At 42.0% G+C, this 144,179-nt stretch overlaps 1 protein-coding gene and 1 long non-coding RNA gene across 2 annotated transcripts in view; one reads left to right on the top strand and one right to left on the bottom strand.

The window, feature by feature from the left end:
• Positions 1 to 26,199: 26,199 nt before the first annotated feature.
• On the bottom strand, positions 26,200 to 104,246 carry LOC116833050 (uncharacterized). Its single transcript, XR_004375596.2, has 3 exons — positions 103,488 to 104,246; positions 88,236 to 88,325; positions 26,200 to 26,694 (listed from the first exon to the last, which is right to left on the bottom strand). It is a non-coding gene; the product is annotated as an uncharacterized LOC116833050 (long non-coding RNA).
• Positions 104,247 to 133,244: 28,998 nt separating this feature from the next.
• Positions 133,245 to 144,179, top strand: part of TET2 (tet methylcytosine dioxygenase 2) — a 101,799-nt gene continuing 90,864 nt past the window's right edge. Inside the window, exon 1 of the mRNA XM_032794254.2 lies at positions 133,245 to 133,534. The gene's annotated coding sequence lies outside the window, so the exon portion shown is untranslated. The remainder of the gene's footprint in view (positions 133,535 to 144,179) is intronic.

Genomic DNA, 144,179 nt, shown 5'->3' with positions numbered 1-144,179 from the left:
TCCCCACAGCTCTCATCGGTCGCAGTTCCAGGCTAATGGGAACTTCAGAGTTGGTGCTCAAGGCAGTGCTTGCACTATGGGCAGGGGCAGCACATGGAGCTCCCACCCCTACCCCTAGCCCAGCCACATCTGCACCTAGGAGCCAGAGGGACATGCCAGCCTCTTCAAGGAGCTGCGCAGAGTCAGCAACTGTGGCCACCTGGACTTCTGGTGGCTCACTCAGCTGTGCTGACTGAAGCCACAGGGTCCCTTTTTGACTGGACATTCTGGTCGAAAACTCAACACCTGGCAAGCATGACTGGCCCAGAGAGCCAGTCTGGAGGCACTCCAGGGTGCTTGTCTTTGTTGCCCTTCGTAGGGCCCTGGGTTGGAGCCACCGGGAGTGGCAGTCCTGGGGTCCATTACCTAACACCCTGACCGTAGATGGGTATAAATCTTACTTCTACACCGTCTCAGAAACAAAAAGAGGGAAGGGATGCTGAAAACCCTGTGGCAAGAACAAGTCCCCTAGGCCAAGAGAGAGACTGAAAGGCCTTCCCTGTCCTGAGGATGCCCTTCTACAGTTCTCTGAACACTGCTACCCTGGAAGTGGGTGAGCTAAACTTATGACCTGGCTGGGGGGCTGAGTCACCACCCATCACAAGGCAAGGCTCTCCCAGTGTCAGAGGAGTGGCTGGTGAGAGGCAATGGGAAATGAAGGCGCAGCAGCCTAATCTCTAGGAAATGCCACAAGTAAGCCCAGCCCTAGTCTCAAGCTACTTATTTTTGGAAGTGCTCTCAAGGTTAGCCATAACACCCACCTCTGGAAGTGGAGGAATGCTGCATGTCAGTTAGGCAAATAGAGGGAACAACCTTATGCAATAATAGCTCCATGCTGCTTCAAAGTCTCATTTGTCAGGAGGAAGAGTTTTTAAAAAATTCAGTAGCAGAATACAATATTTCTCCAAAATCAGATACCTTTTGATTCTTCAAGCAATTGCTAGTTTGAGAGAATTTTACATGCTTGGCCTTTATTAAATGAATTGGTAATCTCAGTCCGGTGGCTAGCACGCAATAGACTGAATGATTTGACTGGTAATGGGCTGCAGAGCCCTTCACCACCTGGTCTGGTGTTCCAATCCAGAACATGGCAGAGTTACTAAAAGTCGTTGTCAGCTGAGGGCAGCCTAGTGGCTGTCATGCGACGAGTCAGTCTTTTTTTCCTAGTGAAAAAGGATCCATATTACAGAAAAAAATCATAATTATTGGCAATAATTAGCACCCTTCTTGGTAGTCTTAATAGAGAAACTTATGGAAAATGACCTATGTGCTCCCCTGTAAGAGTTAGTCATTCCAAGTCAGGTTGAATCACATGGCAGCATGGAGAATCTTGCATTGCTGTTTCACATGTTCTATGTGATTTGTGGATAAACAGAGGACTTCAATCTTTTGAACTGTGGATCTACCACTTTTATTAGCACTAAATTACTTCTGTTTAAATGCTAGAGGCAGTTTTGAAGACTAGATCTAATAAAATTGTAATTACTGGAAGAGCTGAGCAACTGTGACAATGTTGGGTGTAGAGACTTTGTGAGCTTGTAAACTTGTGCATGCAGATTTTACAAAACTCATAGTGGTGTATGATGATGAGCATTTGCATGGACAAATCAGATAACTGAATGTGTATTTGTACCTGCAAAAATCTGTGTGCAAGTGAAACTGCTTTGCCACATTCAAACTGGTACAAAATATGTAGATGCAAGTCTGAAATTTTCATTTTGGCAGGCCAAGCAGCTGTCAGGAGTCTCAAATGTGTTGGTGCGAACAAAGTGGTGCATTTAATTATAAAAGAATCTACAGAAACAACTGTATGGGGGGGGGGATGAAAACTGATCAGTAGAAAGAAAAGCAAACATACAAGGATAAATCCTGCCATTATGACTCAGGGCCATATCATCCCCCTCTGAGGAAAATAGCCATGTATGGTCCAGGAAATGTATACTGTGTTGAACAGGATTACACTCCGTCTTCCCCTTCAAGCGGGCAGGAGCTGTGACTCTCATAATACACAGATGCACCGAGATCTTCAGGGAAAGCCTGAAAACCTTGAAGTGTGTGTATGTGTGTGTGTTTATATACACAGAGAGAGAAGTGAGCAAATAACTGATTTTTTTGTCAGTGTAGTGACCAAATAAAAACATTCCAATATGTGTTTGTTTTGAGGACCACCCAAAATAGAAGTTGTCTTGGCAAGAAAAAACAAACCGAAAAAAGAAAAACTTGTTCAAGTTAAACTATATTTCATTTGACCTGAAATGTAATTTTTTTCATTTCATTTTGAGATTTTGACCCTCTTATTTTTTTTAATGAATCTAGCTAAATTTTGGGGGAGAAAAACCCCAAAAACACTGTTTCAATATGAAAGCTAACCCATTCATTTCAAAAGTGTCCAAACAAAATATTTTGACTTAAATATATATTTTTCCTCTGAATCTACTTGCTGAATTTGGCCCAAATTCACAACTGCTGTTGGTTGACCCAAACATGCATTTTTCAGCAACTATCTGTGAGGCCAGGGTTCATTTGCTCAGAAACCCATACCTCCCCTCCACTCTTTGAGGCTTACCATAACAGCGCAACTTGTTCAAGAGTGCAGCGCAACTTGTTCAAGAGTGCAGCTGCTGCCCCATTAATGCCCCTGCTTATTGTGGATTTTGTTGCTCAGACGGAAAGTTGCCTAAAGTAATGTTAGTAGCATCGTCAGTCTGTCTGCCTGCCTACTTGTTTTCTATAGTTCCCGTTAAATAATATCAAAACACTTCCTCAGTACTTTAGCTTTGCATGATGAGGTTTTTCGCTGAGGGCTTCATGGAATCTATTGCTTTTCTCTCTTCATTGGTCCAAGGGGCAGATATTTTATAGGCTATTCTCCATCTTGGGTTGTGGTGGGAATGCTTTCTCAAGGAGGAGAATATCCAATTCTAGGTTAAGCTGGTGTGCTCAGGAAGCTTGTTTCACAGCTGAGCTTTGTGACCCACCATTGCAGGGGAGGGCAGTTGTCTCGACTGGTCACAGACAAAATGTCTTGACCTTTCCTAACTTTGTCAGTTCATGGCCTTAGTTCTAATCTAGAATTGAAGAATGTAGGGAGCAAGTGAAGAGCTTGGAATACAGAGGTGAGGTGCTCACAATTGCCTGGTCTATTTGTGGGCAGACTGCTCCATTCCGCACAAGCTGAACCTTTGCATTGCTTCCCTATTCTGCTCCAGTGAGTTACAATAGTTCAATCTGGAGGTAACAAATGGACAAGTCTGGGGAGAAGGAACAAAATTTCCTAGCAAGCTGAAGATGGAAGAAGGATTTTTACACCATGGATGCTACCTAATCCTAGCATAAGTAACAGGACTGCCTGGCTTTTCAGTTCTCAGATGAACTGGTGAGGGGAGGAGATAGATGCCTTTGATTGTAGGGTAGGGCAGTGCCCCAGCTAGTTCATCAAAGTACTTTCCCACTTCCAACTAACAAATTTTGTTTTTTCTCCAAGCTTAGTCTGAGGTAGCAACTCCTCATCCAGGAGCTGCTTCATTGTAGCCACTGTTATATCCTGTTTGTATCTGTGAAAAATGAGATACACAGTTAGGTGACATTTGGGTAATGCTGGCAACAAAGTCCATGATGTCACACAACCTGACAAGGTCATGAAGATATTGAAGGGGACAAGATGGAATGTTGTAGGACCCCACAAGTCAGGGCCTTTGCAAGTGCTGCTAGTAGTGATCTTGGCAGTTGGTGCTAGTGGGGGGGGGGCAGTTTAGGGCCGAAGGGTTGTAATTTTCAGTTGACTGTAGAGCTCTATCAGCTCTTCAGCACATTGGCCTTGTAGCTGGATAGTTTGCTGAGAGCTTGATTGGCCTCAAGAGCCTTCCTGGGTGAACTAGCTTTGTTGGACGTAAAGAAATAGGGGAAAACAACAAAAAAAAAACCAAAAGAGTTTAACAACAAAAAGAAACAGTAGCACGGTCTGACTTGCATCCACCAACCCACCAGTGAATTAATATACATGAAGATAGGATAGTTGCTCAGCAATGACAGAAAAAAACAAGCAAAATTCAGAAATCTGTGGGTTGCTCTCAGAACTGACAATCCAAAATAGAAGTTGCACACCTGTTGCAGTGTATGGACAAGGAAGTAAGTGACATCTATAATTCACTGCCCAACAAAACCACAGCCAGAGAGGAAGGTCTGATTGTAAAAGCCCTTAGTGTCTAAATGGCCAATTTTCTCTGGAAAGCAATATGTGTATGGGAAACCAGACAAGAGCCAGGTGAGACACTGACCAATTGTTAGGCCAAATTCCACCAGCTAGCACTCAGATGTGAATCTGCTGATTTGGATCATGAGATTAGGATGCAAATTATGCAATCTGTTTCATCAGCTAAACTTTGCAGAACAACTCTTAAAGAACCAATGTTTACACTGGACAGATTACTAGAGCTATGGAAATAGCATAGTTACTGCCTCTGACTATGGAAAACTGTACAACCTGTGTGCGCTAAAGGCATGCGAGCCTGTTCTTCCTGCAAGCCAAGCCTAAGGAAGTGATCTTAGGTTACAAAACATTCACAGAAGGATGGGTCATATCCAGGATGATACTCAGTATGTCCAGCATCTGGAAATAAGTGTCAAATATGGGAAATTAAAAAACAATTCCTTGCCCAATGGCCTATGCCAGATGTAAGAATCCAATCCTAAATCAGGTGTAGCCTTTTATTTTATTTCAAGTGAATTTTGTAATGTAGTATTATACCACCATGGGTTCGGCTCTGGTGACTACAGTTTAAAGCTTAACAGAGTGAAAATCACCTCTCTGCTACTTTCTTTAGAGTTAGAGTCTCTAGGAACGCATAAAGACCAAGGGTAGTGACCAGGGCCGGCTTTAGGCCTATTCTACCAATTCCCCCAAATCGGGCCCCACATCTAAGAGGGCCCTGCGCCCAGTGAGAATCCCTTCCCTGGCTAGAGGCATCTTTTTAATTTTTACTCACCAGGCGGTGCTCCGGGTCTTCAGCGGCACTTCGACAGCGGGTCCTTCAATGTCGCCGAAGACCTGGAGCGAGTGCAGGACCCGCCGCCGAAGTGCTGCCAAAGACCCAGAGCACCGCCCGGTGAGTACAAGCCCCACGTGATTTTTTACGTGTGTGTGTGTGTGTGTGTGTGTGTGTGTGTTTTTGTTGTTTAGTCATCCCTGCTGGGGCCCTGTCGACACTGTTCGAATTGGGCCCTGCACTTCCTAAAGCCGGCCCTGGTAGTGACCACACATAAATTTACCAGTACAAAGTCTAGTCTATTTTATAAGTTTTATTAAAGTTATAATTAAAGTTTTGATTATACAAGCATATAGAAACTCTATATAGACCTATGCACAAATTACAAATACAGTTATACTCACATCCTTAACAATAGTGTTAGAGTCTGATGGGTCTCTCGTGGCTTGATCATCAGTAGAGGGATGGTTTCTGCTGGAGTCTACTATAGGGAGCTCAATTTTTCTGTTCTGGGCATCCCCTTTTTATAATGTGATTTTGTCTATACCTACATTCTGTGTATGTTCATAAAAGTGTCAACCCTTTTTTCTCTTATTGTTCTCTGTCCCCTGGAAATTTAAGGGACCCCAATTTTCTATAGGCTGTGTAAGGTCCCTTTGTTCTCTTTAGCATTGATTGTACCCTGTGGCTCACGACATATGTTTGAGACAGATGCACCTTTACAGTATTTTTATAATCTAATATTAATCTGGGTAATTTTGCACAATATTACCACTTGGTACCTCTTTTCCCATAATCTTAGGGCATTGGGTTAGTTCTCAGTCATTGACTTAAGTTGTCGTTGCTTGTCTCCAAGGCTTAAAATAGCTAAGCTGAAGTCTTGCAGAGCTCAACATACGGGTTCTTGCCTTTCAGCTTGTCTTACTCATGTCTAATACTTGGTTCCTCTAAATACTGATCAATCTTATACTTTTATAATCCTACAAATTAACTCTAATTAACATACAATGAATATATGTAATATAACTAGGGCTGTTGATTAATCGCAGTGAATTTACAGGATCAACTCAAATTAATCATGATTTAAAAAATTAATCAATGAATCAATCAATTAAGCAATTTTAATTGCACTGCTAAACACTAGAATACCAACTGACCTTTATTAAATATTTTGGATGTTTTTCTACATTTTCATATATATTGTATTCTGTGTTGTAATTGAAATCAGTGTATATTTTTATTACAAATATTTGCACTGTTAAAGATAGATAAGAGGTAGTATCTTTCAATTCACCTCCATACAAGTACTGTAATGCAATCTTTGTTGTGAAAGTGCAACTTAGAAATGTGGATTTTTTTTTGTTTTGGTTACATAACAGCACTCAAAAAACAAAACAATGTAAAAACTTCAGAGTCTCTGGCCAGGTCTACACTGCGACTTTAAATCGGTTTAATGGCCGATATACCGATTTAACGCTGTACCCGTTCACACGACGTCATCATTAATATCGAGTTAAACGGCTCCTTAAATCGATTTCGGAACTCCTCCCAGACGAGAGGAGTAGCGCTAAATTTGAAAGTGATAACTCGGATTAGGGTTCGTGTGGACGGAATCGACATTATTGGCCTCTAGAGGTATCCCACAGTGCACCATGACCGTCTCGGTCCACATCCGAACTCGGATGTGGAGTGCCGGTAAACAGGAAAAGCCCGAGACCTTTAGAATGACATTCCTGCTTCACGTGTCCAGCTCTGATCAGCCGGGTGGCGACGCAGTTCAAATGTAAAGTAGGCCTCTGCATTGAACCTTACGGGAGATACTAGATCTGATCGCTGTATGGTGAACAAATCTGTTTATCAGACTCCGTTAAAGAACAGGAAATGCCAAAGCGTTTGAAAATAAAATCCAGGAACACAGCGTGCGTGACAACCGTAACGGGAAGCCAGAGACTCAAACGGATGCTCATGGAGGAGGGAGGAGGGGTAATGAGGACTACAGCTACCGTCTCCACAGCAGTCTCTGAAACTATTTGCATTCTTGGCTGATGCCCAATGTCTGTAGCTTAATACACGGTGTCTTGCGTGGTTCACGGAACAGCTCGTCAGTCTCTTCCCCCCCCAGCACATGAAAGAGAAGTAAAATAATAATTCCTTGAGTACTGTAATGTCACCCTCTGTGTACTGAATGCTGCTGGCAGAGAGTACGCCGGTTTGACAACGGTCAGGATACCGTTTGTGATCTCAGGGTCCATGATTGCTGTGCTATGGCGTTTGCTCAATGCACTCCGGAAAAAGGCGTCAAAGGGTTGTCTGCTGCCTTCACAAAAGGAGGGGTGAGGCTGTACCCAGCACCACTCGGCAATGGTTTTTCTGCCCATCATGCACTGTGCTCTCAACCCGGAAGTGGGAACTATGGGGTAGCTGAGGAACAGCTACCCACAGTGCACCGCTCCTGAAATCGATGGTAGCTTTGGACCATGGACGCAAACATCGATTTCGTGATCCCACTGTGGACGCGCTAAACCGATTTATAGATCTGTTTTGTAATATCGGTTTAAGCTAATTCGAAATAATCGTGCAGTGTAGACGTACCCTGTAAGTCCACTCAGTCCTACCTCTTGTTCAACCAGTCGCAAAGCAAACAAGTTGTTTACATTTATAGGAGATAATGCTGCCCTCTTCTATATTACAATGTCACCAGAAAATGAGAACAGGCATTTGTATGGCACTTTTGTGAGCGGCATTGTAGGTTTAACGTGCAAGATATGCTAAACATTTGTATGCCCCTTCATGCTTCAGCCACCATTCCAGAGGATGTGCTTCATGCTGATGACACTTGTTTAAAAAAATATTAGTTAATTTGTGACTGAACTCTCTTGGGAGAATTGTATTCCCCTGTTTTACCGGCATTCTGCCATATGTTTCATTTTATAGCAGTCTCAGATGATGACCCAGCACATGTTCTTCATTTTAGAACACTTCACTACAGATTTAACAAACACAAAGAAGGTACCAATGTGAGATTTCTAAAGATAGCTATAGCACTTGACCCAAGTGTCACAGAATCCCCTGGGCGATGCTTTGGAACTGCTCCCCACAAAGCGAGTCAAGACTTTGGGGGCCTCCTCTCCCTTGGAGCAGACTGTCTTCAAGACAAGACGTCACACAGCTTCCACCTCCCTGGGTCTGACTGGGAGCATTCAGCATCCTCTGCCCCTTCTGTGCTTCCCACGTTAGTCCGTCTAGGCGGGGTCCTGGGGAAGCCACAGAGTCCTGCACGCACCACACTTCACAGTCAGACATGACTTTTAGCCAGCCAGTAAACAGAGGTTTATTAAGATGACAGGACATAGTCTAAAACAGAGCTTGTAGGTACAGAGAACGGGACCCCTCAGCCAGTCCATTCCGGGCCCAGAGAGCAGACAACCCAGTTGCCCTCACTTCCTGTCCCCAGCCAGCTCCAGCAGAAACCCCCTCCACCCCTCCTTCTCTGCTGAGTTCCTTTCCCAGGCCAGGAGGTCACCTGTCTCGTTCTCCCACACCTTTAGCATTCCTTTCAGGGGAAGGGCCTGGGCCATTAGTTGCCAGAAGACAGAGTGCCAGCCAGAAACTGAGCACCCACACAGTATCAGAAGAAACATTAAGAGCAGTCTCACTTCATCACACCAAGGTTAAGAATTGAAGTGCCTTCCAAAATCTGAGAGGGATAGATGTCAAGCATACTTTCAGAAGTCTTAAAAAAGCAACACTCTTGATGCGGAAACTAGAGAATCCAAACCACCAAAATAGAAAATCAACCTTCTGCTGGTGGCATCTGACTCAGATAATGAAAATGAACATGCATCGGTCTGCACTGCTTTCTGATTTGAATCGAGCAGAAAAAGTCATCAGCATGGATGCATGTCCCAGAATGGTGGTGAGCATGAAAGGACATGTGCATCTGTACATAAATATCCTGCGATGCCAGGTACAACAGTGCATGAGAACACCTGTTATCACTTTCAGGTGAGATTCTAAACAAGAAGTGGGCAGCAATATCTCCTACAAATGTAAACAAACTTGTTTGTCTGAGCAAATGGCTGAACAAGAAGCAGGACTGAGGACTTGCGACTCTAAAATGTTAGTTTTATTTTTGAATGCAGTTTTTGTACATAATTCTACATTTTAAGTTCAACTTTCATGATAAAGAGATTGCACTAAGTGTATTAAGTGATTTGAAAATACTATTCTTTGGTTTTTACAGTGCAAATACTTGTAATTGTGACAAAGTTCCTTCTCTACCTTGGTGGGTCCTGCGCTTCTTGCAGATTTGCTCACCTCAGTGATCTTCCCACAGTCTGGGTCTCCTCCTGTGTCTGATCAGGAGTTGGGAGGTTTGAGGGGAACCGGGCCCGCCCTCTACTCTAGTTCCAGCCCAGGGCCCTGGTGCGAGCAGTGTCTATAGTGCCTTCTGTAACAGCTGCATGACAGCTGCAACTCCCTGGGCTCATGGCTCTCCCAACACCTTCTTTATCCTCACCACAGGATCTTCCTCCTGATGTCTGATAATGCTTGTCTCCTAAATCCTCCAGCAGTACCGCTCACGCTCACGCTCTCGCTCTCGCTCTCGCTCTCAGTCCTTGCCATCTTGCTCCAGCTCCTCACTCGCATTTCCTTCTCTGGCTCCTCCCTGCCTGACTGGGGTGAGCTCCTTTTTAAACCCAGGTGCCCTGATTAGCCTGCCTGATTGGCTGCAGGTGTTCTAATTAAAGTAGCTATCTCCACTGCCTTCTAGAAAGGTCTTAATTGGCTCCAGGTGCCTTGATTAACCTGGAGCAACTGCCATTTGGTTACCAGGGTCCTAAGGATTTGTTTAGCCTGGGGCTAACATACCTGTTTCTCAGTACTTTACTGTAGCCATCTGGCCTTGTCCCATCACATAATCAAAAATAAATATAAAGTGAGCATTGTACACTTTGTAGTCTGTGTTTTAATTGCAATCAATATAATTAAAAACATAGAAAAACATCCAAAAATATTTAAACGGCGTTTTATTATTTAACAGTGCAATTAGTTGCATAATTATTTTTTTAATTGCTTGACAATCCTAAATATAACACATTGATTAATCATAACATCACACAATAACTGGATAATAAACTAAAATCATTGGCTACACAGGTAAAAGGAAAGTCATTGCTATGGACAAGGGAGACGTATAGCCAAGGTGCAAGAACTCCAGGTTGGTCACCCAATGACTACAGGGAAGACACTGCTGTGTTAGACAAAGCTAAAAACTTATTTACACAATCAGAAGAAAGCTTACACCTGTCCAAACTACAGAGCTCTGAAGGCAGAACTGGAAGAGAGATCTTTCAAGGTTTGCTATCAACATTGTCTGGAATATATTTATGCAAAAGGAAGGGCTAAAGAGTGAGGCTGTGAAGAGACAACTGTCAGCCAACACAAAGCAGTCGGAAGACACCATGACAAAGCAGAATCAGGACTTCAAACGGATGCAGAGTGAAAAGGAAGAGACTGAAAAAACTCCAGAAGACGTAGGGAAAACTTGATGGATTTCCAAAAGAGAATTGCTAAACGGGTGTTAAAACATGCAGAGGCTCAGAGTGCAAGTGAAGTTCCAATAGTAAACACAGACATAGAGAAAATAAAACTGTTGGAGATGGGAATGTTGGATGTGCATTGACAGTATAACAGCAAAGATAAATATATACATCCTGCCTTCCATTTCAGGTGATTCTGGGACACCAGAGAAGAAACAAAGAGGCTTCATAGAGGGATAAAAGTCACACAAAATCCAGGAAGGCTGTTGAAATACAGCAGGCAGCTAGAAATTTCTGAAGAGTATATATCTGTAATTCTGTTTCAGATGGGAGTGGAAAAAGCAGTAAGACAAAGCTCAGTAGGATTTTGAGAATGGCAGTCGTCTTATGGGCTAGAGTCTGCCCATTCCCTAATGAAAATACAATGAGATAAGGAGAGCGCAAGGCGCTCCCTGCCACCCTCCTCTTATGGCCCATGTAGGGGCCAAGAATTGTCATCTCTGGGGTGCCACCTGAGCACAGGGAGCAATACAAAGGGGAAGAACAGGATGAGGCAGAAAGTAGGCAGAACCCATGCCTTTACACCACCCCATTCATGCATGTGCACACAGGCCAACAGAGTGGCTAGCCATGCAGTGGGGAGAGGGCTATGTGCCTTAAAGGTAAAGTGTATGTGCTCCACCTGAGAGATGGAGAATGCTTTCAGTGCCCCCTTCAAGCTCTAACATAGCATGCCTCAATGGCACAATTTCACCCTGAGAGAACAAAGCTAGAGAGAGCTGTTTTATTGGCCTTTAGCTAGACTATAAAGCATTGGTTCTCAATCAGGGATCTGGGACCCACTGTGGGGCCTCAAGCAGGTTTCAGGGGGTCTGCCAAAATAAACCAGATAGCAGGACTGGGATTAGACTCACTGGGGCCTGGGGATGAAGCTGAAGCCCAAACCCCACTACCCTGGGCTGAAGCCAAAGCTTGAGCAACTTAGCTTTGCGGCCCCCTATAGTGCGGGGCCCCAAGCAGTTGCCCTGCTTGTTACCCCCTTATGCCGGCCCTGGTTTTTAAACTGCTGGATGTGCAGAAAAGAATTGTTGTGGAACAGGCGGGCCATGGAATTTTTATAGCATGTTAAGGAGGCCTCAGAAAGAAAAAAGTTGAGAACCCATGTTATAAAGCATTATGGGAGGTATGTTAGAATGCGTCTCTTTAAGACCACTGTATTGTTACACTGCTGGAGGTGCTGGAGCTCTGACTTCAGAAAGGACTTCAGAAGACCTTGATGTCTCCATGGGTTCATGTGAGTCCTTCTGGGGTGCCTGGTTAGGGAGCTTATAACACTAGGAAGGAGGAAGCCGACCAATTTCTCAGATCCCCTGCTTACAGGTTAAAGGGAGGCAACCCAAGTGTACATTATTTTTAATGTGTATAGCTGCAACAGTCTGTTGAGTGCTTTTGCAGATAAGCATTCTGAGTCTCATCTGGTTTACAAGGGTTCTATACCAGGGTAACTCCATTCATTTCAATGGCATTTACTCTGGATTTACATGGATGTAAATGAGATCAGAATCAGGCTCAGGATCACAGCCCTGAAGAGTTTACTAACAAATGTAAGCTTCTTAGAAAATCCACACTTGGAGGTGCAAATCTGTTGAAGCATGCATGTATGTACTGCAAGGCAGTCCCTAATAGGTCTAGATTGAGCCTTGAACTTGGACTACGTGCCCATGCAAGGGAGTAAGAATCCTCCTTATGTGTCTACATGCTGAAGTAAGTGGGTGCTCTTCACAGGCTAGTCCACAGGTAGGCAATAGGCGGATGTGGGCCAACTCTGGGCCACCAGATGTTTTGAACAGACCCCAAAATATTTTATTTACTTGTTGTTGTTGGGTGGGTTTTTTATTATTTTCTCTGGAGTCTGGACCTTGACTGTGCCCTGACTAAGAAGTTTCGACCTTGACCAAAAAAAGTAATTGACTACCCCTAAGCTAGTCCCTCCCAGGAGCAGGTGCTGGAGCCTTGGATCTGGCAGCCAGCCCCCCATCCCCTATACTGGCCCATGCACCTGCGCTGGCATGGTGAAGGGATGTTGTACAGGCCAGCAGTAAATTACTACACTCTTTCCTGTAGCAAGGGGAAAGCAGAGAATGAATTATTGTTTAGGGAGGGCATCTCTGAGTCATACTGCCTCTCACAACTCTCCTGTGCTGGTGCAGTTAACACATCTTCCTTGCTTAACCCTAAAGGTATGATCTGGCCCTGTGAGAGAGTCCAATATCTCTGAGATGTGACCCCCTACTGACAAAGTTTGGAACCCCTGGTCTAAGCTGAGAAAAAGGTGCAATGTAAACAAACATAAACAAGCTGTTTAAAATGCAGTTTTAATGGTTTAAATTGTTGTTAGGAACAGAGTCCAGAAAAGGGATTTTTTTGCATATGACTTGAACATGCTTAATTTATATCTGTTGTTTTTTTTTCTTTCCAAGATCCAAATTACTTTTCTTCATAACTAGGGCCATGTCTGCAGTGTGAAACTGACAATGCCCTAAAAATATAAGATTTCAAATAACAAACTTGTTAAACTGGTGTTGAATGGGTCATGGCTTTTTTTAAAATGGTTGTTCCCATCCACGTTGGCCAGGATAATTGTCACCAGAATTGACACCATTAAGGTTGTTGTTGTTGTTTGTTTGTTTTTTAATGACTTTTACGGTGCAAAACATTTCTCGGTGGTGACAGGACCTAAAAGAGACACCCACCCCCCACCCCACCCCCCGTCTGAGGTAAACCATGGATGACAGATGTGAAACATACCAGCACGTAACCTTGGGCTGGATTTTCTAAGGTATTTAGGCCCCTAAAGATTTTTCAAAAGCACCCAGGTACTTGTTTCCCATTGATTTCAATAGTAGTTTGGTGCTTAGGTGCTTTTGAAAATACTAGTTGGTGCCTAAATACCCTTAAAAATCTGGGCCTTCCTGTTTAACCCTCTTTGCAGCTGCCTTTCACCATGACCATGTAAATGGGGCAGCATCCATTCCATTCATTGCTCCACATACCAAGTATGTTCAGCAGCACACAAGCTGTTAAATATCACTGAATATGATTCACTGGGGTTGGATTCTATTTAGAAAACCCTACCAGCTTTCTTGAATCGGATTTCTGAAAATCTTTGTTGTTTTTCTGTCCTGAATGAAGGGGAAAAGATTCCTGAGCCCCACCAGGGCTTGGCTCAGTGCAAGCAAAAAAATCAACAAATAAATTTAACAAGGCTCAGATTTTTCATCTGAGCCTAGAGGGTTGGCTTTTATCACTGGGTTTGGAATCTGTCTCCAGCAGCTACCATACCCTGTAATATTTATACAAACAATGCCAATGTTTGCACACAACAGCCAAGTTAGCCAGTATTCCAATAAAAAAAGCAAAAACCTTTTAACTTAATTACTAACCCTTCTGGTGCTCTAGATCTAGATGTAAAGAGATACTTGCTGTACATACTCCTATTCAGTCATTTGTCTGGAAAATACTGGCATTGGTTCTTTTTTTAAAAAAAAATTATGTCATTTGGAACAATGCAACTAGATTTATTAGTATATCAGAGGGTAACTCAGCTGTTTATCTGTCCACTTGTATGTATGAAGGAAAGAGTGTTTTATAAAACATAGTTAGCACAGAATACTTGTATTGTGGCGCAATAGTTAGGAGGAGTGCTCGTCGGTGGGTTAGAAAAACCTGTAAGAAGGATCCTTCCGTTAAGCTAGCATACATCAAAAATAATTGACAATGGTTAGGCTTCATTGTAGAAAAGTCTGCACTGGCATTGCAGCCACCAGCCCACCACCCACCTAAGAATTATTATTTGAAAAGGATGTCAGAGGATTATAGAAGATCCTTGTGTCTGCTCCAATTAGGATCAACACTTTTTGCTTCTTTCTCACTGAGCTTTTGGCTTGTAATGATGAAAACATATTGACCCCTGCTGGAACTGTAAAGTATTGCAGACTTTTCTGAAACCTGACCAAAAAGGAAACTCATTTGGCAGCCAAAAAATTATTGAAACTTTTTTTGCATCCAAAGATATGCTAGAATCTGAACAAAAACAAATCCTTTTTCAATATATCTGAACCAATAAAACTTTAATAAAACATTTACCATCTCAGACATTTCCCTACAGAATGTTTATGGAGTCTTATTTTTTTAATCTATAGAGAACTGGATTCCAAATATTATTTGAGATGTAACTTAACTGAGGTAACTAGTCACATTGATAATGAGATATGGCGCTACGGCTATCTATCAGGTCATGGGTTTGAATCCACTTTATGTTTGCAGAGACCAAAACTTGCTACTGTGAGGCAGCTGTAAAATAAGATGAGGGTCTACATACAGGCTATAGTGGACAGATGCTCACATCACCACGGTTACCATCAGAACATCCATACGGGAAGGTTCAGTAGAGAAACCAAGAACTGAAGGGGCATAGAAACTCATATGTACACTCATTCCTACAGGAAGCCAGGTGGAGCATATTAATAACAAAATAATACTTAGGGGAAATAAAGGGATAGTGAAATTAAACACTAGCTACTTCTGAGGCCATTTTCTGGTACTACTGTTTTTGTAACTGCAAGCGATTTCTTCTTAGCTGGTGTGGCATTGACTGCCCTGTCACATCAGACCACAATAACCAAAAGCTATTATTTTCCATAGGCAAACTGGTGAGCAGAAATGACCATTTTCACTGCTAGATAAGTGGGTACAGGCAGTTTGTCCCTTCTTGAAGTAATCCTAAAGATTTCACATGATGCCACTGTAGCTATTGGTAGTGGCAGTATGGTTGCCTTGTGGCTTTTCCATCAGTGCCAAAGGTATCTCTCTCTCTCTCTCTCTCTCTCTCTCACTCACTCACTCACACACACACACACACACACACACACACACTCTCTTTCTCTGGTGGCAAAAGTGCGTATGCTGTAAGCAAGTTACAGGTCCACAGCCCTCAGCAGTGGTTACTTTAAAGCATGTGTCATGATGTACTTTGTAAAACATTAAACTGTGGCTGCAAAACCCTTCCTAAAGGGGGGCCTCCAAGGAGCCTAGATGAGGCACTGCTGCAGTTACAGTTTCAAGCCCCCAAATGAACAGCGCAGAACAACTTTCTTTTCAAATAAGCAGCACCTCCAGTTATAGTTTTAAAAAACAGTGCAGTCCAGTTAGGTTTTATCAGCATTGGTATTCACTTCTCACTGGCTGACTATGTCTGAGGAATATTTTTCTCTAAAAAATTACTCACCAAATAATGAGCAGAAGCAACAGCTGCTGCAGCAATATAAATTCACAGAAAAGGTTTTTCTCCCCCTTTTTTAGATAAAATCTCAGAATGATGGAGGCTATGTCATTGACTGGGCTATTAAAATGGTATTTATGAGGAAATCACTTATTTATAACTGCTAGCTATGTAAAATTTGTAATGAGAGGAGACTGATTAATTTTATAATTATCATATTTTTGAAAACTATTTAACAAATCAAATGTAGGAGTGGAAGGTACCTCAAGAGATCATCTAATCCAGTCCCTTGCAGGACTAAGTATTTTGCAACCCATCCCCTCAAAAATACATAAAAAAACACTGAGGCTGAGACTAAGTGTAAGGGTGATTTCTTTGCTTTAATGCTGTTTCATCTCTCCTAGAGAGCTCAGAACAGGGAACCTCCCTATGTCCTCGCAGCCAGACCCCACTTCCCAAATATCCAGTGCCCCTTTTAATGGGACTGGGAAGTGATGAGCTTACACAGAAGTATTCTCTGTCCCCTTACCTACCCACAAAATAAAGCTTTTTGGTGACTTCCTTTGCTGAAGCCCAAGGAGGAGGAGTGTGGGCAGGCCAGGACAGTGACAGGTACCAGGTTACTAGGAAGAGCCAAGTAATAGTGATGGAGGATTTGATTGTTCAGAAATATAAACAGTCAAATCTGTGATGATGGGGAGAACCACATGATAAATTGCCTGCTGGGTACAAAAGTTGCAGATCTCACGAGACATCTAGACAGACTTATGTGCAGTGCTGAGGAGGGGCTGGTGGTCATGGTACATGAAGATACCAATGAATAGAGAAAGATAGGAAAGAGGTCCTGGAGGCCACATGTAGGCTGCTAGGTAAGAGATTAAAGTCCAACACTACCAAGATAGCTTCTCCGACATGCTTCTAGTTCCATGCACAGGGTCAGAAAGACAGATAGAACTGCAGGGTCTCAATGAATGGATGAGATGAGGGTGTAGGGAGGATGGTTTTAGGTTTATTAGGAACTGAGAAACCTTTTGGGTAAGGAAAAGCCTATATTGGAAAGAAGTTGGTAAACTACAGGTAGGAGCTAGTGAGGAAGAGTCAGACAGAAGAGTCTTATTTAAATATGATACATGAAGGCAAGCAACTGAATATTGACAAAATGTACAGGTACTTATATACAAATGTTAGAAATCAAAATACTGATATAGGTGAACTAGAGTGCCTGGCATTAAATGAGATTATTGGTATAATAGGCATCCCAGAAACTTAGTGGAGTGAGGATAATCAATAGGACACAGTAAAACCAGGGTATACAATATCTATAAATAACAGAGTAGGTTGCGCTGGTGGGGGATATGACATTGCAGGGTGCAGTCCAGACCAGTGAGGGGCTCTGTAACCAGCTAGAGTGCAAATTGGAGTTCCTCGCAATGCTTTGCTTCTGTAACTCCCAACCTGAGCTCCTCACAAAGACCACACAGGTCATACCCTGAGTGTCTGTAGAGAGACACAGCTCTGGCCCAGAGACTCTGACCCCTGCAGCCTGTCAGCAAACACCAGCCACACTCTGGCTTCCAGCAGCCTTTGTTACTACTTGCAGAGTGACCTCAACACACTCCCAGTCCTGGATTTCCCCAAAAGATGTGTCTTGTGCACTGTCCAGCACTCTCCTGGACAGGCCATATATATTAGGTCCGTTTTCCCTTTAAGGGGATCAATATACAACAGTCTGCTACCTTAAATGGAGTTATCCAAACTGTTCACAGCACTGGATTAGTTTTAATAAAATAATAAAACAAGTTTATTTAACTATAAAGAGCGAGATTTTACATGAGTACAAAGCCATTTAAGTCAGGGATGGTTACAAGAGAAATAAAGATAAAATGCTTCTGAAACTCAACAAACTAGACTTGGTTCAAGGTGAGATTGTTACAACAGGTTCCCAGTAACATTGCAGACCAAGTTCAGGTCCACATCTGTCCCTGAAGTCCATAGGCTGGTTCTTTTGTTTTCTTTGGGGTAAGAGATGAATAAGGAGAGAGAACTTGGGATGTTTTTGCCTCCCACTTTTATAGTTCAGTCACCCTTTGAAATGCATTTTTCTAGGGGGTACACCTAGTTCATGTTCCTTTCCCCCTGTGAGAACAGAGACATGGAGTTCCATTTGGTTGTGTGCTAAAATGCAGATCAGTCTGTCCCTGCCCCAATTTGCTGCTAAAGAATGGCCACTTGACTGGTGATTTCCCATCAGCTTTGATGACATTGGCTAGAGGTATCAGCTTCTCTTTTGTCTTTGAGGAACAGGTTTACCCCCTCCCTAGACTTCTCTGATAAACACATAGTCATCATTTCAGCTTCTGTTCATAATTCTTAATATGCATTTTGTACAGATGTTTCAACATGATGATATTGACTAGGGGGTTGTTAGTTTTCAAATAATACCTCACAATGCATATTTTGTACAAAAATTGTGGGATGTGAATACAGGGCTGCATTCAGTCACACTTGGATATGTGAGCAGGCACAATTAGAGAAAGGAAGTAGGGGGAAATAAAGTCTACAGACTTACCAGAGAAAGAGTATCAAGGTGGAGGGGGGGAACCTGGAAGGAAATATAGTTGGTGAAAGAAGGATTTGATCAAAAAGCAGTTAGATGAAAACAGATCCTGAAAATGGTAAATGAGAAGCCCCCCCGCAAGGGACCTGAAGTATATGAACAGTAAGAATGAATGTTTGAACACTATTGACAGAATACAGTTCAAAGGTGCCTCCTGGACAAGTCCGGGCTCACTAGTAGAAGGAACCCAGCTTGTGGATAAACTCGGTGCAGCCACAGGAGCCTTGAATCTAAGGAGCTCTTCAAGCCAAAAGAAGCAAAGAATGGGACAGCAAGAGTGGAGCTGGACTTGCAGCCAAGGAGTGGAAAAGCTAATTCTTCTAAGTGACACAGTATAATGTTCTTGTTAATAACAAAGCATTTGATGCAAACCGCACCATGCATACAGGCTCCCAAAGGTAAAGGAATTGGTAACCTACCGTTTATTAGTCAGTCCTTTGTAATGTTCATGCTCCTGGTACTATTTTGGGGTTTTCCCTTATAAAGTTCTCAACATTTAAGATAATCCCTTTTTGTCTCAACCTCTCCTCGCAGTTAGAACTGCCGTCAGGTCATCACATACACCTTGGTCCCATCTCTGCTAGCATGTGGAGCAAACTACTATTTATACTAATCCCCTGGCTGGCATCTGTCCTTGGCCTACCTATGTCACACTAAAAGCTGTGAAGTCCCTGAGAGGGCCTGTTCTCCTTTCTGAAGTGGCTACGGGAGCTAATCTTCTTGTGGGTTGGCTAGCTCAGTTGGTTAGTATGTGATGCTGCTGCTGTTGTGGATTTGAGCCTCTTGATGGACACAGACCTTCGGGGGGTGACTTTTGCCTCACTTCTCTGAGCAGGCAGGCCAAAAAATAGGAAAGGAGGCAGGCTGGCTGCCTCACATGGAGCTGCCAAGATTCTTCTCCCCAGTTCCTGGAGGACTCTCTATGTCTTGAGCTTACTCCCACCTTCAACTGACTTGTCTCAAGCCAGTGATGCAAAGAGATGGCTCCGGGGTCTTGAGCAAAGCAGCAGAGAAGGCATGGCTCCCCCTGTCACAGCAGAGCAGGCTGGAGAATGCAGGCATCAAGCTTATTACCACTCACATGCAAAAGAAGCCCTCTATCATTTCAGCTAATCCACCAGACCAAAAAGATAGGGCCCCACTCTGATATCATCCCATTGCAGCCTGATTCTTATATCAGAAATAGCTGTGGGAGACTAGCTTAGTTGGTAGGAATAGGGTACTACTAACATCAACATTTCAGGTTTGAGTCTCTACAGTGGTCACTAGCTCCCTGTAGCTGGGCATTGCTGTGGATTTTGCCCTTTCCCCTGATTGTTATAGGCAAAGGGCCAAAAGAGAAGGAGGTGGGCAAACCGCCTTCCCCCACAACCAGGGAGCAGGTGAGAACTGTTGCCCAGCATCTGGAGAATGCAGGCATCAATCCTAGTATTTCCTGCATATGAAGTAAGCGCTAATACCCCTAATGAGAAAGTGGCTATTTTGATCTCATTGACCCCATCATGACCATGACTGTCTCCAAGCTTTTTCTCATGGACCCGTATGTGACCCTGCATTTACCTCCAGCATTGCTCTCCATGACCCCATATGAACCCATTCCCCTTAGACTTGTTCTCATTAACCCCTTTGGGACCCTGATTTTCTCCAAGTTTTTCCTGAATGACCCCTGCAGCACCCCATTACCTCCAGCCTCCCACTCCATGACTCCATGCCTGCAGGCTTGCTTTCTGTGACCCTATTTACCTCCAAATTTATCCTGATTGACACCTGCATGATCCCACTATCTCTAGTTTTCCACTTAATGACCTCGTTTGACCCATTGTTTCATAGGCCCCCTCACTGACCACTCTGTGATACTGATTGACTCCAAGTTTTTCCTGAGTGAACCCTCCAGGACCCTCCAGTCTTTATCTAAGTGACTCATGTGCCCCCCCGCCGCTCCCACTGCCTGCATGGTTTCTCAGGTTTTCTCTCCATGACCTTCTTTGACCCCACTGCCTTCCTATGCACCCTCATTGACTGCATTGTGACACTGATTGCCTCCAAATTTTTCCTCATTGACACTTGCATGACCCCACACACTCCAACCTTGTGCTCCATGATCTCATATGATCCCATTGCCATCAGACATGCTCTCATTGACACCTGGGTGACCCCAGTTACTGCCAAATGTGTCCGCACTGATTCTGTATGACCCCTTGTGACTCCTCTATCAGCAGAGTTGCTGCCATTGAACCCTCTGCGACCCTGATTTCCTCCAAGTATATGGTCATTGACCCTTGCATGACCCCACACATTCCAGCCTTGCTCTCCATGACCCCATGTAACCCCACTGCCTCCAGAGTTGGTCTGATTGACTCATTTGTAACTCGGACTGCCTGCAAGCATTTCATGACTGATCCTTGCATGATCCCAAAACCTCTAAACTTCCTCTCCATGACCTCGTTTGACCTCACTGCCTTGATATGCACCCTCATTGACTCCATTGTGGCACTGAGTGCCTCCAAATTTCTCCTCATTGACCCTCGCATGACCCCACACACTCCAGCTCTGTTCTCCATGACTTCATTTGACCCCATTGTCTTCAGTCATGCTCTCATTGACCCCTGGGTAATTCCAATTATCTCAAAATTCAGCCACATTTATTCTTTATGATCCCGTATGACTCCATTGCCAGCACAGTTGCTCCCATTGAACCCTCTGTGACCCTGAATGCTTCCAAGTATATGGCCACTGACACTGCATACCCCCACACACCCCTGCCTTGCTCTCCAGGACCCCCATTGTTTTCAGGCTTGCCCTCATTGACCCCAATTACTCCCAGATTTATCCACATTTATTCTTTATGACCCCATGTGACCCCTCTACCAGCAGAGTTGGTCTAATCAAGTCTTTTGTAACTCTGACTGCTTCCAAGTATTCCCTCATTGACCCTTGGGTGACCCCACCACCTCCAGACTTGCACTTCATGACCTCGTTTGACCCCACTGCTTTGATATTCACCCTCATTGATGCCATTGTGACACTGGTTGCCTCCAAATCTCTCCTTTAATTACCCTTGCAAGACCCCACACTCGCCAGCTTTGCTCTTCATGACCTCACGTGACCCCATTGTCTTCAGACTTGCTCTCACTGACCTGTTGGTGTCCCCAATTACTACCAAATGTATCCGCATTGCTTCTTCATGACCTCATGTGACCCCACTAATTGCAGAGTTGCTCTCACTGAACTCTGTGGAACCCTGATTGCCTCCAAGTATACGGTCATTGACACCTGCATAACCCCACACACTCCAGCCTTGCTCTCCATGACATCATGTGACCCCTCACTGTCTGCAGAGCTGATCTAATTGACCCATTTGTAACTCTGACTGCTTCCAAGCTTTTTCTGATTGCCCCTGGCATGACCCACACACACACACACACACACACACACTACCTCCAGGCTTGCTCTTCATGACATCATTTGACCCAACTGCCTTGACAAGTCCCTCTCATTCATGTCTTTGACTCCTGTATGACCTACAGATCACAACCTTGATGTCTATGACCCCGTGTGACCCCAGTGCCTTTGGAGTTACTCTCATTGAACACTCTGTGACCCTATTTGCCTCCAAATTTATCTGATTGACCCCTGCATGACTCCACAGTCTCCAGCCTTGCTCTCTGTGACCCCAGGGCTTGCAGAGTTCCTCTAGTTGACTCCTTTGTAATTCTCACTGTCATTCTGATGATACATTTGGAAGCAATCAGGGTCACAGAGGGTTCAATGAAAGCAAGTCTGATGCCAGTGGGGTCAAAAGGGGTCATGTAGATCAAGGCTGGGTGTAGTGGGGTTAGGCAGGCATCAATCAGTATATACTTGGAGGCAATCAGAGTCATAGAGGGGGTCAATGAAAGTTTGAAGCCAGTGGAGTCACATGGGGTCATGGAAGGCAAGACTGGAGACTAAAGGGTCAACCAGAGGTCAATGAGGAGAAATTTGAAGGCAATCAGGTTCAAAGAGGGTTCAATGCCAGCTAATCTAAAGGCAGCGGGGACACATGGGGTCATGAATTGCAAGGCTGGAAGTAATGGGATCGCGCAGGGGATCAATGAGCATGAATGTGGCAATAATCATGGTCACGGGTGGGGGGGTCAATGAGAGCAAGTCTGATGCCAGTAGGGGGGTCACATAGAGAAAGGCTCAAATCTGTCGGGGTCATGTCAGGGTGAATTATTATGAATTTGGAGGAAATCAGGGTCACAGAGGGGGCACATAAAGAAAATGGGGTCAAAGGAGGTCATGAACAGCAAGACTGGAATCTGTGGAGGTCATGCAGGGGTCAATCAGGAAAAACTTGTCAACAATCAGGGTCACAGAGAGTTTAATGCGAGCAGAGCTAAAGTCTGTGGGGTCACATGGGGGCATGAATTGCAAGGCTGGCGGTAATGAGGTCATACAGGAGTCATTGAGAATAAATCACTGTCAGAGAGGGGACACTGAGTGTAACACTGCTGTAGTGGGGTGACATGAGGGTATGAGGAGGAAGGCTGGAGTCTGTGGGGGTCATGCGAGGGTCAGTGAGGATAAGCTTGACAGCAATCAGGTACACAGTGGTCTATTAGACCCTTCTATATACAGTGGCATCACGTGGGGTTCTGGAAAGCAAGGCTGGATGCTATGGGCTCATGCAGGGTTCAATAAGGATAATTTTTGACATGCTCAGGGTCACAAAGGGTTCAGCGACAGCAAGTCCAAAGGCACTGGGGGTCACATGGGGTAATGGAGAGGGAAGCTAGAGGTAATGGGGTCAAGCAGGAAAAACCTGGAGGAAGGCAGGGTCATAGAGTGGTCACTGAGAGAAATTCTGCAAGCAATGAGGTCACATGGGGTCACAGAGTAAGGCTGGAGTCTGCACTCTATGACCTCCTTTGGACTCCACTGCCTTGAAATTCCCCTTCTGTGACCTGATTGCCTCCAAATTTATCCTCATTTGCCCTTGCATGACCTTGATCTTCATGACTCCATGTCACCCCACTGCCTATAGAGTTGCTCTCAGTGACCCTGATTTCCTCCAAGTTTTTCCTGAGTGACCCACCTCTAGCCTTGCTCTGTGTGACAGCTCTGGCTCAAGCCTTGTCTTCATTGCCCTTTCCTGTGATCTCCTACTCCTGCCATTCTTATCAACAGTGATCCCTCTGTCACCCGCCTCCCATTCCCTCTTGATATGCCTTCATTGATCCCTGGGTGACCTAGTCGCCTCCAAATTTCCCCTTCCTGACCAAACTAGCTCCAGATTCACCCTCACTGATCCAAGGATGGCTTGTATGGCTCCCCAATGCCTCCATTCTTGCCACAGTGACCCATGTGCACTTATCCAAAACAGGGGAGTGAGGCAGCCAAGCCCTTGAGAATGTGGTTTCATGCCCCTTGGTGGTTGCCTTAGTTCAAGTGTTGGCAGCTAATTTTCTCTCTTGCCTGACTGCCATAGCCAGGGGTCAAATAAAGAAGGAGGGAGACAACATATCAACATCACATGTCCTGACAGAGGGCATTATCTGTGCTATTTTTGCATGCAAAGCAAGTGCTTTATCATTTTAGCTGATACCCCTGAGAGGAGACTAGTCCCATCCTGCCCACATCATGCCAGAGGCCACAAAGTTACCTCAACAGCTTGTTGCTCCTTTCCAAAACAGCCATGACAAGCCATTTTTTTTGTGGATTGCCTAGCTCAGCTGGTTAGCAGGTGGTGCTGTTACTGCTGAGGTTGTGGGTTTAATACCCTATTGGTAGAGTGGTTCTTGCTCTTTTGTCTGACTGCCACAGGCTGTGGTGCGGGGCAAAAACAAGGGAAGGAGGCAAGCCAGCCCCCTCCCAAGTGAGAAATGGCACCCTGGCAATGCAGGCATTAATTCTACCATTGCTCATGTACCAAGTGTGGGCTCTATCACTTTGGCTGACCTACTGGGTGCCAGTAAGGCAGAGGCTCACAAGGTCTTGAGCAAAGCAACAAGAATGTACCTGTTTCCCCACTGCAGTAGAGCACCGTGGAGAACACAGGCATCAATCCCCTCACATGCAACACGAGCACTCTGCCACTTGAGGTAATGCCCCAGGCCCTCAGCCACAGCTCACTGTATTGCTGCTGCAAGGTGGATGCAGGCTAGGGCCGTGCAGCTTTCCACCCTGCCAGGCTCATTTCTTGGGAGGCCAAGTGGGGAGAATAGGGAAGGGGGCACTGGAGGCACTCAAGCCCATGGCTGGCAATGCCTTCAAAAAAGCAAAAGGGAGGGACTGGTGATCCACTGCCATTGGAAAATGTGGGCCTCGATCCACCCCTTCTTGCACACTAAGCAAGGGTTCTACCATTGAACTAATGTCCCTGATAAGAGACGGGCACACCCATGTGCCAGAAGCTGCAAAGTCCCCCCATGCCAGCTTATTAGTCCTCAAAATAGCTTTGGGAGGCATGTTTCTTGGGGGTTAGCTTGAGTGTGATGTTAATAATGCCAAGGCTGTGGGCTTGATTGCCTTAGGTGGCTGGGAGGTAATTGTCCTCCTCTACTCGGCACTGGTGAGACCTCAGTTGGATGCTGAATCCAGTTTGGAGCACCATACTTTAGGATAGATGTGGATCAACTGGACAAAGTCCAAAGAGAGCAACAAAAATGATAAAAACTTTAGACCTAGGTGGAAATGTTAAAAGAATTGGAGATGTTTAGTCTTGAGAAAAGAAGATGGAGAGGGAACTTGGTAACAGTTTTCGAATTTGTTCAGGGCTGTTATAGGGAGGCCAGTGATCAAATGTTCTTCATGTCTGCACATGGTAAGACAAGAAGTAATAGGGTTAATGTGCAGGAAGTAAGAGTTAGTTTAGATATTAGGAAAACCTTTCCAATTATAAGGATACTTAAACTGGAATAGGTTTCCAATGGAGGTTGTGGAATCCTTGCCATTGGAAGTCTTTAAGAACAGGATAGACAAACACATGTCAAGGATGGTCAAGGTTTACTTGGTCCTGCCTTGGCTTGGGGGCTGGTCTAGATGACCTCTTGAGGTCCCTTCCAGCCCTACATTTCTATGACTATGACTCTATAAATAGTGACAAAGGGTTCTGTGGCACCTTATAGACTAATAGACGTGTTGGATCATAAGCTTTCATGGGTGAATACGAAGTGGGTATTCACCCACGAAAGCTTATGCTCCAATACGTCTGTTAGTCTATAAGGTGCCACAGGATTCTTTGCTGCTTTTACAGATCCAGACTAACATGGCTACCCCTCTGATACTCTATAAACAGTTATTTCTGAAATATGGTGGGATGACACACTGACCAATGAAATCTTATCATAATCTATACAGGATGGACAGATGAAGTCACAGAGCTGGGAGGGGGAATTACATCTGAAACTAGAGACATACAACACTCCAAATTCCAAGACAGAACAGTAACATTATGTCAACAGGCAAAAGGACTGAGTGCTCCTCCTGAACAAACTGTCAGCCTACAGTAGCTTTGGTACTCCTGGACATAAGCTGTCTGTAAATCCTCCCAATTTCTAGATGGTTTCTCAGCAGGGTAATATGCTCAGGGGAGAGCAGACAACAGCATACTGATCAATATGCTGAGAATTTCTCTTATTACAGTAATCCATATTCACGATATCCCCACCTGTTAAGGAGGTGCAAACACAAAGTTTGAATTAGTTAACTTTATTTTTGATCCTGACACATTTACACAATGTTTGCAGTAGAGATCACAAGAGAACATGCAAAGGAAGAAGCAATTAGAAAACTAGTTTTCATACATTTAATTAAACATTACATTAACAGAAGGTCAAAATGTGAAACCCATGCTAACAAAAATCTTACTCAGGGAGGTTCCAATTGAGTTATTTTAATTACATGATGAAGTGGCTAATTTAGTTTAATTCTGAATAACTTGGAAGCAGACCCATCTCCAGAATAACCTCCTTCCTACATGCTCTGCTCTCTTTCACACACCTCAAAGCTATGGACGCATTTTTGAATTCTTAGTCCCAAACCAAAATGGCTCCTAAATCTATTCATATGTTTCCAAGTTTAGACTTATACATCTCTAGAAGCAAAGATTAGTCAATTTTTTTATTAGTAGGTTGATTTTATAATGAGAAGGAGTCAAGTAGGTGATTCTGAAGGAGAGTGCTATGCTGCTCACGTCTCACTCGTCATTACTCAGGAGCTTAAAACAGCAGAATGCTGCGAATACTGAAACAGAAAAAGGAAAAATTAAAGTTTGTTAAATGACATCACACACACATCAAGATGGACTTCATACACATAAATCATGCCCTATATATCAAGAGAGAACAAGCCCATTCTCCATCTTAAATTATTTTCACAGTTCCACTCTGTTAGCTATGTAACACAAATTGGCCAGTGAAACAGAGAAGTAAACCTTTTCCAGAGAATAAGGACCATGTCTCCTAAATCTTCATGTAGGCTGTATTCCCAAAATTTCAGACTTAAGTGCCTAAAGCTAGGTAACTAAATTAAGTATTTAGGCTCCTGAAATTGCCTGATTTTCAGAGTTTCCAAGCACACAGAATTCTCATAGTGACAGGCCACTATCTTTCTATTTCTATATGACAGATAGACCCGAGTCATGAGGTTCAGGTCTTGATCTCAGGTTTCTTCAAGTTTCAGAAATGATTGGATTCAGGATGCTTATTTAAACTCCTTATAAAGATAGATACAAGCTTCAAATACAAACATGCTGAAAGTTTGTGGAAAACGGGGATCTGGATCCATTTCCATTTTGAATCCCTCTCTTATTTGTCACAAGAACTGGTGAAGAAATGGCAGAATCTGTCTCTGGAAATTCATACATCCGACTGACTCAAGAAATTATCGTTTAGATGAATAACTAAAATATCTCATCTTTTCCCTGCCCACAGCAATTAGAATTCTTAATTGATTTTCATGAAAAGGCAAAGTGAGGGTTATTAATGCATCTGTGTTACACTTCTTGTTCATGTAATCAGACATCAGTTTGAGGAAAGGAACTTTCAACTTCCACCCTTTAAAAAAACGAAACAGGTACCCTATTGCATTGCACATTGCAATGTAAAGAAGAGAAACCTTTGTAGAATGTGACATTCATTTGAAAAGATGGAAGGGGAAGAAAAATCAAGTTAATCAAACCAAGATGAAGATGGGTTTAGCTGCAGATGTGCTTACAACAACTAATTCTGCTTCACACAGCAGTGTGGTGTATTAGCATTCAGGGCTCAAATCAGAACCACAACACCTGGGAGCGATAATGAGCTCACCGGACTGAGAGTATGAAGACTCAGTTTGACCCTTTGTGTTTTGTTTCCAGAATTCTTGCTAATGAGACCAGCAGCACCAGTGTATCTATACCAGGGTGAATTAATTTAAACAAAAAATTACTTAAATCCCTGATTTTAATCATGATTTAAATCTGAAGTCAGAAAACCTTGATTGAAATAATGAATTTTAATCTTGCTTTCATTTGTACTTTTTTGTTATTTTGCAAAACAAAGGTTGATACTCAGTGGTTGGTACACATTAAAACATGCTGATTTGCAACTAAATAGAGCCTTTACACTAAATTTGGTACTACTTTTTGCTAACCAAGAAGTTACACTATAGCTCTACCCATTTATTTACCTTAACATACATTTGTTTAAATTCTTAATTTTTAAATTTTGATATTAGAAAATGGCGAGTGATGTATTGCTTATTTAATAGATAATGACCATTTCTGATTTGTGTCAAGTTCTATTTGAATGGAAACTGGAATTCAGATAGAAAGGTGCAAAAACAGCTTTTAATTTTTTTTTTTGATTACTTAAATGTGCTGAGAAAAAAGTTATCCAAACAGTTTGCATTTAAAACTAACTGATTTATTAAACTAAGAAAGTATGATCTGTAGTTAGTGACTAAAAGCGATTCTTTCTAGTCACAATGTCCTTCAATATTTTAGATCTCATCCTCTCAAATCTAGTTTTTATAGATAGAGAGGAAGAGGAAAACAAGGTTTTCTCCTTTTTCAACTCCCCACTGAATGAACAAGTCATTGAACTGAACTAGTTGAGTAAACTGATATGAAGTATATATAATCCTTGCCCCTGCAGAAGAGGTTATGGCTGTCAAAAGCTGGGTTAGCAGTTCAGCACATTCTAGTTCCAGGTGCTTAGCCAGTGACCTCTACCAGTTCAGTGGTTTGACTTTCTTTGAAACTTCAGCAGCAAACATGTATTGCTTCATATTTTTTAATTTAGTGTAAATTATTTGTACAGATGTTGTCATAATTTCAAATGTCATTTTAGATAGGCTTATTTTTAAAAAGAAAAATGTGTTTAATTTAAATAAAAATCCAATTTAAAATAAAAAATGTATTTTTTTTTAATTATCAATTTTTATCCATTTTGTTCCATACTATGCAATGAAAATGCAACTTGTAGCTTCCATCTCTGCTATTTTCTGGCAGCAGGACCTTTTCCTTGTATAACTATGAAATCAAGATGAATATTCAGACTCTGTGAATTTCACAAATACATCAGAGCACTAGGACTGCCGCTTCTGCTTAACTCCAATCAAACTCGTCTTCCACTGATGCCCAGTGAACAGCAGCATAAGGTCAAAGGAGATCTGTGATCCTGAAGGGGGTTCTCCTACAAGCACACAAATTCCATAGCCCAAGTGGCATGATTGCAGAGCAGCCGTCTGTTTTAAAACACAGACATATAAAGAAGGCAGGAAGGTTATGAAATAAGCTTCCATTCAGAGCAGCAATGGAAACTGGTTGTAATTTTTCCATAATACTTCAGTTTTCTAAAAAGAAGACTATGCACAGAGTAACTAGAGTAGGGCCAATTGGTGATACCCTGACTTCACAAATAACTCCTTTGAAGTCAACAGGAGCTGCTTGGTGCTCAGGCACTTGAAAGTAAGGTTACTAATTAAGGTGCCAAAGGAAAGGGTACGTACTTTTCAGTAACTTGAATTCTTCAGGGTGTTTTGTCCCTGTGTGTGCTCCCCATGGGATGTGCATGTGCCCACACACTCTTGATTGGAAATTTGAATTAGCAGTGTCCACAGATCTGCACCTGTGCACCAGTCAGCCTTGTGCCCCAAAGCCCCAGGGCACAAAAGCAGGAACAGACCCATCATCACTCCAGTTCCTTCTCCACTATAGAGCTGCAAGCTCCACAGGACAGGGGAAGAAAGATGGGAAATTACTTACTTGCTGAAAGATAAGTAAACTCTCCACCCTAGGAGGAAGGCATCCATTGTGATTATTCATGTTGGTGACAGGCAAAGAGAATGGGACTCCCACACATATCTTCATGGGGTCTTTTCACTACCTAAGGGAGTCTAGAATCTGTGGGGGTACGTAAACTTATTTGGCAAGGCTGTGCTTATATGGGGTATACATAGTTCGGACCCAGCCTGAAGACCTGAAAGATGTAGTTTCTTATGTGGCGTAATAAATGCTAAGGCTCACATAAGATCTGAAGGCAGGGCCTTACTATTGTCTGAGACCTCATCTGTAGGCTAGTGACTAAACTGGATATGGTGAAGAACCTGTTCCCCAGCAGATAGGCTCTGGCAGTTTGGGCAGCTAGGGCAGTGACAATAAAATCTATTCTCTGAATCAGTGTGGACTTCCGTGGATTGATAAGGATGCTGAGAGACTGAAACAAGTTGTGGGCTCTGTGGAATGCTGATGGTACTTCAGGAGCAAAGTGTCCCTCAAGAAGGCCAAGACTATAACACGGTTCAAAAAAGAACTAAGTAAGTTCATGGAGAATAGATTCAACAATGGCTGTTAGCCAGGATGGGCTGGGATGCAAGACCATGCTCTGAAGTGTCCCTAGCCTCTGTTTGCCAGAAGCTGGGAATGAGCGACAGGGAATGGATCACTTGATGATTACCTGTTCTGTTCATTCCCTCTGAAACATCTGTCATTGGCCGCTGTTGGAAGACAGGATAGTGGGCTAGATGGACCATTGATCTGACCCAGTATGGCTGTTCTTATGTAAGCCAGTCAGCTAGGTAGGGAAAGATTGCAATGACATCCTGATGTAGATAAGCTATAACTACTGAGAGGAGCTTTGTGAAAAACCCAAGGGGCCATGGTATTGATAACGCTCTGAGCCAATGACAAAGCACAGAATATGTCTATGTCTATGTATAGTGACATGAGAATACATGTCTTGAAGTTTGAGTACAGTAAACCAATCTGTCTGGTTTAGGGATGGGATTATGGTAGCAAGAGTCTCCATCCTGAAAGGCTGTGAAAGGACACAGGTGTTCAGATCACTGAGGTCTAGAATTGGTCTCCAACCACCATTTCTTTAGGAAACCAGGAAATATTTGGAGTGAAAGCCTCTTCCCACAAATTCTGGATGAACTGGCTCTATTGCACCCAGACTGAAGAGGGACTGAAATTCCTGTTTCAAGAGATTTTCCTAAAAGGGGTCCCTGAAGGAGAAAGTGGGAGGAATGAGGAAGACTGGAAGTGGATGCAGTAACTTGTAGCCACAACCTCTGAAATCCACCTGTGCATGGTGATAAGTTCCCAAGAGGGTAGGAAATGTGTGAGGTGGAGGTTGGGTTTGCACATCACATTCAGAGAAGGGGATTGTTTGTTGCCCTTGACCAGGCCATCAGAATAGCTATTTGAGACAGGCCTGAGTAGGGAGGATGTTATTGAAGTTGTCCCTTTCCTATGAGGCCAGGATCTCCTTCAGGGAGGCTCTGTAGGTCTGGATTAGGCCTGGTGTTGTTGATGTTGGAATGGCCAGGGTCATCGCGCTGTCTGGGATTTACTGAAATGTTTCTTTTCCAGGTGTGTAGATTCCAAGCAACCTCAGGGTAGCCCTCGAATCCTTGAGGTAGTGAGGTGAGGAGTCAGAATCACAGCCAAACAGCTTTTGTCCTTTGAATGGGAGGTTTTCCACTGTGTTTTGTATCTCACAATAGCAGTGACTAAAGAATATGAAGCTGTCTCAGCAGCCTTGAAAGCAGTCTTTAAAGAAGTCATTGCTATCAGCTAACCCTCAGAAATTGGGGCTGGGAATGGATCCCCCTTGTCCTGTGGCAAATCATTAATAAAATGAGTAAGCTTTGCATAGTTATTAAAATCATTTTCGGTAGTTTACTATTTGAAACTGACGGGCAGTCAAAGTATAACTCTTCCTGCCAAAGAGGTTTAGGCACTTGGCATCTTTGTCAAAAGGTGTGGATCTGGATCTCCTCTGGAAGTTTCTCTCATTAACCCCATCCACCACCTGGGATTTGGGAGAGGGGCAAGAGAAGAAATATTCCAGCCCCTTGACTGATATATAGTAATTTCATTCACCCATTTGTTCACCTATTGTTTGCTAAAATAAAGATGTGCCTTATCTCACTCTTGCTGTTTTAAGGACCTTGTTTACTTATATGTAAACACACATGCCTTTGTTCTGCCTAATTGGGGCTACATGGGCTTGAACGTACTACCAACATCATTTGGGGGAGTCCATACATTTACATATAATGTTGCTACATATATTTCACCATGATATTATTGACCAGCAAGTTATTAGTGTTCAAATGATACCTTACAAGGCGTATTTTGTACAAAGATTACAGGGGTGTGCAGTGTGTGAATTTAGGGGTGCATTCAGTCACAGCAGAATGGCACCACAGGCGAAAGAAAGCAATTTCATCAAAGCTGGATCATTTCACAGAGATGTATCTGTTTCAATAAAAGTTTGCCAGGAATACAAGAGAGGGACTCGCTCATGCTCAATATCCTGCAGGTTAGGTACAGGCCCAGGAGATGGGAAAGCCAGATTCAAGCCTGTGCTCTGCCTAATTCACAGCTGAGTTTTATTCCACCCCAGATCACTCATAAGAACATAAGAACGGCCGTACCGGGTCAGACCAAAGGTCCATCTAGCCCAGTATCCTGTCTACCGACAGTGGCCAATGCTAGGTGCCCCAGAGTGGGACCTAACAGTAAGTGATCAAGTGATCTCTCTCCTGCCATCCATCTCCATCCTCTGACAAACAGAGGCCAGGGACACCATTCCTTACCCATCCTGGCTAATAGCTATTTAGGACTTAACCACCATGAATTTGTCCAGTTTCCTTTTAAACGCGTTATAGACCTAGCCTTTACAACCTCGCTCAGGGTAAGGAGTTCCACATTGACTGTGTGCTGCATGAAGGAGAACTTTCTTTTTTAAATTATGTTTAACCTGCTGGCCTATTATTTCATTTGTGACTCCCTTAGTTCGTATTATGGGAATTAAGTATATAACCCTTTTTCCTTAGCCACTCTTAGTTCCACATCATCATGTTTTATATTTAAACTCTAAGCATACATCCCTCTCCTCTATAGTTTTCTTTTGTTTCAGCTGAAGAAGTCCTAGCCTCTTATAACTTCCTCATATGGACTCTCCCACAAACTAAGTCATTCTAAAGTTGCCCTTTTCTGAACCTTTTCTAGTGCCAGTATATCTTTTTTGAGATGAGGAGACCACATCTGTACGCAGTACTCGAGATGTGGGCGTATCATGGATTTATATAAGGGCAATAATATATCCAAATCCTACAGAGCCAACACTTGACCCTGGGTCTCCCACATCCCATGCAAGTACTGTAACCACACAGCAACAGCGTGACTCACACACACCATGAAAATTAATGTTCTATAAGGGTTTGTGCTCATTCCAGTGTGGAACAAAAACAAATTGTGAAACCTCAAAAGTTGCCAAGGAACAGAATTGTTGTCCTCCAGTCAGATCTATTAGTGAGTTCATGCACAGTACTGATATGTTAGAGAGGGAGCTTCAGCACTACTCTGCCCTGTCACCTGCAGTACAAATAATACTTAGCACCTATGTAGCACTTGACATTGATAATATCCATTCGGTGCTTTTACATAACTACTTCACCCAGAGTTAAGGACTATGAGGTCCATTTCACAAATGGGGAAAATGGAGGCAGAAAGTGGTGAAGTGAGGTATATAAAGTCACACAGGAAATATTTTGCCTGTATATGTTGCAAGACAGTTTGCTTAAACACTAATCAAATCAGGAATTCTATTTTATTTTATAAGTTCTTATAGACTAGTATCTTTTGTACTAGTCATCTTTATACAGTCAATCCAGGCATACTGGACTTCATGCTACGTATCAATAAGAAATTCACAAACATTCAGCCATGCCCTGAGACCTAGTGAACATCTGACCTGCCACATACTGGATTATGTTTTTAAATTAAAAGGAAAGAGAATTCACTAGTCTCTATTTAAATAAACTATTTAGATTGCTAGCCTTCACATGCTCTGTTGTTTTCAGTGTCACGGTGAAGGCTATTTGAGCATTTGCTGATATTTTTTAAAGAAATCAGTCCTTTAGACTACCATCTATCCAGATCCAATTCCACTTAACCTATGCATTTTATATTCTTTCTGGATTTCACGCCTATATATTTAAGATAGGGAGTGGGGTCTGGTTAGTGTGTTACGTTATTAGCACGGTAGTGGGGAGATGGGACTGCTACTGAATCCATTTTGTGATCAGGGACAAGTCATTTAATCTTCTTGTGCCTCCATTTACAAATGAGTATAATAATATTTAACTCAGTGTTGTAAAGCTGTAATAATTGAAATGCTCTAAGATCTTTGAATGAAAGACTCTCTATGGGCCTGAGCCAAAGCTCATTCAAGTCAGTGGGATCCTTCTATTGATTTCTGGATCAGGCCCTAAATGCAAAGGGTTATTTTATTATTAATGGAAGTAAATTATTTCATTGTTGGGGAGTCTACTCCAGAAAAAAAAAAAAAAACCAACAAAAATAGAATAACTCACTCTATCCATTCCATTGCTGAAATGTGTTTGTGCAGGCAGCAGACCTAGCAAGATCATTTCACTTAGCTTTGGTGGCAGACGACCAGAGAAAATGTTGAATCCCTGGAAGAGGAAAACTTGGCAAAGCAGCTGTACAAGTCGTAGGAAGAACTTCAGAATGACTCATTATTTATTAACAAATAAACAGCTATCTTCAGGATGTAGTGGTCTGGGATGGATTGATGTCTCACTAAGGAGTGGGAAACCTGCAAGACAACTAGAGTATTATGACTATCTTTAACTACACAATACAATTGGGCAATTTATTACAGCTACTAGTCACGGCAGTTCTCTAATTCCATGTGCACCATTCTGAGGTTGCACAGGTCTGTGAAAGGTTTACATGGTCAAGAATCAATTTGGAAGATTTTTCTTAAACATTTCTGCTCATTTTATTTTTAAAGAAATATCTCAACTGGGCAAAGTGGCTTTGAGAAACAAGCACCAAAACTATTTATTGAAGAAAACAAACTTGACAATGCCAAGTGTTCAAAACTCAAGTCAGGGGCCCCCAAAATAATGAGATTGACTTAAAAATAATGATGTTTTTAAAAATACTTTGTATTTAAATCAGTGGGAGTTAGGCACCTATATTCTTTTCAGGATCTGGGCCAAACAGTGCTATATAAGAGCTAAGTATTATTATTTATCTTATTAGGTAGCCCCCTGACGTAAGAGCTCACCCTAAATGTCTCAGACATACTGAATATGATTCTGCTCCACTTTTAATAGCAGATCATTTATCCCTTGAGTGGTCAGTTAGGAAAAGTTTCAGTGTAACTGGTTTTATAGGCATATTTGTGAGCACTATTGATAAGGACGTTTTAAATTTTGCCACACCTCATCAGTTGTGGCTTGTTTTTGTGAAATCAGGTTTGAATAGGATGCAGGCTCCAATTCACAGTTCAGGGGAAAGACTGGTTCAGATAAAAGGTTCTGATTTTGGACCCTTCTCTGCTGAGAGAACATTTCTTCTAAAAAAAAACTTTCAACAATCATTCCCCTGAAGATGATTGAACCACTTCAAGACGGACTCTCAGGTGGTGTATGGTGCAGGCCCATTGTCCGTAGGTCCAGCTTCTGGCACCCTTATGCCAAGAGGGGCTTTACTCCATGAAGAGTCCCACTGATGTCCATGGGACTCCTGGCAGAGTAAGACACTGTTCAGCGTGAGTAAGGTTGACAGAACTGGGTCCTATGGTTCTCCTGCAGAGACTGTGCTTCCTTGATTCTGCCTTCATGCACGGCCCTGAGCAAAAGCTGGTGCAGATGCTACACCAACTCCGGAGTAGTCCTGTAAGGCACTGTGACTCAGAGACTCAACTGTGAGTCAGAATCCCTCCCCTACTTCCTCCTTGCTTCGGGGGGAGTTGGGATTAGTTATTTAGACCCAGATCCACAGAGGTATATAAGCTCCTAATTTTCACTGAAATCAATGGGCGTTAGGCGCCTAAATACCTTTCAAGGTCTGGACGTTACTGCTGATCTATGAGAGCTACAAATTACTACCCCCAAACCCAGTGCTATGTCAGCTACCCGGTCCCTGGTCATCAAGTAGGGATGTGGGCAGGAGCCAATGCTCCAAATATTCCCTGTTCATTTGATCTGGGGCAGAAGCAAGCAGGTGAATAGGTTTTGGTATCCTGAATATGGCTGTAAGTGGTGGAGGGGAGTTCTTATTTCCTGCAGTCATGAGTCTAAGTCAAAATCTAGCCCACTCTTTGGGCCAGACACAGCCCAATGTCATTGCTCAATAACAACAGTCATCACAAGACCACAGACTGCTGTCTAATTTCAGTGTGTCTGGTTTTGCTGGGATTAACTCTGACTTTCATTTTTTTATTTCATCAGCTGGGTATTTCTCTGCATCTCTCCGCATTTATTATGGTTGGTTATCTAGTCTTCGGGCTGTCTTTTAAATCCATCCTTCCCAGAAAGGCTTCCTTTCATTCCATCTTTAAAATGATGAGACAAATTGGACTATGCTGGTGTAAATCAGGACAGAATTTGGCCCTGTGTCTCAGATTCCTCATTCTCAGCCAGCCATTTGTTCTGGAAATCCTCCTTGCAAGTCTCAGACTAGACCACTTCCCCTTCTGCTCCTGGCATTTGACCAGAACTCAGCCAAAGGGCAGAGTAATCAGGGACAGAATCTTTACCTGTGCCAATTCTGGAGTACACTTTGCCAGAGGCAAATAGATGTATGTCCCCCACATGATAAAACTGCAATTAAATATTTTGCTGCCATTCAACTGCCACCTACTTTTCCTATGTGTTAGAACCAGCTCTGGTTTTTAAACAGTTCCCAGGAGTTCCCATGGATCATATACTAGTCAGCAATTCCATCCATTGCTAGCTCAATTTTGATAAGTGGTGCTTGGATCAGTCAGTGGTTGCTACTTAAGACAAATTGTAACAAGCTCCTGTTGGCTCTGATTGTCTTGACCTGCTGGATCGGGTGGGCAGGTCCCTGCCACTAGAGAATATTCCTTTAAAAGAAAGAAAGAAAGAAAGAAAGAAAGAAAGAAAGAAAGAAAAAAATTAAATCTGTGTTGGAGGATTCCACCATGGAGATCTCCAGCATTCCTAGGGGCTAAAGTCAGCAGTTGAGTAAGAAGGCAACGCTCTTACCCAAATGTGTGAGGCAAAGGGAGTTTAAAAAGTAAAAATGGGCAAAGGTAGAAGTTTATAAACAAAAATAGGTAAAGGCAAAGACTTGGGCGGGGGGAGGGATGTGGAAGTTAGCAATGTGTAGTGAATAAAATAGAACAGGGAAGTAGTATGTAAATAAATGGGAATGAAACTGGATTCTGGCCTCTCCAACCATGTCAACGTCCGGTGGCCCAGGCAGGATAGAGGGCAGTCCAGAGCAGTCGTCACATGTGCGCAGGTGGTCAGGTACCAGGCAGATCACTCTGCATCAGAGGCAGTCCAGGTGCTGGTCAGAGTTCTCGCAGGGGCTAGTAGCCAGAAGATCCAATTCAAGGGACTGGGGCAGGGCATTAGGGAAGTAAGGTCAGACAAGGCAGCAAGGCAAGGTCAGGCAAAGCAGCAAAGCATGGCAGTCAGACACATAGCCAACAGGCAATGGTTTGTTGCTCGGATAGCTTCCTTTTCCTTTTGGGGCCTTTATATTGTCCAAGTACCAATGAGAGTGCTGCAATCAGGTGCCTGGGGTGTGGCTACAGTGGACCTGTAGGCCTTTAGCACTAGGGCTATTGGTTGGAGGTGCTAATTCAATGTGCCGCTCTGGTGCAGTGGCTATACCTTACTAAAGTCATACATCGAAGCACAGGTAATCGCACCTCAAAAATGAGAAAAATAATCATTGCAGGTTATTTCAGTACAGGACAAAAACTTCCACACAACTAAGTTTGATCCAATTATATATATGTAGCAGCAACAATGATATAAATCAAATTCTGTCAGAATGCTAAATAGTGAAAACAAACATGCAGTTTCAATGTGTAATGAAACAACAATCATATTTACCTATGTCCTCTGATTTTGTATTTTTTTCACAAGTGACACATACAATTCATTCAATCTCAGGAGGATGTGAAAATATAGTTTTCCTAAATTCTCACCTCTCAAAAATATTTTTGCAAACATGCACACTCTGTAGTCCATATCTGCTCTGAGTTATGCCCATGCAATGTCACTAAAGTAAGTGGGGCTGTGCAGTGCACCTGAAGACAGAATTTGGCCCCATTTTTGTGTGCCTAAAGTTTGCAACGAGGAACAAGTCATACAGCAAGAGAGAGAATCCATAATGAGGAAGAGAGGAGTAGACAGTTTATTTCTCTTGCTGATAGCTACAGCACTCTGACAGTAGAGGGGAGTAGAACTAGGGTCTACAAAAAAGTCTTGGTTACTCATTTAGTAAAGGTGGTTATTCATTTAGTAGTAACAGTAGCTGCAGTGTGCTGCCAGGTAATAAATCCAAAATCAGATCAAATAGTTTCTCTCTCTGGGTTCAGACAACAATTTTTTAGAGTCAGTCTGCCCTTGCTCCAGTCTGGAGCACTGGGTGAGGGGAGGTGTGTCCATTGGTGCATGTGTATGTGTATGCGGTCTTGTGGAGGCGGGCTGCCTGTGCAGGATGGAGCATAATGTGCTCCCCTAGCAAACTGAGGCCAGACTCAAACATGGCCAGACAGGGTGGGGCTCAACTCAAACTGAGTGGGGCCTTGGAGTGCTGAAGCACACATACTAGCCAGTGGTCCTCTCCCTGAAGCACGAATGTCTGTATTCTACATGGGTCCTGTGTGGTTGGACTGGGGATGGAAGGGCTCTCTACACCCTCATAAGAACATAAGAACGGCCATGCTGGGTTGGACCAATGGTTCATCTAGCCCAGTATCCTATCTTCCAACAGTGGTCAGTGCCAGATCCTTCAGAGGGAATGAACAGAACAGGGTAATTATTCCATGATCCATCCTCTGTCTTTCAATCCCAGCTTCTGGCAAGCAGAGGTTTATGGATACTCAGAGCATGGGGTTTCATCCCTGATCAGCTTAGCTAATAGCCATTGATGAACCTATCCTCCATGAACTTATCTAATTCTTTTCTGCACGCAGGTATACTTTTGGACTTCACAACACACTTTGGCAATGAGTTCCACAGGTTGACTGTGTGTTGTATGATTAATTACTTCCTTATGTTTGTTTTACACCTTCTGCCTATTAATTTCATTGGGCTACCCCTGATTCTTGTGTTATGTGAAGAGATAAATGACACTTCCCTCTTCTCTTTCTCCACACCATTCATGATGGTATAGATCTCTGTCACATTTCCCCCCCACCCCCGCATCACTTAGTTATCTCTTTTCTCAGCTGAACAGTCCCAGTCTTTTTAATCTCTCCTCAGATGGAAGCTGTTCCGTACCCTTAATCATTTTTGTTGCTCTTCTCTGTACCAGTTCCAGTTCTAATACATCTTTTTTGAGATGGGGTGACCAGAACTGCATGTTGTATTCAAGGTGTGGACGTACCATGGATTTATATAGTGGCATTGTGATATTTTCTGTCTTCTTTTCCTCTTTTCTGCCTTCCCTTCAGCGAACCCAAAGAGGATAAGCCACTTTCACACTTACCAAGGAGAACTCCCTCTTCCATTTCCTCCTGTCCCTACAGATTGTTAACTAATTTGTTTCTTTAAATATTTTAAGTGGGAGAAGCACATTTCTTCCCCAAAATGTGAGATCTGGTTGCTCTTGCTTGTGTATCATACTCTCACCACATAAGTATTGGTTTTATGACTGCTTGGAGATTTTGGGGAATGGAAGTTTATTATTAAAAACACAGGAGTGACAGTGCGTTTCTTTGGGTTTCCTTTTTTCTTCCTTTGGTTCTATTTTTAAAGTTTGGGAATGGATTCAAGCAGGATGACAAAATCAGCTGCCTTTGGCTATATTTATAGGATGAAGTAAGTGTTCTTTTATTTGAATTACCTACTGGTTTATTTTTGTATTTGTTGTAGGCTTTTTTTACTTTGGTAGCAGCAGTTAAGATGATACAAGCACTGTGGCCAACAATTAGCATGTTAGCTCTGAGATGAAACCAGAAGCAGTGGTGTAATTTTGGATTCTGCATATAAGAAAAGCAGAACTGTTCCCAGTTTTGGTTGGCACAGAGTTTGCAAATAATTGCATGTTTATGATACACTGTGGTCTAGTCAACTGAACACAGACCTGAGAGCCAGAAACTCTTGAATTTTAAGTCTAGTTGACTTGCTATGTGATTATGGGTGGATCACTTAAGCACTCTGTCTTATGTCTCTGGATCTGTTAAATGGGGCTGATTATAACTAAATACACACAGGGGTATTGTGAAGATTGATTCATGAGTTAATGTTTATGTAGCGCTTAGATTATGTAAAGTATGATGATGATACCTTTCCCATGTACCATAGACCCACCAGGCCTGGTTCTGTTTTTCTTTGACACCGAGAACTCCCACTAACTTTCATGTGAGTTTCGGGTACAGGGAAAATCATTTTTTGCTGCTACTGTGCCAGCAATGTCATACCTGAAAGTCTGGCGATATTTCTTTATATACCTCTATCAACCCCAAACCTCCCCAGATCTTCTTATTCACCACTTACTAAAGCAAAACTGCCAGTGACTGAGCTGGGCCATAGCTCAGTTATTCAATCAGATTTGCTTCCACCTAAAGGGATCCATTATTTTTAATGTGCTGTAATCTACAACCTTTATGCACATTTGCAGACAATGGTTGACTTTTTATGCCAAAAAGGTGTTTTAAGCAAATAAAATTTTGTAGATTAGTAGTCTATAATTTGACTCCACTGAACACTTGCAGTCTAACGTGTTGCTTAGATTAACATAGTCTTCAAAACACAGTTTGATTTTCTTTTAAATATTTTAAAGTTGCTGTCAATCTGTCTGTGTTAGCTATTTCTAGGGTGCCCATCACCATAGTATCAAAGCACTGGATAATTTACTCCTTCCTACTGATAACAGAATGTGTCAGAAGACTAACCAAAAGGCATTAGGCCAGCTTGAGCTCTGGTGAAGCTCCATGAAACTCTGCTGAAGTTAATGGAGTTTCATGGGCTTACAATAGGGTGGAATTTGGTCTGTCGTGTCAGATCTATTGCCCACATGAGAAGATCAATAGTGATATCTTTAGAATGGACTAGCTTTTTGGGCTGCTGACAATCTGTTAATTAAAACTAAAAAAAAATGTATTCTAAACCTGTGCAGGAAAGTCAAAATGTGAGATGAAGTTTGATACCAGCTCCTTTTATCACTCTAGACAGGAAACTTTTTTATTCTTTTCACCAGCTGTTTTGTATCTGCTTGCCATTACTTTATTTGTAAGAGTTTACTGAGAAAAATGGCCAAGAGAAAGATCGCATAATGGCAGCCCATATACTATTCTCTAAACACACAATAACCATCTTCCTAAGGATGGGAAAGCAGAACAACAACAACAAACTATTAGTTTTTAAAACTACATTATAACTGTTTCAAAGACACTGTTTTTAATCATTATTTGGAGCACAAATTTAGAAAAGAAGAAACTATTTAAAGTCAGCTACACAAAGGTAAGTTTCAGTTCAGACAAGTGTAAATGTGACTACAGACTATTCTTTGGTTTTCTGTCTATTGAATCTAAAAAATATTTTAATTGAATCTTGAAGAACTTTTCGAAGTTCAATAAATGCTTCAGAAATCAGTTGGGAGTCCACAAATGTTAATAGTATTTATCTCATTTCAATAAAAATGGTCTCATTAACATGCCAACTGCTAAAATGTGTGATACCAACAGCGTCCTTCTGCCAGCCTGCAGAAAAGCATTCCTACTCATTACCCAGTTTTGTTTTAAAAGAAATCCTTTAAAAATATATATCTATTAACAGAAGCCCATGGCAAAATCAATCAGACTTGCAAAATTCTACTTAACCAGGGTGGATATGTTTTTGTTTCGTTTTTGAAAGATAACTAAATTCTCATTCACTTTTTCATCATCAGCAATCAGCATGGAAGAGAGCAGGTCAGAGGATTTTGTCTTTATAAGTTTGGGAGACTAAAACAAATAAAGCTTTTGCTTAACTTTTGAATTGTCAAGCCTTAATCACAGGACCGGCTCCAGGCACCAGCTGAGCAAGCTCATGCTTGGCGAGCAGATTCAAACCTAGGGCAGCACGGATGCTTTTTTTTTTGCTTTTTTTTGCTTTTGTTTTGTTTTGTTTTGTTGGCTGTTCCGGCTGCCCTGTAGGGTTTTTTGTTTTGTTTTTCCCCTGCTTTGCCGGCCACGCTGTTGTTTCTCCCCCCACTGCCCCCCGCTTTGCTGCTCCAGCCATGCCATGTTCCCCCCCTTTGCCACTCCAGCCACACAGTTTTTGTGTTGTTCCCCCCAACTTTGCCGCTCCAGCCATGCCGTGTCGCCCCTGCTTTTCTACTCCAGCCGTGCCATTTCTTCCCCCGCCCCGGCTTTGCTGGTCCGCTGGCCCTGTCCCCCCTCCTTTTTTTTTTTGCTTGGGGCAGCAAGAAGCCAGAGCCAGCGGTGCTTAATCAGCACCCACAGCTTCCATTGATTTCACTGGGAATTGCAAATGCTCAGCACCTCTGAAAATGAGGCTTCTGTCTAAATTTTGATTTAGATGCCTAACTTTAGGCATCAAAGTTTGAGAGTCAGATCTTCAGGTGGTATAAACCAACAAACCTCCATTGACTTTGAAAGAACTGTGCTAAGTTACAGTGGCTGGGGATCTGGCCCTGAAAAGGTTGGCTATAATACCAACGTATCTCACAGGGATGTCGTGAGATCTATTAATTAGTATCTGCAATGCATTCTGAGATCCTCGGATTAAAGAAATTATATACTGTAACTTTTAGGGGAAAGGCCTGTTCCTATTTTTGTGTCGTACAATGCCTAGCCCATTGTGGGTGCTGCCAGAAACAGAGAATCATTAATATATACCAAACTCAATGTACAGCTTTTCTCTTCTATTTCCAGTCTTAGGCAAAAAACCATGCCTTATGTGGCACAGTGGACCTACATTATGTGGCAGGGATCCCATGCAAAGTAATGGTGCGTCGTACTTGTTTATTTAATAGTAATAATTCATGCAGTACCAGATTCTCCTAACCATGTTCATTTTGAGTATTAACTTAAGTACTTTTCAGAATAAGGTACTGATCCAGGTAAACAAAGGTGGTTGGACCTGGCTCATAACAATAAGTGGCAACACAAACTATTTTTGTTACCTCTAGCGGAAGGCTGAATTGAAAGTGCCACCTCCCTTTTGTATATAACTTTGGTTCAGAGAAATTGGGGGGCTCTTACACAGGCCTTTGTCCCTCACTAGTCACTGGATCTCTCTCCTTCTTGCTGCTTACATTTGTGGCCATGTGTTCAGCTGGCAGTATACCTGCTTACAAGCTGTTCAGGCAGTTAGGCTTGGCTGTATGTGCCAAGCAATGATAGTTTTACATGAGCAGCCTATATAATGATGCACGTGCCAGCCTTTCTGCAAATCCCGTATGCCCTCTTTGCTGCAGAGTGGTGGCACCACAGAACTAGCTCAGTCACTAATGTCCCATGACACAGGTTCTGACTCAGAAGAGAAGTCAGCTGCCACAAAGGCACATTGTTAGTTACTGCTGTACAGTGCAGTGGTATTTTGCAGGCAATAATCAGACCACATAGGAGCCAGCATCTGGAGCTGCTGAGACTTGGCAAGTGTTCATTCCATTTGAGTAATACTTCATTTGTATAGGGAATCATGGATGGACTTAAGTTCACTGAACACTTAATAGCTCGCTTCCTGTATCCATTCAGTTCTGGAAAGAAGTAGAGCCACTGGGCTGGATGCGACCATAAGAGTCAGATCCTAGTAATGGGAGTTGGCAGGATTGTGATACACACAAATGAAATGCAAACAAGGTAATCAGCTGCCAGGGATAGTGATGCTCAGCCTCTCTAAACTGGCCTCCCTGTCTTGTGCTTAGTTCAAGAAGTCCATTGTAGTGTTCATCACTGATATGGAATCACTTCGATTGATAGACAAGGAGAGTTTATGAAATCTACTCTGCATTCACTCTTAGGTCCCTAAAGGTGAGAGGTTAAACGTCACAGCTGAGTGTTTATGCGCTCCTGAAATGGTTTAGTGTGCCCATATTATCCAGCCTAGTTTATTCACTGTCTCATTTTCAGATCTCACACAGTACATTTAAAATGTAATATTCTGAAGTGGGGGAGAGGGGCGGTTTGTGACTTGTATTACTCCTCTAGGGACTGGGATGTTAGGAACATACTGGGCAGAGCCAAGAGCAGCTTATATTGCTTCAGCTACTCTCAGATCTTCCAGAATGAGAAAAGTTGGAGGGCACCAGGCAGAAATTATTTTGGGCAAGTACCATTTGGATGCTGTAAGGTGGAGGGGAGGGTAAGAGAGCCAGTGCTCTGAGCTGTCACTAAAGTTTGGGCCATCAGTGAATCACATGGATAAAATTAGGGGGACCTTGCATGCAAATGCAGAAGTCCTGAAACTGCAATGAAAGAGACATCAGTAGATTAGGAAAAAAATTGGGGGTGACATGACTCCTGATTCCTCCAAATGACTGCTCCTATGGGTGAGGTAGTAGGGTTCTAACATTGTACCAGGAGAACTTACTGACCTAGTGCAGTTGCAACACCTACATTACCTGTTTACACTAACACTGCAACAATCAAAAGTAACTAGTGAAGGTGGAGGCTTGCTCAGAACTCGGACAATCCTCCTCGTACTGGGAACACATGTAAAATGTTCTCAGTGTGTGTACAAAAATAATTTCATGTACGATCTAGGTGTTCAAACCATTGGTGTCAATACCAAAGTTCTCCAATGTACCTGCAATGATGGCTACTTCTCATTTCATTTACATAAAGGTAATGGAAAGTTAACCACAAGAAATGTTTGTCCTGATTCTCCTCTCGCACCAATTTTACTCCGTGGATGTTACTCCAGTTTTGCCTCTGTAAGTGAGAGGCAAATCACACCCATTAGCTGTAACTTAGAGTGTAGAGAAGCACAGAGCTTGGCTGAAGCCCATGAAAGTTTCTAGAGAAAAAAACAACAAAAATCCTGGACTCTTTTTTCTCCCTACCGTGGGCACTTAAGAGATGTTTATCTTTCTGTTTTATTCTCAAACTTCACTTCTCTGAAGTCATAGCTGCCAGAGGTGTCTGAATTTCTGGCACATTTGCACAGAGAGCTGTGATTACTGAATCATTATCATCTAGCTTGAGGCCTGGTATAGTTCAGTATGCCAGAATACAGCTTCACTTTCTTCACCTCCCCTATCCCCATTTGTTAATTATTAGTTGTCTGAAAAAGGGAGAGAGTTGAAAGGGAAATATTTAGTAATGAGAGAGCATGGCTGAAGTTATTACATTCTCCTGCTATAAAGAATCATTCTCAAAAGCTCAGTAGTCCTTAGTCAAACAAACACTGTGTGCAAGGCACTAAGGCATGGACAGAAGAGTTCCTAGCCCTCTGCACCCCATTTCACCAACCTTCCCTGATAATATTTTGGGAGGGGCACTGATGGGTTCTAAGGGAAGCTGTGTCTGGCCCTTCCTGGGTTCAGGAATAGCCACCATAGGTGGGATTTTTAAATGTAATCAGAGTTGGCCTAATTCTGCTCCCCTTGGTAACATTTCCATTGGCTGCAAGGGAAGCGGAGTGAGGCCAATGGTGAGCGCTTTTGGAAATCCCACTCTATGAAGCAAAAATCTTTTGGGTGAGGATAGAAGCAAAGTTAATGTGGGGAGAGGGGAATCCTCGGAGATCTGAGAAAGGCTCTAAGGGCTCCCCTCCCTGCAGTGAGGGGAAGGAGATGAGCAGACAGATGGTAGGACAAACTATTTAGAGAGAAAGCCACTGGCATTTCCTGGTTAGGTAAAATACACCTTCTATTTCAAGGCTGATAAAGAGGAATCCACTTTCCCCACAAAATAGTAATCTCCCTTCCTTCCTTTGGCTGAGCTGTAGCCAACTAGACCCTCCAATTATGTCATGTGTCCTTTAGATAGGGCAAAGGACAAAATAAAAAGAAAAGAAAAACAAAGAGACGGTTTCATTTCTGCCTTATGGAAGGCTAGAAAAGACAGAATAATGCAGTGACATAGGCCACGTCTACAATACACAGTTTGGTCAACACAAGTTACGTTGGCAAAGCATCACCACAGTCTGTGTATCGTTCAGGAGCATGCACACTTAACAGGTTGCTCTAGCACTGCATATACTCCCCAGGGGTTCATAGTGTAATATTCATGTGCAGAGTGGTGCACTGCAGATAGATATTAAAGTGTGTCCTCTGCCACTATTTCGTGCAATGCCTTTTGGGACATTTTTGCAGTGTTTTATATGTTCTGCACATATATAAATATGGTTGGGTCTTTGCCTCATATGCATTCTGTAACATTTGCTGTGAACTAATATATTCTAGCTTTCCAAAAATGGAACTTGATTGTGTACAAAACAGCAGCTGACAATAGGAAATTGCAAACCAACATATACAAGGTTAAAAAAAACCTTTTGCCAACAAACCTAAGTGAAAATGGAAGTAAACGACAAACATTAATGTCTATGTATGTTGTTCAATGCCATCTGTTGTGATTACATACAAACCATCCTGTGGTTTTCACAGGACGGTTTATGTGCCGCTATGGTTCTCTTTGTTGTCCCCTAGTTTGGAGTGGTAGTGGTAAGGATGTACACTGCGGTGCTAGGAGGAATGTTTGGGAGAGTGGGGAGCATAGAATTCTCCAAGAGCTGCAAAAGCAGCTGAGTAGAGCCCTGCAAATCTGCGGATATACTCGGACCACGTTTGTGGATCGCAGATTGGATGCGGATGCACATTTTATATCTGCGCAGGGATCTACTGCTGAGTGCAGGATTTTGGGGACTGAAGGTCAACCTTGCTCTGCAACCTATGTGTTTGTTGCCCAAGCAACCCTATTAAGTTCTGGTGCATTTCCCAATCACCTTTTGATCCTTTGGCCTGTCCTGCAGCAAGCACGCTCTCTGTTCTTGGTCTTTCTCCTTGTTCGTGTTCCGAAGGGCCCCAAATTCTAGCTAAAATTAAACTTGCGCAACTCCACTGAAGTTGCTTCAGTGAAAAAAATCCCAGTCTCAGTTACACTAACTTCCACAGGGGCCAGGATTGCACCCAAACTCTTTACCATCTGATGCAAGTCAGTGGACTTTGGGACATGAGATAGTCTAGTTCCTATTGCCAGTGGACATATGTCCACATAATGGTTGGCACTAACTGACAGTCTTATTGACAGACTCAGCAAATGTTAAAAACTGAACAGGCCTGGAGACTGACCTCCTTTCTCCCACTGGCCTCTACAACCAAGACGGAAACATCATGATGAAGTTTACACTGCTGCTATTCCTGTTCCACTGATACATGGAGGATTCCAGTCCTCAAGGATACCTTTCACCAACCCTACCACTATTTTGCTTAATAGTTACCTATTAAAGTACCTGTTCACAGTATTGTACATAAAGGCCTGTCCATAACTGAAGTCTATTAAACTTTCTCAATAAAACATGTCTCAGAAAGTATAATTATGAAAGCCTTTGTCTCTTCAAAACTTCTCTGAAAGTGCATATAATAGGTTAATGCTTTCCAGATGTACAAATTAGCAGCCTTTTGTTTATAATATACTATCACGGTCTCCATGCTCAGGCAGACACATTTCCTTGTGAACTAACAGCAGAACTGTCATGTATCACTGAATTTCACTCTGTTTCTTCATAGGGTTAAGATTTTTGTGCCTTTTTTTTTTCAGGTCAAACGTATTTCACCGGAAAGGTCGGAGTGTGGCAGTACAGCTATAATCTGGGCCTTCCTAAAGGGAGGAAGTAACACACAGCCCTTTTGAAGTTCTCATAAGAAGAGAAAACTACAATTAGGTTTTGCAGTTTCACTGATGAATTTGCATTTTAAATTACTTTTCGGTATAATTATGTTTCATCTTTCTTTTCACTCTGACTTCTGTAACTCTGTTTCGAAAGCTGGTTATAAATACTGTACAGGAGCACATTTGTTATTAAAACGATATCAACATGACTTTGTTCGCAAATATTCCTTTGAGATTACTCATTAGAAAAAAGCGGGCTGATGAGGAGATGAAGAGAAGGATGCAAGATGGTTTCATAGGAGTTTTATCTTTTAGATGGAAAGGTACATTCTGGCTTATCAGCCCCCAGGCTTGCTTAAGAAATGCAGGAATTCCACCACTCTACTTGTTCTGTGGACAAATCTTGCTCTAAACCAGCAGCAGTTTTAGGCTCAGATCCTATTCTCTGTGAAGTCAATGAGAGTGTTTCCACTAACTTTAATGTGTGCCACTGGGTCACGTCTTTAGTGCATGTATAGTGGAGGCACTCACATGGGGAACTATTGACTAATATATGCTGGTTATATATATGCGCGAGATATCCCATGACCCATTTCATTCATGGAAGTAAGTTTTGGCTTAGACTAAATAGGGGTGCTGTGAAGATTAGGACAGAGGAGTGCTTTACCATACTAACAGAAAGGGAGTTACTCTCACAGGCCTGTACCAATATGTTCCATGGAAGAGTACAAGACTTACAATTGTTTTACCCTGACACAGACCTCCGAGGACCTTTCACGTTCTTGGTACCTGGAAAGGATGTGTTCAGAACAAAGAGATAAGAGGTACACCGTGGTACCAGAAAAACAAGGTAGAAAGCTTATTGGTTAAATCTACTTTCAGATGATTTGCACAGTACCTTTTACTTGTAAAAAGGTAGGGTATAAAAAGATGGCTTTGGGGTGCAATTTTGGTAGCATGCCTTCTGTTAAGATGAATGTAACAATGCTGCATGAGATGGCTTCCCAGAGATGGGTACTGTACTGAACCTTTTTCTTGTACTGTATTATTATTGGCTTATAACAATAAACCTGACAAATATTAGTTATTTGGTCTCTTGAATATATTTCATAAACTAATGTATAGTCAAGCAACTGACTACTGAATTTATCAGCAGAACTCACCCCTGCTGCCCACACAGAGCAATGCCCCACATAGCTCTCTCCTCATGAGCAGGCGAATAGCTAAGAGATGCACCTCTGCACAGACACACTAGTCAAATCCCTATGTAGAGAAGAGTGCAGCAGGTATGGACACACTTGCAACCCATGGCCTGCAGTAGCTGCTGCATTGGTGCTTTGTAGATAGATTCACTCCATACTCATCTATACCTGTGGAGAATCCCTGCGCATGGCCCATTTATAACGGGCTTTGCACAGGGGTCCAGAATTATGCTCCAAGAACTCAACCTAATTTTCTCTTTACTCCATTAAGTTAAGGTATCTTGACAGCTTTCCTAGATAGATTAACCCACTGTCTGATTGACTTCACTGAAAGGATTATTTCCCTCTTATTCCTGGGGCTACAATATTTGTAATACAAATAACAAAATGATCAAAAATGTAACGTGACTTCATTTTTCACTTTCCTAAAATGGCCGCTGCACACTCAGAGAATAATCAACATTCTATTTTAAACCAGAAATGTTTATTCAGCCAGCAGCTTAGGCCCTGGTTTTCAGAGGTGCTGAGCACCCACAGCTCCAATGGAAGATAATGGGAGCAGCTGGTGCTCTGCAAATCAGTCCCTAAATGTCTCAATAAAGCACAAAGCACACCTGGAGCTCTCTAGTCTGTTCTGAACAGGAGAGGAAAAACTAACCACATTTCATAGAAGGAGGAAAAATGTACTTTGCTTTATAATAAAAAATGTATCTGCAGTTGTCAAGCACTTGAATGGAGATCTGAAGGTTAGATGCATGTGAATTATACTTAATTGTGTCAAACATTATTTGAATACAAAATGCGGTTTCATTATTGCTTTACTTCTTTTTCATTTATTTATTGATGGAATGTTGCTCTACAGTCTAAAGAATCATAAGCCCGTAATAGGCTAATTTGTATAATTGCAAAATTTGAGTCAAGAAAATGATGGAGACTTTGTATTTGAATGTCACCACTGAGATGCAGTGTTAATTTTCTCTTTTAATATGCTCATCTGGATGCTAATGTCAGCTGATTGTGGTAGTGTATAAAAGTGAATGCACACAGCTCTAAAAAGGGCATCCATTTACATCACATCAGGATCTTGGTCTGTATTGGAATGTACTGGGTCTTGATTGGACTTATGCTGGTGTCAATCAAAAGTAACTCCATTAAAGTCAATAGGCCAAGATCTCAGCTAGTGTAAACTGCTATTGCTCCACTAAAGAAAGTGGAACAGTTGAGGATCTGGCCCATAGGAGTTATTGCAGTATAAAACCGGCATTAATAAGAACCAGACACAGAGTCCACATAAGAAGCTTCTGTGTCCCAAATTTAAAAACAAGTAATAATTATGGAAGGACAGAATGAAATACAATTCAATAACACCTCATTTCATTTACTGTATTAGCAGTATGAGGCTTCTAACAAAATCCTTCAGATTTTATTAGCTGATGATCTAACCCAATAGCTACTCTTCCATAGATAAAATCCAACAGAATAGTGGAGTTTCAGATGGACGAGATCTTTTCTGATAGAGAAGATTTCATGTGCACTGGGCCCCTGTCACTCAAGTTTTACTGCACATCATATAATCTGTCAGCTATAATGTGAATAATGGCTAAAAATTACCCTAAAAACAAAGTTTTTCTTTTAAAATTATCTCACATCAGATATACTCAAGATTCGCTTCTGCCACTTTTGATGAAGAAAGACAGTTAAAAAAAAAAATCAGTTCCCCCATGAAAAACAAGGACAAATTGAAGCCAGAGCCCAATTTCAAATACTTCCTATTAAAAGTTTATGAAGAGAAACAAAACAAAACCTACACAGAAAATTCAATGGGCACAACAACAAGCCTTGTGTGAAATTTCAAACTATCTCTTTTTACAGAAAACAGGAATTTATGCCCCATTTTAGAATGCAATCCTGATTATGGAGTCACTGTCCAGTACTCACATAAATACTACTACTACTAATAATAATAATATATGATGGAAAGAAGAAAACATACCTCACAGTGCTTTTTTTAAGGTTGCCAATTCAGACACTAATTGTTCGAGCATCTAAAAAGCTTTTTGAGCCAGACAATTAACTGTGAAGTCATTTCAAAAGAGCTATTCAGCAGCAAACTAAAACAGAAGAAAGATGACAAAAATGCAGAAAGAGAGAATTTAAAATTCTAAACAGAAAGCAGCTGCCAACTGACCTTTGTAAAAGCTATACCATTCAGACCAAGTTGATATGTCATAACCAATGCTAAGGGTCACCCCTCTAGGAGGAACAGAAGACTTCTAAACACATTCAAGGAGTACACTGGTTCTCACTTTCCTGAAGACATCCAGAATGCTACTGACAGTAAAAAACATCAGGCACTGCAGGCTCCAGGTGATTGAATCACCTCAGCACTTGAACAGGCTACTGCAGAAGGAATTGTTTTGAGGACAAGAAGTGATCAGGTCATGTGATCAGAAAATCATTGAGATCCAAAGGAAAAACTTATTGACAGATGTCAAATAATATCCTGTCACCTGTCAGTGATCTTCAGATTACCTACACTAACCTCCAAAGTAGAGATGTTTTGTTTGTATTTGCTTGTGGCGATGGTTATTTTTAGTTAGAATTTTGGTTCATTACAATTATTTTGTAAAAGGCAAAAATGTAACAGAAGCCACTAGAGTCAGTGAATTCTGAACCCTGCCATGTGGCAAGAGTGTTGGAACTGACCCCACTGTAGGATGTCACTGCAAACATTGTGGTACAAGTCCCTCGAGATCAGTGGCTCTCAACCTTTCTATTTTGTGTTGTAATTGAAATCAAAGTCCATATTATTTTTATTAAAAATATTTGCACTGTAAAAATGATAAACAAAAGAAATAGTATTTTTCAATTCACCTCGTACAAGTACTATAGTGCAATCTCTTTGTATGAAACTGCAACTTACAAATGGAGATTTTTTTTATTACATAACTGCACTCTAAAATAAAACAAAGTAAAACTTCAGAGTCTACAAGTCCACTCAGTCCTAGTTCTTGTTCAGCCAATCTCTAAGACAAACAAGTTTGTTTACATTTACAGGAGATAGTGCTGCCCTCTTCTTATTTACAATGTCACCAGAAAGTGAGAACAGGCATTTCCATGGCACTCTTGTAGCCGGCACTGCAAGGTATTTACGTGCCAGATATGCTAAACATTCATATGCCCCTTCATGCTTCAGCCACCATTCCAGAGGATGTGCTTCCATGCTGATGAAGCTCATTAAAAAAATAACGTGTTAATTAAATTTGTGACAGAATTCCTTGGGGGAGAATTGTATGTCCTCTGCTCTGCTTTACCTGCATTCTGCCATATATTTCATGTTATAGCAGTCTCAGATGATGCCAAGGACATGTTGTTCATTTTAAGAATACTTTCACTGCAGATTTCACAAAACGCAAAGGTCCCAAGATGAAATTTCTAATGAAAGCTAAAGCACTTGACCCAAGGTTTAAGAATCTGAAGTGCCTTCCAAAATCTGAGACGGATGAGGTGTGGAGCATGCTTTCAGAAGTCTTAAAAGAGCAACACTCTGATGCGAAAACTACAGAACCTGAACCACCAAGAAAGAAAATCAACCTTCTGCTGGTGGCATCTGACTCAGATAATGAAACTGAACATGCATTGGTCCGCATTGCTTTGGATTGTTATCAAGCAGATCTTGTCATCAGCAAGGACGCATGTTCCCTGGAATTGTGGTTGAAGCATAAAGGGACATAAGGCATCTGGCACATAAATATCTTGTGATACACAGCTACAACATGAGAATGCCTATTCTCACTTTCAGGTGACATTGTAAACAGGAAGCGGGCAGCATTATCTCCTGAAAATATAAACAAACTTATTTGTCTGAGGGATTGGCTGAACAAGAATTAGGACTGAGTGGACTTGCAGGCTCTAAAATGTTACATTGTTTTACTTTTGAATGCATTTTTTGTACATAATTCTACATTTGTAAGTTAAACTTTTATGATAAAGATATTGCACTACAAAACTTGTGTTAGAGGAAATGAAAAATACTCTTTTTTTTTGTTTTTTTACAGTGCAAATACTTGTATCCAAAAATAAATATAAAGTGAGCACTGTACACTTTGTATTCTGTGTTGTAATTGAAATCAATACTTGAAAATGTAAAAAACGTACAAAAACATTTAAATAAATGGTATTTTATTATTAACAGTGTGATTAATCATGATTAATTGTTTTAATCACTTGACAGCCCTAGAATTTAAATATTGTACTTACATTTCAGTGTGCAGTATATAGAGCATTATAACCAAGTCGTTGTCTGTATGAAATTTTAGTTTGTACTGACTTCACTAGTGCTTTTTATGTAGCCTGTTGTAAAACTAGGCAAATATCTAGATGAGTTAATGTACCCCCTGGAAGACCTCTGCGTACCCCCAGGGTACACGTACCCATGGTTGAGAACCACTGCTCTAGATGTGTGTTGGCATACTCTGTACCATGAGCTCAGAGCGAGCAAGTCTTGCCAACTCTTTAGGCTCTAGTACTCAGTGGTTACAATGAACACTCACTGAGCAAGCTGAGGAATTGTTTCACTAGGTTGCCAGAAATAAAAGGTTCAAATACCGTAGGCACAATTACTTTAAAAGTTACGAGACCAAATAACAATTCCTAACTCAGGCCCTAAGGTAGTCCCGTACAGGAGTCAGAAGAGTCATGTTGAGACTTCTTCTGACTGCCCCATGTTCCCTATTGCTGTCCTGGTGCTCTCTAACTTCAGATTGTACTTCCTTTTCTAGTATCAAAAGGATTATGAAGCTCTGGCTGAGTGTTAACTGGCTAGTACATTAATAAGCCAGTAGGTCCATTACAGAATTAACCTGTTGTAACATTGATCCATTTCACATGACAAGACCCAAGAAATAAAGATTAGTCTCTTGCCAGAAGACAAAGACCTGTATATCACATGTTTACCACATGGGATACTGTAATATTTATAAAAACTAGCTTAATCCTAACAGACTAGATTGGTATCACTTGCCTTCTTGAGGGAAGTTTTAATCTTCAGTGGTAGTTCCCATTTAATTCAATAGCTCTAACACAAGATAGGATTCATCTAACTATTGAACCCCTTAGTATAATCCCAAATAATAGGAGAATCATATATTAACCATGATATGAGCTTAACTGTTTTATGAAGATTTCACAGCCCACTGACCATTAAAGTCCAAAAAAATCCAACACCCTTATTCGGGTTTGCAATTTTGAGCTCCTCCCATGGGCTCTTAGCATTTCTGCTTAGCTTGTTGTCAACTATGATTTAAACTGTTTCCTCACAGTTATATAATTTCTTCGATTACTGCAATGGTCTTTTTTTAACTAGACAAGATAATGTATTTAATTCTCCCTTCTTAAATCTGCCTTCAACATCATATCATGAATTAGAGAATCTGGTAGGATTAAAATGAGGACACTTCTCCACTGGGCCCATTCAACCTCTGTAATCTGAACTTGTGGTTTTTGGTACGAAAAGACAATACTACTTATATCATGAGAGTTTATTGTCTTTAAACATGCCTCTTCCATCGTCATGGAGAAGTGAATAATTCAAATTTTACATTTTCAAGGCTGATCCCACTTGAGTCCCTTTCTATATCAGATAGTGACCTTATCTTCATTGTCTAATTTACGAGGGGATAGACTAACTGATAGATTTATATTACCTACACTGGAAATTATGATAATCATTATTAAGAATAATAATTTAGGTTCATAGAGATATCCTGTAAGATCCAAAAATACTTAACAGACTAGAGACCAAATTCTTTTCTTAATTACCCATTCAAAATTGAAGTGACATCTATAAATTAGGTCAGGATTTATTGTGTTATTATACATATATAGTGGCCCCAGTTCAGCAAGGTGATGAAATATGTGCGTAACTTTAAACAGGTGAGTAGTCACACTGACTTCAATAAGAGTATTCTCACTGAATTCAATGGGATTATTCATGTGCTTAAAAGTGAAGTGTGTGCTTAAATGCCTTGCTGAATTGGGGACAGACAATGGGCAATTTCCAAAGGTTAACAATAAACCATAGAAAGGTTAGATTTCCAGAGGGTCAGTGCTCAGCACGTTCTGAAAATCAGACCCCCTTTAAGGTGTCTTAGGGTTGGCATCCAAAAAGGGAGGTGTGCAAAATCACTAAACACTTTTGAAAATCTTGGTGTACAGTCAATAGATATGCATTGAAAAGAGAAGAAAAAGCTTTGTGTTGTCTTTGATTAACATAACTCAACTGAGCATTGAAAACAATTGAGTTTGCATCAGGGCATATAAAGCACAGTCATTTGCAATCTTAGGTAGCTTTTGTGTAGAGAATCATATGTTAAGATTGTAAGCTCCTTGAGGCTGGTGTATATTGCCATCGTTACATAGCGCCATATTATTTGTTATGGAAATTTACATCAGCTGAGGATCTGCCCCAGGAAATGAATTTATTACATGTGTACAGTGCCTACCACATGCTACCATAATAATAAAGATAAAAAGGTAAAAACTATAAATGGTCTGTCTTACAGTCTTGAATAACCAAGGCCTTTAACTTCATTGCGCAAAACTATGACTATTGCATAGGAGCACCGATTAAACTCATCTTTGTTTTTCAGGTACCTTTACAAGATGCTCTTTGTCTATTTATAGCACTGGGAGAAAATGAATGTTTTACTCATGTTTTGGTGCCAAATTGCTAGGATTTTTTAAAAAGAAGCACATAAAATAAAATAATGGTGCTTTTGGGGGCTATTACATTCAGCTGCATTGCTCAAGGTTAAGAGTACACCAGCACAGAAAAAAAAAATTTGTCTCAGTTCCTAGAGACATGACCTGTTAATTGTATTCAACTTGATAAGATGTTTTAAAGCAAAAAAGTAGTTTAGTGGGTGGAGTTGGAAGCAGACTACATGTTCTGTCTTTGAAAAAATTATTTCTACAAACTTTTCCTTATCATCTATTAATTTTTTCCTCTAATAAAGTCAACATATTCATTGTAGTATTGTTAAAAAAATAAGCTTACAAATTTAGGAGTAGACTCACACAGGGGCCAGAGGGACAGTAGGAATAACTCTATAGACTCATGGTTAGCGTACCCACCTGGAAGACGCAGGTTCCGGCTCACGTACCAGTGAATATTTAAGTATTTTATACAGAGTGAAGCAACTTCAACAGGAGACACTGAGAGACCCACCCCAGAATATCCCATAGCCTGGGGATGTGGGAAACATGAGTTCGAGTCCTCGCTGTACATCAGACACAGGGGTATTTGAACCTAGGTCTCCTACATCCTGGATGAGTCCTCTAAGCATTGGGTTAATTGGATATAAGGGGGGGCACTACCACTACATCCTCTGGCTATGTTTTGTGCAGGACCCACTCCAGTAGATAAGCTCTTAGGCAGCCTTTGAGCACATTGACCAGTTTAGACCCCAGATAGGCAGGGGAACACCTAGTTTGTGAATCCCACTGAGGTTTAGATATGAGGTAGGCACAGAGGTGCTGGGGCTGATTGCAGGACTTAGGCAGAGGTCTGCATGCCCACCACTACACGTTTAGGTGCCATGGGAACTTTGCCCATGGAAACAGGCACCTAGGACTTTAGATGCCTACAAAGTTAGGCGATAGCGGAGTGGTGGTTTTGTGATTGCCTGTGACACCTAAATGTCTATGTGGTCTCTCGTTATGTGGGAGATGTGTGCCCTCCCATGTAGTTCTCACACCTCAGCCCCTGCCCTCACAGTCTACATAATGGAAATAGAACAGGAGTATTTGTGGCACCTTAGAGACTAACACATTTATTTGAGCATAAGCTTTCGTGGGCTACAGCCCACTTCTTCAGATGCATAGAAAGGAACATATATTGAGGAGATATATATACACACAGAGAGAGCATGAAAAGGTGGGAGTTGTCTTACCAACTCTGAGAGGCCAATTAAGTAAGAGAAAAAAACTTTTGAAGTGATAATCAAGATAGCCCAGTACAGACAGTTTGATAAGAAGTGTGAATACTTACAAGGGGAGATAGATTCAATGTTTGTAATGGCTCAGCCATTGACAGTCCCTATGTAAGCCTAAGTTGATTGTATTTAGTTTGTATATCAATTCCAGCTCAGCAGTTTCTCATTGGAGTCTGTTTTTGAAGCTTTTCTGTTGCAAAATTGCCACCCGCAGATCTGTCATTGAATGACCAGACAGGTTAAAGTGTTCTCCTACTGGTTTTTGAGTGTTATGATTCCTGATGTCAGATTGTGTCCATTAATTCTTTTATAGAGACTGTTCAATCTGGCCAATGTATGTGCAGAGGGGCATTTGCTGGCAATTGTATGCATTATATTCACATGTAGATGTGCAGCCCTTGATGAGCCCTGAGCGTATGGTGAATGTGATTAGGTCCTATGATGATGCCACTTGAATAGATATGTGGATAGAGTTGGCATCAGGCTTTGTTTGCTAAGGATAGGTTCTGGTTAGCATTTTTGTTCTGTGATGTGTGGTTGCTGGTGAGTATCTGCTTTAGGGTTGGGGGTTTCTGTAAGCGAGGACAGGTCTGTCTCCCAGGATCTGTGAGAGTGAGGGATCATCTTCAGGATAGGTTGTAGATCTTTGATGATGCACTGGAGAGGTTTTAGTTGGGGGCTGAAGGTGACAGCTAGTGGTGTTCTGTTATTTCTTTGTTGGGCCTGTCTTGTAGGAGGATTCTGGGTACTCGTCTGTCTCTGTCAATCTGTTTTTTCACTTCAGCAGTGGATATTGTAGTTTAAGAATGCCTGATAGAGATCTGTAGGTGCTTGTCTCTGTCTGAGGGATTGGAGCAAATGCGGGTTATCTTAGAGCTTGGCTGTAGACAATGGATCGTGTGGTGTGTCTGGATGGAAGCTGGAGGCATGTAGGTAAATTATAGCAGTCAGCAGGTTTCCGGTATAGGTGATATTTATGTGACCATCGTTATTAGCACAGTAGTGTCCGGAAATGGACTGCTCTGTGTGTGGATTGATCTAGGCTGAGGTTTGATGGTGGGATGGAAATTATTGAAATCATGGCGGAATTTCCTCAAGGGCTTCTTTTCCATAAGTCCAGATGATGAAGATGTCATCAATGTAGCGCAAGTAGAGTGTAGGGGCATTAGGGACGAGAGCTAAAGGAAAAGTCGTTCTAAGTCAGGCAGAAAAATGTTGGCATACTGTGGACCATGCGAGTACCCATAGCAGTGCTGCTGACTTGAAAGTATATATTGTCCCCAAATGTAGAAATAGTCAAAGTTCAGCTACAGCTTAGCTTGTGACTTATTGGGGATAGTGTTCCAGACACCAACGAGAAACTGCTGAGCTGGAATGAGAACAAACTAGATACAGGTTTCAAGTAGCAGCCGTGTCAGTCTGTATCTGCAAAAAGAACAAGAGTACTTGTGGCACCTTATAGAGACTAACAAATTTATTTCAGCATGCTTTCATGAGCTACAGCTCACTTCTTCAGATGCACAGAATGGAACACACAGACAGGAGATATTTATACATACAGAGAACATGAAAAGGAGAAGTATGCATACCAACAGGAAGAGTTTAATCAATTGAGATGAGGCTATAGTCAGCAGAGGAAAAAAAAACTTTTGAAGTGATAATTAAGATGACCCATAGAAGGTGTGAGGAGAGCTTAACATAGGGAATAGATTCAATTAGTGTAATGACCCAGCCATTCCCAGTCTGTGTTAAGGCCTGAGTTAATTGTGTCTAATTGCATATTAATTCGAGTTCAGCAGTCTCTCTTTGGAGTCTGTTTTTGAAGTTTTTGTTTGCAAAACTACCACCTTCAAGTCTGTCACTGAGTGGTTAGAGAGGCTGAGTGTTCTCCCATTGGTTTTTGAATGTTATGATTCCTGATGTCAGATTTGTGTCCATTTATTCTTTTGCGAAGAGACTATCCAGTTTGACCAATGTACATGGCAGAGGAGCATTGGTGGCACATGATGGCATATATCACATTGGTAGATGTGCAGGTGAACGAACCCTGATGGCGTGGCTGACGTGATTAGGTGTCACGATACAATCAATTTAGGCTTAAATAGGGGAACTGTCAATGGCTGAGCCATTACAAACATTGAATCTATCTCCCCTTGTAAGTATTCTCACACTTCTTATCAAACTGTCTGTACTGGGCTATCTTGATTATCAAAAGTATTATTCAAAAGTTTTTTTCTCTTACTTAATTGGCCTCTCAGAGTTGGTAAGACAACTCCCACCTTTTCATGCTCTCTGTATGTGTATATATATCTCCTCAATATATGTTCCATTCTGTGCATCCGAAGAAATGGGCTGCAGCCCACAAAAGCTCATGCTCAAATAAATGTGTTAGTCTCTAAGGTGCCACAAGTATTCCCATTCTATTTGCAGATATAGACTAATACTGCTGCTACTCTGAAACCTGTCATAATGGAAATACACAAATTCCACTTCCTGGAGACCCTCAGAGCTCAGAGAGGTGAGAGCTGGATTTTGGCCTTTGTAAATATATACTAATGCTATCATGACATGACATTATGGCTGTGTCTAGTAACTTGTCTATCTGTAACTAAGGACATAAGATGCCATTTATAGCCTGTATTTTGCTCTTGCTGCTAAGCATGTTGTTTAGCTGCATTTTATCCTGGCCTAATTTATTGGGTTATATAAATACACTATATATGAACAAGCCATGACAGCAAAATTTATAATAAGCTTATTAATAGCAAGATGCTTGCCTAAGCGGTTTGTTTCCCACACCCAATACATAATTACACTTTCGCCATTTTAGCTTCACCTTTCTTTGAACAGTTTCAATGTGTGACAGGCTATGAGCAAACGGGAACAGGGAGCACAAAAAAAATATAACATTGCACTGTATGATTAATAGTATTTATTTAAGCAGCAAAGGTTGACGCGGTGAAGCTGAATTCCTCAGATAAAAGCAAGGTTCGGTAGCTAAGCTGAAGACCACTCAGAGAAACCTTGCCTGCTCTCTGGCAGCAAAATCGATGTAGTTCTGTGGGGATGGGGGTACTGGATTTTTGACGGTAGAGAGAGGGTCTGCACATGGCATGGTGCACTGCCCGGCTGCAGAGGGCTCTCTGCACAGTACACCGGTCAAGGGCAGGCAGAGGTGAGACAGGACAGAGACAGAGGATCTATCACTTGTCCATGCTCTTTTCTGTGGAGCACTATTCCAGCCATTTGGCTGAGGTAGCCTCAGCATGGCGACTCCATGGCCGCACTGCATCCTAGGGAAAGCAATCCTTTCCTTCAACTCTTCTACACTGACCCCAGATCAGCTAGTTGGGCTAGATGTGGGCTGAGGATTTGGCCAATATGACTCGAACATGCACCAATAGAAGTTTTGCTATGGACTTCATTGGGAGTAGGAGCAGGCCCCAAATGACTAGCCAGTCCTGATCTGACTGACAAGTGACTAAGGAAATTATGTCATCAGCGCTGGCTCCTAAAGGCATCCAAGGATATCACCAAAGGCAATTCCCATACTATTCAACCATGCCAAAACTAGAAAGTACTGGAAGTTATGCAAGAGCACCTTTGTTCAGTTGCTCAGTGTCCCCCTCTCCCTCACACACCAACACACTTCTTCTTAATGGAATAAATAACCATTTTGAAATACTGTATGGAACCAAAAATCTTGTCAGACATAACTTAGCCTTACAGCCTTCAACCTAGCTAACCTGAGAACTATCAAGGGAGGAAAGGAGAAGAGTGAGGTGCAATGTTGACCTTCAATATATATGTCCCGACTGCTCTGCAAAAACCTTTAAGTTCCCATTTTTGTCTATTTCGGTTTTTGGAAGAGTCGTGGCTTTTTCTGGTGTCCTTGGCACACAATTTCCTTCCCTCAATTTGTGCAGTGCTGGTCACTAATTTTTTTTTTATTTGCATGGTTGCAACTTCCGACTCCGAAGGTGGCTGCAGTTCAGTGGTGCCATATGATAAAGTTCATAAAGTGCTTTGGGATTCTCCAGGCGGAAAAAAACTGTCTAAGTATAAGATTATTATTCAGTACAACAGGGTCAGCAACCTATAGCATGCACGCCAAAGACGGCACACAAGCCAGTTTTTAATGGCATGCTGCTGCTTGCTGGGGTCCCGGCCGCTGACCCCGCTCAGCCCCCTGCCAAATCCAGGCCAACAGCAGGCTGGGCGGGGCCAGCAGCCAGGACCCCGGCAGGCAACAGAGTACCATTAAAAATCCTGCCCGGCCCAGCCTGCTCTTCTCTGCCCCCGCCCACCGCTCTCTCCTCAGGGGGCAAGGGACAGGAGCTTGGTCCTGCCAGCTGCTGCTGCAAGGCAGCCTCCACCGGCAGCCAAGCTCCCTCCTCACCTGCCTCTTCCCCCAGCGTGCTGAGTTCCTGCCCCTTCTCCACTCCCTCCCTGCAGCCAAACAGCTGATGGCCCTGGCGAGGGAGAGGGAGAGGGAGAAGCGGAGCCGGAACCGCAGCCACAGCATGCTTGCTGCTCCAGAGAAGAGGTAAGGACGGGGCCTTAGGGAAGAAGGGTGGAATTAGGGCATATCCCCTCCAGCCCCCTGCCATGAGCCGCTTGAGGCAGGGGTCTGGGAGCATCCCCAGACTCCAGCCCACACCCCCAGGCCCCGGCCCTGACTCCTGAACCCCGCACAATCCCCAAGCCTTCTGCCCTGAGTCTTGCACCCCACACATACCCCAGGCCCCTGCCCTGACCCCCTGCACCCCTCACACACACACAGCCCCCTGCCCTGACCTCTTCACCTCCCCCCACAACCCCAGCCCTGACTCTGGCACCCCACACACATACCCTACACTCCAAGCCCTGACTCCTGCACCTGCCTCACACACCGCCAGCCCTCTGCCCTGACTTCTGCACCATCCTCATGCACCTCCATCCCCCTGCCCTCACTCCTGAACCCCTCACACATACCCAGCCCCCCCACCCCCATGCCCTGACTCTTGCACCTCCCACATCCCCAGCCCCCCACCACAGCCCATGCACCCTGCACATCCCCACGCCCACCCTGAGCACCAAACGGGACCCCCTGCACCCCTACTCACATTCCCACCAGCTGCCAGGTAAGCGCTCCACACCCAAACCTCCTGCCCCAACCCTGAGCCCCCTCCCTCATTCTAGCTCCTGGCCAGACCCTATACACCCCAACCCAGCCTGCTCCTTCACCCCCAGCCCTGTGCTCAGTGCACCCCCACCCTCAGCTCAGTGCAGAGAGAGAGAAAGAGAATGGGCCAGAACCAAAGAGAAGGTAGGTACCCATTCTGTATGGGCAGGGCCAGAACCCCAGACTGGCAGCGGGCTGAGTGCGGCTGGCAGCCGGGGTCCTGGCTGGCAGGAGCTGGTGGGTGGAACTCCAGAGCGGCAGCGGGCTGAGCCGTTCAGCCCACTGCCAGCCTGGGGTCCCAGCTGCCGATCCCTCTCAGCCCACTGCCAGTCTGAGGTTCTGGCTGCCGGGCCCTTGCCAGCTGGGGTCCCGGCTGCAGGCCTCACTCAGCCCACTGCCAGCCTGGGGTCTGGCTGCTGGCCTCTTGCCAGCCGGGGTCCTGGCCACAGACCCCGCTCAGCCCGCTGCTGGCCTAGGTGAATGGAACCCCAGGCTGGCAGCGGTCTAGGCAGGCCAGCGGCATAAGATCAGCATTTTAATTTAATTTTAAATGAAGCTTCTTAAACATTTTGAAAACCTTGTTTACTTTACATACGACAATAGTTTAGTTATATAATATATAGACTTATAGAGAGAGACCTTCTAAAAAACGTTAAAATGTATTACTGGCACGCGAAACCTTAAATTAGAGTGAATAAATGAAGATTCGACACACCACTTCTGAAAGGTTGCCAACCCCTGCAATACAATTTCTAGTTCTAGACTGATCTCCAGGCCAAAGCAATTAAGATAACAACATAGACTCTAGAGTGCTTATTTGACCAGAAACTCTGGACCATAAGATATGAACCATCACTGTAAAAGGTTAACCTGAAGTTTGGAATATGTCATGAAAGAGCAACTGCTATCAACATTAATAAACCTTTCATCTGTAGCATCCACCATAACTCATTGACATACTTCTATTTGTTTTCATCAACTAAGTGCATTCCATTCTGACTGACAGAATTTCCACAATCCAGATACCTCCAAAACTACATGTACTGTACCTGACCATTTACACATAACACAGGTATTTTCTAGCAGACTTTATAAAATTTACATATTTTTCAGTAGTGCTCTGAACATTTTACTTGAGTATATTTGAGGCTACTAATTCAAAAATTTAGATGTTACATGAGCATCATTATTCATTTTGTTTTCTTAAGCCTGACTTTTATTTAAGAAGACTGAGGAAGTATGTTCTAGAGGTTAAAAGCAAAGAACTGGAACTCAATAAATTTGTTTTGTGGTCACCACTGTGCTACAGACTTGTTGTGTGGCTTTGCGCAAGTCATTTAACATCTCTGTGCCACAGATTCCTTATTTGTAAAATTAACCTAATAATAATATTGCAGAAGGGTATTGTGAGACTTGTTTCCTTAAACATTTGTACAGCACTTTGAGTTCCTCCGACGAAAAGTGTTATGTGACCTTGGGCAAGTCACTTGGGTGGGCTCTACAGAGGGACTTAGGTATTTCAGTGCTGAGTGACATGTGTCCATTGTAGATAAAAACTTAACTAGCCACTGGGCCAGAGAGAGAGAGTGAGAATGAGAGAATGACTCTTTAGCCTAGGGCTTAGGGCACCCACATGGGAGCTGGGAGACCCTGGGTCCAGTCCTCTAGCTCCAACCACTCTTTAATCACTTGTCCAACGTTGAACAGCTTCAACAGGAGATATTGAGGGAGCCCCGCATCAGAATATCCCATAGCTCAGTGGTTAGAGCATTCTCTTAAGAGGTGGGAAACAGCTGTTCAAATCCTGTTTCCCCTCTAGCAAGGAGTGGAAAATTGAACCTGTATCCCTCAAATCCCAAGTGAGTGCTGTAGCCACTGGGCTAAAAGTCACAAGGTGAGCATCTCCTCCAGGCACTTTGTGTGGACCAAGAAAGCATCTAACTCATTCCTCAAAAAGTGGCATACATGCCTAAGGTGGCTGGTTCCCCTTCATTGATTGCTAAGCTGATGGAGGCATTTCCCTGCAGCCTAGATTTAGACACCTATCTCTGAGAGGGGGCAGAGCTTAGTACACACCCCTCTGGTCAGCATCTCCCATTGGCTAGCTTAGGCAGGAAGCTGCCCAGCTTTCTGGATCACTTTCTTAGGCACTTATCTCTCCTCATGTATTTTAGAGGAAGCCTGGGTGCCTAACTCAGCTTTGTGGATCATGGTGTTATTCCTGTGATTTTGTAGGCACCTAAAAGTTGGTCTCCGTGTTACTCAGTGTTGTAACTCCTAAGTTCCTGCATGGATCCCACTCTTTGTACCTGAGTTCCCCCTGTGTAAAATGGGGATAATAGTACTTCCCTGTCTCCTGGCAGTGCTGTGAATATGAACATATTAAAGACTAGGATGCTTTCAGCTACCACAGTGATGGGGGCCAAATAAGTATCTTAGATAGATATTACAAATTGCAGCTGAAAAAATAATTCAAAATAAATAAATTACTGTATATACTTGTTCATAAGCCAAATACTTTTGGTAAAAAAATGATGCATCAAAGAGTGGTGGTCAGCCTATAAATGGGTCTACACCAAAATTTGATGATTTTAAACTCTATGGAACCATTGAATTGAATATCTAATACATTGTCGTTTTGTTTACCTGGAGCATCTGCAGGCAATGGGAGCCATTTCCTGCAGCTCTCATTGGCTGGGAATGGCGAACCGTGGCTACAGGAAGCTGAGGGGCTCCATGCCTGCAGACGCTCCAAGTAAACAAAACATCCCACCAGCAGCTTACCCTGACAGGCCGGGAGTCAAAGTTTGCTGACCCATTTCTTGATGCCAATACTGCAGCCTTTTAAAGTTGCAAAGGCTTTGTTTAGTGGACTAGACTGCTTTGAAAGGAATACTAAAAGAGCAGTGCTGCAGACCTGCATGACATTTGACCCATGCATTTCACAAAATGCTATGCCTTACAAGCCAATCAGAAAAATACAATGAATGATAGTACTATAGCACTGGTGTCAGTCCACTACTGTGTAATTTGATCTTCTCATGCATTTCTACCAATGGATCTCTTGGAGCCTCTGCAGGCACAGAGTCCCTCAGGTCCCAGAGTCTGCGGTTTGCCGTTCCCAGCCATTCCCACAGATCCCACTTTGAACGCTCCAGGTAAACATCCAGGCCAGCTAGCGGCTTACCCTAATGGGCCAAGAGCCAAAGTTTGCCAACCCCTGAAATATAGGGTCAGCTTATGAAAGGGTCATACAGTTTTTGCTATTTTTACCTAACCATCTTGGGGGGTCGGCTTAGAAACGAACGGGCTAATGAACGAGTATATACAGTACCTCATGAATGTGTTGCCTATTTTTCTACTTCTGACAATGCCATTTTTCTCAAGTGTATTTGTTATTCAGATTTACTCAGTGATTTTTTTTGTGAGGTTCTTTTATTCGATAGTCAAAATTTGACCTCTGTTGTTTAGTTGGGATTGATCACATAAATCTCATGATACTGTTTCTGTTCCCTGATTGGAAGATCAGAATTCTTTTAGGCCCTGATGCACCAAATTACTTAAGCACATGCATAACTGTAACCATATGAGTAGTCTCATTAAAATAAACTGGACTATTCATGGACAAAGTAATACACATTATAAAGAACTTTACTGATTCAGGGCTATAATGAGAAGGAAAGGGTGGATATCCATTTGGGGCACTGAAGCTCTCAGGGAGAAGTACCAAATAAATAGGATGAGGGAATTTTGAAAAGTTTGAAGCCTTTTCCTTTCCATGTCAAATAGGCCTTATCTGAGGTTCTATTCCTGGAGAACATAGTGTAATAGTTTTTGGCTGAATGTAGTTTATTGATTTTCTCTTACCATATTCCCACAAAGTAACTGTGTGAATTGCAGTGCTAATTGAGATGGGTCATTATCTCTTCAGGTTCAGCTAACTGTCTCTGTTCCAGGACACTGACAAAGGGAATTGGGAATACTGTTCCCAGGCTGCATCAAGCAGCATTCCCATCCCATATAAAATATGCCAATTCTGGTGCACATATTTGCACGTGTGGATTTAAAATATTGTTTGCAAGAATGAGGGTACAAGATTTGCTTTCCACACATATTTGTGTGAGCAAAACTTGACCACATGAATCTTCACTGGCAGTCAAATTCACCCCTGTGCAAAGTGTCAGCACAAGACCTAAGCACTGCTTAAGACCCACAAGTGAGAGTTACGTGGATCAAAGGTCTTTTACCAGCTCTCCACAGTGGGGTAAATTTTACCCACTTAGCATACATCAAAGGACTGTGAGAATGGCCAGAGTAAGTTCATTTGTAAACTAGAAAGAATATTCATGGGAAATGTTTTGTGTATTCAACCAGTCTTTGCATTAATTCATTACAGTGAGATAAACCCAAGTGGAAATTATCTTACGTTGCAGCTTACGTAATATTTGGATGGAGTTTTCAGAATCGCTTAAGACAGCTAACTCCCATTCATTTTCAGTGGAAATTGGGTGCCTCCCTTCCTCAAGCATTTCTGACAATTCCACCATTTATACCCAGTATGACAGAACAAACCATCCTACAGACAATATTGGAAATATTTTAGATTTAAGACTTTTGACATAAAAAAACATCCAGATATGTCTATCCACCTATCAGAGTATATTAGGGCAGAGTATCCTTTCACTTACACTGGGGTTATTCTGAATTAAATCCACTGAACTCACTCGAGTCCTACCAGTGTAAAACTGGTGTAAATGAGATCAGAATCAGGCCCTAAATGTTACAGTATCCATATTTTTAACATGATAGCAGCTAATCAAAATTATATTTGGAATATGAATACTTCCTTTATTACTCTAATATTAACTTTTATAATCTGTCTGAAATCCACTGTCCAAAACATATTGGTATAAATGTTTATATTAAATTTTGCTGCTGAGTGTTTAATTTGTTCTTTTAATTGTACTGTCTTGAATGGAAAGGCACTTCACAATTTAAAATGTTGAACCAGATGCCAGATCAAGCTACAACTATTTACACCCCCTGAGGATCTGGCCCAGTGAATCAGAATGGGTTTAGTAAGATTGATTAGCATTAGAAACAATAACAGGTACAAATGACAGCCCTTTTTTTACTGCACTATAATACACTGCCACAGAAGAATTGAAGACATATCAGTACACAGAAGCAGCAGACCCATCGGGTTTGTACATGTCTGACAATTAATAATCTGTTGCAGTGGGTGTGTTCTTGGATAAGCATGCTGCAGATGTTTTCAGGATTTTCTCTCCTGGTTTGGGGGGAAAAAGTGCAACATTATTCTCCCTGGAACCACATGACTTCATTTGTGACCTGTTTTTTCAGGTTTACACTTTAAGTACTGTCTTAGTAAAATGCTAACAGTAAGGATAAAGGTAGCTATTAAGCTACTCAGGACTTTGATCTTGCCTATTATATTTTATAAGGCTCTATAGATGGCAAAAGTTATGTCTGTATGTCTCATCTTTAGCTGGCACATATATTGCTACTTTGCAAGGGAATAAAATCACCAGACATACACACACCCCACTGGAGAAAAAAATTATTAATGGTGTTGCACTAATATATCCAATTACACTCTCAGTTATGCAACATTCGGTTAGCAATGCAACCCACTACGACTAATAGTTGAAAAGAGATTGCCATTATAAACCCCTAGTTTCAGGTAGGAGAGACTGCATCTCCTGCAGTAACTGGGGAAGCAACCAGGTACTTGCACGAAAGAAAAGCTTTGTCTCCTCCACCCTCCAAAACATCCTCACCCCCTCCATATTCCCCCAACAGAATGGGAGAAGTTGAGTGCCATCCCTGCCCAGCAGGGCCAGTGCAAGGAAGTTTTGTGCCCTAGGAGAAACTTCCACCTTGAGCCCCTGCTCAACTGTGCAGCACCTCCCCGCGCCCCCCTGCCCTGAAACGCCCCCTCCGCGGCAGCACACCCCCCGCCCCGGGAGCCGTGTGTCACCTCCCCACTCCAGCTCACCTCTGCTCCGCCTCCTCCCCGAGCACGCCGCCCGGTTCTAACTCTCCTCCCAGGCTTGCAGCGCCATACAGCTGATTGGTACTGCAAGCCTGGGAGGCAGGAGAAGTGGAGCAGCGACTGCACACTTGGGGAGAAACCCCTTTTTGGTGCCCTCAAATCTTGGTGCCCTAGGCAACTGCCTAGTTTGCCTTAATGGTAGCACCGGCCCTGCTGCCCAGATCTATCACACTCTTCCGTCCAGGCCTCCCTTGCAGAGTTCTCATCAATAACACCTCTTCTCTTATTTATGCTTCCCTGGGTCTAGGAAACTTGCTGGGTAATTAAACTCTGGAACAACTTACCAAGAGTTGTGTTGGATTCTCCATCACTGGAAATGTTTAAATCAAGATTATTATTTTTTTCTAAAAGATGAGCTCTAGTCCAACTACAGTTATTGGACTTGCAGCAAGAATTAATTCAGAGAAATCCTACGTAAATCAGACAAGATGATCACAATGGTCCCTTCTGGCCTCAGCATGTATGAATCTATTGGCAGCGCTAGTCTGCTGTGCCTCCTTTGGCTCGTCAGACCAAGTCTCCCTGCCAGCAAACCAGAGGCAGTTTGCCAACAAGGGAAACTGACTGAAGAGCAGGGCTGGTACTTCAGCATTAACCCACTCATCCTACTCTTTGTGTTCCTTGCTATATTGTACATTGTTATACACAGAGAAAAAGTGAAACTGATGCATATAAAGGAAATCTCTGGAGTGAAGGGTTCTCATAACAGTCCGAGTTAGATGAATTTGGGTGTTTAGAGTGTTTCTGTGTCTGCTAGATGGGGAAGGGAATTCCCTGAGGAAGAGCAGAGTCTGTGCTATTTGGATGTTTAAGGAATGGCAAAGAGGTTTCCCTTCACTTGTCATGTCCTTGCTTTTAAGGAATTTGTGCGGGTGAGTTTTGCTCTTAAATGGCATTTATGGAAACTATCTTTGTGGGAGTATATCTGGACACCACAAACTGAAATGCATGGAGTTGCTTTCCTTTACGTAATTACACATTTCAATAAAAACAAAAAGGTGCTACGTCTATTGGAATGTGTGACAAGTGTTCCTTTCAAATACATGTCAAATATAAATGTATCTTCTTTGTAAAAATCTACCATGTACTAATGCAATATTGTTAATATTTTTAACATATCCAGTGTCAGGAAAATTAGCTCTACAGGTAAACCAATATTTCTATCTTTGAAATATCCCCTGCTATCTCAAGAACCTTCTGAGTGCTCCACCACATGATTCAACCATGTTTAGATGAATGGAGCCTATTTGATAAACACATTTGAACAATGAGGCCAACATTTTTTTAAAAAGGCTTCTAATTTTGTGTGCTGCAATTTTTGGGTTCCCAACCTGAGACCTGATGGGCCTGATTTCAGAGGTGCTGAACATTCAAAACACCAGTGGAATCTAAGAGTGCTCAGCAACTTTGAAAATGAATTGCAAAGGTTCTGAATCTGAGAATCCAAAATGAAAGCATTGAAAATTAGAAACCACTTTTGAAAATGCTGGCCCAATCTATGACAAACCAAATGAAAAAGCATAGGTTAAAGGCATGTAGAAGGAATGATATAATATGCCACTGTATTTAGGGATTCAAAATCTCATTGATTTCAATGATGTTTGGATCGGTTTCTATTACATTGAGTATTAATTTTTTTTAAAATGCCCTTTTCCCTGCACCATACTGGCAATCCAAATTCTACCTGCTCTTGGAAACAGGTAGCACAGAGAAAATTCAGGTTTAAGTGTAGACTACTTGTATGGATGTTTAGAATTTTGTAAAGCGAAGAGATACCCCAGTGTTGATGTGGTATAAATACCTAAACAGACAGATGGCGTGATTGCACATTTGCACAATAGCATCTAGGTTAATTTTTGAACAAGTAATTGACTACACTACGCCCACTAATGGAGACATTGGTGACACTATACTGTAAATAAAACATGCCTTGATGATAATTAGCAATGCCCCTAAACTGTCTCCCTTCCACACACAGGTTCTCTGCTGGGAAGTGGGTTTTATTTAGTGGCATCTATCATTCACCTCAGAATGCATAAAATGACAAGGAGACCATCTTAAAAAGAGCTGAGCTCCTTTTTATTTGACAGTCTCATGTTAACATTAATGAGAATGAGGTTCTTCACTCAAAGATCATTAAACAAGGCAATATGCTGTTAAACTTAACTATTGACAATGGCAACATAAGTCACCACAAGTTACAAATGATAAAAATCACAATTATACAGCAATTAAATTTGCAGCTATAAAAACCCTTTCAGCCATTAAGATGTTAATGCTCTTGCTCCTCTCTCTGCAGCACTTAGCATTCAGCCCATCCTTCGGAAATAGGAATCAATTGATTCCAGGTGAAAAGGCAAACAAGTACTAATGAGGCAGAAAGGAAAATGACATAACCCTTGAAATGAGGGATCATCCATAAATTTCCTTACATAACCATAATTATTAGGAATAGGCAAATCCATCAGGATAAAATAGGAAATGAGTTTTAAATGTCACCATCCTTCATACCAAACACAAATTAAACCTGCTTGGAGGGTCAAAGAATCTAACTAACCTAAAAAAGAAAATGTTCCTGCCTTTTGCACTCATTTATAATTTCCCACATTAGCCAATCTATGTGACGAAGAAATCCTAGCAATATTTCTGATCTGACTGGCACCAGAAAGAACTTGCTCCTGTTCTCATGAGTTTTCCAGCCTAAATTCCATCTGTGTTTGTGCCTGTCACTCATAAGTCACTCCTTACAACTGCACCTCATACACTTGCCTAAAGAACCATATTTTCCTACCTTAGATGTATATTAATCAGAGAATATTCAAAGATTATTTTTAAGGCCAGCCTTACACATGTGCAAAGGGGTAAAGTAGCAAAGAAAGGTAAGAGGAGAGGGACATAAGCACTCTTCTCCCCTCTTCCTCGCCTTAGGATGGAGTTGAAGAGATGCATTTTGAGCCCAGGTAGCTAGTCAGGGTCAATGGAGAGTTCTACTTTGTACTGGGTTGGCTCTGTTCAACTGGGTTGTACTGGGTTGGCTCTGCAGGCTCTATTCGTAGAGCCTGCAGAGCCAAAAGAGAGCAGATCTAAGTGCATGCTCAGCTCCTTTCAAGGTCCAGCACACAGGGGCGGCTCTAGACATTTCGCCACCCCAAGCAGGGCGGCATGCCGCAGGGGGCACTCTGCCGGTCGCCGGGAGGGAGGCAGGAGGCTCCGGTGGACCTCCCACAGGCGTTCCACCAGAGCTGCCCCCCGCGGCATGCTGCCCCAAGCACGCGCTTGGCATGCTGGGGCCTGGAGCCGCCCCTGCCAGCACAGTGGGTGAAAATTCCCAAAATATTTAGCAGTCTAACTGGCCTGGGTCTCTGTTTCAAACAACTTCTACTTTAAACTATGACTTCAAGCTACTGTCGTTATCTTTACCTTATTGAGGAAAATTACAAAGCTTTTCTTCCCACATTAAACATTCATTTTCCGGGTGAAGAGTCAACTATTTAAACACAGCATTATTACATCCTAGGAAGGTAATTAAGCTCTATAATCTTGCTGTTTGTCAGCTCTAACCATCATCTGAATTCCATTCTGCAGAGCAGGTTCAACGCAGAGGGAGGAGTGTAGGAGATGCACTTTTCATTGTTCCTACTGGCTTGGTAAGAGATCTCATATAAGAGAATTTTTGCCTATGGATCACAAGAGTCTTTGCTCAAATCTAAGCAGCAAGATGCACCTATGATTAGTCCATTCACGAGACAGGTGAATCAGCTGAACGTTTCCATCTGCTCTAGTGTCTGGCCACCAATTTGTTCTTATAAATTCCTAAGTGGCTATGCCTTTCTAACATAAAAACAGCAGGGGATGGTGGGAATACTCATCTTGAATTCCTGTGCATTAAAAAAATATGTACAGTGGCATGCAACGTAAAGACTTTCACAGCCCATTTAGTAAGAACATTTCAGGAATGTTTATAAACTGTTTCTGAAATGGCCTTTTATGCATACTGACATCACCCAGATGTCTTTAATTACAATGACTCTGGAACTTATTTCTTTGCTTATCTATCACTGCCCTCCAGCATTGGTTCCTGTTGATTAAATCTGCCCCCGTAACATTATACAGCTCTCCTTCTAGATATGAAATGGCTGTAGGTCTTCAGTTTCCTGGCTATTGTGTTTTAATGCATCATTGCATTTTCAAATAAGCTAACAATATGGTGTGACAGCTATAAGGGAGATCAAAGGCATAACACATTACCTCTGTTTCTCTGCATTGACTTCGGAATTTGTTTGTGTCTCTTTTCATACCTGAAAACACCTCACTATTTTTTTAAGTTTGTTTAATTTTAAACTTAAAGGCTACAAGGGCCTGATGTTCAGAGGTGTCCAGCACGCACAACTCCAATTAAAAAGTCAATCGCAGTTCAACATAACTGAAAATCAAATTCTATATATCTTAGCTATGGATCTAAACCTCTTTATATGGGATATAGATCATAGAGTATCAGGGTTGGAAGGGACCTCAAGAGGTCATCTAGTCTAACCCTCTGCTCAGAGCAGGGCTAATCCCCAGATAGATTTTTGCCTCAGATCCCTAAATGGCTTCCTCAACGATTGAACTCACAACCCTGGGGTTTAGCAGGCCAATACTCAAACCACTGAGCTATCCCTCCCCTCCCTAATGCAACCTCTTACCATCATAGTTATGAAGATACAGGTCTCTTGTGTATTCATGCCAGCGCAGACCCTCAACAGGTACGGGGCTCTTCTGCATTCCAAAGGAAGGGACCTCAGGAGGTCATCTAGTCCAACCCCTGCTCAAAGCAGGACCAATCCCCAGATTTTTACCCCAGTTCCTCAAATGGCCCCCTCAAGGATTGAATTCACAACCCCGGGTTTAGCAGGCCAATGCTCAAACTACTGAGCTATCCCTCCCCTATATATATACTGAACATATCCTTGTTGGAAAGTTCACAGCAATATATAAGATTCCATCATTAACGAACGTGGGGAAATTATTTTGCTACTGACTTCAATGGAACCAGGATTTCATAGCTGATTTTAAAAAAAAACAAAAAAAACCCGAGGCTCAAGATACATACATTTTTGTGTGAACTTCTGTGCAAAGTATGTGTGATCATACTTGCAAGTGGGGTATCTGCAGGTGTCAACTGCAAGTTCAACTACCTGATTTGTGTGTGCAATTCCAATGATTGCAGGAGCAAACGTAGACCCCAAAAATGTGTATGTAAATAAGCCTTTTTCAATCTGATCTGATTGTTTTTCAGTTTCCCCATAGATGAGAAATCCCATTCCAAGGCTCTACGTCATGTTAGCAGTCCCCTTGGTAAGAAATTCTGTGATGGGTAGGAAAGGATTTCAAGAGCAGTCTATGAAGCCTATTGCAGACATTATTCCTTCTCTAAAGAGTCTGTTTCTAGTATGGACAGCAGTGCAGTAGGTTTTCTAACCAAAGGAGCTATGAACTGCAACATATCACGAAGGAGTTAGAGCTGCAAGTTGGTGCAGTTGCATTACACAAAAGCAGTGTCTGGGAGTGAAACAGGGACAATCTGGGTTTTTAGGCATTTGGGAACCACAAGTGGCAGAGGTGACTACTGCCTCAGAGTTGTAGTAGCATCCACACAGTGGCTTCATGACCTGTGGAAAAGCATTCTGTCCCCTAAGCTCTCACTGAGCATTGAACCTGCCTATTTTGGTTTGGTGCAGGGAGCAGGATCTCGACCTTATTAATTAGCTGGTGTATATTTTTACAAATCCCTAGGGAAAAGCCACATCAAGAAGAACCTGATTCTGACATATTCTGAGAGCACAACTCTCACTGGCTTCAGAAGCATTTTATATAAGCTACCATAATAAGCAACCAGAAAAAACAACCCACATTCTGACTTGCAGTGGTTGCCGCAAGAGCTCACAACCTCTGAAATCGGGCCACTTAAATTAGATACCTAAGTTTAGTCACCCATTTAGAAAAAAGTGGCCTACATCTCCTCCTTTTACCACATAAATTTCTTTTGCATAATAACATTATTAGTTCCTATGGACTTCATTTTACATATCGAAAGTAACTGCAGTTCCATTAATGACTATAATTGTTTCAGACACCCATTAATTTTGATTTATTAACTTATTTAATTTCTCTTATTGTAATCTTGCCTACTCTATAAGTAATTTATTGTTTTAATGTTCTGCGTCAATACTAATTAGCACCTCTCATCAAAAGTTCATTTTCCTGTCTGAACTTTGTTCATGTGATTTCAATATAAATGTACCCTCTTTTCACCCCAACTATTTAGAAATTTGATCCAATACAAATAGATATTTTCAAAAATCACAGTACCAGTGTGATTTCACATTTCTTGTTTTTCATAAAGCCTCAGCTCTTGGAGTCAGGTGATAGTATGAGAACCTTGGCTTTCATTATTACAAAAGCAAGTTTTTAGCCCATGTGGCTTCAGAAACAGCAGAAGATAAATGAAAAAGAACTAAAAAGGTTTTTTTAAATATCATGATTTTCAGGGCCTGATATGATTTTAGACTATTTGAGGTTGGCATTACATCAATATCTACTGGGGAATGCACTAATATCAATATTTTAAAGTATCTTCCATGAAGGCACCTCAAATTCCTCTACAATACAACAGCTTAAACTTTAACAGCAGCGTAAACCTAAACAATAAAAACAAATATTAAAGTGGCATATAATGAATAATGGACCAGATCTTCATCTTGTGTAAATCAGGAGCTCTAGGATCTGGCCTCATCTCATTACCAGGAAGGTATTTAAATCTAGCTTCTAAAATTAATCTAGCTTTGATGGACCTTGAGATAGACATGGAGCAACTCTCCATGTCTCTCCAAATTTCATACCAGAAGTAATGTAATGGTGTGTCCCTTTAAGGCCACAAGAGAAGCCTTAAATAGTGGTGTGGCCTTGAAAGTACACACCATTGCATTTGGTTTCCATAAATTAGTTCTCTAAAACTGGGCTGAAGAATCAAATAAATTGATGCATCACCTAAATTGCACAAGAAAAGAAAAAGGCTTACTAGAAAGCAAAAGCAATAAGCTCTGTTACCCAATATAGATGTTACACACACATTAATAGGTATTATGTGCACAATATTAACATATTGTTATTGTGATATCATAAATGTAGATGTTAGAAAATTAAATCAAGTGAATGTATTAAGCTCTCCTCACAGTTCTGTTTACACATGTCAAGTATCCCACACCACTTTGCAAAGCTGAAATCAGCTTTGGCATTAGAAAATAGGAAATCTGTCAAAGACAAGATATACACATTTCTGCCCTGGTCCATGCTTAGGAGATGACTTCACTCCTATTGGTATCTGGAATATACTGAAAACAAGAAATAAGGAAAGGCACAAAACTTGCAAGGACTGAAGTGTTAGAACACAGTGATGAATGGAAAGCTCTCCTAACTTGAAAACAGGTCTGGTATAAATAGAGGTAGTTTTGGGAGCATGCCTTCTGTGTAAGGTGAACTGAACAGACTGGGAGAAACTGTTTTCTAGAAAGACTATAACATATTAGCTTTCTTTCCTGTACTGTACTGCTTAGTCTTTAGACAATAAATTGGCTGCGCTTGGTTATTTGGTCTCTTTAACATTTTTAAAATTGAACCAGAATAGTCAAAGTATTGGCTATATATTTTAGTAATAGATCCTATAATCAAACTAGTGGAAAATAGAAAATTTGAATAGCCAGTTTACCCAGACTGATTGTAAGTATGGCTTCTGATTTTTTGACTTCATTAATTTTATTTTTGGGGATTCTTAATGCAATTTTTGAGTTTTATGTAGATGTCCAAAAACGTGGGGGGAAGGGAGGGTTGGGGCTTTCTCTTTGTATATACCGTAACATATATATGCTGTAATGAGTAATCTCTTTGTAATGTTCCTCGGTGTGCTTTAACATAGCATTACTTCAAACAACACTACATGAAAGCATGGTAGGGAACATTTAGTGCACACCAAGAGGATCTATACAGACCAATTAAAGCACAACACATTAGTGCACTTTAGAAATCACACCCCCGAAGTCTACATTAGTGCTCTGTGTAAACAAGCCCTTAGACACTAGTAACCATTTCCAGTGTTTATTGGAAAAAAATCAATTTCGTTTTTTTAAATCAGGGATGTTGGTCAGTATTTATTGATTAAAACTGAAAATCAGAAGCCTAATTATAAGTGAAGCAACTGATCCTCATCAAAACACCCACTTGTATTTCGCTATCAGAATGATACGTGATAGAAGAAATCAACTTAGTTAAGTTTGGCAACAACCACAGATACAATCTTTATCCATATTCAGAATATAAACAAACACTTTCCACACAGTCAGTGATAAGAGATTGTACTCCAAGGTGTTCATTATCCATTCTGTGTAGATTAAATAACATGACAAACACTAACTCATTTAATAATTTGCTATCATCATGTCACATTAAGAGCAAGTCCCAGTTCCAATGAGTTTGCATGACAGATAAATAATAGGAGAAAGGAACAAATATTATCCCCATTTCTTTACAGATGGGAAACTGAGGCACAGAGAGATGAAATAACTTGGCTATGGCAACCAAGGAAGTCTGCAGCAGAGATTTTTTGAGTCCCAGCCCAGTGACTCAATCACAAGACCATCCTTCCTCTTACTGATTCCCCACATGTTATCTTGTATCGTCTGAATGTTGTTACCATACCCTGAAGCTTTCTTCACATAAATAAGAGCTATTGTCCCCGCTAAGGTCCATATCCAGTTTTATTCTTTTCCATGGAAATATAGTTTGAGTCTCACTTTTGTAAAGTCAGTAATGAAATACTTTCAGACAGAGTCCAAAACTAGGAGTCAACATCAACTACTTCCAGTTAGCCTTTAACTCTATTAAAAAACGTTTACTTCAAAGGAAAAGGAAAAGGTATAATGGGATAATCCTTGGCAGTTGATTTAACTTAATCTTCCATGTTGAAAAAAATAAATATTAAAAGGTTGTATTAATACAACGTCAGCCTTGCTTCATGGTAGTCTTTTATCAAGTTGATATGATGGTAGCTAATTATTAAGTGAGTTAAAGTATGTCTTGTTATTTAATATACCAGAACTGATAATGAACTGTGTCAAATACTTATTAGTCACTCATTCTCTATACACCTAGTTGACATTAACATGGCCCACAGTTAAACATCAGTGTTCCTTCACTTCCAGACACAATTATTCCTTCAAACATTATTCTGCTAACTATTCTTTGGTCCGGACATGTGTTATATCATCCTCAGTTTGACTAGAGCAAGAGAATATCCATAGAAAGCATGGAGGACAAAAAGAGCAAAGGGAAAGTCTAGTAAGGGTTAGTCACAATGGGTTAGGTAGCCCGAGTGGGACCGAGAGCATCTGTGAGAGTTAGAGGAGAACAATGATATGTTAGACGAGCCTGGGAGCTACTCCCAATATGATACTAAGTCCAAATTTTCAGACATTCTGGGCATTTCATATCCTGATGTAAATTATTGTAGCTCACTTGATTTCAGTGAAGTCACTAGGATTTACACCAGCTGAAAATCTGGCCCACTGCTATCTTACATCAGTAGTCATTTCTCCTGGTTAGTGTAATTTCTGTTCTGGAGGACAATAGACTGACACATTCAAGCACCAAGATTTTCCTTTCTCATTGGCAAGAAACAAAGGACCAGGGTCATCTCTAGTGGAACACCACTGAAGCCATTGGTGTTGCACGAAGGATTAATTTGGAGCAATATGTGAAGTGGATGGTTTCCATTACAGGAGGGACACTGATATCATGGAATCAGGTCTGGTGTAAGTTGCTTATTTATACTATGCACATAAGTCCTGCTGTTTTTAAACCAGATAGATCCAACCATACACAGACAGCTCCTGAAACTCTGACTCCATCTCCCAGAGCTGCCATAGGAACAGCTACCTTCATCACTGCCCTCCCCCTCACAAGTCTCCAACTGCCCTCCCAGATACCATGGAACGTTTCCCCAACCCCACCCCTTGGCTGAGCTGTAAGCCTCCCATCAGGAGCCAGGGGAGTAACCATAGTAGATTCATCACACTGCCATCCGCTGACCTATCTCTGCTCAGCCAATTCATCCCCATATTTCACTTTAAGATGAGCGGCGGCATCCAAGACATAATTCAGGTAGCTAGGGAACTACAGTATTCACTGGACTAAAATCTATTTGAAAATTCATTGCAAGAATAGCTAACTGAAATGTAATTACATAGACTTTTTATGCATGTGCAACATGCTTCTCAGCTATAGCATTGCCAAGTTCATGGGGTTTCCTACAACCATGGGAGCTTTTGAATGGTTAGTCATAGTAAGCAATGAGTAGCTATTTCTTGGGAGGCTATTATCACAGGCAGCATCTTTTGGGGATACCATCAAAGTCAGGCCAAAAAGATTAAAACTAGCCCCAAAGAGAGCTATTATTTAGGAGTAACATCACAGCTTCAATAGTCAACTGGAATGTACTTTGCAGAAAGGAGAGAGATTTTAATCTCCAATAACCAATTACAGCTGTTTGTTTCCTATACACACTTTTACTGGGTGCCCATGTTACTGACTGAACAGTTGTCCAAACAATATTAAACCAACAATTTTTCAGTTCCAGTTATTTAGCCAGGCAGCCTCCTTTCTCAGAGCTCAGAATGTATTCAAGAAATCTTACCCATTGCTAGCATGATTCTCTTAAATTTCTTATGATTGCTTGGAAACAAGAACAGAGCAGATATACATGTGGCAGGAACAGTCTTCCATCCATGACCACACCAGTACCTACCATCAACACACAACAGGTAGGCCACATTTTTGGCTTATCAACCTGGACCAAGATTTTGGCTCTGTTTGTTGCTCAGCACTTTCGAAAAATCAGGTGCCTTATTACGGACCTAGGTGTCCAATTTAAGTATAGGCACCCTCGTTTGAAAAGGTTGGCCCTTTGGAACATCTCTTCTAGTTGTCTGAATACTGACTGTGGTCAGCGTGCTTATTTTCAGGTATGTGTTGAAGGAGGATGTATGTGGTGAATGGTAACTGATGGGGTATCATCATCACTGAACACACCTTTTCTGGAAGTTGCATTATCGGTGTGGGGGTGGGAGCTGGGTTTTTTTTGGAGGATCTGAGATGATACGAGTGAGAGGCATGGGGTATGCTAGGCTCAGAGGTTCCAGTTATTTACACCACTGGTGGTTCTTTTCAGAAGGAGAATTTGTATAGCTCCCAGCACAATGAAACCCCTATCCTGAGAGGGGCTTTATAACTTTGTGATAGTAAACACTTGCCATATGTTGGATCATTGTGAAAGTCTTCAGTACTTTAGTATGTTATTGAGTGAGTAAAGGCCAAGGGATAGTTAATTTATCTGGGGGAATGTAAAGCATAAAATTATAGATATACATATTTTCTGTTCAGTTATGCTAAATCTGAGAGGAAAAAGTCATAAAAATGTGGGAGAGGAAACCTATTTATTAGCTAGTAAAGGAGCGAATTGAAAAAAAATATAGCCTGGCAAACAGTTTCTTCCAACCTGCTTGTGAGCACATAAGGGAAATTACCTGAAAACGCAGAAATTATTATGCAGATCAAACAAAAGCACTTAACTTTAATTACTGGAGTACCTATGTCTGTCTCAGGACTAGCAGCAACAACTCCCCACCTCTAGGAATAAGCTCAGGTGATGTGATTTTACTTCTGCTCTTCTATCTTTTCCACCAAGATCACAGGGCCAGGATCCAGTTTATAGAATTAAATAGTTTAGAATTTCTAAAATAAAGGAAGAGTGAACAGACTCAGCGAAAAAAGGGATTTTGCGAGGTACATGAAGGAGAGAGAGTAAGGTAGATAGTCAAACACTTTGAATTAAAGGAAATTATTCATTTTAATAACTTTACAGCTGGACTTGCTAATATCTCAAAGGGTCTGGAAGACTCCCGAGCAGCTCTAAACATGTCTGTATCATCCTCACTCTCATTCTACCTATTTAGTAAATAATGATCAAAAGTTTTAAGCATTCACAGAAGAAACTTCCTGTTGCTAAAACTTGACAACTTGACAAGCCAACATTGCACTGATGACTCATCAAAGCTAAAGGATAACTAGCTGGTTTATAAAACACTAGAGGAAGTAGATGTTCCTGCTAGTTTTTTACCATTTGTCATTGGCCAGTGGCCATGAAGACTTATCTCAGTGGTAGGCTCTCAAGTTAATTGCTTTCTTCTGAGATGCTACACACTAGCAGCTCCCATTGACAGAGAAGAAAGAGAAGTGTCCCCTCTGTTACTTCCATAGAAGTTAAGTAAACACTTTTGAAACAAATATAACTGTGTATGCCATCTCCGTCATCTTCAGTAAACTAGTAATTGTGACACTATCTCAAAGTGGACCAGGAAGGTCAATGCTATTACGACATCCACACAACTGGCTTCCTCTTCTGCTGCCCATGCAATGCTCTCTACCACAAGTCTGTTTGTACATTCCTTACATGACTAATTATAAATACAAACTACAAGCACAAGATGTTATAACTGCTTAGAAAAGAGAACCAATTCACACATCTGTTATGTGGGAAATTTGCTAAATCACCAACATCAGCAAACATTATGCTCTCAGTTCCTTGTGCATGAAACGACATGAGAAACACCATTTCTGAGAAACACAGAAGAAATGAAATTCCTGGTGATATCCACTATCTGTCTCTATGGAGGTAAGAGAGGAAATGGAAAGTAGGCTGAATGCACTTCTGTTCCGCACCTTATTCCAGATCCTGTGAATCTCAGTGCCCTCAACTCCCATTAACTTCAGTAAGGTGCATAATTTCCCATAGAAGGGAGACAGGGTACAGAGCAGCAGAGATGGAATCAGAGAGAAGAGGAAAATCAATGCCAGCTTAGAACAGGATAGACATCACCTATGCTTGAATGCCTGCGAGGGAAGTCACCTAATAGGGAAACAATAATTTTATATTTTTAATTATAATTTTTTTCCTCTGAAGGACAGTTTGCTCACATGTGAGGTAAAATCTAGTGCTTTCAAGGACTCACCAAAGTCCCCATACTTTATTTTTTTCCTGTGGTGATGCGCTGCTAGTCATGTTTGAAACATTGTCCTAAGGCTCTATTCAGTAGTTAAGCTATTTTGATACGGTTGACAGCACAACAGTTAATCTTTGTTATTCATATGAAAATGATACGTTCGTTGTATTAGTGCCCAAAGATTCCAGCTGAGATCTGGGCTTCCTTGTGCTAGGCGCTGTACAAGCATGTAATATTAGATGGGCCCTATCCCGAATCTAAATAGAACTGACAAATAGAAGGGTGGGACAGAAAACAGAAATGCAAAGAGATGAAGTGCCTTCAAAAGGTCACAGAAAGTCAATAGAAGAGCCAGGAATAGAAATCAGGTCTCCTGACTCCCATTCCAGTATCCTATACACTGGGCCACATATTATCTTAAAAATCTGTCACTGTTAACCATACTTGCAGTTTAATATTTGTTATTTATATAGTAACAATAACGTGGAGAGACAGTGGTCAGGCCTGATTCATAAAGCTAGACATGTCTGAAATAACCACAGATTGTAACCACACTTCAGTCAGAGGTAACTATGACTTAACCATGACAAACAAGATTTGGTGTCTGAACGAGGTCTGAGGCAGAAGCCATGCAGTCTTTCATTTAAATTAAAAATAAAGAAGATGTAATGTAGTTCTAACATTTAAATTATATAGTAATCCATGAACTTGATTGGGAAGCAACAATGGAAGAAGAATGTGGAGAGGTGGGAGTTGTGCTAGATTCTGTGTGGAAACAGAGGTAGAATTGATCCAAAAGAGCAAATAATACAAGTGTATAAACTAAAGCTGCTCCTAGAAAGTTTGAAACTATGGGACCATCATTTATGAGCATACATAATTGCTAGAGGAATTATGCAGTTAATTACCAAGGAACAAACAGAATAAAAAAACCTCTATGCCAAGCGATATAAAGCCCCAGAAAATCATTTATAGACAATGGTCTTCTGACTACTGGGGATTAATATTGGCTTAACTAGTTATTTTTAATTGAATACAAGTCACATTAAGCATGTTGAGGAGGAGTGAAAAGGGAACACTCACCCACTCTGTTCCTTGAAGTTGGTTTAAAGTCTGTGAATGGATTAAAAATTCAATGAATCCCAAATCAGCGCTGCTGATACATTTCAGGGTCAGGAAATACATAACAGTTACATTCTTAGGACTAGATTATGCCTTTAGGCACATCTCAGAGCAAGTTTCACCACCCTCCAAGTAGACCTTAGGAAGCACTCTGACTATAGCAACCTCTCTGAAGTACAATTCCCTCCCTGAGTCTCCCTTGTACCCAGGGGTGAGAGATGGCAGTATACTGCTGGCCTATACAAACAGTAAATTATGACACACTCCATGGGAAAAAGCCAAGGCACACTCTTCACCTACTAGTTTTTAGTGGATGAGGAACAAGCAGAAGGGTTTGGAATGCCTGCTTACACCTATGTGCCTAGACTAGGACTGTTCAAAAAATGTCCATCAAAACTGCTTTTCAATAGCAAATTGGGTTTTCAACTATTTTACTAAAGTGTCTGCTTTTCATGGAAAATATTGATTCTTTATTAAAAAAAAAAAACACCCAAACACCAAAATATTTTGTCCAAAAAAATAAATATTTTGGCTGAAAAAAAATTTTGATTTGATATCTTGCCACTATGCCTCATGAGACTGTAGGAGTGTACTTTGCTTTCCTCAGGTCTTCATTGTCCTTTACAGGCTGGGCTCCCCAGCTAGACTACAGCTCTCCTCACCAGAAGGGAAAGCCATAGTGCATCATGGGAGACATAGCCCAAACAGTGAGCCCAGCTTATTAAGGAGAATGGAAGCATGATGAACCTGAACTACAATTCCCAGATGCACTATGGCAGCATTTCCAAATCAAAATATTTTGGTTTTCTGCCAAAATATATCTTTTTTTATTATTATTTTGTACCTAATAGTTGAATTTTTCCATGGAAAATTTCTATTAAAATTGTTTTGTTTGGTCAACATTTTTTGAGGAATAGAAGCCTATTTTCCAACCAGCTCTAGCCCACTGAAACCAAGTAGCCTCTGCAGGGGAGTGAGGCAGGTTTTACTTCCTCTTATTCTCCTATGATGGCACATAGTCCAATCCAGCTCCTAGTGAGATAAATTTACTATTTTTCAAATTACAGGTGTTCATTGTCTTAATGGTTTGTAGACTGCTTTATTTCATTCAGGTGAAGGTGTAAAATCACGAATGGTTTAGTGTAGTGATAGTGACTGTGAAAGGCATTAATGTTTCTGCATCTTTTTATTTACATGTTTTATATTACCACTGAGTAAGGAAATTGGTGATTTTTTTCTCTTATGTTTCTGGCTTCTATGACAACCCGCTCTATAGGGAAAAGCATATTAAATAGTTTGCCAGTTTAATAATTGTTTTGTTTCACAGTTGATTACATCCTTCAGCACTCATCAATGACACCATCCCAGAAGTCACTGCCAAAGAAATATTTGTTTCAACCTTCTAACAAACAGCTGACTACATTGCTTCTGCAGTCCTGTAGCCCTCAACAGATAACAAGAGGCTACATCTAAAAATCCAATCTGTGAACCTTTTCCCTGTATGGTAGCCCACAAGTTGACTCAGAATAGATTTTTCTGTTCAAAGTTTCACATTATATACAATTTTAAGCAAATTAAATGTGGTAAAAGTTTCCAGTTTGTCAGCCCTGGACAAATATTCTATATGTCCAAGAACAAGCTACAGTTTAACAAGAGCATCAACAATTGCTTCTTCATTACCCTCAAATCTCAACTGGCAGATCCACCTTTAGGCAAGAAAAATTAGTTCAATCTCAGCATCCATGTAATCCTTACCCTATCTTCTGAGATAGCCAATAAAAGTCCCAATAAGTGACAGCTATACAAGTGGCATGGACTGTCCACTCATTTCCCATTCAACAGTCCATCAGCTGGAAATGACCCTCGCATGCCCAGCTAAGGGCCAGACCACCAGATCAGCAAGTGAGATACTTCATTGGCAAAGATGAGCCCGAACAGCAGAATGAGTGATCGCACAGCAAGAAAAAAAAAATGAAGGCGATGAAGCCAGGTTGCTAGATTGGGCAGAGAATGTATGGCAGTAGAAGTGAGAGAAGCAATGGAGAATAGAATAGAGGAAGGCGCAGAGAATGGAGGGAGTTGGAAGTAGCCTGTAGTGGACTTGAATCCATTCACGGTATAACTTTAATTGTACATTTTTAAATTATGTGGGACCAAGTCCACTTTGGAGGTCTGTTGTTAATACAATCACTTGAGCTTTATTCTTCTGATTTATGCACTGCCAGAAAGTTTGATAAAAATAATCACCATGTAATTCACAGATATCTGCTGTTCTGTCCATGTTGTGTTTGCTGTTTAGGCCTGTAGGCATTGCTTCCAATGCAGCTTCTGTCTGTCAGTATTGAACATACTGTACTTCTGAACTTTCATCTCCTCTGATAGTCACATCACTAGCAGTGGCCAGTTTCCTCTTTCCTCCTTCTACAAACACCTTCTCCTTTCACTTCTGGGTGTCTCTGATAATACTGTCTGATAAACCCAAATTCCATACTGCTTATGGATGCAGTATAGCTCATCCCACAGGATGTTGTGGCTCCAGGTAATGTTGTTATGCCCATCTCTATCTCTGTGTTGTGCCCTAAGTCTATGCTACTGCAAGCAGCAGCCTTTCCTGTTCTGTTTTCACCAGTCCTGAAGGGTTGTTTAATAAATAACCAACTATCGCCATTAGTGACAAATCTTCTCTTTGCTCTTGTGAGAGGGACTTTCATAAAATATGTACATGAAGCTATGTGAGAATAGTAAAATCAGGATGACAAGAAAATTCTGGTTCTGACCCCGCTTGGTGTTCCCCATACAAGTATGTAACAACAGATGTATTTCGACAGGTTTGCTAACTCTATGCAGCACATGTGCCCAATTCTTCCAGCCTTACTTACATCAAGATTTACCTTATTACACAAGTTGTCCTAATTGTTTTAATAGTTTATTCTGCAACCTTGTCTCTCTGCATTACCTAGTTTCAATAGGACTACCTGCACTGGACTAACACTGGATGATAAAATCACAGAACTGGCTTGATGTCCTTTCTATATGACTACTGTACATATTTTCTCTTCTGAAGATGAGTTATATTTGAAGTGGCCTATTTTTCTTAATTATGTCTGTTTTTTGCTCGTTTTGTTTCTTTCATATATGGTAGGAAGTATTTTTGGAAGTGTTTTATTTTCATGCCTTTTTTATCTTAACTAATCTTTTTTTAAAGTGCTAAGTACATGCATGCTCAAACATATATTTGAATGCACAATTGATTATCCAATTTTCCTATAATTAAAGATTTTGCATGTGCATTTCTTGCTCATTTGACCATGTAATAATTAATTAGCATTAATTATAATAGATTACACCTTCATTCTCTGCACACACATTCAGTTAAAAACATAGGGTTTTTTTACAGTACTTGTTTTTAGACAGAAAGGAAGCAGAGAAAGAATATCCAAAAGAACTATTTCACACCTGCTAGAAAAAGGTATTTTTAGTAATGAAGTGTTACAATATTTTTGGATGTATTTATTTGGCAAGGTGCTTGGTAAAATGAAATGTGTATATATCACTGTCTAAAATATAAGTTGTCTCCTAAATTAAGGAGCTTAAAAGGGCTGAAGAAAAGATAGAAAATCCTGAAAAGATAAATTAAGGAAAGTGTATTCCAGATCAAAAACAGACTAAGAAAGTTCTACCATTTACCCAGATGGCTGAAAGTTTAACCTGATATAAGACTAGTATGGCTATGTCTCTCATTACAGAAGGGGTTTCCATTCCTGACATATTGCTCCGTCACAGACAATCAGATGGAATGGAATGTTAGATAGATATGAATCATTTTACAGAATATATACATATATAGTATAAAAATATGATGACACAAGGAGGTCTCTATTTTTATTGCCACCTATTGTATCCACAGGGTCACCTACAAATGATAAGACACCAGCAATTATGCATGTCTTCTCAGAAAATGAGATCTGGATACATGAAAATGTCAGGGAATGGCCTAGGAACAAGACTTTTCTTTCTTATCTTCTTATCCTTGAAGACAGACCCCTCTTTCAATCCCAGTCTTGCTTCCTGAATAGGGGTGAGACGCAAGCCAGGCTTCACCCGTTTCCCATACCTCCCTGCTCTGGGAAGGGAGTAAGCAATGGCCTGGACCCAGGATCTGGATAACCACATAAGAATTGGCTCCCCACTATGACCATGTAATCCAAGTCACAATCTAGCCCTATATGAGAGAACAGCAGAGTTACAAAAGGCCAAGACTATCTCCTTCATCAGAGATCTGTGGGCAGCACAAGAGAAGAGCAACTAGATTAGAAAGTGAGCAGTTAGAACCACCTAGCTGGAGACCACAGAAGATAATGGTTCTGAGACAGAAGCCTCTGATAGTAGTATCAACTTACTCAGATGAATCATCCAGAGATGAAAAAATAGTAAGCTATCTAACCTGAGAATCCATAAATGAAAGTCATAATGACTCTAGTGATGAATCATCTGGCACCTGCTTCAACGGCAAGCAAATCAGAACAGAGAATATACCAATGGTTAATTTTTTGCAGTGTTTCTGTAGCCGTGTTAGTCCCAGGATACGAGAGAGACAAAACAATGTAAGAGTGACTGAGTAGGTGAGGTACTATCTAGACCAAATTCTTTTGGTGGAAGATACAGGTTTTTGAGCTACACAGTGTTCTTTTTCTGTCTCTCTCTTGATTAGTTTCACAGAAACTTCTGACACAAGACAATGCTGACTTGTCTACTAAGGGACGCTCAGGAAAGATAAGACCAATCAATTAGAGCTGTGAAAATAATGCGCATAAATGAGAGCACATTACATGTGCATGTGCATGCACTCATCTGCATGCTTTCATTCAGAAGTGGCCTTAGTTCACTGCAGCTTAATACCTCAAGGACATGGCAGTAAATCCAAGAAGGATTAAGCTACAGCAAACGAAGGCTACTTCACTTCTGAGTAAGTCCATCCACACCAGGGTTTAATGTTTTAAATTATGCACATTCATTTCATAGCTTCAGTTGATTTGTCTTAACTTGCCTGAGTGTCCATGTATAGACAAGCCCTTTGACAGAATCAGGGCAAAAGCTGTCAAGAGATTGAGCTGGGTGGTTCATAGGAATGGTAAGAGGATGCAGAGCATTTCACCTGCAGGCCACTGGTTGAGACTTAGATCAGACTGGTAGTGATTGGCTGCATTCAGCTGCATGTGTTAAATGAACTGATGGTTTCAATCCAGTTCACACTGGACATGTATCCAGCCATCACAGCTGGCCTTGCTGGCACTCTAGTTAGCAGCCTCAGAGAGGCCTACTACTGGATGGGCATCAATCAAGATTGATTCGATTCTTAGGGGGCCCCCAGAATAGGAAAGAAGCATATGGGTGGAGAAGCTTGCGCTCCCACTGTCCACGCTGTATCTATCTTGTGGCTAAACAGAACATTTTAGGCTCCAGAGCTGTCAAGTCAGAACTTCTCACTAGCATAAATTTCTCTTTAAAAACACTCTTTTAAGAGCTGTATATTAAAAAAAAATGCTTATGAATTCAGGAATAAGACACACATTTTAGGAACTAATGCAAAAGTTATTGAGGTCACTAGATTTGTTACCACAGTAGCACATAAATATCAAAATATGTGTAATTTACATATTACAGCTTGTTTGTACCTTGTAGAAAAAAATAACATTTTCGTGTTTTATACCATATGATGATCACCTGCAAGGTGAAGGAAGGAAGTTTGTCTTTCACATAAAAGTCCAACTAAACCAATGGCTTTATCCTGCTGTCCTAACACAGGCAAAAAATCCACCACACATTAGTGGGAGTTTACCTTGAATAAACACTTTAAAAGTCAGCCCAAAGTGCATGTGATGGTTGGCAGGGTGTCATCTTTCCGTGAAGTATTATGTAAAAGTCACTGCTGTAGGCAAGAACACGGAATTTTAAACGTTAAAATTGCAACTTTCTGAGAAAATACACAGTTTTGCCCAGAGAGTGGATTTCTGCTGCAAAATTGTGTATAAAAGTTCACCTTTGATTAACGCAATGTAAGCGAGGGTCCCAGCCAGCCTTTAACTTGATGCAGTCCCTGATAGCCTGCCAGTTGTTCAATGGCTCAGGCTAGTGGTGTGGCCATGTCAGGGCTAAAGCTCTATGGGGCCCAACACTTAGTGGATCTCTGTGCACACTCTGTCAACTGCCTTCAGCATCATGTTCCTCTCAGTGCCCCCAGCAAACCTGTTTTGTGCATCACTCCTCCCAGCTGTCCTTGAATTGCCATTAATTTTTCTTCTGCTGGTAACCCTATCACCATCCTGAGCAGGAGGAAAAAAGTAGCAGCAGAATTACACATACACTGCCCCTTCCTCCCCAGCAGATTTACCACACTGCCCTCTGTTGACCTATCACTGCTCAGCCACTTCATCACATCACTAACTGTTTGTCAAACTGTCCCACAGAAACCACAGATCCCAAATTCTGAGGAACAGAGCTGTAGGAAAACGAGAACATTGTCACAATTTTTTTTTTGCAGGAAAATGTCCCTTCTTATTTAAAAAATGTGACTTTTTCCCCCACAACCAGCTGTAATAAAGAACAAGGTTTGCTTCTAGGTATACAAATACTATCTGAAGCCTTCTGCATGGGACTCACAGCCAGAGATAGCTGCAGAGGTAAAATGATGAAGAAGACACTAGGGGAATCTTTTTCAGCAAAGGGATAAGGGTCAAAGGAAGAGAAATGCATTTAGGTGGGGAGCAGGGTTAGGCCAGGCCAGTTCTGTCCATAACAGAAGAGGGAAAGATAAGAAAGGTGGTGAATATGGGTTGGAGAACAGAGGTGGTGAGACCCAAGGTCTGGGGAGCCGAAACAGAGCATGCAAGGGATTAGGATTAAATGATTACATGACCATAGTCCAGGTTGGCTGACCCCAAATTTGATGCCTTCACTTAAAAATATTCTTTCCCATGCTTCCCTCAAGTTCCTCATGACTATTGAAGGATTCCTTCCTTGCTAAAGCTCTGCCTGACCTAAGGATTCCCATTCACAAAGGGAAACAAACCCAGACTGCAACTGAAACCATCTTACTATCCCCTCTGTGCATCTGCAATGGCACAGATGGGATGGAACAGGGAAGAGGATCAGGCCCTTCTGACTTTTCAAGACTTGCCATTATTTTACTCTTCTTGCTTGTGAGAATATTCTGTCCTGCTGACAACTTCAGAGAAAGGGGGAAAAGGTACAGGGCTCAGGGGAGCTGAGCAAGGACCTGGAACAGTTTTCTTTGGAAGGGCAAAAGTGTTTGTCTGTGACTGCACTTTTTATAGCTGATCCATTCTTTCTTTGTACTCCTCATTTATGGCAGCTAAGGGATTTTAACTGCTTCTTTCAGGATGTTGTTGCACCTTGTTACTTTCCTAAAGAAAAGAGTCATGTAAATCTGCAGCCTTTCATTTTCCTTTCCTTTCCAGTTTCCCCTCTCAGTTTTGGATAACGATTTTCCTACCAAGGCCTCTACCGTGTTCACTGTAAATATCTGTAATTTCTTCCTAGCTATCATTAACAACAACGCTTATTGGCTAGGTTACATGTGAGATCTCTGAGTCTGTTTTTTTAAAGAGTGAGAATTACTAGCAAAATGGTGAGAGTTGGCAGGCAACCTTGCTTAAATCCAGCCTTGGAACTTCCCATTTTGTATTAGCTGAGTTATATTTTTCCTGTAGTCAACTGGAGCACCATCTGTTATTGATGTGTGATAGGCCTATCTCTCTGGTGAACGGCAAAATCTGTCCTGTTTCCATGCACTTGTTTGCCTTAGTGAACGTCACCCTGGCTCCTAACCAATTACAAGACGTGCACTGGCCAAAGGAGATAAGACATTTTATTAATCACAGATACTACACTCTATGCACTTATTCCTTCTATTTTAACGGAAAGTGCTTGCTTGGGTAGAAGTCTTTTTGGAAACAGAATGATATATTTTAGTCTTGGTATCTGTTCTGTCGACATTGCATTTTAACCACAGATTTCTCTTGATTGGTAGACAAATGGTGAAAACAGGAAATAAAAGGATTCATTCAGCTGCAAAATTGTAGCAGAAAGTGTAGTCTGTTCAAATATCAGGATTAGGGGCTGTGGGAAGAATTGAAAATTTTGCTTGTTTCGTTAAAACAAATTAAATAGAACAATATTTCTAATCAGAGGATTTTACCCCAGGACATTTCTGTTCCCAGTTTCACCATCTAGTTCAACTCGAAAAAGGGCGGGGGGGGGAGAGCAGTGTCTAAAGGTTAAAGCACAGAACTGAATTTTATACTGGCACTGCCACTGACTCACTTTGTGACCTTGAGTAAGTCACTTTACTTCTCAGGGCTGCAGGTTTCCACATTTGTAAAATGGGCATAATAATATTTGCCTCGTGGAAGTATTGTGAAGCTTAAGGTTGGCAAGTACTTTGAGACCCTAGTCTGAAAGTGTATACAAGTAGTAATACTGTAGGTAAATGTACACCATTTCCTATAAATCTTAATCTATAATCAATTCTACATGGTTACTATGCACAAACAAATTTTGTAACTACACCTGATTGCAATATTTCATATAAAAAACTTTATGACAAAAGACGGCCTTTCAAAATGAACATTTTGATGGAAAACTGTTGGTTCTTAATACTTTTTCTGGTTTTTGGTTTTCAAAAACTAAACATTTTTCATATGCTTATCAAAAAACAAAAAAAAAATTCTGTGAAATTTTTGAAAAAAAAATTCAATTCTTTCTAAATTTGCCACAGAGAAGACCATTTTCCAAGCAGCTCTACTTGTAACTCATTGGAGAGGGCATGTGTCGATTTTTAAGGCCTTTCTTTCTTTGAAATGATTCATAGAGCATTTGAGGGGATCTGACCTGGAGATAGCTCACTTGAGACTACTCTAGAGCAAAACTAAGGGAGATATCAAGGAAGGGAAGGGAAAGAAAAAGGTGGAATGCAAAATGTAGATGGAAAATAGAATGAAAAGAGGAAATGAATTTTTTTTATTTGGATTCTATAACAAGTATCACACATCACAATCCAAGTGAGTTCAGTTCTTGTGATTGATAGCCCTATCCAAACATCTAATGTCAGGGACGATGGCCACTGCAAGTGCAAAATCTTTGAGACCTTCTTTTAAAATATGATGCACACTTTGAAAAAGTTTGAGATCCCCAGCCACATTCCCTACTGTTAATGATCTGACTACAGTTTGGGGATATTTAGATCATAAGCACTTGTGGACAGGGATTGTCTACACTTTTGTACAATGTCCTTAGCTCAGTTTTTGTGCTATAATAATAATATCATTTGAGATCCATACACACTCAGGAGCTAGCTTGTACAAATCTAAAGAGAATGTCAGAAGACTGTTGTAACAAATACCTGAAACATATAACAGGCTTAGGCAGACCTGGATCATGCAATATACTGGTAGTTATCAAGGAACATAAACTATTGCATAATGAATACCGTTTGGGTAAGTTAATACACCCATATACAATTAATAACATAAATCAAAATTATTTTTCAGAACATAATTGCATATTCACTTGATACTGCTCCTACTGAAGCCAATGACAAAACTGCCATTCATTTGAACAGGAGCGGGCTAAGCTCATTTTCTGTGAAATGAAAGTTTGGAGGAAGAATAGATTTAGTTTGAAAGATTTTGGAATGGTTTCCGAGAGCTCCACCACTCTCCTAGTTGAACAACTGGCCTTCACTGTTACTGTCAGCACCTCCCACCTGTTCTCTGTGCCACTTCTGTCCCCTAGTGCTCCTGAGGATTTCCCAGCTGTACTCTTAGCCCTCGCTCATACTCGCTCATCTCTCTTGGCTGCTTCTCAAGCATGAGATATGCAAGATGAAACATGAGCCACAACATTTGTCCAAATGCCAATTGTCTGGCATATCATTGTTCAAACATATAAAAGGGAGAATTGTCTGCAACTATAACTAGGGGAACTTCTAACGTCTACTGGTTATACAGGGAGTGAAGGATTTAAAAGTGTTTAACACAATTGTGATCAGTTCTGATAGGCTGAACAAGACACACATTCATTTGTTTAACACTTAGTTACTGGTCTAGCAGCAGAAAGAATAAGTACCAATAAGCAAGCCTGACATTTATTCTTTCAAACTTTGCTTTTTCTTGAAACACAGCTTTTGACCTGGCAGATTAAGACAGAACAATATCCAAAGGCTCTTCATACTCTCCTTTATATACTGTATGTTGAAGTAAACATTTGGGACTAAATCCAGCCCTCAGTTACACCTACACCCACGTTAGTGGGACTGCACAGATTTAAGAAAAGGCATAATTTTTTGTCAATTTTTGCCAGACTCAAAGGCAATTGGCCATAGCAAATGGTGACTTCTGGTTTTGGAAGTATCTAAACACAATTGTGGTAACACTTTTAAATCCTTCATTCCCTGTATTAGTAGAGTAATACTAATCTAAAAGTATATTATGCCTGAAAGTGTTGCTCTTACATATCCCATACTGAGAGAAACAAAATGGGGTTAGCAACATGCACAACAGAGTAACAAGGTGTTGAAAAACCCCTCAAGGAAAAGAAAGAAGAACCTAATTCCAAATCAGCCGGCTACACTGACTGTAGGCCAAATATTGAACTTGTTCAAGTCAGTGGTGGTTTTTATCATGATTTCAGTGGAAACAGGACTTGGTACAGAGTTGTTGGGTCAGACTGCCCTCTGGCAGGGCTGCTGGTGAGAAAAATTCAGTAGGGTTCCCTTCAGAGAATTCTGTCCATTTTGTAAAGGGACCACTCAATGCACAAAACTTACAGTACTGCAGGCTGGGAACATGCTTCTTTATTCAATTACATGACAAACAGAGTAGGGAGGGAAACAGCCACTAACTGAACAGGAAGTAAGGCAGGGTAGAGCTTGGCTCCAACTCGTTATACTCCAAGTAAGCCAATTAACCCCTTAAAACCACTTTACTACAGTCAGCACAACAGGACAGGATCCTGCTCCACCCCAGCACTCCACAGAATGACCATGTAGGTGTGTAGATCCAAGCAGATCTTCCACCAGTACAAAGCCATCTGTGTGACTGTCCTGTACTACAAGACTCCAGTTCTCTCTCCACCTTCATAACAGGGTGATTCCAACAGACCCAAGCTCCTGATTACTGCTTCCTGTAGGAACTCCTTCCCAAACCCCACTCCCACAGGTAGAGTTAATGTGAGTATAATTTGCATCTCCCTAGTCCTGCCCCAGCCCATCTACTCCTTACCCAACCCCAATGTAGGCCTTCCTTGGATGCAGAGAAAGGGAGAGTGCTCCAAAGGTAACTGAAACACACAGGTAAAAAAGGAACCACTTGAACATATTTCTGGGGCATCATAATCCAGTGCGCTATTAGAATGATCTTAAAAGGCATCTCACCAAATGCAAGAATCCAAAGTAATCACTGTTAAAATGAACACTTTGGTTGATAAGATTTAACTGAAGAAATATTAAGTCTAGTTAGTAGAGTTTGTTTTGTGTTACCAGCTCTAAAGGGTATATTAGACTTACCCTGCATCTTGGACATGTCTCAATCTGTCTAAGGAGTCAGCTCAAGAATAGAACATTCTTGGTTGTTATCGGCTTTGTTTGTTTTATGTCAAGTGGATTATCAGAGTGAAGTGAGGAATTAAAGACTGTTTGGATAGTTAGGAACTCTCCATACATGTTAAAACTACCTATTCCTTCAATTGCTTTTCTCACCTGATACTGGATTTGTCTACAAGCAAGGACTGAAATCTTCACTGCATGGAAACATGATCCTCTCTTTCTCTCGGACTCTAAAACCCTGATTGTGAGTTTTCATGGCCCCAGAGGGGCAGGAAGACAAGTAAGAAGCTTCCTTCTCTCCCTCCCCACACCTTGAATGGCTGCACTGGGGCCACTTGCAATAACAGTGTGTTCTTCAGGGAGCACAGGAACTACTCACTCCTGCTTCTCCTTGTTTGGGACAATCTCACACCACTCCATACAGGCCTGGTGAGCATCTACAAGGAACAATCTGCTCCATTTTAATGGATGAAGCAGATAGCACTTCACTGTGCAGAAAGAGAGTCATCATCTCTCCCAGGCTATTCTACTAGGCTATTCATTCATAATAGTTAATGGTCTGATTCTGTGAGGTGTTGTCTTCAGTTAAGGGTACTCAGCAGTTCGCAGAAATGGACCCTTATCTTTAATGCCCTGCATCAATCACTGATTTCAGTTACTCATCCTTCTGAGAGCAAAAGGTGGGGTGCTCTTGGATTTTTCTGAATAAGAATTTAAATGCCTGTCAGCCTATCTGCCAATAACAGAAAACAGATTGTAAATGTAACAGGATGCAATCAAGTCAAACAATTCCAGGGAGAGCACCAGAAGGCTTAATATTAGGACTACTGGTGTTCACAGTCTTTGCTAATGACTTAATTGTTTGTGTTGATTTGTGCTGGCATTGATATGCAGAGAGCAACACTTTCTATTTAAAACTGGGGGAAACTGTCAATGAATTTGCTATAACTGCAAAGACTGCATTTTAAAAAAATACATATTTCACTACCTGATTTACCTTAAAAAAATGAAAAGAAAAATATGAGTCCCTAAATTGTGCACACAAAATAGGACCAATTTTCTGTGTGGGATGGTTCCCAGAAATCTTTATCTTGCCTATCATAGTGCATTGTTCCGGAAGGTGAAATAAACCTTGACGATTTGTTAAGATTTAGTGCAGACTAAATATTGCTAAAAATAGCAGAATGAGAGTGACAAAAGGTTTCTGTTCAGCTGCTTATAGAAGCTCGTTGCTATAGACCAGACTTAGCAAACAGTTGCTGAACATTATAAAAAATACAAGTGTGCTTTTACTGAGCACTGTCTGAGGATGAAAGGTGCACATTACCGATGTCTGCACTACAGATAGAGCAGCTGTATCCTATTCTGGGAGCTCACCATTAAATCTGTGGCTTGGGTCTGTACAGCATTGTTCAGACTAGTAGGACAACTGATTATTTTAAGGGACTGGGGTAAGCAGTGGTTTCAGAGGGAGACCAAAAAAAAATAAAAAATAGTCCACAATCCTTTTGTGCACCACACATGTTCAGGAAGGAATTGTATTTTTCCCAGGTGAAATCCCTCCCCAAGATCCCTCATTGCAATGTGACTCCACACTGCCCCCCAATAATGAGTTGTGCCTGAATGGCATAGCTTAGTCCTCAGTACAGCTGGTTGGTTGGGAAATGTTTTTTGGGCCTAGGAACAAATTTCAATGACAATGAAAACATTTTCAATGTCCTTAAAATGTTGCCTTCAAAAGAAAACGGAGAAAAAGAATCATTGCAACTGAAAACCAATAATTTCAGCCCAAAAAAACTGGAAAATGTTTACTTCTGACAACTGAAAAATAGAAGATATGAGTGGAAATGTTTTGGCTTTTGGTTGCTGAAAACCAACATTTCCCATTTTTATTTTTAACAAAAACCACAAAAAAATCTCTTTATCTTCCCCACGAGCCCTCTCCTTTCTCCCAGTTCTGTCACTCCAGAACCTGCTACACAAAGATTTGTTTCTGGGTCTATCTTTCTGCACCCCAGACTGTCAGAGACTGGGTGCACAAGCAGGAAGCTGAGCTCTGGTGGAGTGGCATGTGCCTCTAATAACTCCATTAGATTGATCTGCAGGGCTTCAGAAGGAACTTCATCTTCAGATGGAAGGAAGTTGATTGAAGCAGAAGTTTGTGAAGGATGATGGGTATAAAACAAGAGAGAAAGGGAGATTTCCCTAAAAAGATCCTATCAGAAACACCACATACTTAAAGCAAACACATACATTGAAGTTTATAAATTCAAGCATGTTCTTGTATAGACTGAGGAAAAGTACCAATCCTGCATACAGCTTAGCCAACAAAGCCAACTGCTCTATTTTGTAGAGGTATTCATTAAGAACAATGAGCCACATTCTCAGCTGCCATAAATCAGGGTACAATTGACAGCAGCTGAGGATCTGTTATGGATTTATCTCCTGTTGCTCTGATTGGCTAAGCACCCACAATGCCAGCTGAAGTCAAAAAAACTGCAAGCCCTTAGTACCTTCAGCCATTGTGCCTGGCTGGCTGGTTCAGCACTCCTCTGTCCTACATTTTCCTGTCCCACCCCAGTCCCCTGAACAGATGAACTTACTCTGTATGTGTGTTGTGTGCGTGGGAGTGTAATTAAAGCACACAAGGTAAATAATGACAGATCAGCCTCTATTGTCTGTTGCTTAACAGCAGGAAAAGCGTCAACACTGTTTTTCAAATATAGAAGAATTGTTAATTCCAATTTAGCACTTCCTTCCAGAGGAGACCAGACAAAGTGTGAGAATATTTTCAAAATACATTGGCAGAAAGACAGTCCAAAAATTAAGGGGTGGAGGGCATAAACCACAAAAACAATAACAAATAGTAATAAATCTATCAGGACTGACAGCTCCTGTGTCTCAAGAGCTATTACTGAATTGTTCTTCCAGAATGCCAGTGCCGTCGCTGGTGCTTTTCTTGGGTTGCCTAGGGCCTGAAGCTAGCCATTGTCTTTGGCTGTAAATCTAAATTAGCATCAGCTGCTATGCTCTCAGTAACAAAATCTTTGGCTCCGTGCTGTATGATGAACAATGATTGGTCTAGAACTTAGTCTGAATTATGAATGGTGCATTATCCAAGGCTGCTTCTCTATGTGTTTCATTCATAGAAATTAAACGTGGCAGCGACTTATCTGATCCTCTGCTCTGGTCTCTTGCCACAGAGCTGGTCAGAACAATTTCAATGACTTTTCATTTTGTTGAAATATGCTGTTTCATCAAAGACAAAATGTTTTGCAGAAACATATCAGTTTCTATGACGTTTTCCTTGGGGCACAGTTCCAGAGAGCAAGTGATGCTCTCACACTCTGTAGCTTTGCTCCAGGGTACGGACCTGGGATAGGGGAGGACCTTCTCTGGCTGATTGAGAATGATCTGGAAAGAAAATTTTGACTCTGAATCAAGAAGAGCGACTTGAAACTGTGCCTCCCATATCCCTAGCCAGTACCTTAGGCACCTGGCTACATATGCCTTCCCAAATTGCAAAGCTTAGGTTTTGATCCAAAAAGGAAATGGACACAATTCAATTTCTGCAAAATCATTAAAATGGTTTAGTTTTTGTTTCAGTGCAGAAAGAAACCAAATTTCAAAACCTTTGAAGCTGCCATGAAGTGGAATTGTTGTCCTCCTAGTGATAATAAAATACTTAGTGCTGCTGGAACACTTTTCACCTGTAAAAATCAGGGCACTTAAAGCTAGTGTTATATTATCGCCTATTACAAATGGGGAGGGGAGAAAATATAACACTAGCTTAAGTGCCCTGATTTTTACAGGTGAAAAGTGTTCCAGCAGCACTAAGTATTTTATCATCACTAGGAGGACAACAATTCCACTTCATGGCAGCTTCAGAGTTTTTGAAATTTGGTTTCTTTCTGCACTGAAACAAAAACTAATTTTAATGATTTTGCAGAAATTGAATTGTCTCCATTTCCATTTTTTTGGATCAAAACCTGAGCTTTGCAATTTGGGAAGGCATATTACAAATGGGGAGGCGTGTATGGGGTGCCCAGGGAGGGGTAGTACCTCCAATGAGGGGACTTGTCATTCCCCTTCGGGGGTGGTCCGTCCACTTTGGTCCCCACCTGTCACTCAGCTCTCACCTGTGGCTCCAAATAGCTGCAGCATGCGCAGTGGCCACACCCCGGGCAACGGCTTTGACAGGCCGGCTAAACCAGGTAAGTGTAACTGATGGGACTCAAACCCTCAGTGAATTAGGGACATGCCTACCTGCATGCGACCTCAGGGCGAAAGAGATCGACCGGGCGAAAGAGATCACTAAGATCCAATGGCCAAGGCGGCGGTTCTGCAACACTTTGTGGATAGCAAAGGGCTTGACGAGGCACAAAAGATGTCAAGGCCATCCACTGCAACCAAAGAAGTTACCAGTCGTGACGATTTTTTGTACCATTGGTGTCTAGCTTCTAAGGTCAAGAGACTGGGATTGCTCCCATGCAATGGCTCTACCACTTTCACGCACAGGTCCTGTGCAAATCATCAAACATCATCATCATACCACCCAAGTCCTGCAGCAATGGGGGAGGGGCAACGCAACAGGTGGACGTTACCACTGGGAGTCGTAGTCCCAATCCTGCATGCAGGCGGCCTGTGGATAGGTGATCATCTAGCTCTGTACCTGGGGCAGCAGAGTTGCCCAGCAGTATCCCAGGCATCTGAGCAGCCCTCTTCAGGACAGCACTGCTCACCCTAGTAAGGGAGGCGCCTAGAAAAGGTGGCCTAAAAATTGCCTGCCCTACAACAACTGGCCAGCAAGCCGCAGCTGGCAGTTTAACCCAACCTGCGGCCGAAACCAAAAGAAAAATTTGAAGAAACTTACCATTGGTGCATGGAATGTTCGTACCCTCATAAATCGAGAAGCTGTTGCAAGACCTGAGAGAAGGACAGCTCTCATTGCTCGAGAACTAGCCGCTACAACATCGATATAGCGGCACTAAGTGAAACAAGATTGCCTGGGGAAGGTTCCTTGAGCGAACCAAGAAGTGGTTACACCTTCTTCTGGAAGGGTAAGACTGAGACAGAGAACAGAATACATGGAGTTGGTCTGGCAATAAAAACCTCATTGATGCATCAACTCTCAGACCTACCAGTGGGTATCAATGAAAGATTGCTGAAACTACGCTTCCCGCTAAATGCCAAACGTCATGCCACCATCATCAGAGCATATGCACCCACTCTAACATGCTCTGACAACTCAAAGGAACAATACTATGAAGATCTTGACAGACTGATCAAGGCCACACCTGTAACAGACAAACGACTCCTACTTGGAGATTTCAATGCCCAAGTCGGGGTTGACAGTGAGAACTGGAAAGGAGTAACTGGGCCACATGGTGTAGGCAAAATGAACAGCAATGGACTACTCTTTTTGAGCCTTTGTTCTGAAAATGACCTGACCATTACCAACACTCTGTTCCGACAAGCGGACAAATACAAAACAACATGGATGCACCCTAGGTCCAAACAGTGGCATCTGATAGATTATGCCATTGTCAGAAGGCAAGACATCTGAGACATAATGATCACCAGAGTAATGCGAAGCGCAGAGTGCTAGACAGACCACAGATCAGTCAGGATGTCTCTTCAACTTCACATCGCTCCCTCTCGGCACAAATGGCCTAAGCATGTGCGACCTGCTTTCAACATAGCCAAACTGAAGGATACTCAGTGTTTCAACAATTTCCAGAGGAGTCTTGATGACAAAGTGACATCCCACGGACAATTGATCTGTACTGTAACTGAAAGTGAGACCAGCTCAAGCAGATAGTGACTGACACAGCAATAACATCTCTTGGACCAAAGAAAAGAACACATCAGGATTGGTTTGATGAGAACCAAGAAGAAATATGCTCAGCACTGGAAGTAAAGAGAAAAACCTTTATCGAATGGCAGAATGACCCCTCCTCCGTCTCTAAACGGGACCATTTCAAGTATCTTCAGAGCAAAACACAGAAAGACCTCCATCAGATGCAAGACAACTGGTGGGAGAGCAAAGCCAAAGAAACTGAGCACTATGCTGAGACTCACAACTCAAAGATGTTCTTCAGTGCTATTAAGACTGTCTATGGACCTTCTAAACCAAGGACCACCCCATTGCTCTCATCAGACTACACAACGCTGATTAAAGATAAAGAAGGCATCAATGAAAGATGGTAAGAACACTGTAGCGACCTTCTCAATAGACCATCAACCATGAATAATAATGTCCTCAATGAAATTCCACAACAATCTGCTCTGACAGTTCTTGACTTTCTGCCCACTATAGATGAGATTAAGAAAGCTGTTAGCCAGATAAATTCAGGAAAAGCTCCTGGAAAAGATGTTATACCAGCAGAGATATACAAAGCAGCAGGTCCAGCAGCACTAGCAGCGTTCCACAGCGTGATCATCAGCATCTGGGAGGATGAAAACATACCACAGGACCTCCACAATGCTACTATTGGCTCTCTTTTCAAGAACAAAGGCAGCAAAGCAGAATGTGGAAACTATGGAGGCATATCTCTCCTCTCTGTTGGTGGGAAGATCATTGCCTGCATCATCTTGAACCATCTAATAGCCAATATTTCCGAGGCAAATCTACCTGAAAGTCAATGTGGTTTCCAATCTGGCTGGAGCACAGTCAACATGGTGTTTGCTGTCAGACAAACACAAGACAAGTGCATTGAACAGAATATGCACCTTTATGGTGTCTTCATAGATCTGGCAAAGGCGTTTGATACCGTCAACAGGGAAGCCCTTTGGACCATTCTAACACGACTTGGCTGCCCAAGAAAATTTGTCCAGATTATACGCCTTTTTCATGACAGCATGACAGGCGAAGTATTGTCTGATGGAGCCACATCAGCCCCCTTCAACATCACCAATGGCGTGAAACAAGGATGTGTTCTCGCTCCTGTCCTATTTAGCCTATTCTTTGCATGCGTCCTTTACCATGCAATGAAAGATCTGGACCGAAGTATATACTTGAAATACCGGCACAATGGTTCACTTTTTGACCTCCGTCGCCTGAATGCAAAGACTAAGACAGTGCAGAAACTCCTTCTTGAGGCACTCTTTGCTGACGACTGTGCCCTCATGGCTCACACTGAAAATGATCTTCAGCACATTGTCAACAAGTTTGCTGAGGCCTCGCAACTCTTCGGACTAACTATCAGCCTCGGAAAGACAGAAGTTCTTCATCAACCTGCACCTGGATCAAATGCTTCTGTCCCGAGTATCTCCTTTGACGGCACTCATCTTAAAGTAGTGGAGAACTTTAAATACCAGGATAGTGTCATATCAAGAGATGGATCACTGGATAATGAGATCAATGCACGAATATCCAAAGCAAGCCAGGCACTTGGCTGTCTGCCTGTCAAAGTTTTAAACCACCACAACATCCGGATGTCAACAAAACTGCTTGTGTACAGAGCTGTTGTTCTCTCATCTCTTTTGTACAGGTACGAAACATGGACACTATATAGGTGTCACATCAAGCAGCTTGAAGCATTCCATATGCACTGCCTCCGCAACATCATGAAGATCCTCTGGCAAGACAAAGTGCCCAATCTCGAGGTCCTCAAGAAAGCCCAGATGACAAGCATCAAAATGATGATCATGAAGTCACAGCTATGTTGGACTGGTCATGTCAGCCTCATGGATGCCAACAGAATCTCCCGCCAGCTTCTGTATAGTGAGCTCTCCCAGGGCATCCGGCATATCAGTCGTCCACTGAAACGTTACAAGGACACCATCAAAGCCAATCTGCAGTACAGCAGTATCAAACCCAGGTACCTTGAGGTCGCCGCCAGCGACAGAACACAGTGACGTGCAACAGTTAGAAATATCTGCATCGCCTTTGAGGAAGACCACTGCCGGTGTCTACAAGAGGCATGTGAATGACGTCACAGAGCATCAGCAGCGCACAATCCACTGACCGCGAACTTCCCATGTGCCATCTGCAGCAAAATGTGCACCTCTAGAATTGGCTTGTACAATAATCAGAGGGCACACCATGAGACCAACAATAGATGATCTGCACAGATTTGTCATCATCGGATCGATGGACTACCAAGAGACAAATGGGGAAACAGAGCGTAGAGAGCTTGAATGAATTGCCCAAGATCATATAGGATGTCAAGTGCAGGATCAGAAATAGAACCCAGCAGCTTGATTCTCCATTATCCAGAACCTTCTGCAGTCACCCATGCAGAGTGAGTGGAAAAACATGAAAATTATCTACCATTCTGATCTGGTAGAATTTTACACCCACTTGGCACTTTAAATAACTGCACAATGTGCAGAGCAATAGAGAATTGGGCGCTGGGTTTCCTGACTCATGTTCGTAAGTTCTGCTGCAGTCTGTTTCTCAATCTGCCTTTGTAGGGTTCTTGACTAAAAACATGCCACTTTTGCTGTCAAGCTCACTTTCTACTTTCCCACAGGATGATGACCTGTAAAACCCACACTAGTTACACTACTTTGACAAAGAACAAATACCCTTTGCATAATTTCCTAACAGTTAGCTGGTCTGGAGAGTGCCATTTAGCACAAACACCAAATCATAGAAATATAGGACTGGAAGGGACCTCAGGAAGTCAAGTCCAGCCCCCTGAACTGAGACAAGACCAACTAAACCTAGACCTTCCCTGACAGCTGTTTATATAGTCTGTTCTTAAAAACATGGCCGCTTCTCTCTGCTTTGTTACTGAATCCTTCATCCTCTTGCTCCACAAAAGTGCCTATCTGTATAGGAGTTCATTCCATTGTTTCATCCTAGACCATTCACCCCAATCCCCAAACTATAAGGTTTTTGAAGACCTACTGCAAACTGTGTGATTTCCTAGCACCCTTTTCTTTGAAGAGTAGATTAGAAAAATCACTGAAGTGTGGCACTCCACCTCAGGATTTACTATTTTTGTAATCACTCCCCGCCGCCAATCCTCCTCACAACATCTCTATCACCACCTTCCTGTGGAATTATTCAGTTCTCTTAAAGTGTAGTAAAATATTTTAATAAAGAATGAAACATAATCACTCCATTATTAAAATTCCAAACAAATGTGAGGGAATATAGAAGGGAAGAAAAAAGAGGTGGGGAAGATACTGACTACAGGTCAAACAGTGATCTTATTAAAAACACCTTTTGGGGGAAACGAAGGTGCTCTTCAAGAGTCAGATGAAGTTGTCTGAGATAAGTATCCAAAGGGAGACGGCACACCACAGCAAAGGCAAATAACAAGGCATCTTGAATTGCAGGTGGATATTGTGTCTTTTGCTCTTTACACAACAAACCACAATATGAGGAAACCACAGGAACATAGTTGGGTCCCAAATAACCATGTTTATACTAAACAGGCACAAATATGCCAGACCTAGTTTTGAAAAGGACCACTCAGTGCAAAAATAAGAACAATGATAATAAAGCCTACTCACAGGACTGAAGACTGGGGACTTGCTGCTTTATTCAGCTGCATCACAAACAGTATGGGTGCACCTTCCACTGAATCAAACAGGAAGTTGAGTGGGATGTGTAGACCTCGTATGAACAATGCATGAAGTAAGGAAGAGAAGTTGGGAAACAGGTTAACAAGAGACAAGTCATAAAGTTATAAGTGGCCTTGTAAATAACATGTAGCTAGTAGATATAGAAATGGTAAGATGAGTAAAGTGTAATAAGCTTGCAGCTGCAGCTTTGCTTACTACCATACTTTGCAGCTCATGGATAGTTCATAGGATTGGTTACAAAAATTAATAGACAAATCATAAAGTGTGTGATACACTTAATACTATTAGTTAATATTTTGTAAGCGTATACATGAGATGATTCATGATTTATGTATGTTGGATGTGTATTATACCTGTATCCACCCCTTACACTTGAGCTTGATCAACTCAAGTTCAGTTTGATTGTATGCCAATCAAGAATCTTCAGTGATGAGTCTGGAGCTTAACTGATTTCCTGGATTTCAGAGAACTGAATAAAGTGTTCTCTCAGAACCGGATGAGTGTTCTGGGTAAGCCAAGTGGAAAAGGTCTCAGAGGGAATCCCAACAGGGTAGAACATTGCTCTATCTCATAACATTCTGGGTAACCCAGTTAACCCATCACCACTTCACCACATCTAGCTATGTACATGAGGTTGCTCTGATGGGTTTCTGGCAGCTACTGACGCACAGAACATAGTGAGCACGACTACTGGGCTCCTAAACTATTTAAAGGAATTAAAAAATGAATTAAAGCTATTGTTAAAAAAAATTATATAGTACACAAGTTAAGAAAAGAGTGTCTGTACATCTGGGTATAGTGCTTAGATTATCCACAATGTTTTAAAAAATCATAAGATACATATAGTGCATAAATCAGCAATAATCCAAATTAAGATGAATAAATTTAACAATATGCTTTAGATATTAGAATCTGAATACTCGGGTACATCACTCATGAAAAGTTGTACAGAGAGTTGGTTGTAGAAAGCAAATATAGGGATGAGTGTAGATTGTCCCTCAGTAATTGAGCATTTAGGGTAGATTGTCCATTTGGAAAATACAATCCATGAGGAAATTATTTCAGTTACTTTCCCCACTGTGCTTCTCATCAGCACTTCAGCCCATCCCTCCTGGTATTGCTGATGTCCGGTGATGTGTTCTATGTAGATGTCCCTCGACCACTTGATGGCGTCCAACTCCATGAGTTGCCGCATCAGCCAAGCGTAGCACTGACCGATTCTGCATTCTCTCAACACTCGTTCATTACTGGGGTTCCATGATCCAAAGATCAGCACGTCTGTCTGAACCTGGTAACCCTTAGTTCTCAGTGTTAGCCGGAGGAGTGTATTTCTCCACCTTTCGAGCTCAGGCATCATGGAAGGCCTGGGTCCCGTTCTCAAAGGGCACTGCGACATCCACCAGAATGATCTTCTTCTGGTCTTCATTGCTGATGATGATGTTTGGTCGCAGTTGGCTATCAGTTCCAGGGATGGTGAGAATTTGGCAAGATGGGCACTGGCCAGCTAGAGTGACCAAAGAAGAGTCATCTCATTCATAGTCAGTAACCTCTGATAAAGACAAAATCTTATGAGAGTCATAAGCATCTACTCAAGACTAAGGAGTTGGCAGAGACAAGTGAAGTGAAAGCAGACACTTGAAAAATTGAAAATAATTCACAAATTGATTTTCTTATTGACTATGAGACTGAACAGTCTGTTACAGACAAGGACTTGCCTAAAGAGGATTTGCAATATAGCAGTTCAGGAGGGTTGCTGAAACACCCTAAAAGACTGATCAAGACATCTTAAGGTTGTGTTAAAGCAACCTGAGGGATTTTTAAGTAATATATTTGTTTTGTTTTGTTAGTATTTTAGTTTGGACAGGGATTTAGATGCTTATAAAGAAATCATTTATAACAAAGAACTTTTATTTTTTCAGTCCAAGTCATATATGGACACTGTCCCCATTAAACCCTTAGGCTGTACTTGATTCTTCAGTGAGATAACACAGTGTAATAGAACCATACCCTTCTATTAGCTACCTGAGCGTATAACCAGTTGCTCTCTCTCTGAGCACCTTTCAGACTGATCTTGCACAGGGAATTCCTTCCCTTTTATCTTTAGATAAAATCCCATCAGCCTGGGTTTTAGAAAAATTGTACCATCTTATAGTCACATTGCCCTTGTATCTGTTATTCATCTGTATGGATCAGCTTTAATTCAGCAGGGAGTTTCAAGCTGTCACCTGCCTGTAATCAGAACTTTTCCCCTCACTGTTAAGTTTCTCATTTGACTGTACAGTTGTTTTTCCCTAAACAAATGTAGACTCAGAAGATGAAAAGAAGCTCTTCTTCCTTCCCCTTTTCTCTGGGAACTCAAGAAAATTCTCTAGTCAGTGTTGGTTTCTTTATTTTCTCCTACTTCCAGTCTCACAAGCCTTTGTGTTTGAATCTCTTTTCTCTAGAGATTTTGCTAGAGACCATTAATCTCAGGTGTGTTACAGAGTTGCTTTCCACCACCACATCCCCCTCCACCTCAACAAATTATCTCTTTAAATTCATTTTCATTTCCTTAACTTTTTGTAATCCATCGACTAGGGAAAACATTTCCACAATACAGAAGGGCACCTCAGGCCATCAATTTTTAAGCACCTTCCTCTTGATTTCAATGGGAAACTCCACTTTAGCTCCCTGAGGCAGAAATGTAAGTTAAGCAGTTATCTTTATACCTGAAAGGCCAAATTGTGGCATTTAGCCACTGGCCTGAGTAGGAAGTGTGGAGCCATATATCCCCTATGGGAAATTCAGGAATGACTGTGCCTCAGCAATAATGTGCAAACATTTTAGCCTCCCCTCTTAACAAATCCTGTGTACACTGACTGGAGTTGAGGCTTGTTTCACTGTGATCTCCTCCTAAGCCTTTTTCCCCTGCAGCGTGGCTCTATTCATATACTCTCAATCTTAATATGTATTTCTTGCTAGCGGACTTCTTATATTGGCTCTAAAGTGTGCTTTTGTCACTCACTGGATCTGACACCGGGCTCTACTAGCTCCACCTATCTCTACATCATGTTCCCCTGTTCCTCATCATTCATTTTATCATCATCTTTCATTTAACTGGAAAAATGTTAGCATTGTGCTGTTGCTGTTCTCCTTCAAATGAGTTGTAAATATTAAAAAGAAGAAAGCAATCCCTGCATGGTATCCAATGGTAAACTTTCACCACTCTAGCAGCTGTCATATATCTTTGAGTTTTCTAGCCAACAAGCTCTTTTATCATGACCTATAGCTATCGCTTTAAATGTAGCAAATAAGGCAAGTTAAATAACGGAAATTTACATTGTGCAGAGGTCACGGATAAATACTAAGTAGGCTTAAATATTAATTATTTTATAAGGGAAATTCTCTTTCATAAAGAGAATCTCCATTGCTAAATATATCCATTTTATTAAGGAGAATTCTCTCTCCCAGTGGGCTTGTGCACAGTACAAACTGTTACCATATTTGAACAAAGCTGTGAAGAATCAATTAGCCACTCTCTTCTCTAAGGGGAGCAGTCATTTCTAAGGGCAAAATTAAAGCACATTCAACTGTCATGCTGCACCTGCTGAATCGTTCCTTAGTGCTGTCAAGGAACTCTCACCTTAGTGCAGTCGAGGTGGCCAGTCTATGGCTTCATGAAGTAAGGGGTAGGCTGGGTCCCCAGGATCACTATTGGTATTTCAAAATTGCTAAAGATAATTTGCTAGTCAAGAACGAAAATTCCTGCTTGCAGCTTTCTGAACAGTTCTATGTTCTTAAAGATGTGAGCATCATGCACTTTCCCTGACTGGCCAATGTTGATGAAGCATCCCCAGTGAGCCACCAATACTTGCATAACAATTGAAAAGTAGCCATTCCTGTTACTGTGCTCTGTGGCAAGGTGGTCTGGTGCCAAAATAGGGATGTGCAGGCCAAATATTGCTCCACTGCAGTTCGACCCCATTGCTGCAAATTCATCCACTATGTCCTGCACATTGCTGAAAGTCACAATCCTGCATAGCAGGAGATGGTTAATAGCCCAGTGCACTTGCATAACGATGTCCCCAAGAGTGGACTTTCCATCTCCAAAATTATTTCCTACTGACCAGTAGCAATGCGGCATTGCAAGTTTCCACAGTGCAATTGCCACTTGCTTCTCTGCTGTCAGTGCAGCTCTCATTTTGGTGTCCCTGCACGGGACAGCTGGGCCAAGTTTGGCACAGAGATCTAGGAGTGTGGCCTTGAACATCCAAAATTTCTGCAGCCGCTGCTCATCATCACAAGCCTGCATTAAGATGCAGTCCCAGAATCAGCTCTTGTTTCTCAGGCCCACATATGGCACTCCATCCTCTGCAATTGCTCCATGAATGCCACCAACAACCTTGAATTGGTTCTTGCTATGTCCCACAGCAATCTGTCCTTCAAGAAAACTTCTTGTTCCTCACTGATTTGGTTCTTCATACAGTTCTGCAAATACCAGAGGATTGTGCGTCCTGTATTTGCAATGCTTAAGAAAACAGCGCAGAGCTGTTCAGGCTCCATGCTTCTGTCAGACTGTGGATAATGAGGAGGGCTCCGTGGGTTTGTGGGATTTTTGAAAAGGTGCGAAAGTTATGGGATATAGATACCATTATGGGATGGAGACAATTGCACACAGGGAAGTTGACCCTTTGCTCCCAGTTACCCCTTGTGTGACTCATTTCTGCCCCACCATGCACTGCTAAAATTTCGCAAAAGACACTGCACTGGACCGTGGTGGGTTGTACACTGGGATCCCTACTCCAGGTACACCGCACTGTGCATCAACATAAGCATTCCTGGTCAGCACTTGCAGCACCGACTCCAGGAACAAAGTTTGCACACACATAAGCAATACACTAACTGCAGTGCTTTATGCTAACATAACTTGTATCGAGCAGTTTGTAGCGTAGGCATGCCCTATAAGTACTTACACAGGAAGAAGACTTCTGATAGTAGAGGGCTCTTTGATCTAGCAGATAAAGGCAGAAAAAGATCCAGTGGGTGGAAGCTGAAGCCAGACTAATTCAGATCAGAAAGGCACAGATTTTTATTTTATTTTTTTTTTATTTTTTTACAATAGGAGTCATCAACCAACAGAACAACTTGCCTGGGAAGGCAGTAGGTTCTTGGTCACTTGGAATCTTTACATCAAGATTGGAGGCCTCTTTCTAAAAGACAAGTTATGGGTTTGATGCAGAAATTGCTAGGCAGTAGTCTAAGGCCTTTGTTGCATAGATCAGACAAGATTATCATAATGGTCCCTTCTGGCCTTAACATCTATAAATCAAAGGCATATGCTCCATGACACTGATTAAAGTATGATAAGAGTAGTGTAACCAGACATTTTTATTTATAACTTGGTTTTGGAGCACCTATCAAATCATTAGAATTTGGGGGACATAGAATGAATAAGTACAAGAGAGGCATAGCATCGAAAGATATCATCCTAACAGTACTTGTTCTTTAACGTATTCACTCAGGCTGGCGTTTCCAGAGGAGCCCAAAGGCTCCTAACTCTCTTATGCGCTACTACTACTTCATTTCTTTTTAAATATATTGAAATTTTTGTGAGCTAATAGGATTGTTCCTGCATCCCTGGCCATTTTATTTGAAGGTTCCTTTGGTTTTCAAGCTCCTCTTAACTTTAAATCGACTGGAATGAATTAAAAACCAGTGACTAGATCTGAAGGAGGCCAATGTGATTAAGAAGTTTATAAACGGGCAGGACTGATGGAATAAACCAGTCAGGCTGGGACAAAAGTGATTAGCCACATTAGTTTTTTTCTGGATTTATTCACCCATTTTAATCCATTCTCATTAAATTAAAAGGAATAAACAAACGCTATCTCTCTGATATTTGCTGAAACTGACTTTTACTGTCAAGCTAAGGTGTCTGCCAAAAGATGCCATTGGTCCAGCCACAGCTTGCACCGAATCATCTCCTAACTGAAGAGAGAACCTAGCATTTAAAAATAAAATAATAAATATATATATTTCTTTTTACTACTCAGGAGAGGGGTTTGTCTTAACAACATTATAGTTAATGAGATTCATAATATTCATGTTATTTCAGACTACAAGGTCTAAATAAGGCACCTGATTTCTATGTTAAAAGTAAAACCATTATTTTATCATTACTACATTTTGCAAATATTACTTTAAAATGTAACATCTTCCTGCTTTCATTGCTTCCCAATGGCACAGGTCTCCTGTAGAGTTGTTTTACAATGGAACTCGTGTATATTCAAATGATGTGTCTTTTCAGAGTAATTCAATGACAGGCAGATCCTGCAACTTTTACTTAAGGGGGACTTTGATTTAGTAAGGAATCATAGAATATTAGGGTTGGAAGAGACCTCAGGAGGTCATCTGGAATGTAGATTTCACCCTAGAAGTGAAAATTCTCTAGAATTAGAATTTCTATTTGTACATTGCAGTCTATTGAAATGCCATGAGATTTTCATTCTACTTCACTGTCAGTGGTTTTACTATATCTGAGATGGGTAGTCAGGACTCACTGTACTTCTTTCAAGCAACTGTCACCACTACAATTAGCATGTACAGGTCTGTCTCATCTTACTCTGGGGTTATGTTCCGCAGTCAGCGCGTAAAGTGAAAATTACTTATAGTCAAAATTACATTCAGTGTAATGGCGGGCAGAATCGCCTGCATTACAGAAACAGTATTTAAATTATTTCTCTTTTTTTTGTTTTTTTCTTGTTTTTGCTGACCGCATAAAGCTGAAATCGTGCATGTTAAACACGCCTAAGATGTGACAGACCTGTAGTGTATATTGTAGTTGAGTTGGGAAGGAAGGATGATTAGGATGAACAGATGGATTAGGGAGACAGCATGGTCTATGGATAGAGCAGATATATGATAGTCTGTAGACCTGGGACCTATTTCCAGCTGTACTAAGGATTCACAATTTGACCATAGCCACCCCTGTGCTTCAGTTTCCTTGCCTATAAACAAACATAATACATATCTATCATTGTAAAGCACTTTACTCAGATGGAAGCTGTTATGTAACTGCAAATACAAAATATCATTACAGTATTGCAACCCCAAGCATTCAAAATTCAAAGGTCAGCTTAAAAATCATGACGTTGTTCAGAGAAATACATGTTAGTGTGACACTGGCTGGCCATGTGCCAGCTCATGTCAAGGTCCACGTGTCTGAACTGGACACTTACAGATACATAGCTGGAATCTGTCTGGCTCACTTGTGGGTTAATATTGATAAAAAAGATACTAGAATTCTAAGTATGTGTTTAGTGTTTGGACTGTATCTATTGCTTCTGAGTTGCTGTGTGCATTAATCTTATTTGTAATATTTGTGTTCCATACTATAATGTAATATTTTAGCAGTTTGTACTGTGAGCCTCTGTGACTATAGGAATCATCATATAGGAGAGTGACGTTAATTAGCATGAAGAGCTGCTCTTTTAAGAAATTGTTTCACTCCTCCTAAAAGAGGAGACCTATCAATACTAGACACCACCCAGCTGAATCTTGCAACTGAAAACTCCCCACATCTGTATTGAGGAATTGTCAATACAAGGACTAAAGATTCATATTGTGCTCTGCTCTTCTCCCCATGAAGATGAGTCATACAAATGGATTCCTCTCATCAGCTGTGTTTGCAGCTCAGAGCACATGGCAAGAGGGGGATAAAAACCCCAAATCAAAGGACCTAAGGATCTCTATGCTTCTTGGGCTTCTGATGGGGGCAAGGTGTTTCTAGGCATAAGCAAAAGATCCTCAGATGCTTAGCCTGGATTAGCCCTAAAGGACAAATACAGAATTCATAGTCACTGGAAAAATTAGGGCACTCGTTATCTGATGGGGAGAAAAGGACAACATGCACAGCTTTTCCACAGAGAGAACTAAAATATAGCCTACAGCTGAGAGCCACTGAATCAAACTTTAAACCCTGTATATGAAGAAAACCACTTCCAGCCAGGGATGCAGCAGCACCCCTAGCACCTATATCTACTGGTCTCAAGAATCCACAGCCACAGCTATTCTCCCTTTCTCATAGATCTGCCCCTGCCACACACACACAATTCTCAAAATATTTTCTAGTTTCTTCCACACACTGTTTAGGATGAAATTAGCTACACACGGATCATCCCAGCAGCTACAAGGTTTTGGTTCCTGTCAGCTTCACAACAACGTTTTGCCATAGTCTTTCAACATTCTATTAAGTGGAGGAGGAGACAGAGCAGGCTGTCACTATTCAATAACATCACTGCTATTTCTCAATTTGACAGCTAGCAGCATAGTGCAAGTGAGGCGCTTCCTATGTAGAAGTGTTCCAAGACACAAGTTCAAGGCTTACCACCACTCACTTTTTCACTGTCAAGATATTAACCATCTTTTTGACATATCTGCTGAGTTAATAGCGAGAAAGTGATTCATATCAGATGTTGAATTTGAGGGCTTTTGTCTCCACCAATGGAGAAAAAAAGGACAGTGCACTCCCATAGTATGCTGAATAGCACTGCAGTGTTTGTTTGCATCCTGCTGTCATGCTGTCCTATTCTTTGGCTAGGCATCTCTGCTCCTCAGTGATAGGAGAAAAGGGACACCGGAATGGCAGAGGCAGTGGTTTCAGACAGAATTTTCCAGGACATATTTCACATTTAAACTAGTAACTTTGCCAGTGTTGCCACTAGACAGAAGATAAACATTTTTTACGCTCTTTTTAAAAAATAGTTTAAAAAGAAGCTTCTGAAACAGAATTTCATTTTTAAAAATTACAGTGACTTAAGAGTTATTTCTGACTGTGCCCAATAGCGAGGTCAAGAGACATACTCAGTTCAAGACTGTGAAACTATGTAACACTTCTGACTGTCTGAACACTAGAAACTCACATTCTTTTAATGCAAGTACAATTTTGGCAATAGAAGTGCATTTGAGTCTCGATCCAATGCCCAGTGAAATCAATGGGAGTACCCACGTGAGCCCCATGTGGCTGAAAATGCAAGATTTAGGGTCCCATCCTACAGAGTGCTGGAGCCCCTTTCATGAGATGGTGGGGGGCATGGATCAGTGCTCATATCACACACCCCGTCAGTACTTGTCCCAGGCCAGGGAAACTAATGATCCAACCAGTGGGCCAAATTCGGTGATAAATCCTGGTCACGTGCCACCTGAGGCACATTGCACATACTATAAGATGATAGGATGGTGAACTCCCTTAATTCTTATTAGATAGAGGTTAAAGGAAGGGGGTGTTCAGAAAGCACACCTCCCTTTCCTCTGCTAAAGCCAGTATAGCGCTCCCCTGACTTTTCCCTTCCTAGGCTTGGGAAGTTCCCCCTCATTCTGTCTATTCACTGACAGGAGAATTGAACTGGGAGCAACAGATGGACCAGGTGGTGTCTTACTGAGGAATTAATGGGACTTATGGCCTTTCCCACTAGTAGATGGAGCAGCACTGGCACCTTATGGGAGAAGAGCTGTCAAATCTGAGAGTCTTTCTTATCTGTCTTCTTTTCTCTGTCCCCCTGCTGGTTCCCTCAGCGAGCCCAGAGAGACAAAGAGGGAAAGCTCCTGCTCTCTCCTGATTTCAGCTGAAAAGGGAGACCATACAGCCATTTATCCACCACCCCAGCCCTAGTAGATTCAAGAGGATACAAAATGGTCCTGCCAATTCTTTCTCCCCTCTGGGATTCCATTTTGTGTGTGTGTTGGGGGGGAAGGTGGGGTGGCAATACAAAGATGTTCCCTTGCTTAACTTTACATCATTTGTGCAAATAGTCTATGATACTATGGGCCTGCCTGGGACATGGACACCTTGCTGAGATATTTATTCCCTTATTTCCATTCTCTTTCCTGTGCTAAATCCTGCCTTGCAAAATGATTCAAAAGTCACTTCTCTGGTGGGAAAGGCCCTTAGTTAAATAACACATGTGAAAATCAGCTGCAAATGTCCCATAACTGCTTGTCCAGCTGTGATTATCTTTAGGGAACACGAGAGAGACAAGATGGGTGAGGTAATATCTTTTAGTTTTAATGAACCAATTTCTGTTGGTGGAAGAGACAAGCTTTCAAGCACTACAGAGCCCTTCGGCAGGTCTGGGGAAAGAATTGGGAATATGGAATAGGGAATATGGCATTTATATCTGGCACATTTCTCACCATTACTCATCTGCTCCCCATTTTCAACCATATACTATTGAGGGAGCATATCCAAGAAAAATGAAATGGAATAGACTGACATGGCTCTGCCTACTACCCAAACTCCTCTGCTGTCCATCCCCAGCAACTCCCTGCTCAGTTGCTCCTGAGGAAACAAGCTAGGATGCAGCCTCTACACTCTCCTGATGAAATCTCATAGGCTGTGAATATAGGAAGCCTTGCTGAGGTACACAACAAGGTGGGAGGAAACTTTACTCCCTTTTGCACCTTTACACAGCAGAGTCAAATAGGGCACAATATAACCCCGTATCTTGTGTAGATTTTGCCCGTTCAATGAGATCTTTATTACATATAACAGTGCTCCTGTTCCTATTTCAGTGACTCCTCTCTGTCCTTAGGAACCAGTATAGCTGTAATTCTGAACACACACACACACACACACAAACAAATAGAAAAGGATCAGGGGAAAAGACACATTAAATTTTGGATAAAGGCTACCAACTAATCAGCAATCAAGGGGCAGGTAGCACTAAGTCAAGCACCTGAATTAGAATCTGATAAAAGAAAGTGTGCAGTGATATATTACCTATATGAAATATTGAACTAACAACACGTCAGCCTGACCATATTTGCTTGTATGCGTTGTTTTCCTTTTTCCCATCACTTTGTTATTTGTCTCTTTGGGTTGTATGCAGGGCAGGAAATGTGTCTTCCTGGATATCTGTAAAGTGCAAAGCAGAACTGGATACTGCTATCATACAGATAATAAATTATTAGAACGATAATATTATTTCCAGTGTCTTGTCCTTCAGAAGTGAAAACATAGCTCAGGTCCTGACATTGTCAGCTAGTGCTATTTGTGATGTGAATACCTCTATAAATGAAACTAGTCGCAGATCACCAATTCCTTTCCCATGGGCCATTAAACCACTTACACTTGGTAACAACTTCAAAACTGTGCTGACCTGGAGACCTAGAAGTGAAAGGCTAGAGAGCCCATTGCCAATTTCTGGAGCCATCTTTTTCTGTTTATTTTATGCTGCTATAGAATTTGCTTGCTGTAAGGTCTAGGGCTAAGGTGCCACTGTACGAAAGAGAGTGAAAAGACTGTGGTTGTTTATCTTAGGGCTGGTCTACACTACGGGGGAAAATCGATCTCAGATACGCAACTTCAGCTACGTGAATAACGTAGCTGAAGTCGAAGTATCTAAGATCGAATTACTCACCGTCCTCACGGCACGGGATTGATGTCCGCGGCTCCCCCTGTCGACTCTGCAACTCCGTTCGGGTTGGTGGAGTTCCGGAATCAATGTAAGCGCGTTCGGGGATTGATATAACACGTCTAGATGAGACGCGATATATCAATCCCCGAGCAATCGATTGCTACCCGCCAATACGGCGGGTACTGAAGACGTAGCCTTAGAAAGGAGACAAATAAGAGGGAGATAAAAGTATATAAAATAATGAATGCTCTAGAGAAGATAGAATGGGAACTTCTGTTCTGCCTGCTCATAACACAAGGACAAGGGAACATTCAATTGAATTGAATGTTGGGAATTCAAAACTGATAAAAGGACATTCTCTTTCACGCAATGTACAATTGAGCCATGGAACTCATTACCACATGAAGTCATTGAGGCCAAGAATTTAAACAGGATTCAAAAAGAGATTAGATATTTATATGGATAATCAGAATATCCAGAATTACAATTAATGGCAATAAAATTTTTGAAAGAGATATTAAACCTCATGCTTAGGTCTCAAACCAATCCCTAACTACCGGAGACCAATATGAGAACTAATGCGGCGCGTGGGGGCAGATTATTTCACATCACCCTACTTTTATACCCTCCTCCAAAACATGGTTCCAACCACTGCTGGAAACAGGATACTGAACTGGATGGATGTGAGCCAGACTGGCAATTCCTACATTCCTACAATGGCACAGAATACAGAGGGTGCGCCAGACCTGAGGTTATTAATACCTGAATGAAGAAAAAGATGGGAGGTTTTTAGATAATAATATGCTCTATCTCCCTCCTGTCCTGGCTATTGAGAGCATTCTGTATGTATTGGTGGTTACTCGAGTTTGATCATTTGCTTTTGCATGTTTCATTGCTCACCATTACCCATAAATCTCAGTCAGTTTTGTCTTATTATTCCTATGGTGCTGTTAAATTGTGTCTGTTTCATGAAAGGAAGCATGACATTTCTGTACAACTCTAGTGTGATAAGCTGCCTAACTGACTCTGGTATGGTTGTTACCAAGTATCTGTGGGTATAACATCTGCTTTACTGCCCATGGCCTATTTTCTCTATTGTGATTTTCATTTTTCATTAAATAAAATACCTCAATCACTGATACAAAACAAGACAATTTTTCTTTCTTTATCCTTTCTGGGGTCAGATATCTTAAAACTAGAGGATAAAACCTCAGATCCAGCTTCACTGCCCCCTAAACTCTGGAGACGTTTGAACTCAGATCCGGTTCCAGACTTCATAGCTAGCTGAGCTAAGTCACTATCTCAGATCCAACACCCTGAGCTTTGAGGAAGTTCAGATCCAAATCCAGATATGAATGTTTTGTCCAATGTCCATTTTTAATTAAAACAAAGTAAAGATCTTGAGAGAGGGAAAAGTCATTTAAATACATGTTATATTTTAGATTTTGGTGACCTTGTTGTTCTCTATCATATTAAACAAAAATGGCTTTCACTCTCTCGGGTGTTTTTCAGGGGGAAAATAACTAAGAACTGTGTTTCTTATATTTCCTTATCTGCTCTCTAACTGCCCTGGAGGGATATAGCAACACCCAAGAATCACTTGATCACCTACTATTCAAGCTCTCTCTTCTATTTGAGCTAAAAGTCTCATAAAATTCTCCCCTGGTAATAGTCACCTCTTGCTAAATTCCCCACCCCTCTGTCCTTTTGTTAAACTACAATTAAACTCCCTCACCTGTCAGTCGTTTTCTCAGTTCAGCGAGCTTCCTATTAGTTTAATATTTTCACACTTGCTCTTGAAAATCCTGAATTCATCAGTCTCCTTACATGCCCTCCTGTGTTTTCTATACAGGAGCCTGAGCTGCTCCTAGGCAGCCTTTGATGAACCTGCTGGAAATGGACACTTTCTTTAGGCAGGGTTGTTTCTTGTAGACAATCTATTAGAACAAATTTTTAAACAAAAGCTCCCATGGAAACTAAAGGCAAAGCTTCCAATGACTTCAAAGGAAGTAAAATTGGGTCCAAAGTTTGTTCTTTCTTGCCATAAAAATCATAAACTAAAACAAAAACAACCCTCCACCAAAAGTCATTGTTATCCACAATAGAGAGGGATTGGATGGGGTTGTTCTGACAGACTAACAATCTTTGCTTTAAAAAAAAATTAATATATACCCACAACTTATGCTAAATATAATTTTCACTTTGGCTTGTGAGTATGAGTGAGATTAATATCAATTTAGAAAACAATCATGCTGGAGGAAGTGAGCAGTCTTCTTGGCTAACTATAGTTTCATTCTGTAAGATGGTGATACTACAAGCACACAGCTTAGAAATACTTAGGGCTTGGCTACACTTGCAAGTTGCAGCGCTGGTGAGGGGGTTACAGCGCTGCAACTTACTCGGTGTCCACACTTACAAAGCTCAGCCAGCGCTGCAACTCCCTGGCTGCAGCGCTGGCTGTACTCCTGGTCTGCTACGGGTGTAGCGAATCCAGCGCTGGTGATGCAGCGCTGCTCATCAGGTGTGGACACTCACCAGCGCTGTTATTGGCCTCCAGGGTATTAAGAGGTATCCCAGAATTCCTGTCTACAACAAACCGGAAGGTACTCCCCGGAGCTACCAAACACAGCTGCTCTTTGCTCCAGCGGGCGAGCCCAGCCGAGGCTTTGGAATGTTCACAGCTGTTTGCTTGAGGAGACAAACAGCACGGCGGGGGGGAGGGAGTCCGTCGGAGAAGCTGCTTATCTGGTCTGAAGCCTTTTTACATTTAAGAGTGATTGAGAGAGGGGTGGGGGAAATGGCCAGAATTTGCAAGGCAGGGAGCTCACAGTGTCTGCTCCAAAAATCCACTCTCTCTGTCTCCCCGACGCTCCCTGTCACACTCCACCCCACCCCCCTCTTTTGAAAAGCACGTTGCAGCCACTTGAATGCTGGGATAGCTGCCCACAATGCACCACTCCCAACAGCGCTGCAAATGCTGCAAATGTGGCCACACTGCAGCGCTGGTAGCTGTCAGTGTGGCCACACTGCAGCGCTGTTCCTACACAGCTGTACGACCACAGCTGTAACTCCCAGCGCTGCACATTTCCAAGTGTAGCCATACCCAAGTCTTACTTTCAGAAGGGCTCGTGGCACATAATTCTGTACTCTGCTACATGAGTTTGACACTGAGGTAACTTCATTGATTACAATAGTTACAACTGTATAAAAATTGTGTGAATAAGTGGTGGATCAGTCCCAAAGTTTGGACACATGCAAACTCTCCCAAGTTCTGGTGTGTTTTGGATTTTGTCTTGACACATTATTAGAGATTGGAGCCAAAAACAATGTTTATTTCCAGACCTGGATCTGGTATATGCAAAAAGAAAGTTTGAAATAGAAATGCTCTGTTATAGAATGGAATATTGATGCTATGTCATAATGAGGTGATGCTTATGTATGAAGCTAAATTAGTTTAAGCAGAATACAAACAGGTTTAATTTTGTCTATATTCGGATTTTGAACCTAATGAAATAAATGATTTTAGTTCTGGCAGTGCAAGATTTCTAATGTAGACAAAACCAGAGAGAGCAAGAGAGAAAGGGGGAGAGGTGCTACCAACTCCTCTTTTCAGGTTTTTAATGCTGATTGCACAGGGAGAAAGGAAAAACAACCAACAAAATTCCCAGTAGTTTGTTAAAGAAATTATATTTGCATTTGAATTGATAACCTGGAATTGAAAGGCAAAGCCCATTACCAGTCCCTAGAGCCAATCAGAGCTCCTTTTCCAGAGCTCCTATGTCTCTGGGCTCTACTCTCAATACACCCTGGAAAACAAACAATAAAACTAACAGGAGGGCTTACAAAGTCCCCACAGACTTATAGCTGAGATTTCTTCAAATGCCAGTAATTATCTGAAAAAACAACACTGGAGATGTACCCCATCATAGGTCTCTCTGTCTCATTCATCTCTTCTTGCTTATCCTGTTCAGTTTTTCTTTTGCTAGCTGTTCTCTAACTCTGCTACAGGAACTAGTCTTCAAATCTGTCAGGAAGTCATAGGTTGTGTTGTAATCAGTGGCACATGCCGTATATTCTTGTCACTTCTCTGTAAATGGCAAGCCTTTTTATCTCCAGCCTTAGTACATGTGTGGCAAATTGTTTACTATGCCCAACATTTAAATCCTGGGTCTTAATCTATATGTAGGGAACTAAATAAAAGTGACTTTCAGATGTGCTAGGCACCTGCAAGTCTTCACTGGGATTAGTAGGGGTTCACTACCTCTGAAAATAAAACCACTTTTTAGCTGGGTGTATGAATATAGATTTAGGAGCCTAACTTTAGTCACCTAAGTTTGCAAATATGGCCATATGAGACCAATGCTAAATCACACCTTTGTTTTCTATTCATATTTTCAATATTAGCATAAATCAATTTTCAAAGAAAACCGCCTAGAACAAGTTAGGAAAGTAAGAGACTCTCAATATGGGACCACTAAAAAAAAGTCAGTTTTAGAACAGTGAGTCTTAACAGTTTCCCTTTTTTTTGCATCCGGCTGAAAAGTGACATTGAGATTCAGAGAACAGAATGACACTTTAAAGTCCCACCATCACCGCCACATACACATACACACAATTTGATTTAAATTAATATAGCTAAAGTATATGTAGGGGCTAACAGATATAAATGTCATACTGAAGTTCATATTCAAAACCCAAGTGCCATGGATCTCCCACTTAAATGCATCCTACTTCTCATGTATATTCACATCTGTTTCTCACTGAGTTTGTTTATACAGCCATAGAGAACAAATATGCAATGTGTTATTTATTTTGTAGAGGCAGGAGAGTGTAGTGCAAAAAGCAAAGATAGCATCCTGAATCAAACACCCACACCTCCTCAAGACTTCATCAGTACATCTAATAATGGAAAAAGCCACACCCTCACAACCATCATAAAAAAGGCAATGACTGCTAATAAAGAGATCCCTGGAAAACAATGCTGAGTTATAAAGAAAGTATGAGCACCCATCCTAAAATACAGCAACCTTCTCTTCTGGCTATTGCACAAGTACTTCATTCAAGAAAAACCAGTGTGTCAATCTCTCCTCACAATGCATATGGGTCTGCTGATTGATAATGTTAAATTGAAGAGATGATGGGATTAAGCCATGGTGAGAGCTGCCAGTTTCTCATGGCAAATTATGGAGAAAGTCATGGAGAAGTCATAGTGACAATAGTTCATGGAAATAATGGCAACATTCTGATAAGTCAGATATGTATTATAGTACCTGAACTGCCTTTGCAGAACCAGAGTGCTATATTTTCCCCTTACATAGGGGCATGGCTGTCATTTCTTGCCCTATATTTGACTAAGTTGCACCATAATGGTTGTCCAGTGCTGGGAAACTTCCATGTGAGTACACCAATAGGGTCCCTTATTTTCTTGCAACATTGTCACCAATCCCCTGCTCTCTAATAGCTTCCTGAATATTATTCCAAGATTACAGGGGTGGTGTAGAGACATGAAGCCAGGAGCAATCAAGACTGAAGCTAGGTTGGGCATGATGCAAACAGTAGAAGAGAACAAAGGAGGAGATGAGGACAAAGATGAAGGCAGTAGCTGAGTTATGGAAAGCTTTAAAGTTGAGGAGAAAGAGCCTGAATTTTAAAAAAGAAGGTTCCCAGTACCCAGTTCCCAGGAAGGTAGGAGACATGGTGAAAGTGGCAGTAAAAGAAAGATGATCTTGGACATAGTTTTGAACTACAGGTTAGGTTCTCAACACTGTGAATACAGTTGTTTGTCTTCTCATTTCCCCCAAGCACCTACTTCCTCACCCACACATCCATCAGTAAAAATTTCCAGATGTCAAAAATCATGGGCAGACTTTTAAATAGTCTAAAAATAATGCAGTTCATGACTGACACAACGAATTGAACCAATATCAGAGCCATTCAGTAGTAGTTACACACTAAGTTTCTCTCAAAGAGCCCTACAGACAAAAGGCCACTTACATTCAATGTATACCAAGGAGAAGATGGGCCAGATCTGACATAAATCTATCCATGTGACAGTTGCACTAGTTACATTGTAGGGCACTGATAACATGGATTTTGTAAAAGGTTCTTTAGAAGATCAGTGATTGTGTAGGTCGTCAGTGATGATTAATGTTTAAATGAACTGAACTGAAGGTGATACATGCCACTAACTTTTACTACTGCAAGCTGTTGAGGATAGGCCATCATTAGGCCTCTTCAGGAGGGACAGAGTTTCTCATGGAACAACCATTAGCAGCCCACTTCGTCCTCTGGAAGCAGATATTCTGGCAACCTGCTCCACCTTTCTTTCATTAACTGCTTGCTCCCTACTCAGACAGCAGAGATCCTTGCAAGATTCTAAGAGGTTCGAGGAAAAAGTAGTTCTCAGAAAGTCTGGAAGGTTCCGTGAGATTCTACAAAATTCTAGGAGGTTAGTGATAAATGAATCCACATAGGGAATACTTGAAACATTTTACTTCAAACATTCTATTTTCCCTTTTATCGGTACCAGCAACGACAGCATCCTGAGCCTAACACTACCCAAGCCCGGCAGCCCCAGTGGTCACCTGGGTTTTCTGCACCTAACTCAGGCCTTGAGCATGGGTATGTCACCTTCAGCTGCAGTGTGGATATACCCTCTGAGTAAAAGAGAGAGATAAAGGGGAGCGTGAGAATGTAAAGGCCTGCTGATTTATATTTGTTAATTTTCTAGATTCCAGGGAATAAAATGATTAGATGACATATGTGCTGGAACTCAGGGTGCTGGGGTTGCTGCCACATCCCCTGGCTTAAAGTGATTTCCATCATATACAGGATTTACAGTTTGGTTCAGTAGCTTTCAGCTCCCCCACTATACAAATTATTCCAGAACCCCTGTTAGGTGAGACAGAACATGAGTATTTTCTGGTTAATTTACTCTTCCCTCCCTACTCAAACTCTTTATTATTCTAAATAACACATTAATGGACTCATGAACACAACAATGGCCATAGGCTGAGTAAAGGTATAAATACAATGAACAAAATTCATTTTTGACATAAATCCTGCGCAACTTCACTGGAGTCAAAGGGGTTTGCACTGAAGTTTAAGAAGAGCAGAATTTGGTCTTGCATGCTGTATACAGTTAAAATAAGCCACGTTTTACATTAACATAGGATACAGTGTGACAAAGAATTCACTTCATATAACTCATTATCTCCTCTTACATAAGTTACAAACGTACACTAGGACCCACCCTGGAGCAGTCCACAGCATGACAGGCAGGTCTGCCTCAGTTTCCCCTTTCAGGTAACCCCAGGATTCTACACTGACTGTCTTGATTGAATAATACCCCTCCTGGGAGCCACTTCACTACAAAACATATGCTAATCAACCCATAACAAGAGAACCAAAACATAGTCCCTATTACCTCAGGGCACATAGTCCTTAAAACTCCACTCTTCCCAGCAGGAAACACCCCCAACCTCTCTGCTGGTAGTGCATTCCCACCATCCTCCAGTGTCTTCCCCCACTTCTAGTCTATCCCCTTCCATTCTTTTGCCATGACAGCCACCCCAGACTTTCCAGTTGCAGTGCAATCCTGCTCTTCACAGCCTCTCTGCTGAGAGATCATCTTTACCAGGGAAACAGTGCCATAATGAGGGCTAGGTGAGTGAGGCACTTGCCTTGGGCGTGGAAGGTGAGGGGCACAGAAAGTCTCTCCTTTCGCGGCAATTCGGCAGCAAGTCCTTCCCTCCGAGAGTGACTGAGGGATCCGCTGCCGAATTGCCACTGGTTGTCGGCAAGGGAGAAAGGTGGCATGTCCGGCTCTTCGGTAGAAATTCGGCGATGTGTCCCCCAGTCCCTCTCAGAGGGAAGGACCTGCTGCCGAATTGCCGCTGAAGAATGGCAGCAATTTGGCGGCAGGTCCTTCCCTCTGAGAGGAACCCGCCACCGAAAAGCCAAACATACTGCCCCTGTCCCTTGCTGTCATAAACAGATAGCTATGGGTTAATGTTTCTTTCACCTGTAAAGGGTTAACAAAGGGAACCAAACACCTGACCAGAGGACCAATCAGGAAACTGGATTTTTCAAAGCTCAGGGAGGGAATGTTTGGCTCTGTGTCTTTTGTCTGTCTCTTGGCTATGAGAGGGATCTTTCTATCTTCAAGCTTCTAATCTTCAGTTGTCCAAGTTGTAAGTACAAAGGTAGAAAGCAGTAAGCTTCTATTGTTTTTTTGTATTTACATGTATGTAGTTTGCTGGAATGTTTAAATTGTATTTCTTTTTGAATAAGGCTGTTAATTCATATTTTTCTTTTAAGCAATGGACCCTGTATATTGTTATCTTGATACAGAGAGCATTTTTATGTCTTCTTTCTTTTATATAAGCTTTCTTTTAAAACCTGTTGGATTTTCTTTTCTAAGTGAAAAGAAATCCTGTGCCAGGATTACGGTCTCTCTCAGGGAAAGACTGGGAGGGGGAAAAAGAAGGAGGGGGGAAGGTAAATTGCCCTCTCTGTTTTGTAATTCAAGGAGTTTAAGTACAGTAATTCTCCAGGATAACCCACGGAGGGGAAGCCTGGGGAGGAAGTAAAGAGAAGACAAGGGGAGGGGGGTTATTTCCCTTTGTGGTAAGACTCAGGGCATCTGAGTCTTGGGGTCCCCCCAGGGAAGGTTTTGGGGAGACAGAGTGAGCCAAACACTGGAAATTTTTGGCTGGTGGCAGCACTATCAGATCCAAGCTGGTAATTAAGCTTGGAGGTTTCATGCAGGCACCTACATTTTGGACTCTAAAGTTCAGAATTAGGAATTATGCTTATGATATTTGCTCGGGCACAAAAATCCCTAGTTACAGCTCTGCAGGGAAACATCCCTCACTCCCCATGGCCCTGGCACTGTTCCTCAGGATTCAGCTTTCCGCCTCTAGAGATGTCTGTCGGTAAGACCCTTATTTGCTCCCAGTATTTCAGCGCTCTCCAAACCTGGAGTCCAGTTCTCCAGCTCAGAGCCAGCAGGTAATGCCTTCTGCTGCTGCAGTCACTGCCACCTTCAACCTGGGCTCTTCATCTCGTGTTGCTTTTCTTGCCTTCATCTTTCCCCCAGGAAATGCTTTCTGCCTCCTTCCAGAACTGCCTCCTGTTCTCACGCAGCTCATACCTGTCCCTGACTGAACCAGTCTGCTTTGACTCACTAGGACTTCCTTTGCCTAGGTCTCTCCATGATCCTTTATAACTTCACCCTCTTAACTGGACACTGCACATGGGAGCATCGGTCCTGGACACTGGATCTAATTCATTTGCTGGTGCCAACCTCCCTTTGACAGCATCCCTTCAACAAATTAGAGCCTGGTTTGCTCACTGACACTTTAGAAGAGCCTGGGGAACTTTGGGCTTTGACTCGCAATTTGGATCTCTTTCAATCTGCTTTGACATCCTTCACAAACATTGCCATTCATAAAACAATAGAAATGAGAAGGACACTGAGGGTTGGATCAGAGATTTACAAATAATACTACCTAGCACTTATAGAACACCTTTCATCAGTAAATCTCAAAGCAGGGCAGTATCATTACCCCCATTTTACTGATGGGAAAACTGAGCCACAAAAAGAAGGAGAGACTTTCCCAAGGTCAGCCAGCAGCAAAGCTGAGAATAGGAGACAGCCATCTCACATCCCTGTTTAGTGCACCATTTACTAGGCCACACTTAATATATACCTGCAATTACTTCAATTGTATAGGCAAATGTCATACTCAGACATGCAAATGGCCAATAACACTGCTGATCTTCTGTGCATGCAGTTTTCCAGTTTGCACATATAACTATGGTAGCAGCTTGTCCAAACTGGGCATACACACTCACAGCTGAGCACACAGTTTTAAAATGCTACCCTAAAATTACTTGCCCAAGGCCACAGAATTATTAAATCTCAGTGTCACAATAGCCCACGGAACTTTCTAGTTTCCAGTCCTGTCCTCAGGCCATTAGCCCACATTTTTTTCTGAAAAGTCACATTGTCAAATTCATTGTGTCCCAAAATGAGCAAAAGATGTTCCTAACCACTACAACAGTGTCTATAGATATTGCTTTTTCTGTGGGAATCACAAGAAGCTGTACGTTTAATTATTTACATTTCTCACAACTGCAAGGATCAATTTTTTACAAGAAAAAGATGTCTCAAAAAATAGGCCTAAAGAAAGGCAGAACAAACAACTTTTGAGCTAAGCAAATTTCAAGACCTAGTAAAGTTGGGTGTCCTTTTTAAAAAAATAAAACCCTGTTTGAAAAATATTCATCACAATTTTTTTTTATAACTTCAGGCTAGAACTTTATGCACACACTGTAAAAGTTTAATGAGGAGGGAGTGTTTTCTTTAAAAATAACTTTTCCGAGACTTCCAGCATTTCTGCTTTAACTCTGCAAGCACTGCTGCCATCAGACAAAAGAAACAAGCAGATCTGGCATCCTTCACAACAACTACTGATGTACTGTACAGAGGTCACTTACCCCACAAATATGTGGCATATGTTTTAGTCTCTTTTTCTTCAGGAATCAGCATTTGAAAGCTAGGAATGGATGCAAATACATTGCATCATGATTTCAATTTTCATTTTCAAGTCTAGGAACTGGCTACCAGTTGTGACTTTGTTTTGTTTTTCCTTCCTATCTAGTTAGGCTTTTAAAAGGTCAGCCATCACCGTGCTATCTGAGCATTTTAATTGGAGCATTTTTCCCATTTTATAAGCGGAGATAGGCCAAGACTCATTGCGTCAGATTTTCTGAGTGTGTAAACCCATTGAAGTAAATGGAACGACTCCAGGAGAGAATTTTGGCTCTATGTGCCTCCTATTAGGCTGCTAATAGAAGTCAAGAGATTTGCATTGTAAAGCAAGCTGCACTTGACAGCTGCACGTGTAATGGACAGCAGTAGATTTGAAAGCCAAAAGATAGCTGCTGTCTATCAACATGTGACAGGGGCACTGGGTCAGCCAGGAGGCTTGCAGGTCAAGGTAGTTTAGAACAGCAGAACTGAGCAGAGGATAGTGTGGGTTACATTTTGTGGAGAAAGAAAGTGCTGCTGTTTCATCAGAAGTGCTGATCCTGGCTTTATCAAGTCTGTGAGGAACTTGATTATAACAGACTGCTGTTATAGCAGTAAATTATCTTTTACACACACACAAATAAATAAAAAGCAAAAGCAGTTAACCACACCTATAAGAGGAAGCATTTTAAGAATGCACCCATTTACTGAAACTAGCTTTGGGAGTAGGTCATGTGTGCCTTGTCTTTTGCTTTTCTTTTGCCCTAACTGCATAGACAGAAAAATAAATCCAAATTCATTATGCAGAACCTGCTGTTTTCTTTGTAAACTTCAAATTATCCATGTTTGCAGTTGCTTGCTAGCGTGAAGGAAAAGAGGGGATGTGTTCTCCTTTTTTTAAATCAACAAATGTCATAGTGGAAGTAAGGGGTGGGGGAGGGGGGAGAGAGAGTTGGCAAGAAAGGCCAGGCTTGTTTCCAAGCTGGGTGCAAGCCAGAGAAGATTTCAGGCAGACAAGAACCACCTGTTACAACAGAGAAGGACGTGGAAGGAGGTGGGGAGAGATTTCAAAGATGAAATGAAAAAGAGGTGACCTTAAGGATCACTTTACCAAACACAATGCAAACACCAAAGAACAATGCAGATAGAAATGCTTGAAGAAGAGCTCTATGTAAGCTTGAAAGCTTGTCTCTCTCGCAACAGAAGTTGGTCCAAATTACCTCACCCATCTTGCCTCCCTAATTTAAACATGTAAATGTTGTATCTTCATTAGGCAAACTGAGGAGATACAAAAGATACAGTCCTAGAACCACAGCTGGTATAAAATCAGCTTAGCTCCATTGAATTCAATGAAGTGACACCTGTGTTCACCAGCTAGCCTGTAGCCTGGCAGATAGTTCTCTTCTTTGTATCATTTGCCTCATAAAGATAACAGGAAAGGGAAAACCTCTCTGTTTTATTAAATATGTAGAATTTAAACAGCCTGAAATACTGGTGTAAGACTGGTAGATGCTAGGCAAATGCAGCTTGCAGTGAAAGGACAAAACCTGCTGGCAAACAAAATGAAAAACTTCTATCTTCAGATAAACTAGTCTGCAGAGAGCCTCATTCTGATATCTATCACTAACATCAGTTTAAACTGTGTGAAACTCGACTGAAGTTAATTATCTCACACCACTATAAAACCAGTGTGAGAGGAGAATCCTATCCAGGCTTTGAAAACAAAAAGATCTCACTGTCCAGGAAATTTTCTTTCCATACCACACAGAACTAAGAATTCTAGCTTTTGGGGGGGTTTGGCTGGTTCTGGTTTAAAAAAAAAACTTTAAAAATGCAACTGACATACTGTTCTGACATGGTTTAAACAAACCATTTCAGTTTGATGACTATCATCATCATACTGCTTAGAAGCCCCAGTCATAGCCCAGAGTTCCATTGCACTAGATGTTATACAAACACAGAATAAAAATGGTGATACATTGGACAAGTCCCTCCTTGTTATTAAGAAAAAATCTTTCTTCATTATTCTTTTCTTTTCTTCATTCTTTCACTACATACATTTTCACATTGCAAAAATGTTTTTAAAAATCCATCAAAGTACCAAGCAATGAGCTTGTGACAAGGGCTGGCTTTCAATAGATCACAGTGACATAGCTGCTCTGCTACATATGAAACCCTGACCCAGAATCAGGTTGTCTATGAATGATTTAGCACCAGGTTCCCCATGAACATGTGGTGCACTCTGGGTGAGAGGCAGCTCCCTTCTGTGCATGTTCCGGTCCCCAGAGAACAAGCAAGAAAATTATTTGTTATGCCAAAATAACCTCTAAATTGTTCTTCACTGAAATTACTGAGCCAGATCTTCTGTCCTGATAAATTCCTTTTGGATTTTTCCATGCTCATAGCCTAACAGGACAGATAATGGCTTTCTGTTTACTATAGCTGGCTCTAAGCCACCCCTTTCTGTTCTCACTGGTGTAGTAAGCACCTCTGGATATGAGAGGGCTAGGCCAAGAATACTGCTTCATTCCAGCAACCATTAGCTATGTAACAGCCCCTAGGGACCATGATTAGCCAGAATGGGTTAGAGCAACCCTGAGACCCCAAGATAAGGGGAGAAAAGGTGGCTTTCCTTTCCTTTGAGTCCTGCACTGGATATTGAGTAGCCAACCTGAGGATCTAGACCTCTATTTGAAAGCTAGGCCTTTATGGTATGAACACTAAGGGCTTGATTGCAATCCTCACATAAAAATATAAGTAACTATTCACATGGAGTCCAAATTCTCATGTGAGTAAAGTTGCTTACATGCATATGTGTTTGCAGGATTGAGCCCTGAAGTAACCAGTGACTTTTCATTTTTAAAAAGAAAATACTCAGGGGCCACATTCCATTTTTGAGTCAAGTATCAGAGGGGTAGTCGTGTTAGTCTGGATCTGTAAAAGCAGCAGAGAATCCTGTGGCACCTTATAGACTAACAGACGTTTTGGAGCGTGAGCTTTCTGACGAAGTGGGTATTCACCCACGAAAGCTCACGCTCCAAAACGTCCGTTAGTCTATAAGGTGCCACAGGATTCTCTGCTGCTTTTACATTCCATTTTTGAGTACTCCTATAGAAGCCCACTGATGTAAGTGGGATTACACAAGTGTAACCAAAGCAGAATTTAGCTCCAAGACTCAAGCAGTCAGTGCACATGGAATCATTTCCTCTAGCAGAGAAAAATAAAGTCATCGTTTCAGAGTGCTCTAGTGAGGTAGGCATTGGCTAGTGTGGGGGGGAAATGATGACTCAATGACTTTTAAAGGTCGAGAACCAACCACATCAATATTCATAAAGTTCCTTTGACGTCTGTTCTCATCTGGCAATATTTTGGGGGCTGTATAATGGATGAGCAAGACTAGGACAGGGCTGCCCTAAAGACAAGGGCCTGGATAGTTTGCCTTGAGAGGTGGTTTTTTTTGGTGGTGATGGTGATAGTGTTGTTTAATGTTTTGTTCACACTGCTGCACTGCAGCTATACTGTGGTGATGACTGTGGAGAAAGTCCTGTGTCAGCTCCCTCCTTCTGGCACTCAAAAAGGGCACATCATTTGCCGCAGAAGAATTTTCTTCTGTTGGCATTCTAGATCATGCATATACTCATGTTTTAATTAGGATTATCCCAGTTTTGCAACTCCTTGCCATCCTTATTTCATCTCAGCAAGAAATCCCTCCCCCAAATTTCCACATGCAATTCCCTTCCAGCACTCATTGGTCACAAGCATGGGCAGTGTGCTTGGTTTTAATAGGTGGCTAAAGGTCCTGCCACTTGGGATACAAGGGTGAGGAAATGAAAAGTGTGGCGCACGAGTGTGTACAAATATGTCCTTGGTGCAGTTCAGAAATGAACCGGCTGCAAATTGCATAGCCAACTCAGGTTACAGGGAGGAGGAGACTGAGGGAGGGGGGGACTCACAGGGCAGGGACCCAATAAAAAGGTACAGAGGGCCATGGGTAAGGGGCAGGCAGGGAACACCCTCCCACATATCCACTAAAGGAAAGCCAGAGAGGCAGGCAGTAAGGTTGCCCTCACCTCCTGGAGTATGCGCTGGTGAGTGTGAGGAATGTAGTGCCCCATGCACCAACCAACTGCCAGGGGGTCCCCCCAGCCGTCTCCACAGTGGTAGTCCAGGAGGTCTCTGATTCTGGTGGCTCCTGCCAGGGACTAACCTCTGGCACACCGAGGAGGACTCCCACCACCTGCACACCAAGCTGAAGGTTGTGTGACAGGGGCTCCATGAGGATATCTACTCCCTCGGTGACCACCATGGAGCTGGTCACTGCGGAGGAGGTCCTGGTAGAAGACCAGCAGCTTGGAGAGGACTCATGGAAAACTTCTCGGATGAAGAAAAAAGAGCTGCTGGTTATATCAGAACCTGAGAGGGGGTGGAGGAAGGCATGTGCCAACATCCTCCATGCTTGACTACCTGCACCGTAAAGTAGTCTCTGCAGGACCTGGAGGCGGAAGACATGGACCTGACTGTGAAGGCAGGCCAGGCCATGTCCTTCCTCCTCCAGGGGAAGACTCAATGTCCAGAGTATACAGCTGGCCTGACTGCACACAGCCTTGATGCACCCCTCGCCTGAAGCTGACAGGTTTGGTCAGGGTCCAGTTGAGCTTGACCCAACACTCCACGGAAGCATACAGCACCTGGAGAAAACCCACAAATCGGGGTCTGAAGCCCAATGCCTACAGAGTGCCCAGGAGATATGAGTGGTTCACTCTGTCGAACACCTTCTTCTTGTCCAGGAACAGGAGGGCAAACAACAGACCATCTCTATTACCGATAAAGGTTATCAAAGATGGTACGGCGTAGGACAGTGTAGGTCTGGTCAGGGTGAACCACATCCGCCAGCAGGGATCCCAGCATAGCAGGATGGCCTTTGCTATGATCTTGTATTCTGTGCTGAGGATTGAGGTGAAACACCATTTCCTAAGGCCACGGAGGTCCCCCTTCTTTGGTAGCAAGGCGAGCACAGCTCGCTTATATGACAGGGGAAGCACTCCACTCCCTAAAGATTTGGTCACCATGCCCAGTGACGACTTAGTTGATGAACATTAGATGAACTGCAGGTTGGGAGAGGCTAACCCTCAGGGCTGGCAGCACCTGCACCTCCCCCCACAAGCGCTAAGCAGAGCAGCCCCAGGGCCGGGAGCCCCCCAGCGTTGAGCGGCCCCAGCCACCCCAAGTCCCGGCCACTCTAGCCCTATCCCCAGCCCTCACACACCACTTCCCTGAAGAGAAGCAGCTGCCTGGGCTGGGGCCAAAAGGGAAAGGCAGCAGGGCTTTGGGGAGGAGCATGGGCCATGCCAGGCTGTTTGGGGAGGCACAGCCTTCCCCAGCCTATGTGATGTGCCACCCATGTTAGTGGACATGAGACGGAGGGCTTCTGAGAACTTGACCAGAGTGAGAGGTAGCTCCAGCCAAGCTGGTCCTGGTTGCCTGCGCTGACCATTGGGAATCTATGCCAGAGCACCCTGCAGGCATCAGCGTCAGTCGGATCCAGGGAGAAAAGGCTGGTGCAGAAGGCCCTGGCTCTCCTGCGCATCTCCACAAGATCCGTGAGAGGGGTGCAGTCCTCTGCCAAAAGGCAGTGATATGCTTCTTAGCTCCCTTCTTTTGCTCCAGGGCATGGAAGAAGCAGGAGCCACAATCCATCTCCCGAAGGAGACAGATGCAGGATTGAACAAAAGGATATATGTGTAGTGCTTCATAGAAGGCTTGAGTAGCCAACATTAATTTGTGTGATGATTTTAAAATCTAATAAAATGGCCATGAAACATTTTTCACTTTTTACTATTCACCCTCACAGTCTTCACCCTCACAGACTCACCCCTCATCAGTCCTGACCCTTCCCCTGTAATTTGAACACCCCCGCAATTTCAATTCCTGGGGAAAACACTGTCCTCTTCCATGCCAAGTGGGAGGTGCTGAGACTACGCTTTCCACTTGTTGCACTTCCCTGGGACAGGCACACCACTCCCCAAGGTGGTTTGACCAGCATGGGTGGGTCCGGGGGCAAGGCTGATAGTATGGGAGGGGCGTGTCTGGGAGGCAAGGGCGGGACAACTGGGGGAAGGGGAATCTTCCCCTGGGGCGGGCCCTTTCCTGGTGACAGCTCTGCTGCCCTCTCCTCTGCAGGCCCTACCTGACTATGCACAGCAGTGGTGGGGCCTGCCTGCTCATCTGGGTGCAATGGGGGGCTACCCCCAGGGGCTAAGTGGAAGCAACAATGAGCAAAGGAGAAGGAGAGGTGGTTACGGAGACCAGGGAGTCAGGGTTGCCAGTGCAAATGGGGCTGGCACCCTCCCAGATCTTGGGGGTTCCCAGAGCCCCTCCATGCTGGGTTCCAGATGTGCCCCGTTGCCTGGCAGAGGAAACCTCAGGCCCACCTGAGGAATAATGTACCAGGTACTGGGCCCCCTGATGGCACCAAAAAGGATCCCTTGAGTTCCTTTCCATCACACACCACTGCCAGCAGCTGGATTTGCACCTGCTGGTGGAACAAGAGAATGTGGCGGAGGGCAGGGTCCTTGCAGCCCAACGGGAGAGGGCTGATGACAGATAAAAGCTTCCCCAGGGTAGAGAGGAATGGCAATAGGGCTGCACCATGGAGGAAGGGTGGGACAGAGGTGAAAACCACCCTACACCCAGGTCCTCCAGAGTTTCAAGGGGAACATAGATGCCTCCATCGCAAGGCCCTTCTTCTCCGCCTCTTGGGCAGCGGCTTCCAATGCCAGGAAGAAGAAACCTTCCCATACATCTTGGAGGTTGCCACAATGGCAGTGGGCCCCACCACCCATGCCAATGCCCTCATGTAGGTCTCCATGTGGGACAAGGCGGACGCTAGGAGGCAATGGACACCATGCTTCCTGGTCTGGGTGGGAAAAGGGCCCCAGCCACCAAAGATGGAACTAGGGCAGGGGCAGATGACAGGGCGGTGGGCAGGACTGTGGCCACCTGGGCGTATGGTCTGGGGGCTGGAGGATAGGTACCCCCAGAGCTTGTGGAGGGAAAAAAGGGAAAGCAAGCTATGGCCAAAAGCGAGGCTGCTGTGGGGGGAGCGGTCCCCACTATGGGGGGCTTTGCCTTCCTGGTGGGGCTCTTGCCCATCTTCTCCCCCTGGCCCTTTCTTCGGCTGAGGAGCTCCCTTGAGTGTGGTAGAGGTGGAAGCATGGGAGCAGCAAAGTCCCTACCAGTGACCGCTGCTGCCGGTGTCCCAGTGGGGGCGCTGGCAATGGACCCAGCAGCAGCCAAGTGGTAGCCGCAGGGATGGATGGGGGAGTAAGGTGGGGAGAGCCTGGCATCAACCGGGAGTGGGGGGAATCTCCTGTACTCTCCCTATCATCCAAGAAGAAGGGACAGCAGCAGGAGCTAACACCAGAGATAGGGGAGCAGATCACCACTCCTCCCCCTTGGGCTGCAGGCCGGGGAGGAGGGTGCCAACGGCGAGGGGGAGTCATAGCGGTGCCAAATAAGGCGTGGGGGGAGGGCAAGCGTGCCAGCTCCCCTGGCTGCACTGGGTTGCAAAGGGCCTGTCAACGAACAGGGGAATCAACAACAAAAAGAAGTGACACACACACTCCGAACCATCCAGGCCCTTCTCTTTTCGGACTCCACTCCACAGCTTCAGGGCAGCCCTGTCCTGTCCTGCCCGTCCATTGTACAGCCCCCAAACATTGCCAGGCTTTGTGTGGCGAGCCTGGGGAGGGAGTTGGAGCGCCCGAGCGAGCCAGGAGGTGTGGTGCCGCAGCAGCACCCACGGCGCGGTGGAGCCAGTTCACATGCGAGTCACGCCCGCTGCTGGGAGCTGGAGAACAGCAACACTGGGGCTTCACCAAGTGATGAGAACAGACGTCAAAGGGGCCTTATGAATATTGATGTGGAGGCTCGGGTTGCTTTCGTAAAGGAGCAGAAGGAAGCAAGATGGCTGCCCTTTAGGATTTGTTAGCAAGGGGAGCAGGCTGCATTTGCTGGATTGCTGCAAGGCTGAGGGACATAAAGAGGTCAGAGCGGTTATCTTAATGCCACGAAACTCTCCCTTTCCTTCAGCGGGGCTTGGCTAGCGTGCTGCCGGGGGCTGGGATGCCGGGCTCCGCTGCCTGATCTACAAGTAGAAAGAGGGGAACGAATTTTTTCTGAAGCTTCTCCAACATGGCTGACAAATATAGTTTTAAAAATGTTTAAAAACTAGTGAGCTGGTAGCTTTCCTCCGCTGGGCTGGGCTGCTGCTCTCACCCCAAACTTTGCTTTTCAGCTCCTCTCAGCACCTCGGGCTGGCTGGTGTATTTAGTTTTGTAATGCAGGGAAGAGTGTTCATCATTTCTTTTTTTTCTTTAAAGACTTCATGATTCTTAGTATCAGTTGTTGCTGTTGTTGCCCCACTTTCCTCCGTTTCAGTGGGTTTCCTTCTGTTCCTGCGCCGAGTCTGTCACCGCATTTTATTGTGTTCTTTAAAGAGCCCCGGGAGGTGTTTTAAAACTGCGGTGGATTCCTGTTTTCTTTTTCCACTTCAGGAGGCTTTTTCTGATTGAATGTGATAGCCGGTGGGATTTTCTGCATCTAGCTTTCATGTATTGTTGTTTTATTTGATGCAAAAGGGGTGTCTAGTGCTATGGGGGAGAACGGGAGGAGCAGGAGAGGAATAGTTTCTTTGGACAAAAAGAAAACTCTTCCTTTCTGATAAAGACAGATCCGGTGCCTACAGCCTGGGCGTTCGGGCTGGTTTGGGGGAATATCTGTGAGAGAATTTGTACGTGGAAAGTCTGTTTTCTGGCTTTGTGCTTCTCATGAATCAGCTTTCATTTGGTTTGCTGGTGAGTGACAGACAGACACAAAGGCAGGCGCAGTCAAAGGGGGAGAAGAGGGGGGAAGGATTGTGGAGTTTAAGGACTACAAGGTCAGGGGCACTTAAGGAAAAAAAAACCTCAATCCTAGGGGAGAAAGAAAGAAATGGAGAAGAGATTTGTAGCAAGGCCTTCCTTTTTCTTTATGATCTTTGTCATCCTTGTTAAATCCTGTGATCTAGGTGACTTACACAATGTGACTAAAAAAATGCTTTATAATGCATATTAGTTTTAAAATGCCTTTAGCCAAGTAAGGCATGTACCTGCAGTCTGACTGGAAAAAAATCCAAAACATGATTTTCAAACCTGACATCACTGTGTCTTGATTTTGTGTTTTTATTAGCATTAAACTATTCCTCCAGCCTTTGCAGTCATTTTCATACCCTGGGTGAAAAGGAGGCTTTTTTGCGTGCTCTTTGATTCTTGGAAATTCAGCTAGTCCTTGTTCTGCTTAGCTGTTTTCCTTTTCAAAGTGTGAAGTGGGGGAGAAAAGTGATGTGGTATAGTAGGCTTCCACTGAAATGTTTCAACCAAAGGTCTCATTATGAGATTTTTTTCCACGATGGAGAGTATGCAAATGAACACTGTGATAGAACTACATGATAAGCAACTGAGAAAAGGAACAGTGAATTGCAGTGTGGTTGTATAATTTGTCTTAAAACCAGAAATGTAGGAATTTCAGAGATGAGGAGTTATTAGCCTCAGTAAAAGCAGGTGAGTGGGTGTTATTTACTGGATAATGAGGCCATTATATTTGCATTATAATGGCAGGTTGACTTACTGCAGTGGAAGGGATAACATGTATATTCATTTGTGTATTTGCATGTGTATTCCATGATGGCACTTGTATTGGAGGCTGTGAATTGCAAAATAGGGCATGTTTGTAAAAGAAATTCAACGGAGAGGTGTTAACAGTCCAGAGTCATGAATAAGTTTCAGTTAGAAGGTGATGTAGATGATCAAAAGGTGAAGAAACCCACACCACAAAGCATACACAACCCTTTTAAATTACACCCCAAAAAATTATTTGTTGAACATTTCACTTGTAAATCATTCTTCTACTTATCTTTGAGGAGTTAGGCAAATTTGCTTTAAACAGTGAGTGTCCATCACATGAGCTGCGTTTGCAGATTAGAGGGACACTTTACTCATGTCTCCAGAAGATAAGCACAGTTCATTGGCCAGTCCTTATGGCTTCTTACAATGACTATTTTATTTTTTTTAATTGGTATTTGCTCATCTTAAATAGCACCTATCAGAAGTTACAACCCATTTTGTTATTTAGACATTACTATTTGTAAATCATGTTGCGTGTATAACCCATCTAATGTCATAAAGAAACACTTCCTTTCAGCTCTTCCTTGCTCAGACCTGTAACATTTTAATGTGCTCTCTTCTCGTCTTGAAAGCTTTCTACCATTGTGGATTATTTCCCTTCACTTCTGTGTTACTAAAGTATCTAATTTTCAAAGGATTGCACAAATTTAAACATTAATATCCATAGAGTCTTCTGAAATCTTAGTTGAGACAGTTGGATTTATTCCTACTCCGTCAAGCAAATAAAACTTCTCCCGTTATTCTGTGTAGTCCATTATAATAATGTGCAACAGCTACATACTGAAACTATTTAAGTGTATCATATAGTTTATGCTGTTGTTAGCACTGTTATCTTTTACTTGTTCTACAGGAAAATAACAGTTTGGAGCCAAATAGTTCTCCAATAGGCAATACATTGACTCTCTTCCTTAGTTGCTCAGGAAATATAATGTAGTACCAAAGAAACCCTGTCAGAGAAGTCCATGCAAAAGTTTAAATCCAGCAGCTGGCCTGGGGTAAATTCAGTGATTGGTTCATTGAATTAGTTCTTTATTTTCTTGTTCTTCATTGCATGTGAACAATCTTTCAGTGAAAAACAATTTTGTTTGGAGAAGAGTTCCTCAGAATTATCTCAGTGGTTCCAAGGACCTCTGAGATTAGTTGTGTTACTCCTTTTAGAACCTTTCACATACTGAACTAATCATTAATAAATATTGGCAAGAAGGCGTGGAAGGGAAGGGAGGCATTTTCTTACTTAGATTCATAAATCTGCCAAATTGTTGTTAGTAGTAAGACTTTTGAACTAGGACTTTGGCATTGTATTGGTTCCTGGCCAAGAGCCAAGATATAGTCCGCATGGTCCTAGACTTTGGCATGTCAACATTGTTTAAAGAGCAAGGAAAGTGTGCCTTCTGAGGCATTGTTATGACGGACAGATTTCCAAGAGCTCTCGTTGTCACTGGTACTGCATTAAGTAACAGAAATAGGTGGCCATAAAAGTGTGGTTTCAGTGTGACAACTCCGGGCACTTTCAGAATTACTCTCCTACCCACAGAGCTGGAATTTTCAGCTGTCACAACTGGAAGGGGCCATTTTCCCTTAATCTGAGCAGTTGCTGTAAGACATACTACAGCTTCTTGCACTCCTGGGACTTATCCCCCTACCTGATCATTTACAAATATTAGTGACATCTACATGGTCCTAAAAACAAAGCATGTTTCAAAATAAATGTGCTCAGATTTTCAGTGGATGTTTTACTGGTAGTGCTAAAGTTACCAAAATGTTCTGGGAGCTATGAGGAATGTTTCATGTTCGATTTTTTTCTAAATTATTTTTGTTTAAATGGCAGTAGAGTGGTTTTCCATTAGAGTGTCTAAATAGTCACTTTAAATAATTTGTTCAGTTAAATGCTAAGTGGTATATTTGTTTTTACAAAAGCAAAGAGGATCTCTTATTAACGCATGTATTTTTCAAGCTGAAACTTTGGATGAGCTCAAATTCTGGCTTATCAAACTAACCCTCTTCCGCTATCATTTGACTGCCACACAGTAGCATTAAGTGTGGTAGTAGCAGCAAAGCCAGCAGCGAAACTTCTTGCAAGCCAGCTTTACAATTGGAACCCTAAAGTGGTTGAATAAAGTTGCCAAGTTTCAAGTAAAGTTGGTGGTTATCTTGGAAACTGCTGCAGAACACAACCACAAGCAATTTCGCCAAATAATATACAGTATTTACGTAGTCTAGCTCTCCAATTTATTGTTAAGGCACTCTGCCAGCAATCAGTGTTGTGACATCATTTAGAAAGGCTGTGTGCTTGATCTGCTGATTCTGAAATGGAATGGGATGTACTATGATTCAAAAGGGGAGGGGAAATAAGACTATAGTCTGAACCAGAGATAAAGCATCTGACTGCATCATGGCTGGAAGCCAAATAGGAATTATGTGTATCAATCATTTTCAGCATTATTCTGATCCTGTACAGTACATTACAGCAAATACCCACCTATCCATTTAACTTGTTTCTGGAAGAAATGTCCTTTTATACACTGAATGAATTTGGTGAGAACTGAACAAACCATCATTGCTTGATTTAGTATATTTTTCAGATTATCAGTGAGTGCATATTTACCTAGTATACTGCAGACACAAAGAACTAAAACTAGAAAGTACCACGAGTAATGGTCTTCTCAGTGGCCCGTATGGGTAGAGATGGGGTAAGAGATTGGATATCAGAAAGATGACCGCGTAGAGTCAATTACCATAGTCCCAGGGAATTGCTCAATGGATACAGACATCTGAAATATCAACTGGGCTAATTCCAAGGGTAATCAATGACCCCTGACTAGAAATAAAGAGTTGTTCAGTTTCAAAAGATTGAACATGTGTCTTGTGGTGTGAGGATAGGCAAGTGAAAGAGGGCAGAGGAAATAAGTTTCTTAAAGTTTTGATTTGTTTCAAGACCTTCCAAATGACCTGAACTGAGTTTTTAGAGGTGAAAGAGAAGAGATGTTTGGCTCACATTTTAAAAACTGCACTGATTTAAAAGAAGAAGAAAGTCCAACTAATCACTTATAATGAAGAATTTTAAACTTTAAACCCTTAAAATGCACTTACGTGTGATGCTTTAAAGCTCCCTTTAACATGCAGTTCTTTAACACAGACTTGGGTGTTCTGAGGCAACATCTAGATTTGTTCCTTTCAAAAATCTGGCACATACTTCTTTCCATGCATTTTCCAAAAACTTATCAATCCAAATAGACTTCAGGACCTTTTTTGAAAAGTGTTCTGCGGGGATGTAAATTCGGAGTTAAAAATTCAGATGCTATGTTGTAGCAGTGTGTGGAATGGCCACCATGATGAGGCCTTCTGTAATGCGATAGTTTTTACTCATGCAAGTCCCAGCAAAGTCCAGACACAAGTAATGGTTTGCAGGATTGGGCCTTCAGTTTGATCTTAAATATAAAGAAAAATCATTTCATTTCCATTGCCCCATGTGCAACGTAACAGGCCTGTCATATGCTCAGGTTTAGCTGGAAATTAAATTTAAGCACCTTAAATGGTATTTCAGCATTTTCAGAAGTGTATTAGTGTGTGCTTTAAGAGGGCACCTCCATGTACAGATACTATAGAAATGTAATGCATGGATGGTGTACTTATTTCGTAGACCTTGTTGAAGAGCAAAGAGATGAGATATAAATTAATGCTTTCCCAGTTCTCCACTGCAGTGTCTTACACCTCCACTTACTGGAAAATCTTTCTGGATTTTTACTATCAAAAGCATAATTTTGCATATTAAGGCACTTCGGTTTTGGGTGGGTGCCTCAGAGGTGCCTAGCTAAAAAGTGAGCTATGAAGGATGAGTTTACAAAAAAGTCTACTGTGCATGGGAAGTGTATTCTGTGCTCTTGTGTGAGGTAAAATAAGAAGTGAGGTGGTGAGTGTGTTAGATAACTTTACAAAGTGGACTTTAATAAGGTGCTCAACAAGACAGTTTTCCACACATACAGGTCAGCCATCTTAAAGTTTTTCAAACAACTAAGTTGATGTAATCTAATTGTAGGAAAAAGTATCTTTCTTGTACAATACCACTACTAAGCTTACACCATTTTAGAAACCAGCGTGAGACCTTGAAAACTTGTGCTTCACCAGAGAAACATCCTAGAGGACGCCTCAAGTTTAAACATGAATTTTTCATTGGCATGTAAGAAAAGGATAACTATCTCAACATTGCCTATGTATTCTTTACTGTGCACATGAAACACATTACACGTACTATTACATTTTGGTTCTTAAGATTAAAATGACTTGTTCCCTTATAATGCTTAAGCACTCAAGAGTTCTGTCTGTCTTCCAAATGTTTTGGCATGAGACACTATAAGTAGAATAATGGATACTGATTTAGCTTCGATATAATAATACTGATGCCATGGTATACCAGGTGGGTACATGTTTAAGGTCAGGATGATGACTCTCCATGTGGTTGTATCCACGTGGTTTTAGTGTTTACAAACGCTATCCCAAAATTCCTAGTAACTGCCATGGCATAGTTAGTGAGTACGGACCAGAGGGAACGTCCTTGCTTCTCACAGGGAAATGATTGTGAATTTTGGGATCTGTGGGGGCAGAAGGGGGATGCAATAGGTTGGTTTTGGTTGAACCTTCTGCATTTTTGTTACGTTAGCGACTTTGTCAAATAATGTTTTTTTTCCCCCCTTGTCCTGATTGCTTTCATGCTCTGCAAGCACACTTGCTTGGGATTGACTGATATTTAGATTCAGGAGGTAGGGCTGGCTTTAGGCCTATTCCACCAATTCCCCTGAATCGGGTCCTGCGCCGAAGAGGGCCCCGCGCCCATTGAGAATCCCTTTCCTGGCTAGAGGCGCCTTTTTAATTTTTACTCACCCGGCAGTGCCCCAGGTCTTCGGCAGCACTTCGGCGGGTACTTCGCTCGCTCTGGGTCTTTGGTGGCCCTTTGGCGGTGGGTCCTTCAGTGCCACCGAAGACCTGGAGTGAGTGCAGCACCTGCCGCCGAAGTGCTGCCAAGGTGAGTACAAGCCCCACATTTTTTTTTTGTTTTGTTTTTTTTAAGTCATCCTTGGCGGGGCCCCGTCGAAACTGTTTGAATTGGGCCCCACACTTCCTAAAGCCGGCCCTGTCAGGAGGGATTAAATAAATGTTGTAAAGATGTTTGATATGAGGCTACTTTTTTTCCCCCTCTTCTTTGAAAATTCCATCACCAAAAGCTTTCACCACAAGCTGCTTTTAACAATACAAGGATCCCACAGTAACTTATATTTTCTTCCTTAATTTGGAATTACTCATTGCTTCTGAATACTGTAACAATCCTATCTTTACCAAACAAAAATGAAATCCTCAATCATACCAACTTTATAAATAAAATCAATTTTTTTGGAAGGAGTTATTACTTAATGAGACATGTTGACACATACAGAGGCGTTATTGTTGCGAAAGCGAATACCACTGTAAGGCAAGTTTCAGTTCTCAATAAAGCATAAGAAGCTCTGTAGACATCTCCCTGTTTTCTCAACAAAAGAACAATGCCTTCAATCTGTTTCAAAGGAGGTGGTAATCATATTGTTGATTTGCCAGGCTGGTTACCGGAAGAGCAGATGAAAATAAATCTGTTGGAAGCACCCCAACTGACAATTTAGTTCATACTTCATTGTGAATTTGACAAAAAGTTGCCAAATAGGTTATGGTATAAGGAAGAGTAGAGAGGCATTTTGGCTACACCAGGCATATTGTTAGACCTTTAGGAACCTCAGCCAAAAAGTATTTTTCATCCTGAAAACATTAGCTCCAGTTTAAAGCAGGGTTTTAGTTTTTGCTGTCTGATAAAATTCTAAAGCCTTTACAACCACTTTCCACTGGCAAGTACTCGGGGAACGGCAATGTATATCGCATGCTTTGGGAAATGAATCCAGGGTACGTGGTTATTTTCTTGTGGACAGGAAAGCAATTGATGGTTGAACCTCAGCAGAATCCTTCTGCATATTTAGATTTCATCCAGATGTGTCTGGATATTGCTGTCATAAAACAGACTGTGTATAATAATCCATGTGCTATGTTATATGCATTTCTGCTGCTATTTAGTGACATGTCCTCATTTGTTTCATGCTGCTTCCATCTTGCATTAATTTAATTACAGTGGTTGTGCTTTACGATTACATACTGATGGGTTCTTTTTGATCTATCGCTTTGTTTCCTTGGTGCAGTTGTCTGTATAGCATCCAACTTCTACTTCTGTTTCATTCAGACTCTTCACAATGAGTGAAGAGGGGCTTGTCTTGTTTTCTTTTTGGAGTTTTTCTTGAGCCAAGATTAGTTTTGCAGCAGCTGAGTAGAAAAGTAAGAAAGTCAGGAGTAAAGGTTATGGAGGAGAGCAGATGTTTAAAAATGGTTCTTCTGAGCTTGCATTGCCTTTTTATTCCTCCTCTTGGGCCACTAGTGCAGAGAGAGGCAAAAAAGAGTATACCATGTTAATACTGGGCCCGATCTTGATATTAGAGGGCATTGCCCTTGACTTTAAGGCCTAATCCAGTTCCATTATTACTGGTGTTCTTTCTCTAGTTAGCACTGGAGGTAGCAACTACTCCTGGATCACACCCCTTTTTCTTGCGCCTGCTACTTTTTTTTTTAATCTTTGTTTAATCTGTGTGTTCTTTCAGTACCCTTTTATTTTTGTTTGAAGTCTCATACTTTGAAGTTATCCCATATTTATACTTGCCAGAGCGCACACAGCTCTTTCAGCTGTTATGTAAGCAAAAAGAAAAGAATGAGTGCATATTTCTTCTTGTGTAAAAATTGCTTTACTTCCCTTTGTGTGGCAATGACTACTGTGAGGAAAATTTTCTGTTATTGCACTAAAACCAGAAGTTGCTCCCCTGCTCGCCACACCCCAAAAAAGAGTCACAGCATCATGACAGCTTGTAAGTTTTTTAAAATACATGCAGAATTTAGAGCAAATGCACTTCCATTCTCGAAAGGCAACCTGTAAAAGATTAAGATAAATTGGACTTTGCCTTTCCCTTGGTCCTTATTAGTATATTAAAGAAGACCTGAAAAATGTTTCTTTAAATTAACTACGTTTTTGTTTTGTTTTTCTTGCCATTTTTAAAAACATCAGAAATTCAGATCTTGTCTGTCAAGAAAGCTAATGGAGTTATTGAAATGACAACATCATGGAAAGTCAAGAAAGTGAAAGCTAAGTAACTGAGAGGGAAAGGGGTTATAAACTAGGCCCTTTTTTAACACCTATTTAACTTGTATGACTAAGACTTTTTGGGGAAAGGAAGTCTTTGTTAAATGCTCAGCACTCTGCCCATTAAGTTGATGTGTGCGAGCATTTCCTCTGAGACATCCAGGAAGTCAGCCACCAAAAATAGGAAAGATGAGACTTGCATTTCTCCTCTTTAGGAATATCAATGAGAGTGAACAAAATAAAACTCTTCGCAGGCCACCATACATCCTGAAAAGTAAAAAGTTACAAAGCTGTGCCCTTCTTATTTGTATATCACCTTGGTCATAGTAAGGAAGATTATGGAGAGGGGAAGGGAATGAGGAAGAAGACCAAATCATCAACAGCACCTAATGATGCCCATATAATGGGACGGGACATCTTCAACTTACCTGTACTTCTTTCTCAATCTTTTCTGCCTACAATTGCTACGAGTCCCATCTGAGAACTGTAACTGAAAGAGATTAGAGGAAAAAGTGTATTTTTGTATTTCTCAGCACTCTTGGCAGTTCTGCTGTCTCTTGTGTATAGTCAGGCTGTGATCCTGCATATTACTCTGTGCTAGCAAACCATGCTGCTTACATAGAACCCCATTGGCTCAGAGGGGCTCCACAGGGACAAAAGGGCCTGTGCGCACAGAGCAGTTTGGGGAATTGAGACATTATTTAGTCAACTTCTTATATTCTTCAGCAATGGGGGCAGGGTGGGAGAAAAAATGTTACTTTGTTTTTGGTTAAAAAAGGGAGGAAATGTAGCTGTTAAACCATGAAAATGGGCAGAAGGATTCAGGGGCAGGTGTAGTAGCTGAAACTACTTGTAATACTTTTTAAAATTTTGACTAGATTTCAAGTTAATGATTTCCCTTTAAAAATAAACCCTGTAGCTAACGGGGATTGTGAAGAAACTTTCCCTGTGCACAGGTTGGTCTGTAACTACCTGCTGCAATTGTTTTTCAGATTTTTTTTTTTAATATTCCTCTGGAGCATCTGTTATGGAATACTAAAGGGTCAGACACCAGATATTGGAGTAGATGGATCACTGGTCTAATTTGGTAGTGGCAGTCTTGATGTTCTTAAATATAAGCAGAATGGATAGTGAATTACTATTTATCATTTGTATTCTAGTAGCACTTTGGACTCCAATCAAGGAGCAGGGATCCTTATGCCCAGCGCCTTACCAGCATAAAATAAGGCAATCCCTGTCCCACTTCATGCAGCAAAGTAGATTGTCAAAAAGTAAGACGGTGCAGTAGTAGTAGCTTGCTTTCAGAACTCAACAACAGAAGCACTGCTACAGAGGGAGACTTAGACAATCCCTTCCTTGAATAATTTTCAAAACAAAGTAAAATTACTTGATGTTTGTAATACAAGAGGCCTAGAAATCCCAACCAACATCACAAAAGAAAGTTTCTGCCTTAAAATGCTACATTATAAATTGACAAGAAAGACAAAAAGTGGGAGGAAGGGATACAATTTACAGGAAATGGTTGGGACTCAAGGTACAGATATGTTAAGGTGTTGATGCAAAGCGGCACTAAAGCCAGTGAGAGTCTTTCTATTCGCTTGAGTAATCTTTGGATCAAACTCTCAGTGGCTTACCCAAGTACACACAGGAAGTTTGTGGCAGAGGTGGAACAGAATCCTGAGTCCCAGTGCTTTAACCCTCTTTCCTGTCCAAGCAGACTTTAGCAGATAACTGGCTGCTCTTACTGAGATAACAGAAGTAGCAATGTTA

This window comes from Chelonoidis abingdonii, chromosome 5 (genome assembly GCF_003597395.2).
Source record: "Chelonoidis abingdonii isolate Lonesome George chromosome 5, CheloAbing_2.0, whole genome shotgun sequence".
NCBI classification, from domain to species: Eukaryota; Metazoa; Chordata; order Testudines; family Testudinidae; genus Chelonoidis; species Chelonoidis abingdonii.
The sequence above is the reverse complement of the archived record's forward strand: the minus strand, read 5'-3'. Positions and strand labels throughout refer to the sequence as shown.